This window comes from Bidens hawaiensis, unplaced genomic scaffold (genome assembly GCF_021521415.1).
Source record: "Bidens hawaiensis isolate Kalapana, Puna unplaced genomic scaffold, B.hawaiensis_p1.1 tig00419396_1, whole genome shotgun sequence".
Lineage (NCBI taxonomy): Eukaryota > Viridiplantae > Streptophyta > Magnoliopsida > Asterales > Asteraceae > Bidens > Bidens hawaiensis.
Window position 1 is genome coordinate 1,493,495 of NW_027504847.1, and position 144,179 is coordinate 1,637,673.

The 144,179-nt window shown below is 36.3% G+C and overlaps 5 protein-coding genes and 9 pseudogenes across 6 annotated transcripts; 2 read left to right on the plus strand and 12 right to left on the minus strand.

Annotated features, from left to right (window-relative positions):
- Window positions 1-4,765: 4,765 nt before the first annotated feature.
- On the minus strand, window positions 4,766-6,228 carry LOC143608642 (F-box/LRR-repeat protein 14 pseudogene; annotated as a pseudogene).
- A 2,780-nt stretch (window positions 6,229-9,008) lies between these two features.
- On the minus strand, window positions 9,009-10,503 carry LOC143608630 (F-box/LRR-repeat protein 14 pseudogene; annotated as a pseudogene).
- A 39,608-nt stretch (window positions 10,504-50,111) lies between these two features.
- On the minus strand, window positions 50,112-51,442 carry LOC143608592 (F-box/LRR-repeat protein 14 pseudogene; annotated as a pseudogene).
- An 857-nt stretch (window positions 51,443-52,299) lies between these two features.
- On the minus strand, window positions 52,300-53,947 carry LOC143608593 (F-box/LRR-repeat protein 14 pseudogene; annotated as a pseudogene).
- Window positions 53,948-68,241: 14,294 nt separating this feature from the next.
- On the minus strand, window positions 68,242-73,537 carry LOC143608594 (F-box/LRR-repeat protein 14 pseudogene; annotated as a pseudogene).
- Window positions 73,538-76,448: 2,911 nt separating this feature from the next.
- LOC143608646 (F-box/LRR-repeat protein 14 pseudogene) lies at window positions 76,449-78,648 on the minus strand (annotated as a pseudogene).
- An 8,695-nt stretch (window positions 78,649-87,343) lies between these two features.
- LOC143608627 (F-box/LRR-repeat protein 14 pseudogene) lies at window positions 87,344-92,455 on the minus strand (annotated as a pseudogene). Its single transcript, XR_013149293.1, has 2 exons — window positions 91,082-92,455; window positions 87,344-87,411 (listed from the first exon to the last, which is right to left on the minus strand). The product of XR_013149293.1 is annotated as an F-box/LRR-repeat protein 14 pseudogene (transcript).
- LOC143608629 (F-box/LRR-repeat protein 14 pseudogene) lies at window positions 87,396-88,821 on the minus strand (annotated as a pseudogene).
- A 4,746-nt stretch (window positions 92,456-97,201) lies between the features above and the next one.
- Window positions 97,202-102,992, minus strand: LOC143608626 (BRAP2 RING ZnF UBP domain-containing protein 2-like). The gene is made up of 12 exons (XM_077083622.1): window positions 102,704-102,992; window positions 101,534-101,649; window positions 101,010-101,118; window positions 100,806-100,917; window positions 100,590-100,687; window positions 100,296-100,402; window positions 99,324-99,561; window positions 99,166-99,219; window positions 98,448-98,597; window positions 98,109-98,173; window positions 97,723-97,777; window positions 97,202-97,363 (listed from the first exon to the last, which is right to left on the minus strand). Exons 1-12 carry the CDS (start codon window positions 102,959-102,961, stop codon window positions 97,262-97,264), a joined length of 1,464 nt encoding a protein of 487 aa, XP_076939737.1. The 5' UTR covers window positions 102,962-102,992; the 3' UTR covers window positions 97,202-97,261.
- A 3,554-nt stretch (window positions 102,993-106,546) lies between these two features.
- On the plus strand, window positions 106,547-110,487 carry LOC143608631 (uncharacterized). The gene is made up of 7 exons (XM_077083623.1): window positions 106,547-106,824; window positions 107,202-107,486; window positions 107,854-107,912; window positions 108,002-108,038; window positions 109,046-109,117; window positions 109,203-109,527; window positions 110,006-110,487. Exons 1-7 carry the CDS (start codon window positions 106,622-106,624, stop codon window positions 110,372-110,374), a joined length of 1,350 nt encoding a protein of 449 aa, XP_076939738.1. The 5' UTR covers window positions 106,547-106,621; the 3' UTR covers window positions 110,375-110,487.
- A 10,185-nt stretch (window positions 110,488-120,672) lies between these two features.
- On the minus strand, window positions 120,673-122,859 carry LOC143608595 (shikimate O-hydroxycinnamoyltransferase-like). The gene is made up of 4 exons (XM_077083599.1): window positions 122,489-122,859; window positions 121,059-121,142; window positions 120,951-120,963; window positions 120,673-120,774 (listed from the first exon to the last, which is right to left on the minus strand). Exons 1-4 carry the CDS (start codon window positions 122,857-122,859, stop codon window positions 120,673-120,675), a joined length of 570 nt encoding a protein of 189 aa, XP_076939714.1.
- A 5,978-nt stretch (window positions 122,860-128,837) lies between these two features.
- LOC143608610 (protein NUCLEAR FUSION DEFECTIVE 4-like) lies at window positions 128,838-133,043 on the plus strand. Its single transcript, XM_077083611.1, has 3 exons — window positions 128,838-129,174; window positions 130,690-131,573; window positions 132,376-133,043. Exons 1-3 carry the CDS (start codon window positions 128,851-128,853, stop codon window positions 132,839-132,841), a joined length of 1,674 nt encoding a protein of 557 aa, XP_076939726.1. The 5' UTR covers window positions 128,838-128,850; the 3' UTR covers window positions 132,842-133,043.
- Window positions 133,044-135,624: 2,581 nt separating this feature from the next.
- On the minus strand, window positions 135,625-137,357 carry LOC143608613 (uncharacterized). Its single transcript, XM_077083614.1, has 2 exons — window positions 136,877-137,357; window positions 135,625-136,072 (listed from the first exon to the last, which is right to left on the minus strand). Exons 1-2 carry the CDS (start codon window positions 137,233-137,235, stop codon window positions 135,793-135,795), a joined length of 639 nt encoding a protein of 212 aa, XP_076939729.1. The 5' UTR covers window positions 137,236-137,357; the 3' UTR covers window positions 135,625-135,792.
- Window positions 137,358-142,697: 5,340 nt separating this feature from the next.
- LOC143608639 (amino acid transporter AVT6E pseudogene) lies at window positions 142,698-144,121 on the minus strand (annotated as a pseudogene).
- Window positions 144,122-144,179: the final 58 nt, after the last annotated feature.

Here is a 144,179-nt window from a genome sequence, read left to right on the forward strand (position 1 = left end):
TAGAATTCTTGGTGATATTTATACATCTTGGTTGATCCTGGGTGAATTGAGTAATTGGATTTATGAGCTTCATCCAATACCAGATTCCGCAAATATTCATAACGTGGTACCCAAACTCGATCAATCAAGTATAATGTACCATCAGACTTTGTTATGAATTCACACTCAAGACCTCGCAATCTCTCGGTTCTTATGTTCCGAGGTTTCAAAGCTTCTTTTTGTGCATAACGGATTCGAGTGGTAAGGCTCTTTTGAATTGTTAATCCTAATGCACGGACACGAAGGGGTTTTTCTCTTTCCTTTCTACTCAAAGCATCAGCTACAACATTTGCTTTACCTGGGTGGTAGCGAATGTCACAGTCGTAATCACTGAGTAGTTCCACCCACCTTCGTTGTCTCATATTTAAATCCTTTTGATAAAATATGTGTTAGAGGCTCTTGTGATCGGTGAAGATCGTGCATTTGGTGCCATAGAGATAGTGTCTCCAAATCATGAGTGCAAAAATAACTGCTCCTAATTCCAATCATGAGTTGTTTAATTTTTCTCGTGCGCTTTGAGTTGTCGTGATGCATAGGCTATCACCTTTTCTTTTTGCATGAGCACGCATCCCAGACCTAGTCATGATGCATCACAGTAAACTGTTTGTCTCATATTTAAATCCTTTTGATCAAATATGTGTTGGAGGCTCTTGTGATCGGTGAAGATCGTGCATTTGGTGCCATAGAGGTAGTGTCTCCAAATCTTGAGTGCAAAAACAACTGCTCCTAATTCCAAATCATGAGTTGTGTAATTTTTCTCGTGCACTTTGAGTTGTCGTGATGCATAGGCTGTCACCTTTTCTTTTGCATAAGCACGCATCCCAGACCTAGTCATGATGCATCACAGTAAACTATGGATCCATCAGTTCCTTCGGGAAGGGACAAGATTGGTGCACTACACAACTTCTGTTTAAGTAGCTGAAAAGCTTCTTCTTGCTTTTTTGTCCAATCATATTTCTTGTCTTTCTGAGTCAACTGGGTTAAGGGTTGAGCTATGGAGGAAAAGTTTTCATTGAATCTACGGTAATAACCAGCTAATCCCAAAAATTGTCGCACTTCAGTGGGTGACCTTGGTGTCTCCCAATTCTTGATTGCTTCAATTTTTGTCGGATCAACATGGATTCCATTTTCATTAATTACATGCCCTAAAAAGTGGACTTCTCGAAGCCAGAAATCGCTCTTAGCAAATTTGGCATATAACTTTTCTTATTTTAGCAATTCTAGAATCAATTTCAAGTGTTGCTCATGTTCATCCTTGGTTCGTGAGCAGATAAGTATATCATCGATGAATACTATCATGAATTCATCCAAGGTTGGCTTATAAACTCTGTTCATAAGGTCCATGAATACAGCGGGTGCTATCGTTAGACCAAATGGCATGACCAGAAATTCATAATGGTCGTAGCGATATCTGAAAGCGGTTTTATGAACATCTTCTTCTGCAACACGTAACTGATGGTATCCGGATCACAAGTCGATTTTCGAGTAATAGCTTGATCCTTGCAACTGGTCAAACAAATCATCAATTCTCGGTAGTGGGTACCGATTCTTAATGGTGAGTTTGTTTAGTTCTTTGTAATCAATACACATTTGGAAAGAGCCGTCCTTCTATTTCACAAATAAGACTGGATCTCCCTAAGGTGAGAACTTGGTCTTATAAATCCTTTGTTTAGTAATTCCTGAAGCTGATTAGATAGCTCATGCATTTTCGATGGTGCCAATCTATACGGAGATCAAGCTATCGGAGCGGCATCCTGAACCAGATCGATTCTGAATTCAACTTGACGTTGAGGAGGTAATCCAGGCAAATCTTCAGGAAAAACTTCTGGGAAATCTCGGACTACAGGGATATCGTCTATTTTTCGTTCCTTAGCCTTTGTGTCGACTACGTTGACAAGAAAAGCCGGACATCCTTTCCTTAGCATTTTGCGGGTTTTGGTGATACTAAGAGAGTTTTAAATCTATGTTACTCCGATCTCCTTGAACAGCCGGTTGGGGTTGGTAGACGAACTAGTTTTTCGGAACATATGATCTGCCCCATTCTTGGATAACCAGTCCATTCCTACTACTATATCAAAACTGCTAAGTTATACAGGTAGAAGGTCGATTGGGAACCTATGGTTTTCTAACAGGATGTTACAGTTTCGAACAATTTTGCTGGTCTCGATTAATTTCCCGTTAGCTAACTCTATTGAGTAGCTGTTGTCTAACTTACTAGGTTTAATACCAAGAAGAGGTTCAAATTGGTTAGAAACAAAGCGTAAATCTGCTCCGGTGTCGAATAGTACATAAGCATAGTGATTATTAACGAGAAACGTACCGGTGACTACGGATGAGTCCTACCGGGCCTTCTTCGCTGTCATCTCAAATGCTTTGCCCCTAGCGTTTTGACCTTTGAGTTTGGGGCAGTCCCTTGAAATGTCCTATGACACCACATTCAAAACATCTGAGAGTTTGGCTTCTTACAGACGTTGCTATCCTTGTGTAACAGTCGTGGGCCACATGGCCAAGTCGATTGTATCTGTTACACTTCCAGCATTCACCACTATGGGACCTTCCACACCTGTTACGGGTGGATCCCTGTCCTGAGCTTCCTCCTGGTCCTTTTGCATTCGCTGCAAACATACTTCCTACTCCTTCGTTTCTCTTGAACTATTCTCCTGAGTTACCATTCCACTTCTGTTTGAGTTCTCTGGGTTTCTGATTCTAGTAGCTGTTTTTCATTCGGGTTTAGAGGCGGCAGCTTTCTTTCCGGAATCTTTCAGAGTTCCCATTTGAACTGCATTATCAGTTAAAGATTTTGCCAGTTCTCGGGCTGACTGGATGGTGGTTGGTTTGGAGGAGGTGACCATTCCTCGGATATCGGGAGCTAAGCCTAGTGTACCTCTCAATTCTTGCATATTCAGGCATAACCAGTCGTACCAATGCGTTGAATTGGGAATTATATCCTCCGATGTCAGCACCTTCCATCTTTAACTGCCAGAAGTCATATTTGATCTTCTGAAGTTCATTTCGGGGACAGTATTCTTTTAACAACATTTCTTTCAGTTCTTCCCAGGTTAGACTAGACGATAAGCGGAATCTTCTCTGAGATTTTGAATTATGGAGTTCCACCACTCAAGTGCCTCATCACGGAATGAACATACCCCGTATTTTATCCGTTCGAGAGGAGTGCAATCACTAATTTTCATGACAGATTCCATCTTCTCGATCCACCGGATAATTTCCAAAGGTCCTTCGGCACCGGTAAATTCTTTCGGTCCGCAACCTTGAAAAGTTTTGTATGAAATCAAATCGAATAAGTACAAACGAATAAACAGCAAAAGCATAATTACCTTACAACAAGGATCAAATCAAAGTGAAACGAAACGAAACGAATTTATGCCATCATCTTCTGTGAGTAAAAGTTGACAAGTACAGAAAGCAAAATGAGTTGAATCAGAGGCCCATTATCACTTATCAATTTCACTTAGAGATGTACAAACCCGGTTTGTGACCCAAGGCGAGTACCAAGTACTATTTAACAAGTCAAGATCTTTAATGTTAACCAACGGCTATATGTTTGAAATTCAAATTTGTATACGTTATTTTTTAAAGAAAAAGCTAGTGTTTGAAATATGAACGTTGGACATAAAACTTAATTAATTACTAGTCTGAAATAAGAAAATCTCATAAAACGATCGAAAAAGGATGTTAATTACATATGAAAATACTCCTTACTTTTAGTAATTTATTCAAGTTCAGCTAACATGTAAGAAATTCATATACGTACAAATACGTTACAGTTTCAAAGAAAATTATTATTCATTAATTAAATTGTACAAGCTTTTAATTACATTTATATATTTTGAGAAAAAGGTTAATCGAGCCTAAGCTCGGCTTGAGCTCGTTTAGTACCTTAAATGAGCCCGATCTTGACTGTGCAGTGAAACTAATACATAGAGATCCGTAATAACCAAAAGGGTAGAAATCCCTAACTAATTCACAGGTATTGTAGCAACCATAGAAGAACCAAGTTTTAGAAGTTGATAACCAGGTTTTGTGAATAAGACGTAAGTGACCGTTAAGGGCACACCAATTCGAGAAGCACATAAGGGAAAAAGAGTGGGTTGTTGATATGTAAACGAACACGAACAAGTGTTAGGAATCATGTGAAAAGACCATTATACCCCTGTACTTTGCGTCCATGTGCTTTTGTGATATATAAATTTTGAACCCTCGTTGTTTTAGACCTTTTCCCTCCAAAATTAAAAAAATAAATCAATTTTGACTTTTTTTGTTTGACTTTCATTTGACCCAATAAACTTTCACCAATCCAACATACTAACTGATTAAGAAAAAACTGATACTAAACAATCATTACTAATTAACTGATTAACTAAAAGTTGACTTTTTGTTTGACTTCAACCCACATAAACCTAATTAACTGATTAAGAATATATCAGCAACATTCAGAAGTTGACTAACACTATATCCAGCTTAATCAGTTATGCCATTGACTTCCACTATATTAGCATATCAGGTGCAATGTATGCAATTAACATCCACTATATAACTAACATAAAATATTAACTAGTTAAAGTTGACTTACAAATTGAATAAAGTTGCACTAACATATTCAATCCAACCTCCACTAAGTCATTCTAGCCTATCAATTTGCAACCGCATTGCATATGATTAACCATGCATTCTTACTAAATTTCTAGCTTTACCAGACAGACTAACCTATCAATTGTGTGAGGTCGACGGTGGGAAGTTGCTATTTTCATCCAAAAGACAGAACCACAAATTAAACAGTTCACAAATTTAAGACATTGAATACATCCATGGGACCATGACATAGCTAGCTATAAGACAGAGACTTAGCAGCACCTTGCACGCCACTCAACGACACTTGAGGGCAATCTTTCACGACAAGTTTTCCAAGTCTGCACGAACCGATTAGTGGCTTGAACCCTTCATCACTTATCTCTTTGCATCTTATAACTTCCAAAGTCTGGAGATATTCACAACCACAAAGAGCTTCCAATCCAGTATCATTAAAACAAAAAACACCGTCAAGATGCAAGCTTTTCACCGGGCACATTTTAACCAAACTTAAAATCCCTTCAAGAGAAAATGAAGGCAATAAAGAAAACTCTCCATCTGCGAAAGATATTGATACTGACTCGAGCTGTGTGCAGTTTTGGGCCAAAGACATTAAACTATCGTCCGTGAGTCTTACCGGGTTGTCCCTTGGAAGTGAGGAATCTGAAGGGAGTCTTAATGAAATGGCCCGTAGATTTTTCGAGTTTTGGGCCAGCCCGATGATGTCAGAGTCCCGTGCTCCTACACACATGTCCAACTGAATTTTCTCCAACTTTTTGCATCTGTTCAAAAGACAAGCGAGCCCAGATTTCATGCAATTCGTGAGGCTAAGTTCCACCATATTTTTACATGGGGCCTGCCGTGTTTCCCATATGTTAGCAAATATCTTATCAATTAATAACAAACTGCATATGTCTTCTGGATGAGGTTCAAACTGCAAACGTTTTATGTTATGCCAAAGGCCCAGGCCTATGACGAGATGGCCTTCCGTAATACCCTTACAATTTTTTATGCAAAGATCATGAACCGTTTGTTGCCATCCAAGACGCCAGATCCACTCATAGTCACTAATATTCGAACAACCAATAACATGGAGTCTTTTAAAGTTTTTGCAGCCCGAAATAATAGAAACTAATCCAGAACCCGTAATTCCAGGGATCACGTTTAGTTTTAAAGATGAAAGACTGGAGCATGAAGCTAAGGAGCTAAGGCCCACATCGGTTATGAAAGTGCAGTAACTTAAAGTGAGGTCGGTTAAATACGGGCAGATGTTGGGGAGTATGGAAAGGCCCAAATCCTCCAACTGTTTTCCTGATTCTGGTGTCCACCCGGAATACGTTACTTCAATTTCGTTTAAATTTGGGAACCTGTGGCATAAAGAAGTCAAAGCTTCATTTGCAGGGTTTAAGCCACAGCCAACACGAAGGCGTTTTCTTTGTTCGTTATCAAGACTATAGAACCGTTTGCAAGCCAAAGATAAGGAATCTCGATCATTTGTTTTATCGATTCTGCTGAAAATCTCCCAAATGAGTTGATCTGGAAGATTGTCCATAAGGACCTTGTTTTTCTTTGATTGAGACATTAAGACCTGAAATGGGAAGAAAGAAGGTTTAAAAAATATACAGCAGAAAGACATAAAAAGGAGCTACAATTCGTGGATTATAACTATTTATGTTTAATCCGATAGACGGCGATAACTTCAAAAGAAATCTGGTAGCTGACTGTTTTATCCAGTAGCCGTCCGTATTTCAAAAAAATTTGGTAGCCATCTATAAAATCCGGAACCCACCGATAATTTAAAAAAGAAAAAAAATAAGCGGTAGCCGCCTTTCTAAACTGGTAGCTTCCGATAATACAAAAAATCCGGCAGCCGACAGGTTTAACTGGTAGCCGCCGATAATATGGAAAGTCCGGTAGCCGACGGGTTTAAAAATGTCAGCGGCCCGGAAGGATTTTGGACCGACATTTTGGTCATTTTCTCATTTGGGGATTTATCTTAACAATATTGAAGCTTATAACAAAACATAGGCATAAAATTTGCAGCATATTATAACCCTTTAATGAATAATGATAAACTGACTATTGTAATCCTAAACAGCAAAAGCGCAATTACCTTGCAACAAGAATCAAATCAAAGCGAAACGAAACGAATTCATGCCATCATCTTCTGTAAGTATAAGTTGAGAAGTACAGAAAGCAAAATAAGTTGGATCAAACCGGTTCGTGCTCTATGAAATAGGGAGGGGCATAGATAACCTTAGGCGAGTACCAAGTACTATTTAACAAGTCAAGATTTTTAACGTTAACCAACGGCTATATGTTTGAAATTCAAATTTGTATACGTTACTTTTTTTTAAAGAAAAAGTGTATATGAGCGTTGGACATAAACATAATTAATTACTAGTCTGAAATAAGAAAATCTCATAAAAAGATCAAAAACTGCTGTTAATTATACATGGAAATACTCGTTACTTTTAGTAATTTATACAAGTTCAGATACAAATACGTTCAGATATATATAATCGTAATCAACAAGTAGCTTTTTTCTTTTTCTGTTTTTTTTTTTTTGAAAAAAAAATCACACAAAATGAAGCTCAAAAAGACCAACTAATATGCTATTACACATGGTTGGCTAATATATTGTTTGTCGTCCAACCGAAAATAAGAAATTTATTGTGACTTTAAAGTTTAAAAGTCAAACTTGCTCATTTTCTACTCTTACAGTCCTGCAAAGCTAAATCCATATAATTTCATGAAATTTTTCAAAAAAGATTGATAAAGATGCAAAATTTATAAATGGGAATTAATATATATCTCTTTTATATAGAATCTTAATAACATATTCCACGGTGCTATCTCCATCCAATCAGCAAAATAAAGATACTTTTAGAAACAATAACATGATTTGAAAATGAACCTCAAGAATCTTTCTTGTGAGTTGTTTTTTCAAGCTCGGGCTCGGCTGATTTATTATTCATTAATTAAATTGTACAAGTTTTTAATTACATTTATATAGTATGAGAAAAAAGTTAAACGAGCCTAAGCTCGGCTCAAGCTCTGCTCGTATAGTACACTGAATGAGCTAGAGCTTGACTATGCAGTGTTTCGATTTTCAACCCCAATTGCGGTCACAATACAAACATGACATATTTCCCACTGTTTAGATGGTAGCAACTCAAAAATACCATATTTGTTTTCCATAACCTTGCGACCGAAAATAAATGGTAGCCAAATCTCCGACCGCTTAGCTTTCGATGAGATATTAGTCGCTAAATTTGCTACCGTTTTTAGCAGTAGCAAATTTTAGTCGCAACTGACCTTTTTTCTAGTAGTGTCTGGCTGATTAACTAACAGTTGACTTTCTTGGTTATAAATACCATGACCAGATTGTAGTCTAAACACACCAAAATCACAACACACTTCATCTTCTTCATATTGCAGCAACAATATTATTTCCGTTTACGTTTCAGGCAAGTGTCCGAGTCCGGCAGAGCACCGATTCTGTTTTGAACCGGAGTACCCTGGGAACAGTTCGAGAATCTGTTTAAGGGAATTGTGTTAAACACAAGCCCGGTTTTACTGCATTGTTTATTTTCGTTTAATTTTCTGGAATTTATAATACAAGTTTTCAAACACTAGTGGCATCTTTTATTTCAGGCTACTTTTGGTTCCCACTAGCTTCATTTTTCTATGTATGGGGTTCCAAATTCAGTGGGTGTTTGAAAAGCAAATTCAATTTGTTTATGATCATTGGTTCTGTTGCATTATTTGTTCTTTGTCAACCAATTCTGTGGGATATATGCCATCCTTACGTACTATTATTGTCTTTGTGCTGTCTAGTTTCAGTTTATGTGTTTGAGATTGGTGTGTTGAACATATCATTGTTTTATATTAATGGGACTTGTTGGATTTAAACTTCTTTAATTACAAGGATTGTGTGTTTGTTAAGTGTACATGATATCATCAACTCTACCATTATATAATGTACAGATTCGAGATCTTCCTAGGTACATTAGATCAAATGTAGAATGAAATGTTTATGAATGTTTCAGATCTTAAAAAAGATACCAGAAAGAATCGTGGTGGCCAAATCAACAACAATTTGCCTAGCTACCTTCACCTATCGACTATCCAAGACAAGTCCACGTAAAGGAACCGCTCACCGATAGCAATTACACAGATTGGTCTCAAAAATAATTTTCTCTTGCCAAGAAAAAGCTTGGTTTCATTGATGGAACCATCAAGAAACCGTGACGCCCAATCAAGGCCTGATAAGGAAATGGAAAAAACGGGTAAAGAATCTCACAAGAAGAAAATTCGGATATAGTGAGTTAGTAACCATGACAATTCTAAACTATCAGATCCTATATTCATCATGCATAATGTTACCAAAAGTTGAACATTAACCCAAAATATTAACAAAGCAAGATGATCCGACGTATCGCTAAGATGATACATGTAACTTGCAATTTACCGGTCCATAAGGTTACCAAAAGTTCATTAACCCAAAATATTAAGATAAAGTCTTATATAACCTCCTAAACTAATAGCTACAAATTAAAAGATCACAAACCTAAGACATTGAATACATCCATTGGACCATAGCATAGCTAGCTATAAGACACGGATTTAGCAGCACCTTGCACGCCACTCAACGACACTTGAGGGCAATCTTTCACGACAAGTTTTCCAAGTTTGCACGAACCGATCAGTGGCTTGAACCCTTTATCACTTATCTCTTTGCATCTTATAAGTTCCAAAGCCTGGAGATGTTCACAACCACAAAGAGCTTCCATTCCAGCATTATTAAAACAATAAACACCGTCAAGCAACAAGCTTTTTACCGGGCACATTTTAACCAAACTTAAAATCCCTTCCAGAGTCTGCGAAAGATATCGATACTGACTCGAGCAGTTTGCAGTTTTGAGCCAACGACATTAAACTATCATCTGTGAGTCTTACCGGGTTGTCCCTTGGAAGTGAGGAATCTGAAGGGAGTCTTAATGAAACAACCAGTAGATTTTTCGAGTTTTGGGCTAGCCCGATGATGTCAGAATCTTGTGCTCCTACACACATGTCTAAATGAATTTTCTCCAACTTTTTGCATCTGTTCAAAAGACAAGTGAGCCCAAATTTCCCGCAATTCGTTAGGCTAAGTTCCACCATATTTTCACACTGGGCCTGCAGTTTTTGCCATGTGATAGCAAATATCTTATCAATTAACGACAAACTGAATATGTCTTCTGGATGAGGCTCAAACTGCAAACGTTTATGTTTTGCCAAATGCCCTGTTAATGAGATCACCTTCCATAATGCCCTTACAACTTTTTATGCAAAGATCTAGAAGCGTTTTTTTCCATCCAAGAAACGAGATCCACTCATTGTCACTAATATTCGAACAACCAATAAGATGGAGTCTTTTAAAGTTTTTGCAGCCCGAAACAAAGGAAACTAATCCAGAACTCGTAATTCCAGGGATCACGTTTAGTTTTAAAGATGAAAAACTAGAGCATGAAGCTAAGGAGCTAAGGCCCACATCGGTAATGAAAGTGCAGTAACTTAAAGTGAGGTCAGTTAAAAACGGGCAGATGTTTGGGAGTATGGAAAGACCCGGGTCATCTAACTGTTTTCCTGACTCTGGTGTCCACCCGAAATACATTACTTCAATTTTGTTTAAATTTGGGAACCTGTGGCATAAAGAAGTCAAAGCTTCATTTGCAGGGTTTAAGCCACAGCCAACACGAAGGTGTTTTCTTTGTTCATTATCAAGATCATTGAACCGTCTGCAAGCCAAAGATAAGGAATCTCGATCGTTTGTTTTATCGATTTTGCTGAAAATCTCCCAAATGAGTTGATCTGGAAGATTGTCCATAAGGACCTTGTTTTTCTTTGATTGAGACATTAAGACCTGAAAGAAGCAACTAAGAAAACATACATGATTTTAATATACAGAAAAGAAATTTAAAATTATACAAGACGTTATATTCAAAATAAAAGGTTTTTAATCTAGAAAGACATAATAAAAAAGAGCTACAATTTGTGGATTACTGTTTTATCCGATAGTTGTCCGGATTTCAAAAATTCTAGTTTACGCCTATAAATTCTGGAACCCGCCGATAATTTTAAAAAGAAAAAAAAGTGGTAGCCGCCTTTTTAAACCGGTAGCTGCCAATAATATAAAAAATCCAGTAGCTGACGGGTTTAAAAAATGTCGGTGGCCGGCAGGATTTTCCTGTCAGAACATCGAAAAACTAGGCGGCCCGCAATATATAAATCTGCAACTTCTGTGAGTATAAGTTGCAGCATATTACACCTAATAAAATTTGAAGTCCCGAACACCCCTTTAATGATGAAGTGACTATTGCAATCCTAAATCAGATTAGTACGAACGAATAAACAGCAAAAGCGCAATTACCTTACAACAAGGATCAAATCAAAGCGAAATGAAATGAAACGATACGAATTCATGCCACCATCTTCTGTGAGTATAAGTTGACAAGTACAGACCCGGTTTGTGACTCAAAGCGGTTCGTGTTCTAATAAACATGGAGGGGCATAGATAACCCAAGGCGAGTACCAAGTACTATTTAACAAGCCAAGATTTTTAACGTTAACCAACGGCTATATGTGTGAAATTCAAATTTGTATACGTTACTTTTTTAACGAAAAAGTGTTTGAAATATGACTGTTGGACATAAACATAATTAATTACTAGCCTGAAATAAGAAAATCTCATACAACAATCAAAAAGGTTGTTAAATACACATGAAAATACTCCTTACTTTTAGTAAATTAGTCAAGTTCAGCTAATATGTTAGAAATCCAGATACAAGTACGTTACGGTTTCAAAGAGAAATTATTAAAAATTATGACTGTAGTATATAATCATAGTCAAGAAGTAGTTTTTTTTTTTCTTTTTTTCTTTTTTTCAAATCACACAAAATGAAGCACAAAAGACCAACTAATATGCTATTACACGTGGTCGGTTAATTAAATTGTACAAGTTTTTAATTACATTTATATAATTTGAGAAAAAAGTTAAACATATTAGAATTAATTCCATTAATTGTTTCCCTCCAAAGACTTGATTCAATTTTAAATTCTTATAACTGATAGTTATATTTAGATAGTTTTTATAGTCTTTATTATTGCTGATTTGTAGTGATAGTCTTCCAGAGTATTAGCTTTAATCTTCATGTTAATATGCTACTATCTATGTATATATAGGATGTCATTATAATGAAATGAATTAAGTTGATTTCCATTCTCTAATATGGTATCAGCCAGGTTCACAATCCTTCCCCTCTAAATTTTCCAGCGACCCATTGCTTCCATCACCTCATTGTTTCCACACTTCACTATCTACACAGTTTTTTTCCCTCCTTTAAACAGTCATCCTCTCTATCATGGCAACAGTAAGCAACACCAAATGCACCGCCAACATTTCTTCCTACACCAAACCAATTGATCTCCCGTCCCTTCCTAGGCAAATGTCAATTTTGCTTCAAACAAGGACACTCTCTCACATCTTGTCATACTTTCAAGAAACAATACTCCCAAATAAACCTTCCCTCACTTCCACGACAAGGCTACAACCCACAAGCTCACATGGTGGGTGTTACACCTACACAAGGTTCAAACTCTCCTTCGCTTTTTGATAGTGGAGCGTCTCATCACATTACAAATGAACCGCAACACACTATCCCTACATGCACCCTACAATGGCACCAATGAACTTGCCATCGGCGATGGTTCGTCTCTAACTATCACTCATGTTGGTTCTTCAATTATCTATTCTGAAAATACTCCTTCACAGTCAAAAACATTCTTTGCATCCTCTCAATTTCCAAAAATATTATTTCAATATATCGCTTATGTATTGATAATAGTATACTAATCCAATTTTTCTCTTTCAATTTCCTTATCCAAAACCTTCACTCCAACCAAACTTTACTCTGGGGAACGGCTAGTAAAGGACTCTATGAACTCCGTTCAACATCTCAACCTCATGTTTTTCACATCTACCAAAATAAGTCCACTTCATGGCATCATCATCTTGGACATCCTCATTCTCAAGTTTTACAATTTTTAGCATTTATTGTTCCTTCTATTAAAAACTCAAAAATTAATTGTAATGATTGTTGCGTTAATAAAAGCCATAAACTTCCATTTCATACTTCATCTCTTTCATCCACCGCACCATTACAATTAATCTTTTCGGATGTTTGGACATCTCCCATAACATCCGGTTTCAAATACTATATTATATCTCTCGATCATTTTACTAAATATATTTGGATTTAGCCGTTACAACACAAATTTGACTCCCTCACCACTTTCATTAGATTTCAAAGACTTGTTGAAAATTATTTTCAAACAAAGATTAAACAGTTATTCTCCGAAAATGGAGGAGAATACATCAAACTTTCTCCCCATCTCGCTTCTTTGTGGTATTTCTCACTTAACATCTCCACCACACACGCCCGAACATAACGGCTAGGCTGAAAGGCGACATCGTCATATAGTCGAAACGGGTCTTGCTTTACTCTCTCATGCCAAAATTCCATTGAATTTTTGGCCTTTGCTTTCACCACCGCTACTTATCTCATAAATCGTCTCCCCACCACTACACTAAAAAATATTTCTCCATATTCTTGTCTATTTAAAAAGATTCCCAATTATGATAAACTAAAAAATTTTGGTTATCCATGTCTACGTCCATACTCACCACACAAACTTCACACAAGATCTACTCCTTGTATCTTTGTGGGCTATTCCTCTTCTCAAAGCGCTTACCATCTCCTTGGCCCCTAACAACCAAAATCTACCTACACATCCCGACACGTACATTTCGTTGAAACCGTATTCCCTTACACCACATTAACCCAAACCAGCCCACACCCATCTCCAACACCCGATTCTTGGCTTCATATACAACGTATTCCCACAACTCAAGCATCTACCCAAACTCCTCAACCATCCACCAACACATCTCCAACCGATCCTCCCATGCACATCTACACTAGACAACCGCCACAACAGCCGAATAACACCCTACCAGCCCTTTCTAAATACTAAGCTGCAGCTAATCCTAACTATGTTTCAGCCACCACTGTGAACAGCTCCACACCACCCACACAGCAGACTTCCTCTACACCACCTACACAACAAACATCCCCGACACAACCCCCACAACAGCCCTCTACAACCATAAACCCTAACAACACCCGTCTTTCCTCTCAAACCACTAATCAGCCCAACTCACAGCCTAGGCAAACTCGAAAGTCGAAACTGATGCAGGAGGCATCTGGTCCGTTTAGCTAGCCCGACCCAAATGCTTATTATATTTATAAATAGGGTTGCTAGGTCTTTTGTTTTCGTTAGTTAATTGATTTTAATAAAGATTGTGAGCTTTTAAGCTTGTTAACCGAATCATTCGGTTCGAATCATTGAATGAAATCATTGTGTTATTGAGATATTTTAGTAGAGCCGATTCATCAGTTGGTATCAAAGTTCATGGTTGTTCAGATGGCTCTACGTGAAGACGAGTGTTTTCTTGTTCGAAGAGTCACCGACTGAGGCATCGACAAGAACATTGGTGGTTCACGTGCTAGTGATGAAGATCGACGCCCTACTCACAGAGTCGCCGATCGAGGTAGCGACAGAGTCTATTATGACCCACAAGATCGTAAGATGATCAAATGGCTCCAAAAACGAGTCCGAGATCTTGAAATACAACAAGAGATCAAGCGGCTCCGACAGAGTATCCGAGATCACGAGTTGAAATGGGAGATGCGCAAAGCGGAAACTGAGTCGAGCATTGTCGTCTAGGACGAAGGTGACGATGGAGAGCAGCATCCTTTTAGCATTCACCCGCCTCGGTTCTTTGAACCAATTTATCATGTAAGTGTGTCGGAAGACAACCCCATATTCGATGAAGACGAGATTGATTTTGATGAAGAAGAATATTCATTTGTGCGAAATATTCTTAACGGAGTTACTTGTGATGAATCAATACGTGAGATTGGTAATGTTGAAGAAGGAGAAGGCAGTAATTCTATGGTGGTTGATGATAGGGGGCAATCAATATTTGTTTAGAAGTTCCGGTATTTCAGCCACCAGTTACGAATGTTAAATTTGCATAAGGTATTATCTACCAAATATATTGAAATTCAAAATGATATGGATATTCAAAATGGAATTAGTTTTAAATCTGAAGGAAAGTCTACATATACCATTTATGATGCATGCTATGTAAGGGAATTATTAAATGGTGCTATTGTAGAATATAAAAAGATTTTGAGGGGTCCGATGGCTAGTACTACGTATAAACCAATCCAATATGGATTAAAAAGGGTTGATCCTAACGGATCTGAGGATTATACTGACGCAAAACAACAAATTCAATTTGGGTTCATCCTAATCAAGATAAAGAAAGTGGGAGCTGAATTATTTAAGCGAGTCAAGTCAATGGTGGAAGGAAAGGGAACCGATGCTCCCTTCGACCCAGGTGGAATGATATGCTCAAAACAGTCAATTAAATATTAACTAAATTAAACAAGTAATAAAAACTAGACCTAAGACTCAACTAAACAAAACACCGGCAAGTAAACTAGTCAATTGTACTAAAGCTAAGTAAGTCAGGAATATCGAACCCACATGACTCTATAAATTACGTAAATTAACTAATTAGACTCGACTTACGACACGACTATTTATTATTAATGTTTTAAGGGGGGTTTTAAACTAATAAAACATATAAGCAAGTAAACTAGAAACAAGCAATTAAACACAAGATCGAAACCAATAAGAGAAGGAATCTACCTAGGTAAGAATCCCATGCATCAACAATCATCAAGCAATGGACAAATAACATGATTATAAAAACTGATTTCTGAACGTATTCATCTAAAAAACCCTAAAGGACCCTTGACCGAATCAAACGACATCCCAAAGAAAATTTATTAGATTATTAAGCAATCGGTTATATTGATTTCCGCAAAGTCATCAATTAAAATTAATTAATAGTATCATAGGCAAGAAATCTTACGAAACACTAAACCCTAGATAACTTGATAAGCTAAACATGATATCATGTACATAGATCAACACAATAAGCAAGAATATTGTCACTAACTATCTTAGCATGCAATTAACCAAGACACATGAACAACTCCTCACCTTATAGCTATTGGAATTTAGCAAAGCATTCAAAATCCTAATCAACAATCAACAAGCTTCTATTATCTAATGAGCCCATTTAATCACAAAAAATCAAAACACCAATTAATGATTAAACATAAACCATAAATTTAAAGAACACAATCGAAAGATAAAAGATCTATGTGAAGCAATAGTTAATAATCAACCAAGATAATAAATACTTATATGCATCATGAAAACAAAACCAAGTCTTTTACTATTAATAAAACGAAACCATAATCAAAACATACATCCAAAGCAAGAATCAAATCAACACATGTTCATCAAACCTAGGTAGACATGAAGTCTAGCCTAGCATAGTCATAATTAAAGACAATTAACTAGAATAAAAAAAACAAAGAGAAACATCATGAAAGATAATGAACAAAGATAATGAAAAAAGAACGAAAGAACCCTTCTTAATAGACCCTTGAACACTTGTACAAAAGCTCTATGATGCTCCTTGATTCCTATCCTCAAAAAAAACTTGAAACCTTTGAAAAACTTCTCAAAATCGGCTACCCTTGTGATTAGATTCGGCTAGGTTTGCAACCATATGTTTATATAACGAGAAACGGGCTTGGAATTGCGAAGATGGGCTGACCAGGAGGCCTAGGCGCCGCGCGCCCCCCCTTGGGCATGCCTTCGCGCGGCGCGGCGTACTATAGGAGGGAGCTACGAGATTTTGTTGTTATTTCTTGTTAAATCTTGCGTAAACTTGATAAATATCTCCCGTGAATTCCAAGTAACGATGAGAAGCTTCTAGATCATCTTTTTCTTGACTACCAAACCACCATCTACATGCAAACAAATAAAAACACTAAGTGGAATAATCATGTAACCATTAACGAGCAAAAACGAGCAGAAACTTCGCATGAAAAGATAGAAAGAATTAATTAAAACATGCAAGACACCAAAAGAGTTAAAACACGATAAATATATAAAACTTGACTCAAAACTTAAATTAATAAAAGATAAACGAAACACAAATCAAACCGAACTCAAAACATTAAACAAACACAACTTTACAAGGGATTTGAGATGTATAAATACATGTATATCAAATATCCCCACACTTACTCTTTTTTCGTCCCTGAAAAAGTCTGATGCAGTTGGATCAGAATCGGAAAATTATAGTCTTACAAACAAATAAGTTAATTTTTAAAGCTTAGAAGAACGCAAAAACCGTGATCACCGATATTGTTTTCCACTTAAACCCATGCCTTAATCTTTACCGGGACAAATATGATCCGACAATAATAGTTACTCAGTGGTTTACATAATTAAGACCCGCTTATTTTCAGCTTTTACCGGACCAGACCACCCCAACTTGACTTAAACCTCAAAATTAGCAGATTTAAAACTTTTAGTTGCTCTATTTTTTTTATGAATAGTTAAGACGATCAAGGGTATTGTTTATCCACCTAAATTTAAGCATCAAAGTACCAAGCAGCCATTAGATATGATTAAGGTTCAATTAATTAATAGCTAGTGTTCCCCACAACATGACATACCCCCGTTATCAAGCAATACACCGAACCATTTCCATAGGTGAGTATGCAAAATTTCATCTGTAGGGCTTACATGTGGCGTGTCCCTTGTGGTCCGTTTCTTAATGGTAATGAGACACGAGAAAGGGGACCCCATATGGCTAACAGCGTGGATGATCAAGTCTGTAATGCATTTGTACTTTTTGTGATCATGTTTAATGACTTATGTGACAGAAATCTGCGGGTTTACTCTTTTTTAGCTTTATTTTAAATATTCACAACCCCATTTAAAATTGTGAACAGATGAATAATCGGCATACAGACCCATGCTCCCCGGACCCGGGGCATCCCATCAATACAAGATTTAAGGTTATAAAACCATACGCCAATGATGTGTAAAACACTAAAACTAGCAGTTTAAGATTTATATCACAGGCTACACGGTATACTCTAACGTTAAACCTACCCAAGCATCATATGATAACGTATTCAAATTTTTTAAACTTTTAAAACTTTATAATATTTCCATTTTTCATACCAAGAATTGAGGCTTAAGTATGGCTGACCTTTCATTACTTATTTTCTATGGATAAAACACTTTAGCCACAAGAGATTTCTGACCCATTTTATCAAATTGCCCTTTCATTTTCAAGACTGAGCCTACCGACACATCTTAAGTGTGCTTTCTTTTATTTATCTCATATTATTAGTAGTTTGAAAAACCAATTTCCAATAAATATCATCATCTCCCACTTTAACGCAAAAAACTATATTCAAGGGACATTTTTAAAGAATTTTTCATTTTTTTTAAATAAAATAAGTTAAAATTAAACTAGCAAATAAGTTTAAATTAAACTACGACTCAAATATCATATCCCCACACTTAAGTTTTGCGTTTTCTTCAATGCAAAGATAAGGACGACTTAAAATAAAAATAAAATTAAAAATAAAGTCTGACTATAAAAAACTAAAAATCTAAAAATTAAAAACAAAAGCAAAATAAAAAGTTAACAAGCTAGATAATGGAAAAGACTTAGCTGGTAATATGCGCATGAAATATGATACCAAAATCTTCTTCCATGAATGCCCTCCAACTACGAACGTGCTCAACAAATGGTAACTCCTTCTCTCACGAACGTAAGCAGCCAAACCAAACAAACATATCTAAAAATGTATATTATCAAACATGATAGAGATTATGCAATTAAAGTACTTCAACAACCCAAAAATATATAAAACTTGAATAATGAGCAAATAATATTAAACATAAAGTATACGGCTCCACTGCTACTCCATCCCCACACTTGTCTTTTTCAATATACTCTTCCCTGGGGATCGTCTCTCTAGCTCAAACAATCTTCAAATTGGCAAAACTTAAAAACACAAAACAAAGAAAAACTACAAAAAACTACGTTAGTGACTCAACGAAAATAAAAAATAAAAAATAAAAATAAAAGAAAATAATACAAACTCTACACTTGAGTTTCCACTCAAGAACCATGTTATGCGAATCACGTGGCGAACCGAGTGGAGCTTCCTCCACCTCGGTAGAACTCCAATGCCCTCAAAGATGTCGAATCATGATCCGACCATTCGTCAATCTTGGTCTTCTTCTTTCTAACTCCACGAACCTTTTCAACCTTTCGCTTACCACCACCTCGTTCTCCAACACACTTCACCATTACCCGAGAACTCGAAACCTCTTGCTCCTTCCCCACACTTATTTTCACCAAATGGGAACCGTCAAGACGTGGATCCATGCCCGAGATAAATGATTCTATGAGTAAACTGGATGACATGGATCAATAAGACCGTCTTGACCACTCGGATGTCTCATGGACTTAGCCAAATAAGTGGCACTATCATCACCGGCTCTAAGATTTATCTTGCCTTCAAACACATCAATAATTGCCATAGCAGTACGTAAAAAAGGATGACCCAAAATAATAGGAACTCTCCGTCGGCCTTCATATCTAAAACAACAAAATCTGCAGGAAAGACCAAATTATCTACCTTTACGAGCAAATTCTCCATGACACCCCTTGGATACTTAATGGAACGATCGGCTAAATACAACGTCATACGAGTAGGGGTGAGCTCTCCTAGACCCAACTTTTCATACATAGAATATGGCATAAGGTTTATACTAGCTCCAAGATCGGCCAATGCTTGACACGTCGTCTCACTCCCGAAAAGACATGGAATGGTAAAAACGCCGGTACTTTATTCAGAACTACTGTAGAACACTCTCCATACAGCGGTACGGTCGACAGCTCCTCCAACTTATCCTTTCTTTTAAGAATGTCTTTCAAAAACTTGGCGTACTTAGGCATATGTTAGAGGACTTCGACGAACGGGAGGTTGACATTTAATTGGCTAAATATATTGAGAAAATTCCCGTAATCCTTCATGTACCGTTGATGCTTTAGACGAGCGGGATACGGGACATAAGCAGGGTTAATGATGTGTGGTGGTGGCCGAACTCCAACCGGTTTCTTCTCAACTTATGGCTCAATAATCGGTGTTGTAACTTGTGACTTACCTGGAGCCTCTACCTCTTTCTCCTCATCTACCAACTCATCGTCCCCATCTTTCCCTATTTCTTTAATAACTACCTCCGGACCAAAAATCCTACTACTACGAGTGGAGATGGCTTTCAATTGATCAGCCGGATTAGTTTGAGGAATACCCGAAAACTGACCTGGAGGCCTTTCTTCCAAACGACGATCAATATCACCAACAGTCCTTTGAATATCGAGAATAGAAGATTATTGATTCTTGAAAAGCAAATCGTTGTTCGGCAATCTTTTTATGTGTAACTTGATCTCTCTCCAGGATTTGCTTCATCATCTCTTCCAAACGCCCAATTCCACCGTTCGAATCCTACACATTATTTTGAACATTAGTACCATCGGTGTTATTATTATTAAAATACTGACCTTGTGCTGAAGCATAAGAATTTTGAAATCCGGGTGGTGCGCCTGACGGATGCCAGTTGGAATTATTCTGATTCGGGTTCTTGTAAGTGTTCCAACTCTGATTATTGTTGCTGTAATTATTGGGAAACCTATTCTGACCAGCGACAAAATTGACCTGTTGATTCATCACTGGGCACTCCAATGTACCATGTCCACCTCTACAAAACTCACACCTGTCCACCTTGGCCTTCAGCTCCTTAACCTCTCTAGTTAGTGATTCCAAGGCAGCTGCCACACTAGTATCCAGATTAACCTGGTGTACACCTCGAGCGGATGACGATGTACTAGTGACAGGAGTGTAATTCCCGCGGTGTGGCTCTTTGGCATAATCGGATTGAGCAAAGCTCTCAAACATCTCGCTACATTCGGTGACATTCTCCTTTGCCAGTAAACTTCCTCCCGCGGTCGTGTCAAACCGAACTTGGGTTTTGTAGTTCAGCCCATTGTAAAATTTCTCCACGAGAGCCCATGGTGTGAGACCATTCTGTGAGCAACGGGCTAGCATGTTCTGAAAACGCTCCCAAGCATGACAATATTTTCCCCCCGGTTCCATGTGAAAAGAATGAATTTGATCACGAAGAACTGTCGCTTTAGCAGGTGAGAAGTACTTCTTGATAAAAGCTGATCGTAACGCCTCCCAAGTAGTGAACGTGTCAGGTGGCTGCGTGTCAAGCCAGGTAGTTGCTTCACCTACAAGTGAAAACGAAAACAGATGTAAGAAAATGGCATCTTCGGTAGCACCTTATAAATTAAAAGTTTTAAGAACGCGATAAAGTCGGTTAATGTGAGCCGGTGCATCCTCGTCATCACGCCCATGAAACTAATTAGTTTGGACGATGTTGTTCAAGACGTATGACGGAATCTGCCACGAGTTGGGGTTGTTGATCTCGGTAACGACGATGCATGATTGATTTCCGGTTAAGCCATCGAAGGCTTGAGCAGCAATTGTCCTATTGTCGACCATTTGGACGTCTGGTTGACTTTTCGGACTTTCTGGTGGTGAACTGTGCGGAGATGAATTTTGTGACGAACTAGCCTTGGACTTCAACGGAGAAAATTCAATATCGGCTAGTGGTGGTCCTTGCGAGCGAAGATGTGGCATAAACCTGAAAAACGCAAAAGACCGAGTGAGTAGACTCGAATACTTAAAAATAAACTAAAATAAACTAAAACTTAAATTAGACTCCTACGACTCAAATAAAACTAAAACAAATAGCACATATGTGGCAGATAAGTCCAAGTAAAGCTAATAACGCAATTGCTAAGAGTCCCCGGCAACGGCGCCAAAAACTTGATGTGCTCAAAACAGTCAATTAAATATTAATTAAATTAAACAAGTAATAAAAACTAGACCTAAAACTCAACTAAACAAAACACCGACAAGGAAACCGAATTGTACTAAAGCTAAGTAAGTCCGGAATATCGAACCCACATGACTCTATAAATTACGTAAATTAACTAATTAGACTCGACTTACGACACGACTATTTATTATTAATGTTTTAAGGGGGTTTTTAAACTAATATTAAACTAATAAAACAAATAAGCAAGTAAACTAGAAACAAGCAATTAAACACAAGATCGAAACCAATAAGAGAATGAATCTACCTAGGTAAGAATCCCATGCATCAACCATCATCAATAAATGGACAAATAACATGATTATGGAAACTGATTTCTATACGTATCCATCTAACAAACCCTAAAGGACCCTTGACCGAATCAAACGACATCCCAAAGAACATTTATTAGATTATTAAGCAATCAATTATATTGATTTCCGCAAAGTCATCAATTAAAGTTAGTTAATAGTATCATAGGCAAGCAATCTTACAAAACACTAAACCCTAGATAACTTGATAAGCTAAACATGATATCATGTACATAGATCAACACAATAAGCAATAATATTGTCACTAACTATCTTAGCATGCAATTGACCAAGACACATGAACAACTCCTCACCTTACAGCTATTGGAATTTAGCAAAGCATTCAAAATCCTAATCAACAATCAACAAGCTTCTATTATCTAATGAGCCCATTTAATCACAAAAAATCAAAACACCAATTAATGATTAAACATAAACCATAAATTTAAAGAACACAATCGAAAGATAAAAGATCTATGTGAAGCAATAGTTAATAATCAACCAAGATAATAAATACTTATATGCATCATGAAAACAAAACCAAGTCTTTTACTATTAATAAAACGAAACCATAATCAAAACATACGTCCAAAGCAAGAATCAAATCAACACATGATCATCAAACCTAGGTAGACATGAAGTCTAGCCTAGCATAGTCATAATTAAAGACAACTAACTAGAATAAAAAAAACAAAGAGAAACATCATGAAAGATAATGAACAAAGATAATGAAAAAAGAACGAAAGAACCCTTTTTAATAGACCCTTGAACACTTGTACAAAAGCTCTATGATGCTCCTTGATTCCTATCCTCAAAAAAAACTTGAAAACCTTGAAAAACTTCTCAAAATCGGCTGCCCTTGTGATTAGATTCGGCTAGGTTTGCAACCATATGTTTATATAACGAGAAACGGGCTTGGAATTGCGAAGATGGGCTGACCAGGTGGCCTAGGCGCCGCGCGGCCCCCCTTGGGCATGCCTTTGTGCAACGCGGCGTACTATAGGAGGGAGCTACGAGATTTTGTTGTACTTTCTTGTTAAATCTTGCTTAACTTGATAAATATCTGCCTTGAATTCCAAGTAACGATGAGAAGCTTCTAGATCATCTTTTTCTTGACTAACAAGCCACCAAATACATGCAAACAAATAAAAACACTAAGTGGAATAATCATGTAACCATTAACGAGCAGAAACTTCACATGAAAAGATAGAAAGAATTAAGTAAAACATGCAAGACACCAAAAGAGTAAAAACACGATAAATATATAAAACTTGACTCAAAACTTAAATTAATAAAAGATAAACGAAACACGAATCAAACCGAACTCAAAACATTAAAGAAACACAACTTTACAAGGGATCCGAGATGTATAAATACATGTTTATCATGGAACAAGGCACAATCTAAGCGAACCGAACTGTAAAGTTGAACTAGCTACATGGGTAGTGATGATATTAATAAATAAGGTGTGAATTGATGTTCCATTTGATCCAGGTGGATTTGATCCAGAGACAAAACTCGAGGACGAGTTTTTTTTCAAGATGGGGAGTATGATGCAGGAGGCATCCGATCCGTTTAGCCGGCCACCGATGCATATTTTATTTATAAATAGGGTTGCGAGATGTATAAAGAAACACAACTTTACAAGGGATCCGAGATGTATAAATACATGTTTATCATGGAACAAGGCACAATCTAAGCGAACCGAACTGTAAAGTTGAACTAGCTACATGGGTAGTGATGATATTAATAAATAAGGTGTGAATTGATGTTCCATTTGATCCAGGTGGATTTGATCCAGAGACAAAACTCGAGGACGAGTTTTTTTTTCAAGATGGGGAGTATGATGCAGGAGGCATCCGATCCGTTTAGCCGGCCACCGATGCATATTTTATTTATAAATAGGGTTGCTAGGTCTTTTGTTTTCGTTAGTTGATTGTTTTTAATAAAGATTGTAAGCTTTTAAGCTTGTTAACCGAATCATTCGGTTTGAATCGTTTGAATGAAATCATTATGTTCTTGAGCCATATGAGAAAAGCCGTGGAATCGTTTGAGTGCGAGCTCTAAGGCTAGAACTTCAAATCAATTTAATTGATGAAGTAAAGAATGCTCAGAAGCAAGCAATAGAAGAAAATAATATTGCTGATGAGAAAAGAAATGGTACCATTGATCTACTGGTTAAAGGAAATGACGAAATTTTTCAAATGGGGAACAGGATAGGATTTGGATAGCAATCATAGGAGGATTACGAGAAAAGATTCTCGAAGAATCCCATAAATCCAAATATACAATTGTGACACTCGTCAATTTCAGGTTAACTCTGTTAATCCAAACTCCGTCAATTCAAACTTAAAATCACTTGATCTATAACGCACATCTCATTACATTTAAACTAGGGTTTTAAATGACGCTTGACAATCACTACACATGCAGTCTTTCGGGATTGCACCGAAACGCAAACGAGTTGACTCAAACCATTGGGAAACAAACGACAAACATCAAAACAATAAGTATTTGATAATTATGTGTTAGGTTTATGTATTATTTGATAATTATATGTCGAACATTAACTCAAGATGCGAAAGTCTATTTTATGCTAGAAATTTAATAACTAGAAGTAGAGGGGCCATTGTGTAACATATTATTATTAAATAATAACAAAACCCTACTCTCCCTTCCCCCCTCCCAAACCCGATTGCCCCCCCCCCCCCTCCCTCTCTTCTTGGCTGCTGTCACATCACACACACATACATACAAGGATTTTCAAGTTTTGTTGAAGAATTAAGGTGCTAGGAAGGTAATTAACAACTACTCTATGCATTCTAAGTGTTTAATTTTCATATTGAATGGGTTAATCAAAACCCTATTTCTTGAAATTATGATTAAGATGAGTTAGGGTATGATTATATGCTTGATGATGATTTACTAATGAAATTGATAACTAGTTGTGTTATTGTTGTTTGTTAATCACTTGTTCTTTGATTTTAAACTTTCAAGAAAAACCCTAACTATGTGTGTAATGTGAGATTGATATGCATGGTTGGTAAATATTGTGTCTAGAGTGTTATATGCATGGATTATGGTTCATAGATTGTTGTTATGTTGAGTTTTTATGTAAACTGGTACTAGACAGATTGTTAAGTTTATGTTTAGACGACTGTAACTGAATGTTAATGTGGTAATTGGTATAAATTCTTAATACTAAAGTGTACTAGGTTGAGTCTAGTTTCTAAAAAGTCCAAGTTTGTAATTTTTGGACGTGTAAAAGTTAACATTTATTATTTTACAAAACTGAAGTGCAAGTCTGAATTGTAAGGTCTGCTGTTAGGCTGTTTTGTAATTATCATATCTCATAAACTACAAGACCAAATGGGTTAGTTACACTTCTGGAAGTTAACATTTTGAGTTAAGAATCTAACTCAATTGGTCTTCCATTAATTGAATTTACCATTTAACAGGAATAACAAATATCATTCTGTTGCGCATGATTTTGACTGCTGTGAGTTTACTGTAAGTTTTGGTTATTGTGAGAAATCTATGTGGAATAAAAATACAATAAAAGTAGTTCTGGAAACCTAACTCATGTGTGCTTTTGTGACGATTTTTGGTAAATTAATTGATATGTTATAATCTGTTGAATTGAGTAATCTTTCCAAGTAGAATTCTGTCTTGATAAAACTAGCTGCTGAACTATGTGAAAATACATGAAACGTGTTTGTTGATCGATAATTGCTATGTTTTGACTAAATTGCCCCTTGTGTGGAATAATTTACTAGTAATGTACAATGTTAGTATTTGATGCTTAAGTAGTTGTATACATATGTAACGTGTCACCAATGTGTTGGTCGAGTCACACATAATTCACAAACGAAACGCGAAACGTATCTCATGCATAGGTATTATGTGCCGAGTCTAGAGACTCAATAATAGTTCCAACACTTAGAAAATCTCATTCTTGTTTTAGAGCGCTAGTGAGGATTTTCTGTGACGCGCATCTCTCGGTTTACTTGTTTTTGAATTCTTCGCAAACAGTGAGTTTCACGTTCCCCTTTTACTCTTTTAAACGCTTTTTACTTGGGGGAGATAACATACTCCAAAACGCTTTAGATTTTGTTATTAGTTATATATCACTTGTAAGGCTAAGTGGCAAACGAACCAACTAAAGCCCTTTATAACATCGAACCGTTTAGTATTTGTATAATAGCGAGTCACTGTTGAGTAGTACTACTGGGTTTGACAAACCTCACCCAACTCTAAACTCGACGGCAGGTCGAGTGGGTGCAATTTTGGCTAACACATTTTCCATGGTCGTGGTAGACATGGTGGCAAGGCAATTGATAAACAGTCAGCTTCGGCATCGAACACTTAGTAATACTTGTTTTATAGGCTAGCTGCCTATTGATATATAATTGATTTAACACTATCTGGTAACGCTAACGCAAACGCAAAACGCAAACACTTAAACGCAAACATTTTCTTTATTTATATATGTGAACTCACCAACCCTGTGTTGACACTTTTAGTATGTTATTCTCAGGTAGACAAGGCGGGCGCGCGGTATAGGAACATGCATTTCATTGAACTCTATCGTTTTTGCAAACTTGTTTTTAAACTGTTATTAATTGGGTTTTAAGTCGTCCTGCGTGACGCAACACTTGGGTTACGAATTTACGCTTCCGCACTTATTTAAACTTAAATGTTTCGTGGTTTGAAAACTTTATGGTGTTTGATTATAACTAATGATTCCGATCCTGTTAGTTCACACCCTCTGACGGTAAAACTCCGTTAGTGGATTTTGAGGGTGTGGCAGATTGGTATCAGAGCCAATTGGTTATAGCGAACTAGAATTTGCATGCATACTAGACTATAACCGCAACGACCCATTAGTTATAATGTCTACGCACTGCATATATATTTTATTTAGTCTTTCGTTATCTTTATCTCTTACCTCATTCACTCATATGCGCGCATACACGACTTATCCTGTAGGGATGTCGACGCCACCATCGTCATCATCCGACCAGGTGACTCATGCCCATGGAAAGGAACCGCAACTACCTACCTCATCGCCACCCCGAGTAGCCCCGGAACTAGAAGCCCCTGCACCGAAGAGGTATCGCCTATCTGGAGGCATGTACGACGACGACGTTAGCTGGGATTGGTACCCGAGTCTGATCAGGCGTATGGTTTATCACGAACAAGTTCCCCCACTACCTCACCCGAGCCGTCCTGCCTACCCCAACACCCTACCACCCATAACCGAACCAATAGAGCGTGTTCTCGCAGCTGTTGTTTCCTGTTTAGAGCGTGACGCGAGTTTTATGCGCTCGGCGAGAGCGAATGTTTCCAGATTGATAAGAGATGAAACCGAGGCTAGGGAGGAAATTTCCCGCCTGACAGCGGCTATGAAGGAAGTGCAGGATGCTAATGATCAGCAAATGAAGATTATGAGAAAAATGCAAGCAGAGATGATAGATTTGCAAGAGCAACTCCTTGTGGCGAGATCCCGGACAGAGATAGCTCTAGAGCGTTGTGATATCTTACAGACGCAAATTGCCCAGAATGTAGCAGAACCCGAGGAAGAACCTGAGGAAGAACCTGAGGAGGAACCCGAGGAAGATCCCGAGGAGGAACCCGAAGAGGAACCGGAGGAAGAACCGGCTGAGCCGGAGGCACACTCAGAGGTGTCCTCAGACGATGACATCCGAGAATGATAACACCTAGATGGAGGGGTTGTCTCCATCCAAACTATTATTTTCTATGATTTTAGGGATTGGTTTTAAATACTTTGTAGCGAATACAATGGTTTTAATCATGAATTATTATTTGGATTATTATATGGTTGTGATGTGAGGTTTGTTTCTTTTATTTTTCCTTCTTACCTACCTTTTATTACATGTATGGTGTGTTGCATATGAAACCGAGAATTCATGTCTAACATTTTATGCTGTGATTCTAGGAAATGGCTGGAAGAAACGCTGGGCATGGCCGCGGTAACATCAATCTAACCGCAGCAGAACTCCAAACCCTATTGAATGACCATGCGGCGGCAGCTCTAGCCGCACATGTTCAGAATCAAGCCGGAGGTCCAGTCGGAGCCCGTACTTTCAAGAACTACCTGGATTGCAAGCCCAATTCGTTTAAGGGCACTGAAGGAGCCATAGGTTTCCTGCGTTGGGCTGAGAAGGCAGAGTCAGCTTTCGAGATGTGTAACTGTCCACCCGCCAGCAGGGCTAAGTTCGCTGCTGGGACACTGGAAGATTCTGCTCTCACTTAGTGGAACTCCAGTGTGCAAATTCTTGGGTTGGAATTGGCGAACGCTATGAACTGGGAAGAGTTCAAGAATATGATGCGAGAAGAGTACTGTCCTAGAGAGGAAATCGCGAAGTTGGAATCTGAGTTTTGGTCGTTGAAAATGGTGGGTTCCGAGATTGAAGCCTACACCACCCGTTCCCATGAGCTAGCAGTAATGTGTCCACGGATGGTAGACCCGCCGAGTAAGAGAATCGAGATGTATATCGATGGGTTGGTACCACAAATTCAGGGTATGGTGACATCTTCCAAACCGGCCACAATTCAACAAGCGATCCGATTAGCCCACAAACTGACGGACCAGGCAGTGACACAAGGTGCGTTACCACCTAGAGGTTCCACCTCTAAAACCCATGATAACTCAATCACTGACAACAACAACAACAACTCGGGTAATGGAAAGAGGAAATTTGACAACACCAGGTCATCATCGAACCCCCCACAGCAACAAAACTACCGTAAGCCCGAACTCGCTCAGAACTTCAACAATCAGGGTTCCAACAATAACAACAACGGTGCCGGGCAGGGTTCGAGTGGCTATGCTGGGAAGTACCCGAAATGCGACAAGTGCAACTGTCACCATGTTGGCTCATGCGACCGTATCAAGTGTCTGAGATGCGGAAAAATGGGTCATCAGGCCAAAGAATTTAGGGGAGACCTAGCGGCAAAGGGTGCTCCTAAACAGCCTACAGCGACTAAAGGGTGCTTCGAGTGTGGTCAAGAGGGTCATTTCAGGAAGGATTTCCCCAAAATAAAGCAGAATGAGAACAATGGAGGCAGCAACAGTGGCGGAAGCAGTGGTAAAGGTAGAGTTTTTGTCATTGGGTCGGGCCAGGCCCGCAACGATCCGAATGTGGTTACCGGTAAGTTTCCTGTGAATGACGATTTTGCTTCTGTTTTGTTTGACACTGGAGCTGATAGGAGCTTTGTATCAAAAGCCTTTAGTAAACTCTTAGACTTAACTCCAACCCCGTTAGATGCTAAGTTTCCTGTTGAATTAGCTGACGGTAAGTCTATAGAAACAACTCACGTACTAGCGGGATGTAAGTTGAAACTGTCGGGTCATACTTTCGATATCGACCTCATACCTTTTACACTGGGTAGTTTCGATGTCGTTGTCGGCATGGACTGGCTATCCGAGAACCGAGCAGAGATTATGTGTCACGACAAGATAGTCTACATCACTACCCCTAACGGCGAAATTATTTCGATCCAGGGCGAGAAGAGCGGCATGACCACCAGCATCATCACCCTCATGAAGGCGCAGAAATATTTACGAAAGGGTCATCCAGGAATTTTAGCTCATATTGTCGAGAAACCCGCGGAGGAGAAACGAATCGAAGACATACCGATTGTGCGAGATTTTCCGGAAGTCTTCCCGGAGGATTTGCCTGGACTACCACCTATTCGACAAGTCGAGTTCCAAATCGAATTGACCCCCGGTGCAGCACCCATAGCACGAGCCCCGTATCGGCTCGCACCAGCGGAGCTTCAAGAGTTGTCCACTCAATTACAAGATTTGTTGGATAAAGGTTTTATCCGACTTAGCTCATCACCATGGGGAGCCCCTGTCTTATTTGTCCAAAAGAAGGACGGGACTTTCCGCATGTGCATCGACTACCGAGAGCTGAACAAGGTGACGATCAAGAACCGTTATCCCTTACCCCGAATTGATGATCTGTTCGACCAGCTTCAAGGATCGAGTTACTACTCGAAGATCGATCTGAGATCTAGTTACCATCAATTAAGAGTGCGCGAAGAAGATATTTCAAAGACGGCATTGAGGACTCGGTACGGTCACTATGAGTTTTCAGTTATGCCTTTTGGCTTAACCAACGCACCAGCCGTATTCATGGATCTCATGAACAGAGAATGCAAGGCGTACCTCGACAAGTTTGTGATTGTCTTTATTGATGATATCCTCATCTACTCCAAGAACAAGACCGACCACGAAGAACACCTGAGGTTGATCTTAGAACTGCTAAAGAAGGAACAACTTTACGCTAAACTCTCGAAATGCGAATTTTGGCTTCGCGAGGTTCACTTCTTAGGACATGTGATCAATGAGAATCGTATCCATGTCGATCTCGGCAAGGTAGAGGCCATCAAAAAATGGGAAGCACCTAAGACTCCAACTGAGGTGCGACAATTCCTAGGACTGGCCGGCTACTACCGGCGTTTTATCGAGGGATTTTCAAAGATTGCTCAACCCCTCACCACCTTAACGCACAAGGGTACTAAGCACAATTGGGGTGACGCGCAGGAGTCCGCCTTCCAACTGTTGAAAACCAAACTCTGTAGGGCCCCTATCCTAGCCCTCCCTGAGGGAACGGAGAACTTTGAAGTGCACTGTGATGCATCGATACAAGGTCTCAGTTGCTTGTTGATGCAACTCGAGAAGGTTATAGCCTATGCCTCTAGACAACTACGGATTCATGAGAAGAACTACACGACCCATGACCTGGAACTCGGAGCTGTGGTGTTGCTCTTAAGATATGGAGGCATTACTTGTACGGTACCAAGTTTACCATTTACACCGACCACAAGAGTCTCCAACATATCTACGATCAGAAGGAGCTGAACATGCGACAGCGTCGTTGGGTCGAGCTGCTTAAGGATTATGATTGTGCCATCAAGTACTACCCTGGCAAGGCCAATGTAGTGGCCGATGCTCTCAGCAGAAAAGAAACCGATAAACCTAGATGAGTGCGAGCATTACAACTCACGATTCACGCTAACTTACCCGATCAGATTCGCGATGCGTAACTCAAAGCCTTGAAAGACGACAATCTCCCATCAGAACTTATGCGGGGCATGAACAAACAACTTGAAACCAAATCAGACGGAGTCCGATATTTCGAAAACCGGATTTGGGTCCCTCGATACGGAGAGTTGAGAACCCTAGTAATGGACGACGCACACAAGTCCCGATATTCCATCCACCCTGACTCAGATAAAATATACCATGACCTAAAGGCACTTTACTGGTGGCCAAACATGAAAGCCGACATTGCCATCTACGTGAGCAAATGTTTGACTTGTGCAAGAGTCAAAATAGAATATCAGAAACCATCTGGTCTGCTACAGCAACCGGAACTTCCAACGTGGAAATGGGAACACATTTCCATGGATTTCATCAGGGGGTTACCCAAAACACTGACGGGATGCGATACCATCTGGGTGATCGTTGACCGGTTGACTAAGTCTGCACACTTCTTAGCAATCAAGGAATCAGACAAAATGGAAAGACTGACTCGCATCTATATGAAAGAAGTAGTGTCTAGACACGGAGTACCTATGTCAGTCATATCTGATCGAGATTCCCGTTTCACTTCGCACTTCTGAAAGTCACTACAGAGTGCACTAGGCACCCGCCTTGATATGAGCACAGCATACCATCCTCAGACGAATGGGCAAAGTGAGCGCACAATTCAAACCTTGGAGGACATGTTGCGTGCATGCGTGTTGGATTTCGGAAAAAGTTGGGAACCTCACTTACCTTTGGTAGAGTTTTCGTATAATAACAGCTACCACGCAAGCATTAAAGCAGCTCCGTTTGAAGCGTTGTACGGATGAAAGTGTCGATCACCTCTCTGTTGGGCAGAGGTGGGTGATAGCCAAATCACTGGTCCAGAATTAGTACTTGAAACCTCTGAAAAGATTGTCCAAGTCCGAAACCGCATGGCAGCAGCACGAGATCACCAAAAGAGTTACGCCGATAAGCGCCGAAAGCATCTTGAATTTCAAGTGAACGACCAAGTATTACTCAAAGTCTCACCTTGGTAAGGTGTAGTTCGTTTCGGAAAGCGAAACAAACTCAATCCACGATACGTTGGCCCTTACCGGATAACTGAGCGTATTGGTCCGGTAGCGTACCGACTGGATTTACCAACGGAACTCAGTAGCGTACACAATGTATTCCATGTATCCAATTTGAAGAAATGCATTTCCGATGAAACCCAAGCAGTTCCTTTGGACGAGTTGCAAGTTGATGAACAGCTACGCTTTATAGAAGAACCAGTTGAAGTTTTGGATAGGGAAACCAAAACACTCAAGAACAGCAAAATTCCAATCGTTAAGGTTCGTTGGAACTCGAGACGTGGACCAGAGTTCACGTGGGAACGCGAGGACCAAATGACGAAAAAGTATCCTCACCTTTTTGAAGGGTTGACCAAACACCGAAAACCGCGAAATCCGTTAAACTGTCAGAAATCACCAGAGGTATGAATTAAATTTCGGGACGAAATTTCTTTTTACTAGGGGATGATATGACAAACTGAAAATTTTTCTTGCTTTTTCAGACACCCATCGCGATTTGACTCAAATTTTCGGGACGAAAATTCTTTCAACATGGGAATGATGTGACACTCGTCAATTTCAGATTAACTCCATTAATCCAAACTCCTTCAATTCAAACTTAAGATCACTTGATCTATAACGCACATCTCATTACATTTAAACTAGGGTTTTAAATGACGCTTGACAATCACTACACATGCAGTCTTTCGGGATTGCACCGAAACACAAACGAGTTGACTCAAACCATTGGGGAACAAACGACAAACATCAAAACAATAAGTATTTGATAATTATGTGTTAGGTTTATGTATTATTTGATAATTATATGTAGAACATTAACTCAAGATGCGAAAGTCTATTTTATGCTAGAAATTTAATAACTAGAAGTAGAGGGGCCATTGTGTAACATATTATTATTAAATAATAACAAAACCCTACTCTCCCTTCCCCCCTCCCAAACCCGATCGCCCCCCCCCCCCCCTCCCTCTCTTCTTGGCTGCCGTCACATCACACACACATACATACAAGGATTTTCAAGTTTTGTTGAAGAATTAAGGTGCTAGGAAGGTAATTAACAACTACTCTATGCATTCTAAGTGTTTAATTTTCATATTGAATGGATTAATCAAAACCCTAATTCTTGAAATTATGATTAAGATGAGTTAGGGTTTGATTATATGCTTGATGATGATTTACTAATGAAATTGATAACTAGTTGTGTTATTGTTGTTTGTTAATCACTTGTTCTTTGATTTTAAACTTTCAATAAAAACCCTAACTATGTGTGTAATGTGAGATTGATATGCATGGTTGGTAAATATTGTGTCTAGAGTGTTATATGCATGGATTATGGTTCATAGATTGTTGTTATGTTGAGTTTTGATGTAAACTTGTACTGGACAGATTGTTAAGTTTATGTTTAGACGACTGTAACTGAATGTTAATATGGTAATTGGTATAAATTCTTAACACTAAAGTGTACTAGGTTGAGTCTAGTTTCTAAAAAGTCCAAGTTTGTAATTTTTGGACGTGTAAAAGTTAACATTTATTATTTTACAAAACTGAAGTGCAAGTCTGAATTGTAAGGTCTGCTGTTAGGCTGTTTTGTAATTATCATATCTCATAAACTACAAGACCAAATGGGTTATTTCCACTTCTGGAAGTTAAAATATTGAGTTAAGAATCTAACCCAATTGGTCTTCTATTAATTGAATTTACCATTTAACAGGAATAACAAATATCATTCTGTTGCGCATGATTTTGACTGCTGTGAGTTTACTGTAATGTTTTGGTTATTGTGAGAAATCTATGTGGAATAAAATACAATAAAAGTAGTTCTGGAAACCTAACTCATGTGTGCTTTTGTGACGATTTTTGGTAAATTAAATGATATGTTATGATATGTTGAATTGAGTAATCTTTCCAAGTAGAATTCTGTCTTGATAAAACTAGCTGCTGAACTATGTGAAAATACATGAAACGTGTTTGTTGATCGATAATTGCTATGTTTTGACTAAATTGCCCCTTGTGTGGAATAATTTACTAGTAATTTAAAATGTTAGTATTTGATGCTTAAGTAGTTGTATACATATGTAACGTGTCACCAATGTGTTTGTCGAGTCACACATAATTCACAAACGAAACACGAAACGTATCTCATGCATAGGTATTATGTGCCGAGTCTAGAGACTCAATAATAGTTCCAACACTTAGAAAATCTCATTCTTGTTTTAGAGCGGTAGTGAGGATTTTCTGTGACGCGCATCTCTCGGTTTACTTGTTTTTGAATTCTTCGCAAACAGTGAGTTTCACGTTCCCTTTTTACTCTTTTAAACGCTTTTTACTTGGGGGAGATAACATACTCCAAAACGCTTTAGATTTTGTTATTAGTTATATATCACTTGTAAGGCTAAGTGGAAAACGAACCAACTAAAGCCCTTTATAACATCGAACCGTTTAGTATTTGTATAATAGCGAGTCACTGTTGAGTAGTACTACTGGGTTTGACAAACCTCACCCAACTCTAAACTCGACGGCAGGTCGAGTGGGTGTAATTTTGGCTAACACATTTTCCATGGTCGTGGTAGACATGGTGGCAAGGAAATTGATAAACAGTCAGCTTCGGTGTCGAACACTTAGCAATACTTGTTTTATAGGCTAGCTACCTATTGATGTATAATTGATTTAACACTATCTGGTAACGCAAACGCAAACGCAAAACGCAAACACTTAAACGCAAACATTTTCTTTATTTATATATGTGAACTCACCAACCCTGTGTTGACACTTTTAGTATGTTATTCTCAGGTAGCCGAGGTGGGCCCGCGGTATAGGAACATGCATTTCATTGAACTCTATCTTTTTTGCAAACTTGTTTTTAAACTGTTATTAATTGGGTTTTAAGTCGTCCTGCGTGACGCAACACTTGGTTTTCAAATTTACGCTTTCGCACTTATTTAAACTTAAATGTTTCGTTGTTTGAAAACTTTATGGTGTTTGATTATAACTAATGATTCCGATCCTGTTAGTTCACACCCTCTGACGGTAAAACTCCGTTAGTGGATTTTGAGGGTGTGACAACAATGCATCCTGGATGAGATAAATTGTATCAAGATTTGAAGAAAATCTATTGGTGGATAGGGATGAAAAAAGACATAACTAGTTATGTTTCAAAATGTTTAACTTGTTCACAAGTTAAAGCAGAACACAAAAGCCATCAGGATTACTTCAACAATTAGAAATGCCAGAATGGAAATGGGAATTAGTAACAATGGATTTTGTTACCAGATTACCTACCACAAGAAGAGGTAATGACACAATCTGGGTAATTGTGGATAGATTAACAAAATCAGCTCATTTTATATCAATAATTGAAACTTTCAAAATGGAACAATTAGCTAAGCTGTATGTAGACTGTAGTGCACGGAAATTTGACACTGTGGATATGTTATCCTGACATATAATCTGGATCAATTATCCTTAGAATCTTTTGCAGATCCTGTCAGGATCAGTGATCCTCAGTACTTATTGCTTATTAACGATTTTCCTTTGTTATGTTGATATTTATGGCAGGTATAACGGCTAATGACCAAGTCAAAGCTATAATCTCACAATCTAATTAATATACCGCGTGGATAATGAAGGAAACAATCACAATTAAGGAATGGCTTGATTGGCGGCTTAAATTAGGGATATTTGTTATTCTTTTCTTGTATATAATGAAGATATGATCAACTAGGTTAAACACATGTACATACACACACACTAGAGCAGAAGCAAACATTCTCTCTACACACTAGCTTAATTTGTAATCTCGATCATATACTCCACAACACTTGTAACCACCATTTATTATCAATATAATCGACGGGGATAGTTTTCACCGTCCGGGGGTTTTTTGTGCCGGAGACCACGATAATCATATACTTATCGACCAAAGGTTACCTTGTTGATCATTGACTAAAGTAATTCGACCAAAGATTATCTTATTAATCCTTGCGAAGTTATTTTACCAAAGATTACCTTGATAAGTTTTGACCGAAGTAAGACTATTTTGGTTAAGGGCTTTTTCCCTCGTGATCAAATCATTGTGTTCACCAAGATTTCTATTACACATTCAATATTTTCATCATAGCACTAATCCTCACATAACAGATTTGGATACATTATCCTTGAGTGATTTTTGTCCAAAACAATTTGGCGCCCACCGTGGGGAAATTGGTGCTATAATCCAGAAAATATCATATCAATATTCAACCTTTCATACCCATATCACCATCAATGGCCTCTCAATCAGCCTCTGCTTCATCAACCATGCCATCCTCGGTTTCTCTCTCATCAAGAACTTTGCCGCCGATGCCTCCTCCAATTACGGGAGAACCAAGGACCACCGCGGCTGGAAAATTCCAGTCTTCCAGAGCTCAAAAACCACTGCTGCCACTTCGGTGGTTAAATCTAACAATGATGTTTCTGCAATGTTTTCACAGGTTAAGGCATACATGGAGCAGCAGAACAAAACCAACCAGAGGATCCTACATGAAATTGAAGATCTCAAGAAAAGAAAGAGGCCAGCTGAGGATCAGAATCTCTTGATGCCTAGGGTGCTGGATTTCACTACTCCAGGATCTATGGCTCAACATGCTCAAGGATCCTCCATCCTTCAACCAGGGTCTGTGGGTCAACAAACTCAAGGATCCTCGCTCTTTCAGCCAGGATCATCTATCCTTCAACAAGGGTCCGTGGTTCAGCATACTCAAGGATCCTCGGTCTTCCAGCCAGGATCATCTATCCTTCAACAAGGGTCTGTGGTTCAGCATACTCTAGGATCCTCGGTCTTCCAGCCAGGATCATTTATCCTTCAACATGGGCCCGTGGGTCAGCAAACTCAAGGATCCTCGTTCCTTCAACAAGGATCATCCATCCTTCAACCAGGATCCTCTGGATTGTATCCTCAAGGATCCTTCAGCTCTCAACCTCAAGGATCCTTCTGGCAGAATCAAGGATCCTCAAGAATTCACCATCAAAGATCCTCTGAGGTCCATGAAGGAGATATAATCTCCATGCAGACCATTGCCTCTGGTGGACCTGCTACTGTAGCAGATGCCTCTTATCTTAACTACACTTCTGGGATGCCAACGTTCAACCAACCAAGAGGTAACACTTATAATCACATATCCTCAGACACTAACCTTGGCTCTATGCAGGATACAGGTATCAATCAGGCAATGGCTAGGGAACTTCGGAAGCTTAAGGATATGGTATCCAGCGTGCCAGGAGTGGTCCGTCCAATTCCTGAAATACAAGGGAGCCACAAGCTGTCCAGATTTGCTCCACCAATATGCGATGCGGAGATCCCGAAACGCTTTCAAACCCCCAACATGAAGGTGTATGATGGGACCACTGATCCGGAAGAACACGTGGCTTAGTATAGGGAAAGGATGGAGATCAATCCAATTCCTGAAAGACTCAAGGAAACTTGTCTATGCAAGGGTTTCAGATCCACACTAAAAGGATCTGCACTTAAATGGCTGTTAAGTCTTCCTCCTTATTCTGTTACATCTTTTTCACATTTAGTTAACTTGTTCAACAGCCAATTTTCTTGTAGTAGGAAATTTGAGAAGTTAACTAGTGATTTGTATAGAGTTGTCCAACCTTATAATGAATCCCTTAGGGATTTTGTTACAAGGTTTGGCAGGGAGGCCTAGAGATCCCTAGTCTTGATATGGCTACGGCTGTTGAAGCATTCAAGATGGGACTTCAAAGGGGCTCCCCATTTTATGACGATCTTGTGATGACTCCATGCGGGACTTTAGATTAAGTCAGAAACAGGGCACTTAGATTTATAAGACTAGAAGATGACAAGAAGATCCAAGAGCGGTTAGGAGCTCCAACGAAACAAGAGTCACCTAACCAGAAACAAGGATCCTCATTCAGGAACAACGAATCAAAGCCGTACTCCAAATTCAACAATCAAAATGTTCGGGCAGTTGAAGAAAGAGAAGATGATGAGGACTACCCAAGTATTTCCGAGTATTGCTTCTCTGTTGATACCCATGGTTTGATTTGTGCCATGAAAGATCTTGGAGAGAAAGTAAGGTAGCCTCGAAAAAATGAGAAAACAACATCCTTCAAAGACAAGTCAAAGTGGTGTGCATTCCATGAAGACTTTGGCCATCAGACAGAAGGTTGTATTGATTTAAGGAGGGAAATCGGATACCTCCTAAGCAAGGGTCATTTCAAAGAGCTCTTGGGAAGAAAAAAGCCTAGGATCCAGGATCCTGAAGATATACCACAGAAAGAAACTCCACCCCCACCAGACGCACAAGTAATCAACTTCATCTCCGGTGGCTCAGATATATGTGGTACTTCTTTCTCCACAGCAAAAAGACACGCCAAAGAAACAAAGTTGGAGAACGGAGACCGACCAGTCATATCCACTACTTTGACGACTGACAAAAGAATCTTTTTTGACGAAGAAGATAAAACCAACATCCAGGATCCTCACCATGACGGTTTGATTGTTACTTTGTTTATTGCTAACCATTATGTACGCAGGATCCTAGTAGATGGTAGAAGCTCGGTCAATATCATCCAACACGATGTGCTTCAGAAGATGAACATACCAGACTCAGAAATCATCCCAAGAACGTCGGTTCTAGTGGGTTTCAGTGGTGAAACCAAGAAGACATTGGGGAACATCAAACTCCCAATATACATCGAAAGGTTAAACTCTTACCAAAAGTTTTGTGTTATTGACAGTCTTTCTTGTTGCAACGTTATTCTTGGCAAGCCTTGGATACATGGAATGAAGGTTGTAGCCTCTACTTACCATCAGTGCATCAAACTACCAACTCCTTGGGGAGTAGTAAGGATAGATGGTGACCAAGTGGAAGCCAAGAATTATTATTCTTCATCAATGAAGCCGACAGCTAAACAAACGATAGCATAGCAATTACAGCAACATCCTATGGACGTGCTGGAAGCTCGGGAATGAGACGTAAAATAAGTATCTTTAGATCCTGAAGATCCAGACGCGAAGGGGTTCCTAGGATCCTGTATCCCTGACGATATCGAGGAGGATATGATATCCTTCCTAAAGAGATGAAAATCCACATTTGCCTTCAGACATTCAGACATGACAGGTATTTCAAAGGAGGTAATTACTCATAAATTGAGACTTGATCATTCTATTAAACCCATCCATCAGAAGCGAAGAAAATTCGCTCCTGAGAGGAACGCGATCATACAAGAAGAAGTTGAAAAACTTCTTAAGGCCGGTATGATCAGAGAGGTTAAGTATCCTCGATGGCTAGCTAATGTGGTTGTTGTTTCAAAAAAGAATGGAAAGTGGAGGGTGTGTGTCGATTTTACCGATTTAAACAAGGCATGCCCCAAGGATCCTTTCCCATTACCACACATAGATTCCATGGTGGATGCAACGGCAGGACATGAAATGCTTACCTTTATGGATGCTTCCTCTGGATTTCAACAAATTCATATGGAACCATCTGATCATGAGGATACAACATTCATAACTCCTACCGGCATATATTGTTATACTGTTATGCCGTTCGGACTAAGAAATGCAGGGGCAACATATCAAAGATTGGCCAACATGATGTTCAAGGATCAGTTAGGCAAAACCAGGGAAGTCTACATAGATGACATGGTAGTGAAGTCAAAGAGGGCTGTGGATCACCTTAGAGATCTTGAAGAAGCATTCAATATCCTTGACCAATATAACATGAAACTGAACCCGTCAAAATGCCATTTTGGTGTTAAGGCTGGAAAGTTTCTAGGATACATGGTGACCAAATAGGGAATAGAAGCGAGCCCAGAGCAGAGCAGATAGAAGCCATCATTAATTTAAAGTCTCATGCGAATGCTAAAGATGTCCAAAGGCTGACGGGAAGAATAGCTGCTCTCAACAGATTCATTTCCAGATCCTCAGAGAAGTGCAAAGACTTCTATGATATCTTGAGGAAAAATAAAAAGTTTGAATGGACTCAAAGGCACGAAGATGCACTAAAGGCTCTTAAGGATTATCTATCCTCAGCGCCTGCTTTGATGAAGCCAATAGATGGTGAGCCGTTGTCCCTGTACTTAGCTGTGTCAGGTAATGCAATCAGTGCTGTTCTGGCCAAGGATCTTGAAGGACAACTGCACCCGGTATATTATGTAAGTAAAAGCCTGTTAACTGCAAAGGTCAGGTATTCTCATCTTGAAAAATTAATTCTTGCTTTGATTATGGCCTCAACCAAGTTGAGACACTATTTTGAAACACATACTATTATTTTAAGAACTAATTATCTTGTTAAAAATGTGCTTAGAAAACCAGAATTGTCAGGAAGTATGGCTAAATGGGCTGTGAAATTGAGTGCATATGATATTCAGTATGAGCCCAGAACTGCCATTAAGTCACAAGCGCTTGCAGACTTTGTGGCTGATTTCAGTAGTGACATGCAAGAGGAAGCTGATTTAGAGGTTCAACAACTGGAAGAAACCAAGGATCCTTGGATCCTCTTTACTGATGGAGCATCCAACGTAAGAGGAACAGGATTGGGTATCCTACTGAAATCGCCACAGGGGGGCATAATACCCCAGTCCATTGCGTGTGCATTCCAAGACACCAATAATGAAGCGGAATTCGAAGCTCTAATAGCAGGTTTGCAATTAGCTAAACACATGAGGATCAGGTATCTTCAAGTATATGTAGATTCATTATTGATGACTAGCCACTTTAATGGCTCATATGCTGTTAAAGGTGAAAAACTAATCAAATATCTAGATGTTGTGAAGGAACTATCAAAGTTCTTTGATTCTTTTAGTATTATACAGGTACCAAGAGAAGAGAATGCTGGGGCAGATGCTTTAGCAAATTTAGCTTTATCATTGAAGATTCCAGAAGATACGAAGATCCCAATCATCCATGTACTCTCACCAGCAATAGGAGAACAGGAAGTTGGGGAGATAACAACTGACAAAGATATTTTGTCTGGATCTATTATCCTCAAGTAATCAATGATCTTAGATCCTCCCGATCAAGAAGTTCATTCAAAATGGAGAGATTCCAGCCACAGAAAATCCTAAGTCCTTCAAACTTAAGGTATCACAATACATTTTATTGAATAATATTCTGTATAGGAAATCTCTTGCAGGTTCATACTTGAGATGTATCGAAGATCCTGAAATTCAAGAGGTGCTCAAAGACTTTCACGAAGGAGATTGCAGTAATCACACTGGAGGTAGAGCCCTATTCTCAAGAATTCTAAGAACAGGATACTTCTGGCCTACCATGAAGAGAGACGCCATGGAGTACTCAAAAAAGTGTGACTCATGTCAAAGACATGGCAAAATTCTGCATCAGCCAACAGAGCCTATGTATCCTATATCCTCATTATGGCCTTTCATGAAGTGGGGCATGGATATCGTGGGTAATCTACCTAAAGCGCCAGGAGGAAAAGTATTCATGCTTGCAATGACTGATTACTTTTCAAAGTGGATAGAAGCAGAAGCTTTCGTTCAAGTCCGCGAAAAAGAGGTGATATCCTTCATTAAAAGAAATATTATTACTAGATTTGGTATCCCTTCAGAAATTATTTGTGACAATGGTTCCCAGTTTATCGGGAAAAGAACCACTAACTTTTGTGACAGTTGGGGCATTAAGATTATTACCTCCACACCAATTCATCCTCAAGCTAATGGTCAAGCAGAATCAAGTAAAAAGATTATTATCAACAACTTGAAGAAGAAACTAGGATCCAAGAAAGCCAAGTGGGCCGAAAAACTACCATATGTTCTTTGGGCTGATAGAACAACACCAAAGAATGCAACACACACTTCTCATTGGTGTTTGGCTCAGAAGCTGTAATCCCTACGGAGATGGTGGTTCCTACTGCCAGAACAAGCATCCGTGATCCTCAAGCCAACAATGAAATCCGTCTTCAAGACCTAGATATTGTTGATGAGCTCAGAGACCTAGCTAAGACCAGAATGGCAGCATATCAACAAAGGGTAGCTGGGGCATACAACAAAAATATCAGGATTCGAAGATTTCAAGAAAGAGATCTAGTTTTGAGGAAAGCCTTCCAAAACACAACTAATCCAGCAGATGGAAAGCTAGCGCCTAAGTGGGAAGGTCCCTACTTGATCGAGTCAGAAGCCTGAAAGGGGGCATATCACCTGCTGACTATGGAAGGCAACAGGTTACCAAGAGCATGGAAAGCTATTCATCTCAAGAAATACTTTTTCTAATCCGGATCAAGTATCCTCAGAAGGATCAAGGATCCTGAAATTGGCAATATCTATCCTATCAGTTATTCATTTAAGATTCTTATTATTTTAAGGATAATGTATTCTTAACATTTATCTTTTCCAAGTTTTTAAGTAACAATGCAGATTTCAAAAAGAGATTCAACGTCTAAGAGGTTAGCCACCTCTCCCTCAGGCTTAAGGTACATCGCTATTTTCCTTGGCCTAGCCCACGATTGGATATGACCCCTGATGGTCATATCCCCTAAGGTTAAGGTTTTCACCTTTCTTATAAAACACTCTCGCCTGGAGCGCACGCTATCCAACGTATAGTCCGGGGCAGCGGGACGAGTACACGTTTAGTGGCTGACAATTTCGTTGTCTTCGGCTATATGGAGGATCCTACGATTTATGGTAGACGTACCATACCACCGGTTTATAACGTTTTCACGTTATCTCACGTTTGGGCTAAATCCCGGTTTGGGAGAGTCCCCAGTTAACATCCGTATTTGGGCTTGTCCCCAGTTTAGGCTTGTCCCCAGTTCACGGGCTTGTCCCCAGTTGCACGGGCTTGTCCCCAGTTACATGGGCTTGTCCCCAGTTGCACGGGCTTGTCCCCAGTTTATTTGGGCTTGTCCCCAGTTTGTTGGGTTTAATCCTAGTTAATATCATAAGTTATTTGCATCAGGTATCCTAAGTCCAATTACAAGGATCACAGAAGGATCAACACTTATGGTAACTTAATGGTGTTGGATATACAGCCGGAAGGGAAGTTGCCAAGGAAATTCCATTGATATATGAACTATACCCAGTTTGTCAAATCTCATCTGTTTTGCAGGATGCTTGATTTCAAAGGCAAAATGACAGCTGTGATCTTATCACAACCGCCATTTTGGGGGCAATTGTTAGTGCACGGAAATTTGACACTGTGGATATGTTATTCTGACATATAATCTGGATCAATTATCCTTAGAATCTATTGCAGATCCTGTCAGGATCAGTGATCCTCAGTACTTATTGCTTATTAACGATTTTCCTTTGTTATGTTGATATTTATGGCAGGTATAACGGCTAATGACCAAGTCAAAGTTATAATCTCGCAATCTAATTAATATACCGCGTGGATAATGGAGGAAACAATCACAATTAAGGAATGGCTTGATTGGCGGCTTAAATTAGGGATATTTGTTATTCTTTTCTTGTATATAATGAAGATATGATCAGCTAGGTTAAACACATGTACATACACACACACTAGAGCAGAAGCAAACATTCTCTCTACACACTAGCTTACTTTGTAATCTCGATCATATACTCCACAACACTTGTAACCACCTTTTATTATCAATATAATCGACGGTGATAGTTTTCACCGTCCGGGGGTTTTTTGTGCCGGAGACCACGATAATGAATCATATACTTATCGACCAAAGGTTACCTTTTTGATCATTGACTAAAGTAATTCGACCAAAGATTATCTTATTAATCCTTGACCGAAGTTATTTTACCAAAGATTACCTTGATAAGTTTTGACCGAAGTAAGAGTATTTTGGTTAAGGGCTTTTCCCCGTGATCAAATCATTGTGTTCACCAATATTTCGATTACACATTCAATATTATCATCATAGCACTAATCCTCACATAACATATTTGGATACATTATCCTTGAGTGATTTTTGTCCAAAACATAGACAAAGTTGTCTAATTACATGGAGTTCCATTATCCATTGTATCGGATCGGGATAGCCGTTTTACTTCTCATTTTTGGAAAAGTTTCCAAACAGCTATGGGAACAAAATTAAACTTGAGCACTGCATACCATCCACAGACTGATGGTCAAAGTGAAAGGACCATACAAACATTGGAAGACATGTTAAAAGCATGTGCAATTCTCCTATAATAACAATTATCATACAAGCATTAATGCAGCCCCATTTGAGGCCCTTTATGGACGAAGGTGTAGAACACCTGTGTATTGGCAGAAATAAAGGGAAAACAATTATCTGGTCCTGAAATCATACAAGAGAGTACTGACAAGATAAATCAAGTCAAAGAGAGATTACAGACCGCACGAGATCGTCAGAAAAGTTATGCGGATCATCGACGCAAACCATTGGAATTTCAAATTGGAGATAAAGTGCTACTAAAGGTATCTCCATGGAAAGGAGTAATTCGATTTGGTAAGAAAGGAAAGTTAAGTCCGAGATTTGTTGGACCATTTCAAATATCAAACGAATTGGATAAGTAGCCTATCAGCTAGAATTACCAGAAGAAATGGCAGGTATACATGATGTATTTCATGTAAGCAACTTAAGGAAATGCTTAGTTGATAAATCACTAAAGGTACCCCTTCAAGACATAAGGATAAATGAAAAGTTGAAATTCGTTGAGAAACCTTTGTAAATTAAAGATAGAAAGATCAAGAATCTCAAGCGTAAAAGAATAGTTCTGGTCAAAGTAAAGTGGGATTCAAAACGTGGACCAGAATATACTTGGGAATTGGAATCTGAAATGAAACGAAAGTACCCACACTTATTTCAATCAAATCTCGAGGACAAGATTCAAAATAAGGAGGGGAGACTATAACAAACCACAAATAAAGAATAAAGAGATAAGTGAAGGAAATTCCATCCCACATTGGTGGAAGAAAGAAATGGAGAAGGCACCACCATAGTATAAATAGGTTTGTAAGTTCTTGTCCCACATCGCTAAATTACAAAACTAGTGAGCACTTTATAAGAAAGAAAATTCCTATGTTAATGTTCTTATAAGACATATCACACCCAGTGGTCCTAGCGGAAGGTGTAAAGCACCCGAACGCACACATGCACAGGCACGGGCTCGGGGGAAGTGCGATGGGCGCAATGTGGCGCTTTGATGGCGCACTTTGCACTTCGCACACTCGCATCGCCGCGAGCCGCATTAAGGGCCGCCTTATTATTTTTGTTGGGAATTAAGGTTTTAAAAATCCTTCCAACGCGATACACGACGGATTTAGATTAGTCTCATCACTTAGCGCGATGACGTGTAACCTTATCCAAATATATGGCGGCGTAGCGATACGCGATGAGCTGATACAGCTACCCATCGCGTACCGCGACGTGGAGGTTACGCAGACGAGACACGTCACTTGCCACGTGGCGTGCCATGTAGCAAGCCTAGGGCTAACTCTGCAAAGCTATAAAGATGCTTCGCGATACGCGACGCCTTTGCCTATGGCCGTCGCGTATCGCGACGGGCTTCAGAATCAGCTATAAATAGATTGAGTTTGAGACATTCCTCCTCGCTCAAAATTTTCTTTCCCTCTCTGAATACACACACACACACACATATATATTAAGATATATATTAATAGTATAATACCGAGTTATCGCAACGATATCCTATCCGATCGAAAGAAATATACACGAATTCGAAAGCTCTGCCTGTTAAGGTATGACATTGTGCCATCGTGTAAAGTTTCTACTCTCGTGATTATCGTTATGATTATTGGTTTTATACTAATCTAGGTATACTACATTGTGTTTATCCTAGGTGCTTAATACCAAGAGGCTTTTTCTTTAATTGTAAACTTGCAAGGTGAGACATTCGAGTTTTTGTACCACTCAAATTTGCGTGAGACAACTGTTTTCCGACACTGTCATGATAATTTCAAAACCTATAAAACTCATGGCAGATTTCTAAATATTTTCAAATATATTTTTAAAAGTATTTTAAATACATTACAGTGATTAAGTCTCTGCAGACTTATGCGATGGTTACTACTGGTATTGTGGGGTTTTGTATACAAGGCTTGCCTACTGGGCTATTACACGTTACTTATTGGACAAGTGTTAGCCAATAAGTAATATGACCACATTCATATATACGGTCGAGTGACAAGTTCCTTTCGGTAATTTGTAATCAGGCAGATGTAAAAACATCTTAATGCTGTAACTGTAAAATGTGTCATTTATAAATGAATGTACTCACCAGTATTTCTTGCTGATCAAATATTTTAAACATGTTTCAGGTGACTTGTTAGAGACAAAGGAATAATGCATGCGGGCTTCCAGCTTAAATAAGTGGCTTGTCACCAGAATAAAAGAAACGTGTTTTGTAAATTAGGGTTTAACCCTATAAAACTTATGTTTGTATCAAAAGGGATTAAATTCCCGGTTTATGATAATAATAATCATGGTGTTTTTATATCTCTGATCATTTTTCCTAACTACGGTTCTTATGAAATTTTCCGCTGCAAAATAATTTAATAAACACCGATACTACCAATCAATGTTCACGGCTTCCCTCCGGGGGTATAGGGGTAGGGGCTATGACAAAAATAATGTTAAAAGTGACGGAAGGTTAATTAGGCATCATGTGGTGGCGTTTATAGACAAAAGACAAAGGTACATGCACCAATCGGGGTGTCATGATGGTTGAGTGTTATGTACCTTATGTCTAAGGCTTGATACAAAACTACTATCGAGCTAAGGTCTCACCGGAAGTAGCCTCTCTATTCCTATGTGGTAGAGGTAAGGCTGTCTATATCTTACCCTTCTCAGACCCTACCATAACTTTGCTATTGGTGGGATTTACTGAGTATGATGATGTCACACCCTCAAAATCCACTAACGGAATTTTACCATTAGAGAGTGTAAACTGACAGGATCGTAGTCATTAGTTATATCAAACATTATTACCAAAGTTTTAAAAACAAACCAAACATACAGGTCTGAAATAAATGCGGAAGCGTAAGCAGTAATGAAAATTGTTGCGTCAATACAGGACGACTTAAAGCAACAGTTGGTATGATAAACTTAAAAGCAATCTAAAACATATGAGAATTGTGCATACATGTCCTAAACCGCGCGCCCGCCTCGGCTACCAAAGATAAACATACTAAAAGTGTCAACACAAGGTTGGTGAATTCACAGGTTTAAGTAAAATAATCGTTACATTTTAGCGTTACCAGATTGAGTTATTCAAATATTTATATATCAATAGGTAGCTAACCTATCAAGCATGTATTACTAAGTGTTCGACACCGAAGCCGGCTGATATACGTTTGCCTTGCCACCATGTGAGAATCGACAAAGCCACAGAAGAGGGAGCGAAAGTGCTTTGATCAACACATTTTGAGGGTTCAAAAATGGAACATTAAGAGTTACAAGAGAAAACTGAAATGCAAGAATAACCATTTTCCACATTATATGCCACGTATTAGGTTTGGTCCAGGTAAGTTTAAGTATTGGTGGTCTGACATGTTTGAATGTTTTAAAATGCTTTTAAGTTTCATTATGTGCTATTTGTTTAAATATGTTGGACGGGTGGAATTAAACGGGTTAGACCGGGGTTGGATAAAAGAAAAGCCTCCTGATTGAGATTTCGGGAGCGAGTCCGGATGAAGGCTCTTCTGTAAACTTAGCGCATTTCAAGAGGCAACCCGGTAGTATGTTTTTGTTTTACTTTTATTTTTGTTTTTGGGGTTTTTGTTTTCTTGTGCCGGCTGTTTCTTGATTTGCTTTCAGGTTACTGAGATGTTATTGGGTGATTGATGATACATGGTTTGATTCAAGTGTGGGGAGGCTATTTGCTTATTGCTTGCCGCTTTCATTCGTAAGTGACAGCTTGGTAGAGAGCACTGAAGTATGGGGCTTTCATTCGAATTGGAGGGCATGGGACACGACTCGCAAGCAATATCGTCATATTTACCAGGGGAGTCTGTTCCACCTTACTTATATTTGAATGTACTTTATTTTTTGTCTTTTTCCTGTCTCATTGAGGACAATGTGACATTTAAGTGTGGGAATGGGAAACTGATGTTTTTATATTAAAGAAAAAAATTCAAAAAAATAAAACCCCTATATATACATTTTCAAACTTCTAACGGAATTAACGTCTCGGTTCGAGTAATAGCGGAAATAGAACCCGAATATCAATAGCAAAGTTGAATCATAAGATTCGACCCGCTCTGATACCAATTGTAGGTTCCAAAACACCACCGAACGGTTTAGCTCTCGATAAACGTGTCGAGACGGGTGCGGTAAATCAAGCGACCGAACATAGATAATATAAGATAAAATATGAACGATCTCGTTGTCGGTTACAAGATTGATAGCATTAAACAAAGAACCGACCCACCCAAGGTGAGCTCCCCTTGGGTGGATGATTTACACCATGGATACACACACATAAAACTAACTAAAGTCCTATTTATAACAAAACAATTAAACTAGAAGATCTCCTCATGTTGAAGTTAAACACGTGTCGAAGCTCTCGTCCCGGATCCGGAAACCACGTCGTTTTTAGTTATTTCCTTGACCAAATATATTTAACGAGTTTCGCATATTGATATCGCAAGTCACAAATTTTGGCCCTACATTTTGTGATATTTCAATTTTGAACCCTCGTTGTTTTATACATTTTCCCTCCAAAATTGTAGTAAATCAAATTTTGACTTTTTTGTTTGACTTTCATCTTACCCAATTAACTTTCATCGATCCAACATACTAACTGATTAAGAACAACTGATGATAAACAATCATAACATATTCAATCCAACTGATTTACCTATACAATTAACCGTGCATTTACTAAATTACTAATTTTGACTTAATTTGTTCACATTGACTAACCAGATTAGCCTAAGCACCAAAATTATTAAACATACAATTAACCTAAGCTCCAATTTTGCTAGCAATTGCATGCCTACTTATTAACAGTTAAAAATGCGTAGCAATTTTGTATACAATTGCATACATTATTCATACTAACTTATGATCTAAAGTAACCTAATTTGATCTAAACTGCAACCACAATATTGCATACAAAATGCAACTAAAAGAAATCTAAGATGTAAATGGAACACAAAAGAAAGAAATTGAAGCCAAAATATATGAATGGTAACCAAAATGCATAACTGGAAACCAAAATGAAGAAATGAAAGATAAAATGAAGAAATGGAATCCAAAACTAAGAAATGGAAGCCAAATGCGTAAATAGGACCATGCGTGGTAAAATGCATAAATGAAATCTAAAACGAAGAAATGGAATCCCAAATGAAGAAATAGAAAATGCATACATGGAAGCCAAAATGAATAAATGGACTCCGAAACTGGGGTGTAAACAAGTCCAGTGGCTTGCAAGCTATGACTACTTATATGATGCTATGTTTGAATGAAATGTTTATGCATGTTTCAGATATTCAAAATGACACCGGAAAGAATCGTGGAGGTTAAATCAACCACGATTCGCCTTAATGCCTTCAATCGCCCGACTATCCAAGACAAGTGCACATAAACGAGCCACCCACTGATAGCAATTACATAGATTGATTTCAAGATATAATTAATTTTCTCTTGCCCAAAACAAGATTTGTTTCAATGATAGAACCATCAAGAAAACGTAACGACCAACCAGGCCTGATAAGGAAATGGAAATGGAAAAAACAGGTAAAGAATCTGTCACAAGAAGAAAAATCGGAGTAATTAGTTAGTAACCATGACAATTCTAAACAATTAAATTCCATATTCATTATGAATTCCCAGAAAACTTTAGCTGGGTGCATAATGTTACCAAAAGTTAACATTAACCCAAAATATTAGCAAAACAATGATGATTTGACATATCGTTAAGTGAAACGTTTTAAGTTGCAATATTACCTGTCCAAAATGTTACAAAAAGTTCATTAACCCAAAATATTAAGATAAAGTCTTATACAACCTCCTAAAGTAATAGTTGCACACACCCAAAAGTCAGAACCACAAATTAAACAGTTCACAAACCTAAGGCATTGAATATATCCAAGGGACCATGACATAGCTAGCTATAAGACACAGACTTAGCAGCACCTTGCACGCCACTCAACGAAACTTGAGGGCAATCTTTCACAACAAGTTTTCCAAGTTTGCACGAATCGACTAGTGGCTTGAACCCTCATCACTTATCTCTTTGCATCTTATAACTTCCAAAGTCTGTAGATGTTCATAACCACAAAAAGCTTCTAATCCAGCATTATTAAAACAAAAAACACCGTCAAGATGCAAGCTTTTCACCGGGCACATTTTAACCAAACTTAAAATCCCTTCTAGAGAAAACGAAGGCAACAAGGAAAACTCTCCATCTGCGAAAGATATTGATACTGACTCAAGCCATGTGCAGTTTTGGGCCAAGGACATTAAACTATCATCCGTGAGTCTTACCGGGTTGTCCCTTGGAAGTGAGGAATCTGAAGGGATGGTTATTGCAAACACCCGTAGATTTTTCGAGTTTTGGGCTAGCCCGTTGATGTCACGATCCCGTGCTCCTACACACATGTCTAAATGAATTTTCTCTAAGTTTTTGCATCTGTTTAACATACAAGCTAGTCCTATTTCCGGCCTGATGATGCAATTGGTTAGGCGAAGTTCCACCATGTTTTCATATGTGACCTCTTTATTTTTCCATATCTTAGCCATTACTGCCTCAAAAGTCGGACTGTATGTGTCGTTTGGGTCAGGCTCAAACTCCAAACGTTTTATGTTTTGCCAAACGTCGGAGTGTAAAATGAGATGGCCTTCCCTAATACCCTTACAATTCCTGATGCAAAGATCATGAACCCTTTGTTGCAATCCAAGCCAATCAAGCCAGTAAAGGTCGATAATATTTTCACAACCAACAAGATGGAGTCCTTTTAAGTTTTTGCAGCTCGAAACAATGGAAAGTAATCCAGAACCCGTGATTCCAGGGATCACGTTTAGTTTCAAAGATGAAAGGTTGGCACATGATGTTAAGGATTTAAGGCCTGCATCGGTTATAGAAGTGCAATGACTTAAGGTGAGGTCGGTTAAAAACGGGCAGACGTTGGGCAGTATTGAAAGGCCCGGGTTTTCTAATTGTTTTCCTGATTCTGATGTCCACCCAGAATACATAATTTCAATTTCATTTAAGTTTGGGAACCTGTGACATAAAGAAGTGAATGCTTCATTTGCAGGGTTTAAGCCACAGCCAACACGAATGTGTTTTCTTTGTTCGTTATCAATGTTATAGAACAGTTTACAAGCCGACGATATGGAATTTCGATCATTTGTTTTATCGATTCTGCTGAAGATCTCCTGAATGAGTTGATCTGGGAGACTGGCCTTAAGGACTTTGTTTTCTTTGGAAGGAGACATTAATACCAGAAGTGAAAGAACAAATTAATAAAAATCTACAGTACATTTTTGCTACATATTTAGCTCAACATCATGAAAAACATATAGATGAACTAAATGCTAAAATTTCCAAGTTAGAAATTGAATTATCTCAAAAGAAAATTGTTATAGAAAACTTTGAGTTAGCCTTTGAAAAGCTGAACAAGCTAATTGGGTCACAAATGGAGTTAAGATTAAAGACTGGTATAGGCTATGATAGTTCTGCTGTACCACCCAGGATAACTATACTAGCCTTCCTCACTTTGATTTTAACTCACCACCAGAGGAAGAAATGGTCTATGGTATTGGTCATGTGCCAATTTCAAAGACATTCGTTCTTGCTGCTCCCAAGACTGTTGATTCAGCTGTTCCTTCAGTTAGTCCTAATATTAGTTCATCTTATGTAGCAGGTTGTGTAGAAGAAAAGGGGTGTGTGGAAACAAACAAGGGTTGTGGAGATAAAAACATACTTTTTGATTCATCTATTGTCAACCCTGTCTGTAATAATATTGATTCCAAAAACATTTTGAACAATGATGTATTTGATGAGAGTGTTCAAGTTAATGATTCCATTATTAACTTCTCGTCCATTCTTATCATCTTCCAAAGGTCGGATCGATTTCTCAAAATTAACCCAAAATATTAACACAAAGCAAGATGATCCGACGTATCGCTAAGATGATACATGTAACTTGCAATTTACCAGTCCATAATGTTACCAAAAGTTCATTAACTCAAAATATTAAGATAAAGTCTTATATAACCTCCTAAACTAATAGCTACAAATTAAAAGATCACAAACCTAAGACATTAAATACATCCATTGGACCATAGCATAGCTAGCTATAAGACACGGATTTAGCAGCACCTTGCACGCCACTCAACGACACTTGAGGGCAATCTTTCATGACAAGTTTTCCAAGTTTGCACGAACCGATCAGTGGTTTGAAACCTTCATCACTTATCTCTTTGCATCTTATAACTTCCAAAGCCTGGAGATGTTCACAACCACAAAAAGCTTGCAATCCAGCATTATTAAAACAATAAACACCGTCAAGAAACAAGCTTTTCACTGGGCACATTCGAACCAAACTTAAAATTCCATTTAAAGATAACGAAGGCAATAAAGAAAACTCTCCATTTGCGAAAGATATAGATACTGACTCGAGCCGTGTGCAGTTTTGGGCCAATGACATTAAACTATCGTCCGTGAGTCTTACTCGGTTGTACCTTGGAAGAGAGGAATCTGAAGGAACTCTTACTAAAACGGCCCGTAGATTTTTCGAGTTTTGGGCTAGCCCGTTGATGTCACGATCCCGTGCTCCTACACACATGTCTAAATGAATTTTCTCTAAGTTTTTGCATCTGTTTAACATACAAGCTAGTCCTATTTCCGGCCTGATGATGCAATTGGTTAGGCGAAGTTCCACCATGTTTTCATATGTGACCTCTTTATTTTTCCATATCTTAGCCATTACTGCCTCAAAAGTCGGACTGTATGTGTCGTTTGGGTCAGGCTCAAACTCCAAACGTTTTATGTTTTGCCAAACGTCGGAGTGTAAAATGAGATGGCCTTCCCTAATACCCTTACAATTCCTGATGCAAAGATCATGAACCCTTTGTTGCAATCCAAGCCAATCAAGCCAGTAAAGGTCGATAATATTTTCACAGCCAACAAGATGGAGTCTTCTTAAGTTTTTGCAGCCCGAAACAATGGAAAGTAATCCAGAACCCGTAATTCCAGGGATCACGTTTAGTTTCAAAGATGAAAGGTTGGCACATGAAGTTAAGGAGTTAAGGCCTGCATCGGTTATAGAAGTGCAATGACTTAAGGTGAGGTCGGTTAAAAATGGGTAGATGTTGGGCAGTATTGAAAGGCCTGGGTTTTCTAATTGTTTTCCTGATTCTGATGTCCACCCAGAATACGTAATTTCAATTTCGTTTAAGTTTGGGAACCTGTGACATAAAGAAGTGAATGCTTCATTTGCAGGGTTTAAGCCACAGCCAACACGAATGTGCTTTCTTTGTTCGTTATCAATGTTATAGAACAGTTTGCAAGCCGACGATATGGAATTTCGATCATTTGTTTTATCGATTCTGCTGAAGATCTCCCAAATGAGTTGATCTGGGAGACTGGCCTTAAGGACCTTGTTTTCCTTGGAAGGAGACATTAATACCTGAAGTGATAAAGAACAAATTAAAAAAAATCTACAGTACATTTTTGCTCTATAAAATGGATTATAACAGTTCAGAATACATATCCTAACAGTATAACGAAATGCGAGGCGTGAGGCAAGAGCTATTATATCATGCTTAAGTACCCAATTTCGACCACCCCAACAGAATTTTATGCTAAAAATCGATTATGTGATCCATTTGTGACAACCCATTAAGTTTAATACATAAAAGCAGGCAGGTTTGTCCGAGACCAAATTCGACAACCCCAATCTCTAGCCTCAAGGCTCGTTTAATCCTTCTTTCCTAAATGAGACAACTTACCTAAAAACAAATATCTTCTCTTTCCGGAAACAAAATTTTAAAACTAGGGAAAATGATTTAAAAATAAAATTCATTTTTGAACATTGGTCGAGTATGCGTATACTCCAGTCTGGCATACAAAAAAACACCTTAAGGTTAAGCATTTGACCAACAAGTATAATCACGTCAACTCATGATCGGCGTACAGGTACTTGATCAATTATGGACAGCCTTTGTTTTACATTTAAATCGTAAATGATTAACCTACCATTTTAGAAATTTAGCACGTTATTCACATTTGGGCAGTGTTCATCACACATACTCAAGTCAAGTTAATCAACTCATCTGATTGTTCGTTAACGGCAAATATATACACACTCTCTAATCCTACACTTATATCTAAACACAGTCTACTACAAGACTTAAACAGTTAAGAAAAAAATGGTTCAGATATTAATAGATTTAGTAGGAGAGATAAAGTAACTAGGTTAAGCGATTAATTGCGCAACAATCTTATGTATTAAAATAAAAGCAATATCTATATATGTGATTGATTATCATAGTCTATGCTTAAAACCGATTATGTCATCTATTTGTGACAACCCACTAACCAAAATTCAATCAAGTCGATATTAAAAGTTGCAAAAAAACTTAGACCCTTAAGTAACAATTAATTTGGAATTAACGAATATTAAACTTAGCAACATAACATATATATAGATCTAAGTATATAGGCAAAAGTGAAATGAACTAATTACCTTACAACAAATATCAAATCGAATCAAAACAAAATGAATTAAAAAAAAACACCTTAAGGCAGGGCCGGACTTTCTTCCTAACCAGGCCAAGCAAGAGCTTAGGCCAAGCAAGGGCTTAGGGCCACCAAAAAATAGGAGCCCCAAAAATATTTATATATATGTATTGGATTGGACTAATTTGAGTTAAATACAGAGAGGCCCAAATAATAAAAAACCTGAATTTAGTGTCATGGGAGTAGACATAATTTATAAAAAACAAGAAATCATACATAATAACTGCAGCGCAAGATCTAGGCAGTATAAAAAAGTTACTCTTTTAACGAAGAAACTTTTAAAAAGAAGTACGTTCATCTAGGAGATTTATGGAATCATGATGATAAAGTAGATATTGATTGTTTTAGATCTATTTCAATAATTAAAATTACTTAGAGATATTATACATTTAGAATCTAACACACAAGTTGATATATTAAATTATATTAAAAAAAATTTCGAATGCATTCATTGCCTATAGAATTATGTTAAGTGTTCTAGTTTTTCAAATTAAAATTGTTAAAAAAGTTATTTAAGATCTACAAAGTCACAAGAAATGTTAAATGGTTTAGCTATTTTGTCAATTGAAAAGGAGTTTTAAAAGAAATTGATTATAATCTTTTTATTAAACAATTTGCATTAATTAAAGCTAAAAAAATAAATTTTATCTAAACATATTTTCATGTTTACACACACACTAAATAATCTTTAAAAATTTTATTTATATATTTCATCTGAACATATTTAAAAAAAAACTTTGTAACTCCGTCAAATATAAACCTTTTTAGTTTATAATTGCCGGTCCTCAAGTCTAGGTAAAGGAGGGTTTATATTAAAAACTTTTTTTTTAAAATGCCTCAACTTATTAGTTTGCTTAGGGCTACCAAAACGTTGGAACGCCCTGCCTTAAGGTTAAGCGTTTGAGCAACATATGTATAATCTCGTCAACTCATGACCAGCATACATGTATTCGGTCAGTTACGGGCAGCCCTTGTTTTACATTCAAATCGTAAATGATTAACCTACCATTTTAGGAATTTAGCACGTTATTCACATTTGGGCAGCGTTCATAACACATACTCAAGTCAAATGTATCAACTCATCTGATTGTTATATACACACTCTCTAATCCTACACTTATATCTGTAACACAGTCTACTACAAGACTTAAACATTTAAGAAAAATAGAGGTTCAAATATTAATAGATTTAGTAGGAGAGATAAAGTAACTAGGTTAAGCGATTACGCAACAATCAAGTGATCTATTTAAAACCGATTATGTATAAAAAATAAAAGCAGTATCTATATATGTGGTTAATTATCATAGTCTTATGCTTAAAACCGATTATGTGATCTGTTTGTGACAACCCACTATGCAGGATTGTACAAAACCAAAATTCAATCAAGTCGATATTAAAAGTTGCAGAAAACTTAAACCCTAAGTAACAGTTTTGGAATTAACGAATATTAAACTTGGCAACATAACATATATATATATATAGATCTAAGTATATAGGAAAAAGTAAATGAACTAATTACCTTGCAACAAATATCAAATCGAAACAAAACAAAATGAATTCATGCTATAGTATTGATCATCTTCTGGTCGTTTGAAATTGATATTTGTTTGTTTTTCCCTAACTTCGGTATGTACAAGTATAGAGGCCAAACGGGTTGGGTCAGAGGCCCATTTAAAATCACTTACCACCAAGCTTGTTCAACTTTAAAATATTATTATGATTTAACAGAAATTAAAAAAATAAAATATAAAAATATATACAAATCCCTCCACTTTGAACTACTTTGGCGTTCCCTACTATTTATCACATCAAATAATGTTGAAAATCTCCCGTTTCAGACTATAAGGCCCGGTTTTGTTATTACTCTTTCGTATTTATAACTAGTTCATTTACGTTTCTAGTTTGTTTACATTTGTATGTTTGACCCGAGGCCTTATGTAATTGGAGCCTATTGGGCCTTTATCTATGAAAAAGGTGTATGACAATACACACACTATATAATATATGTGTATGTGTAACATCCTACTTTTGGCTATAATAATAAAATAAATTTCGTCAATTTTATAGTGAGTCGTTATCGGTTTAGATAAATAGAATATGAATTGGGCTAGTGTTGGGTAAATGGATATGGGTTATGGACTTGGGTTATGAAAGAAAGAAGAAAAGACCATGGGCTTAAGCCCATGATCCATAAATATATAAACCATAATCATCACTTATTTCCTCACTTTACACATATTCTATACACCACCAAAACACACACTTAAGATCTCTCTAGTTCCTCCCTTTTCTCTAGCAGAAACCAAGAAGGAAACCGAGCACCGACCCGAGGTAATACACTAGTATGATGTTTTATTAACTTAAACCCGTTAGATATGGTCACGAAACGACGAGCCGACACCGTTAAACCGTTTAAGTCACAAGATCCGGATGGAATCGGGTATAACCGAGCCTAAGATGAGCTTAGGGATCACCCTAGCTCAGATCTGGATCGAACGGGGCGAAAAACGGTGAAAAACGGGTCAAAACTCGTTTTTCCGGCGAAAACCCGATTTTCCGGCAACGGCGGCGCCGGAATAGTGGTACGAGAGGGTAAGGAATGTCAGAGAATGTTCTGACATTCTCTGACCTAACCTAATTCGTTAACGGGAAATTAACGAATTAGAAGTAGTTCGTTAGCAGGGAGTTAACGAATTAGACGCAATTCGTCAAGCGATTCGTTATAGATAAGAGGACGAACTAACTGTGATCATTCGTTATTGAAGATAACGAATTGGAAGGTCCAATTCGTTACATGGACTGATTCGCTACATGAACTGATTCGTTTACTAACCAGTTCGTTAAAAGGTTCAATTCGTATAGGAACCAGTTCGCTAAGATAAGCCGATTCGTTATGAACCAGTAACGAATTAGAAGTTTAACGGAATGACAAGAACAGTCCCTAGACTTAGAAAAGAATTATTTAATTACAAAGAAGCCCTTGGACTTTTAAGTAGCAAATTAATTAATGATTTAAAATGCTAATGGAAAATGTGATAAAACAGTTAATAGAAATAAAAATTTTCCAAGCTTACCTGGCAGCTCGACCCCAGCCAGGGGCTCTGCCCCTTGGACCTTGCAAGGGGCTGCCGCCCCTAGACCCCGCTGACAGGGGCGCTGTCCTCTGACCCGTTCGTTGAGGGTTATAATTAGACTAGAAACGCGAGATGAGTGGTGATAGTTAATTGATGCATGTAATTATTATACAGTTAGCCGTGCCCAACTGAAGAAAGGAATAACTATTAACGGTGAACGTAACCGACTTCAGGTGAGTTTCCAGCTCCATTCCTTGTTATGTTTTCGGGGCTGTGTGCATACTCGATGTGATAGTTAATACACTTACTTTAAATGGTAAATGTATGCCTTGTATGATTTATGTATGATAATTGCTTGACGGTGCATGAACGATCTTCGAATATTGCATATACCGTCAAGTGGCAGTTAAAGATATGATTGATATGTATGATGTATAAATGATGTACGTATGAATATATATGATGTGTGAATAATTTATGCATGATATGTCAATGGTACGTGAACGCTCTTCGGAGATTGCACATATGGTCAAGGAAAGCATGTAAGACAGGTATAGTACGATGTACTAAACGCAGGGGACCGGCCCTAATAATGTCGGCGAACGCAGGGGACCAACCCTAATAATGTCGGCCAACGCAGGGGACCGACCCTAATAATGTCGGCGAATGCAGAGAACCGACCCTAATAATATCGGCGAAGTTTATAGGGCAGAATGCTCTTTAAAACGTATATGTATTAATGAAACTATGTATGTAAGGATGTAAGTAAATATGAAGGCATGTACCTTCGGGTACATGTGTAAGTATGTGGATTGTATGTCGTCTGATTAACTAGAACTCACTCAGCGTAGCTGACTTTTAGTATGCACGCAGGTTAACAGATTGAGACAGCTGGTTTGAGCAGGACACATGGCAAGACTGAAGAGGCTGGCATCGGAAGATTTGTCATCATGTTTTGATACTATGTTTTAATTTGTTCTAAAAATACAAGTTACGAGTATTTGTAATGAATGGTTGACTATTATTATTATTCCGCGAAAGTTTTTATTAACTCTGGTGATTAGAACTATGTTGATGAGTAAATCCAACGTTAAGGTGAGGCACCGGTAACGGGGCCTTACAAGTTGGTATCAGAGCCAGGTTCGAGAGATTTAAGCATCCTACATGCTTACGAGGATGCCATGTGTCACTCAAGCAAGCTAAGTAAAGGTAAAGCATAAGATTAAATTCACGTGTAAAGTAGAATGATGACCGGATGTTTGCGTAACTGCTAAATAAAGAATGTATGAATGCTAGCTTAATGGCTAGGGATAGGAGTATGTGATGATATGAACTGTTTGAGTGTCTAACTGTTAAAAGTAGAACTAGCACAAATAGACTCATAAGAGGAAGTGTATAGGACACGGAAGGTAACGTGAGCAGCTAATCACAGCTGGCCACTGTTATTACCTGTTAGCCTTACTATCCTTGTACTAAATGGTTCCTTAAGTGATGACGTTTGTGTTTCCTTATAGAATACGAATGGCTGGAGCTAAGAAAGTTGCTGGAAGAGGAGGACGTACGGGACGTCGTGGTAGGCCACGCGTTGTCCAAGAATCGTCAGTAAGAGCAGCTACTAACGCTGAGGGAGAAGGAAGTGCAGCTGGTTGAAATCCGAGTAACAACGAAAGGCATCAACTTGACCCTGCCGTTCAAGCTGCCATTGCTCAGGCGGTAGCAGCTGCTGCAAAGAAATGGAATCTTGAAAGGTCTGCTGGAAGCCATGCGAGAACTGCGGAAGGGGCAAGTAGTGATGGTAAGAAAAATGATGAAGGGGAGAGGGAGGCCTCGAGTGTAGTTAGGTCAGTGAAGGTGGATGATAGAAAAAGGGGTCGTGGTGGATGCAACTATAAGTCTTTCAAAGGTTGTGATCAACCAAAGCTAACTGGCTTGGGAGACGCGATCGCTACTCTCCAATGGATAACCGAGATGGACAAAATTATCCGAATTAGCGAATTCCGTCCCGACCAAGCTGTGGGGTATGCTACCCAATCATTCGGGGAGGAGGCGATGTACTGGTGGGAGACAGTTGAGCAGAGAAAGATTCGAGAAGAGATCAAGGCCTTGAGATGGGACGATTTGAAGGAGTTAGTGATGAAACGATTCTGTGCTGATGCAGAGGTAGAGAAGGTTGAGATGAAGTTCTTGAGTCTGAAGGCGGGGAAGATGACACACCGCGAATACCTCACTGAATTCAACCGTCTGTCAAGGTTGGTGCCAGATATGGTGAACACCGAGGCCAAGGGGATCAAATGCTATCTTAGGGGACTGCCATAGAATGTTCGTGTCTTGGTCAAGGCTGGTAGACCAGATACTTTTGATTCTGCTGTGGGGCTCACGGAAACGGTTTATGAGGACTTGATAGATGAGGTGGCTATGGAAGAAAAGAAGGAGAAGAAGTGGGTCGCGTCTGCCAAACGACCTGGTACTCAGATGTGGAACCCCAAGAACAAGCAACCGAGAGTGTGGGAGAAAAGGTCATGTAGGACGTGCGGAAAGATGCACGCTGGAGAGTGCAAGTGGGGCACTGGGTCTGAGGTGTGCCGCAAGTGTAGGAAGTCCCATGGTGGGGAGTGTAGATCAGGGTCAATTGCCTGCTACAAATGCGGTAAGATGGGGCACTTTGCTCAAGATTGTTATGCAAAGCCCGCTTGTTATAAGTGCGGACTGACAGGTCACTTGGCAAGGACTTGTAAGAGTGGTGAAGCTGGAGGGAGTGAGAAGAAAGATGCTGATCAAGCGAGGCCGAGAACTAGAGCCTACATGCTAACCCAGGAACCAGCTAGGCAGATTCCTGATGTTGTGACCGGTACGTTCTTAGTAAATGGTATTTCTGCTTCAGTATTATTTGATTCGGGTGCGAATAGAAGTTTTGTAGCTACGACGTTTAGTAAATTAGCTAAAATGAAATGTTGCCGAGTGTCTGAAACTTTTATATTAGAAACCGCTAGTGACGCCTCGGTTAAAATAATGAAAATGGTTAAGGATTGTAAGATAGAATTAGAGGGACATGAGTCCCCTGTTACTTTGTATATTATGACCTTAGGAGGGTTCGATGTAGTGTTGGGTAGGATTGGTTGTCTGCACACGAAGCTCAGATAGTATGTAAGAGTAGGATAATAAAGCTAAAGTCATTGGACGGCAGTGCGGTGACGGTTTATGGTGATAGGGAAAGTTCAGGACTTAACGTCATCTCAATGATAAAAGCCGAAGGGTTATTAAGATGAGGGTGCGATGCCTACCTGGCGTATGTTGTCAACGCTACGACCGAGACAAAAGAAATGAAGGATGTCCCTATAGTGCACGATTACCCGGAAGTATTCCCAGAGGATCTCCCAGGGTTGCCACCGGAGCGAGAGATAGAATTTCATATAGATTTAGTACCAGGAGCCCAACCCGTCGCGAAAGCGCCTTACCGTCTAGCGCCGTCTGAGATGAAAGAATTAATGTCCCAACTGCAAGCACTCCTCGATAAAGGTTTCATAAGACCAAGTGTTTTGGGGCGCGCCAGTGTTGTTCATGAAGAAGAAGGATGGAAGTATGAGAATGTTCATAGACTATCGCGAGTTGAACAAGCTCACGGTAAAGAATAGATATCCTTTGCCAAGGATTGATGATCTGTTTGACCAACTACAAGGATCAAGTTGGTTCTCACGAATAGACCTTAGATCAGGCTATCAACAATTGAAAGTGAAAGAGGCAAACATCCCTAAGACAGCGTTTCGGACGCGGTATGGATACTACGAGTTCCTCGTAATTTCATTCAGTCTAACAAATTCTCCCGCGTCATTTATGAACATGATGAATAGGGTGTGTCGGCCGATGTTGGATAATTCAGTTATCGTCTTCATTGACGACATATTGATTTATTCAAGAAGTGAGTCTGACCATGCCGAGCATCTGAGAGAAGTGCTGGGAGTTCTGAAGAAAGAGAAGTTGTATTCTAAGTTTTCGAAATGCGCTTCTGGTTGCGAGAAGTGCAATTTCTAGGTCACGTGATCAATCCTGAAGGGATTACCGTGGACCCAGCTAAGATTGAGGCAATAACGAATTGGAAGACTCCACAGAATCCGACTAATATACGAAGCTTCCTAGGGTTAGCTGGCTACTAAAGGAAATTCATCGAAGGTTTCTCCAAGATAGCCGCACCGTTGACCTGTATGACCCGAAAGTCGATAGTATTCAGTTGGGGTAAGTTTCAAGAAGAAGCTTTTCAGGATTTAAAGAAGAGACTCACGCAAGATCCAATCCTTGCTTTACCCGATGGTGACAAGGATTTGGTTGTTTGTACTGATGCTTCGCATCGTGGGTTAGGCTGCGTGTTGATGCAATGGGGAAATGTGATAGCTTACGCGTCTAGACAGTTGAAAGTCCATGAAAGTACTTATCCGACGCATGATTTGGAGCTAGCAGCAGTGGTGCATGCTCTCAAGATATGGAGACACTATCTGTATGGTACTAAGTGTGCCATTTACATAGATCATAAGAGTTTAAAGTACTTCTTCGAGCAGAAAGAATTGAACATGAGACAAAGAAGATGGTTGGAGTTGATGAAGGATTACGACTGTGATATTAAGTACTACCCTGGTAAAGCTAACGTGGTCGCTGATGCGCTAAGTCGTAAAAATGAGGAAGTCATTGCAACAGTGAAGTTGTACCAGTTGATCATGAATTCAAGTCTATTGGAAGAAATCATCAAAGTGCAGTCAGAAGTGCTGGTGGATGAAGGACTAGTGAAGAAAGAAAGGATTTTCGGTCAGCAAGACGAGTCGATAGAGAACACGCATGGTGTTAAGACTAGTTTTGACCGTATGTGGATTCCACGCCATGGAGATCTCAGGGGTCGAATCTTAGATGAGGCTCATAAGTCAAGGTATTCGATTCACCCAGGAACTACGAAGATGTACCAAGATTTGAAAAGAGACTATTGGTGTCCATGAATGAAGAATGACGTCGTAGATTATGTCAGTAAGTGCTTAACTTGTTTACAAGTCAAGGCAGAACATCAGAAGCCTTATAAAAAGATGCAACCTTTGGAGATACCGGATTGGAAATGGGAACACATCACCATGGATTTCATAACTAAGCTACCTCGTACAGCTAAGCATCATGATACCATCTGGGTGGTTGTGGACCGTTTGACCAAGAGTTCTCACTTTCTGCCCATACGAGAGGCTATCTCGTCACAAACGTTAGCAAGCTTGTTCATAAAAGAGGTTGTGTCTAAGCATGGAGTTCTGGTGTCGATCGTATCCGATAGAGATACCCGATTTACTTCGAGGTATTGGTAGAAGTTCCATGAAGCCATGGGAACAAGATTGAACATCAGTACGGCGTATCATCCTCAAACAGATGGACAGTCTGAAAGGACGATCCAAACCCTTGAGGATATGCTACATGCTTGTGTTTTAGACTTTGGTGGGAGTTGGGATGATCATCTGCATCTAGCATAATTCTCCTACAACAACAGTTACCATTCAAGTATTGGTATGCCACCATTCGAGATGTTATAGGGAAGACGATGTAGAACCCCGGTGTGTTGGGGAGAGATTGGTCAGAAAGAGATAGGAAGTTTGGAAGTCGTGCAAGAAACATCTTCAAAGTTCGATCAGATCAAAGCGAGAATGAAAGCCGCTCAAGACAGACAGAAGTCGTATGCTGATAAGCGGCGGCGACCGATTGAGTTTAACGTCGGTGACAATGTGATGCTCAAGGTCTCGCCTTGGAAAGGAATTATTCGTTTTAGGAAGAGAGGAAAGTTGAGTCCGAGGTACATTGGACCGTTTAAGATTATGGATCGTATAGGTGAAGTGGCCTACAAGCTGGAATTGCCTGAAGAGCTAGAAGGAATTCACTCAACCTTCCATGTTTCTCACCTAAGGAAATGTCTAGCTGATGACACGTCCCATGTGCCATTAATGGATATTGAGGTTGATGAATAGTTGAACTATGTTGAAAAACAGATCGAGATAGTCAACCGCAAGGAGAAGTAACTTCGTCGCAAGGTTATACCTTAAGTGAAAGTGCTATGGAAGCATCGCAAGGGTTCAGATGCTACTTGGGAAGCTGAGGATGAGATGCGCAAGTTTTACCCGAATTTGTTTATGTAAAAGTTAGGTTTCGGGGACGAAACCTCTTTAAGGAGGGAAGACTTGTAACATCCTACTTTTAGCTATAATAATAACATAAATTTCGTCAATTTTATAGTGGGTCGTTATCGGTTTAGATAAATTGAATATGAGTTGGGCTAGTGTTGGGTAAATGGATATGGGTTATGGACTTGGGTTATGAAAGAAAGAAGAAAAGACCATGGGCTTAAGCCCATGATCCATAAATATATAAACCATAATCACCACTTATTTCCTCACTTTACATATATTCCATACACCACCAAAACACACACTTAAGATCTCTCTAGTTCCTCCCTTTTCTCTAGCCGAAACCAAGAGGGAAACCGAGCACCGACCCGCGGTAATACTAGTATGATGTTTTATTAACTTAAACCCGTTAGATATGGTCACGAAACGACGAGCCGACACCGTTAAACCGTTTAAGTCACTAGATGCGGATGGAATCAGGTATAAACTGAACCAAAGATGAGCTTAGGGATCACCCTAGCTCAGATCTGGATCGAACGAGACGAAAAACGGTGAAAAACGAGTTAAAACACGTTTTTCCGGCGAATCCGCGGTTTTCCGGCAAGATTATGTTAATTCTTTCTATAAAAATGTTTTTGATTATCGTGATCAATCCACCAATCAACATTATCAACCTCAACTGTACTATCAATTTTATAATAGCTACTATGGTTATTATCCACAAGATTATGTTAATTCTTTCTATACAAATGCTTTTGATTATCGAGGTTATCTAACAGCTTGTTTGTTCCCGTACAACCATCTCCTTATTCATCACACAACCTATGTGTTATAATTCTGACGGTTTCTATAGGGAAGATAGAAGAAAACTTTGTTTTGTGTGCGGTAACCTGTCTCACCTTGCAAGACATTACAAGAGCTGGCATAAAATGAAAAGAGAAACGAACAGTAGGTTTAATCAATTCCGTTCAAGAGCTAAACCGAGCTCAAGAACAAGAAATGACCAACCTGACAGTTCTACCAGCGAAATGGATGTGAGATCCAAAAATAAAAAGGACGACAAACCTCCTTTTTGGACAACCAAGAAGGAGAGAGCAAAAAGAAATGTGAAAACTGAAAAGTCTGAGAATTCATCAAAAAGAAAGCAGCAAAGAAATCCAAAGATTGAAATATCCGAAGATGGTGTTTTAAAACCAAGAAGAAGACAGTCTCAAAAAAACTTTTAAAAATAGAAATCTGCTCGTACATGGAATCCTAGAGACTGTTCTTCCGATTATGACACGTCTCACAACATCATTAATAAAAAAGAGAAAAGGACATTTGACAACCATGTGATTGACCCTCTCGAGACAACTAAGTCTTGGGAACCCTTATCTAAGTAAACTGTTAATGTGTGTAGGGTCAGTCAAGGCATTCTGTAAATAGTATATGGTATTTGGATAGTGGTTGTACCCTTCATCACTTATCTCTTTGCACCTTATAAGTTCCAAAGTCTGCAGATGTTCACATCCACAAAGAGCTTCCAATCCAGCATTATTAAAACAATAAGCACCGTCAAGCAATAAGCTTTTCACCAGGCACATTTTTAACCAAACTTAAAATCCCTTTTAGAGAAAACGAAGGCAATAACGAAAACTCTCCATCTGCGAAAGATATTGATACTGACTCGAGCCATGTGCAGTTTTTGGCCAAGGACATTAAACTATCGTCCGTGAGTCAACACAAAGGTGTTTTCTTTGTGACAGCCAACACAATGGTGCTTTCTTTGTTCATTATCAATGTTATAGAACCGTTTACAACCAGCAGCTCCCAGAAATTGAGCACAACTATACACCGATCCAATAGAGTAGTGGTAGATTGTGACAATGCCAACTAGAGTTGACATTATAATATTCTTTAAAGACTTTTTTTGCCACATAAAGATCATTTGAAGACGTGATATCATTCTTGAGAAAGATCATTTGAAGGTGTGAGATCATTCTTGAACTTCGAATGGTTATCAAATACTTTATTATTCCGGTTAAAGAGAAATAAACAAGCATGACTAAAGAAGAAATGGATGAAAATTTATATTTGACGAGATAATCTAGAAAACTTTTGTTAATAGATGAAACAAGGAGAAGCATAGATAATCCAAGGCAAGTACCAAGTTCTATTCAAACAAGTCGATATTTTTAACGTTAACCAACGGCTATATGTTTGAAATTCAAATTTGTACACGTTACTTTATTAAAGAAAAAAGTGTTTAAAAAATGATCGTTGGACAAAAATATAGTTAATTAATAGTTTGAAATAAGAAAATCTCATAGCATGATACAAAAAAAGCTATTAATTTCACATGGAAATCCTTCTTACTAATATGCAAGAAATTCAAACAAAAATAGGTTATTGTTTCTTACAGTCCTACAAAGTTAACTACATATAGATTCTTGAATATTTTTAAAAAAGATTGTTAAAGATGCAAAAATTTATAACCGAAAATTAACATATATAACTTTTTTATATCATAACAATAACATAACACCATCCAATTAGTAAAATCAAGATACTTCAGAAACAATAACATAACGCCCAAGCAGGCCTGATAAGGAAATGGATAAAAACGGGTAAAGAACCTGCCACAAGAAGAAAGATCGGATATAGTAACGATGACAATTCTAAACTATCAGATCCTATATTCATCATGTATTCCCGGAAAACTTTAGATGGGTGCATAATGCTATCAAAAGTTAAAACATGATGATTCGACATATCGCTAAGATGATACGTTTAAGTTGCAATATTACCTGTCCATGATGTTACCAAAAGTTCATTAACCCAAAATATAAAGATAAAGTCTTATACAACCTCCTAAAGTAATAGTTGCACACACCCAAAAGTCAGAACCACAAATTAAACAGTTCACAAACCTAAGGCATTGAATACATCCAAGGGACCATGACATAGCTAGCTATAAGACACGATTTAGCAGCACCTTGCACGCCACTCAACGACACTTGAGGGCAATCTTTCACGACAAGTTTTCCAAGTTTGCAGACTAGCGGCTTGAACCCTTCATCGCTTATCTCTTTGCATCTTATAACTTCCAAAGCCTGGAGATGTTCACAACCACAAAGAGCTTCCAATCCAGTATTATTAAAACAAAAAACACCGTCAAGATGCAAGCTTTTCACCGGGCACATTTTAACCAAACTTAAAATCCCTTCTAGAGAAAACGAAGGCAACAAAGAAAACTCTCCATCTACGAAAGATATTGATACTGACTCGAGCCGTGTGCAATATTGGGCCAAGGACATTAAACTATCATCCGTGAGTCAACACAAAGGTGTTTTCTTTGTGACAGCCAACACAAAGGTGCATTCTTTGTTCATTATCAATGTTATAGAACCGTTTACAACCAGCAGCTCCCAGATATTGAACACAACTATACACCTATCCAATAGAGTAGTGGTAGATTGTGACAATGCCAACAAGAGTTGACATTATAATATTCTTTAAAGACTTTTTTGGCCACAGAAAGATCATTTGAAGGTGTGATATGATTCTTGAGAGATCATTTGAAGGTGTAAGATCATTCTTGAACTTCGAATGGTTGTCAAATACTTAATTATTCCAGTTAAAGAAGAAATGGATGAAAATTTATATTTGACGAGAAAATCTAGAAAACTTTTGTTAATAGATGAAACAGGGAGAAGCATAGATAATCCAAGGCAAGTACCAAGTTCTATTTAAACAAGTCGATATTTTTAACGTTAACCAACGTCTATATATTTGAAATTCAAATTTGTATACGTTACTTTATTAAAGAAAAATGACCGTTGGACAAAAACATAGTTAATTAATAGTTTGAAATAAGAATATCTCAGAGCATGATACAAAAGAAACTATTAATTTCACATGGATATCCTTCTTACTTTTAGTAATTTATTCAACTTCAATTAATATGTAGAAATTCAAATAAAAATAGGTTATTGTTTCTTACAATCATACAAAGTTAACTTCATATAAATTCTTGAAATTTTATATAAAAGATTGATAAAGATGCAAAACTTTATAACCCGAAGTTAACATATATAACTTTTTTATATCAAAACAATAACATAACGCCATCCAATTAGCAAAATCAAGATACTTCAGAAACAATAACATAACGCCCAATCAGGCCTGATAAGGAAATGGAAAAAACAGGTAAAGAACCTGTCACAAGAAGAAATTTCGGATATAGTAACCATGACAATTCTAAACTATCAGATCCTATATTCATCATGTATTCCCGGAAAAATTTAGATGGGTGCATAATGCTATCTAAAGTTAAAACATGATGATTCGACATATCGCTAAGATGATACATTTAAGTTGCAATATTACCTGTCCATAATGTTACCAAAAGTTCATTAACCCAAAATATTAAGATAAAGTCTTATACAACCTCCTAAAGTAATAGTTGCACACACCCAAAAGTCAGAACCACAAATTAAACAGTTCACAAACCTAAGGCATTGAATACATCCAAGGGACCATGACATAGCTAGCTATAAGACACAGACTTAGCAGCACCTTGCACGCCACTCAACGACACTTGAGGGCAATCTTTCACCACAAGTTTTCCAAGTTTGCACAAACGGATTAGAGGCTTGAAACCTTCATCACTTATCTCTTTGCATCTTATAACTTCCAAAGCCTGGAGATGTTCACAATCACAAAGAGCTTCCAATCCAGTATTATTAAAACAAAAAACACCGTCAAGATGCAAGCTTTTCACCGGGCACATTTTAACCAAACTTAAAATGCCTTCTAGAGAAAACGAAGGCAATAAAGAAAACTCTCCATCTGCGAAAGATATTGATACTGACTCAAGCCATGTGCAGTTTTGGGCCAAGGACATTAAACTATCATCCGTGAGTCTTACCGGGTTGTCCCTGGAAGTGAGGAATCTGAAGGGATGGTTATTGCAAACACCCGTAGATTTTTCGAGTTTTGGGCTAGCCCGTTGATGTCCCGATCCCGTGCTCCTACACACATGTCTAAATGAATTTTCTCTAAGTTTTTGCATCTGTTTAAGATACAAGCTAGTCCTGTTCCCGGCCTTCTGATGCAATTGGTTAGGCTAAGTTCCACAACGTTTTCACGTGTGACCTCTTCATTTTCCCATTTCGTAGCCATTGCCTCCTCAATAATCGGACTGTACGTGCAGTTCGGGTCAGGCTTAAACTCCAAACGTTTTATAGTTTGCCAAGCGGCTGAGAGTAAAAGGAGATGGCCTTCCTTAATACCCTTACAATTCCTGATGCAAAGATCATGAACCGTTTCTTGCCATCCAAGACACCCAAGCCAGCCAAAGTTACTAATATTTGCACAACCAACAAGATGGAGTCGTTTTAAGTTTTTGCAGAACATAGCGATGTAAAGTAGTCCAGAACCGTTGATTCTTGGGGTGAAGTTTAGTTTTAAAGATGAAAGGTTGGAGCATAAAGCAAGTATCTAAGGCCCGCATCAGTTATGAAAGTGCAATGAGTTAAGGTGAGGTTGGTTAAAAACGGGCAGATGTTGGGGAGTATGGAAAGACCCGGGTCTTCTAATTGTTTTCCTGATACTGGTGTCCACCCGGAATACGTAACTTCAATTTCATTTAAGTTTTGGAACCTGTGACATAAAGATGTCAATGCCTCATTTGCAGGGTTTAAGCCACAGCCAACACGAAGGTGTTTTCTTTGTTCGTTATCAATGTTATAGAACCATTTACAAGCCAGCGATATGGAATTTCGATCATTTGTTTGGATTCTGCTGAAAATCTCCCAAATGAGTTGATCTGGGAAGTTATCCATAAGGACCTTGTTTTCCTTGGAAGGAGACATTAATACCTGAAGTGACAAAGAACAAATTAATATAATCTAAAAAAGAACTACAATGTGTGGATTAAAAAAGCGTGAGGACGGCGTATAACAAAATGTGAGATATGATGCAAGTGCTCAGGGCCGGCTCAATATCCTCGGAGGCCTAAAACTAACTAAAATGTTGATGCCTTTTTATTTTCTTTTCTTTATGCGTATAGCGTTAGAGAGTATACAATAATTATAAAATATGAATTATATGCAGTGATAATGGATATGAAACAATCATTCTTAGCTTCTGGCCCATTAATGAGTTACTAATTCTAAAAGAACTCTATTTTCAAAATATCATAATACGTAACTCTTATTTAAGATGGAGGTGAAGGCCTAAAGTCATCGCCTCATTTAGCTTACCCACGAGACGGCCCTGCAAGAGCTATTATATCATGCTTAAGTAACCATATATTTACCCTCCTTGGGTACCCAATTTCGACTACCCCAACAGAGCTTTATGCTAAAAATCGATTATGTGATCCATTTGTGACAACCCAAAACCCATTAAGTTTAATACATAAAAGCAGGCAGGTTGGTCCGAGACCAAAATTCGACGACCCCAATCTCTAGCCTCAAGGTTCGTTTAATCCTTCTTTCCTAAATGAGACAACTTACCTAAGAACAAATATCTTCTCTTTTCGAAACACAAATAGAAAACTAGAGGAAACACAATTTAAGTAATACTAATTCTTTTTTGAACATTGTTCGAGTGTGCGTATACAAAAAAACACCTTAAGGTTAAGCGTTTGACCAACAAATGTATAATCTCGTCAACTCATGACCCGCGTACACGTATTTGGTCAGTTATGGGCAGCCCTTGTTTTGCATTAAAATCGTAATTGCTTATCCTGGCATTTTAGGAATTTAAGCACGTTATTCTCATTGGGGCCGGCAGCTAGCGTGTATAACGCATACTCAAGTCAAGCTGATCAACACAACCGAGTGTTCGTTAACGGCAAATATATACACACTCTCTAATCCTACTCCTATATCTATAACACAGTCTACTAAAAGACTTGAACATGTAAGAAAAATAGTGGTTCAAATATTAATAGATTTAGTAGGAGATATAAAGTAACTAGGTTAAGCGAATAATTACGCAACAATCTTATGTATTAAAATAAAAGGCAATATCTATATATGTGATTAATTATCATAGTCTTATGCTTAAAACCAATTATGTGATCTGTTTGTGACAACCCACTAAGCCGGATTGTACAAAACCAAAATTCAATCAAGTCGACAATAAAACTTGCAGAAAACTTAAACCCTAAGTAACATTTTAAAATTGACGAATATTACTTGGCAACATAACATATATACATATAGATCTTAGTATATAGGCAAAAGTGAAATGAACTAATTACCTTACAAAAGATATCAAATCGAAACAAAACAAAATGAATTCATGCTATAGTATTGATCATCTTCTGGTCGTTTGAAATTGTAATTTGTTTGTTTTTCCCTAATTACTTCAGTACGTATAAGTATAGAGGCCAAACGGGTTGGGTCAGAGGCCCATTTAAAATCACTTACCACCAAGTTTGTTCAACTTTAAAATATTATTATGATTTAACAAAAATTAAATAAACTAAAACATAAAAATAAAATACAAATCCCTCCACTTTGAACTGATTTGGCGTTCCGTACGATTTATCACTCCAAAATTTTGTTGAAAATCCCTCGTTCCAGACGGTTTGGTTAGCCCGTGCATTCATCAAAGTCGTTGCCAATGCGGTTTATTCGTCGTCGGTCCAAAGTCTTTATGGTATTTGTACAACCCCAATTTTAAATGAAAGAGAAAAAAATGCCATAAAAACATATTATTAAACAAAACAAATTTCAAGGTTTTAGTAAGAAACAAAATAAATTTGATCAAATGTTTAAAAACGTACGTATGGCTGTTGTTATGTATATATACTATACTAGGTTAGCTACCCGTGTAGCACACGGGTTATAATAAATAAAATTATTTAAATAGTAACACAATTTAAATACAAAAAATATGTTCAAAAGATTTAAAGATATATTATATTGAAGAATAAATTACACATTACACAATATGAAAATAAAAGTTGCTAGAAGATTCATAAATCTCTAAATATATCTTTGTACACAATATTTGTAGTTTTATATGTAACTTTTATTTCTATATCAAACTTAGTTGTTTCACATTGTTTCTGTTTATAACTCTATATAATGCAACACGTAACTGCCATGAATTAAAATAAATTGTCTCAAAAACAAACCAACATTCTATAATAATTAACCTCAGCTTTTATTAATCTTCAATGCAAAATAAAAATAAAGTGAAAATTTCATACTTTGAAATTAATCATTTTATTTAAAGGTATATGATTTTTTAGGAATAAAAGTGTGAGTTCCAATATTACTTTCGGATATGATTTCGGCTTTTATAACACGGTTATCATATTGTATTTACACATATAGTTTAGTTTCATTGCATAGACCAATTTTCTAATTAATATTTTAAGCAACATTACTTCAACGTCGACTTTCAGGACTAATCTATAACTTGACAACCTTAGATTTTGAGGTATTTAAAACATTAGGAAACTAATACTTTCTTGTAACGTATCATTTTACGACTGATAGAACATGGATAGCGAACACTTGCTAATTTCTTGAACGGACTTATTTTTCGGTGCAAGTATAACTCGCTCACTAAAGAAATCTGTATTTTTAAAATCTTCAATAATAGAAGAATACACAAAGTCAATTTATCATATGATTAATATTTTGCTAATGTCTAATATGTGTATTCCAAAGATAAGTTGTTTTATCCACCTGAAAAACCAAAACATATATTTATTTTTTTTTTTTTGAAACATAAACTTCATTCACAAAAAGAAAAACGCCACTAGCAAGTCCTCACCTAAAGGACCACCATCATGCAAAACGGATATTTACACAAATCATTCCACTCTAAATGTTTTAATCTAGATCTATGCCGGAACAAAAAAAAATGAACACGACTTAATCGTTTCCACCACTTCAATTGCTCTTCGTGCTTTCTAATTGAAAATTCTTGCATTCCTTTCATTCCAAAGACACCATATGGTGGTAACAACGATGCCGTGGATTGCCTGTATCTCCTGTTTTATCTTCCCCGAATGCTCTGCCACTATTAATAAATCTCTCACCTCAAAAGCGAATATAGGTGCCCATTTACACCAATTTTCTATTCTTGACCACACTTCCGCGGAGAAAATACAGCCCGTGAAAATGTGAGAAGATGTCTCCGGGTCAGCTGCGCAGAACGGACAAGAGACCTCCTCTATGATAACCCCGCGTCTGATTAGCTCTACTCTAGTTGGAGCCTGTTAAGCTCCGCTCGCCATGCCATAATCTTACATTTGTTTGGTGTCCATCCCGACCAATTCATTCTAAAACTGGACCGTATCGGACCTGTTGGACAACAACTTTCTAGCACCATTTGAACAAAAAATACCTGAGTTGTCGCCTTTCCACACCCAACGGTCCTTCCCTTCATTCCAACCATGATCGTAAATAGCCGAAAGAAACTCGAAAAGCTCAGCGAGCTCTTCGGCTAATGCAGGAGCTCTTCGCCACTCCCATGTCAGTCTCTTTTCTCCATTGTGAAAACTAACCCGGTCTGCAACTGTCACCCATTTATGTTTCTTCAATCTGAAAAGGTTTGGAAACAACATTCTGAGAAGTTCAATACCCAGCCAAGAGTCACTCCAGAAGTTAATATTATTCCCATCCCCTACAATTCCAACAAAGTAGGCGTTAAGATCTTTTCCATTTAGGAGCTTTCTTTCTCCAAACTTCACAATCTGTCTCCAACACCCGCTAGAACCATGTGTAAGGCCCGGTTTTGGTTATTGAGTCTTTTGTATTTGTAATTAGTTTATTTACGGTTTTAGATCATTTACGTTTATATGTATTGGGCCCGAGGCCTTTGTATTTGATGCCTATTGGGCTTATTATTAATGGAATGGTGTATAACCTACCACACTATATAATGTGTGTGGATGGAATACACCAAACAACCCTTTTACTAAATATTGTTCAAGTCCCTAAAACTCTCTCTACTTCACCCTCCTCTCTTACTTTCGGCTCTCTCTTTATACACACATAAGATCCGAGATCTCGGTCCAACTAGTTGTTTCCGCCAACTAGTTGTGAGGTTGAGCCAAGAACAACTAGTATCTTAGTTTGTTTTGTTGGTTGATCTGGTTTCGGAACCTACAATTGGTATCAGAGCTTTCGGGCTCTACTAGTTGTAGATCTTGGGTAACAACCTTGAATTTTGGTCTTGTGTGTGAAAAGACGAATTTTTAGAAAAAAAAAATAAGTGAATTTCGAGTTTTTGTGTTCTTCAAAGTTTTAAGAGTTTTAGGTTGTTCAAGTTCAAGATGATGTCAAAGTTTGGGTGAAAAGTGGTTGGTTTTGGTGTGTGAATCTCAAAAGATTTGTGTTTGTGGTGTTGTATGTGAAAGTGATCTTGAAAAGTTGTGATAAACATGCTTATGGGTGTGTTTGAGAAAGGGGTTGGAAAGTGAGTTAGGTGAATTTCCTTATTTGGATTTGATCACATGCAACTTTTTGGAATACATTGAAATTTTCGATCACAATCATTTTAGATCACAATTGTAATCTAAACTTTTAGATCACAATTGTAATTCAAACTTTTTAATGACAATTGTAATCTAACTTTTTCGATCACATTTGTAATCTAAATATTTCGATCACAATTGTAATTTAAATTTTTCGATCACAATCATTTTCGATCACATTTGTAATCTAAATATTTCGATCACAATTGTAACCTAAATTTTTAGATCACAATTGTAATCAAAATTTTTCGATCACAATCATTTTAGATCACAATTGTAATCTAAACTTTTAGATCACAATTGTAATCTAAATTTTTCGATAATAATTGTAATCTAACTTTTTCGATCACAATCTTTTAGATCACAAATGTAATCTAAACTTTTAGATCACAATTGTAATCTAACTTCTTCAATCACAATTGTAATCTAAAATTTATGATCACAATTGTAATCTAAATTTTTCAATCACAACTGTAATCTAAATTTTTTTTTTCACATTTGTAATCTAAATTTTTTTTTCACAATTGTAATCTATAAATTTGTCAATTGTATTCTAATTGAAACTCTGTTACAGTAGAATACAATTTACATTGTACTTAGTTTTTGAGCAGTTTTTATTTCAAGAGTGTTTGATCTTTGAGAAAAGTGTTGACCAGTTGGCCGTTGACTTTAACCCGTTGACTTTGACTTGTTGACCGTTGGCGTTGTTAAAAAAAACTTTATTATTTTACATACTGTTAAAAAAAATGATATGAGGGAGAACCAGAAGGACATGTTAAAAGAAGAATTCAACATGTTTAAACATACTCAAGGAGAATCGGTTGCCTCTCTCATCAACAGATTTGAGTCACTCGTTACTAAATTGATAAGTGCCGGTATCACAAACAAGTTGTCTGAGATCAACATGGGGATTCACTACCTTACGCATGGAACACCAGTGTGATTACCATCAAGAGAACGACAAACCTGGATACCTTAACACTCTTAGAGTTGACTTCTACCATCAAGTCTTGGGGCAAAGAAAATAAAGATGAGACAAGTGTTACGGGTGTAAGCAGTCAAACAAGTCCTATCATCCCTGACTGTTCTGCAAGTGGAAGTAGTCAAGCAAACACCTCGTCAAGCTCTACTAATGGGATTACTACACCTGCCTCTCTCATTCCCGAGGTACACAAACTCTGCTCTCAAGAATGTATTGATAAAGTTCTTTACTATAGAAACCATAATGCTAAAATTCTTGAACAAATTCGTAGCATTCAAGTTCAGAATGATGATCTTAAGAAAGCTGCAAAGATTTATACCACTAGAATTAACACTCATGGTAATGATATGGCAAAACTTAGGGAAAAGGTCACTATTGCTACATATTTAGCTCAACATCATGAAAAACATATAGATGAACTAAATGCTAAAATTTCCAAGTTAGAAATGAATTATCTCAAAAGAAAATTGCCATAGAAAACTTTGAGTTAGCCTTTGAAAAGCTGAACAAGCTAATTGGGTCACAAATGGAGTTAAGATTAAAGACTGGTATAGGCTATGATAGTTCTGCTGCACCACCGCCTTTTAATGATAACTATACTAGCCTTCCTCACTTTGATTTTAACTCACCACCAGAGGAAGAAATGGTCTATGGTATTGGTCATGTGCCAATTTCAAAGACATTCGTTCTTGCTGCTCCCAAGACTGTTGATTCAGCTGTTCCTTCAGTTAGTCCTAATAGTAGTTCATCTTATGTAGCAGGTTGTGTAGAAGAAAAGGGGTGTGTGGAAACAAACAAGGGTTGTGGAGATAAAAACATACTTTTTGATTCATCTATTGTCAACCCTGTCTGTAATAATATTGATTCCAAAAACATTTTGAACAATGATGTATTTGATGAGAGTGTTCAAGTTAATGATTCCATTATTAACTTCTCGTCCATTCTTATCATCTTCCAAAGGTCGGATCGATTTCTCAAAATTAACCCAAAATATTAACACAAAGCAAGATGATCCGACGTATCGCTAAGATGATACATGTAACTTGCAATTTACCGGTCCATAATGTTACCAAAAGTTCATTAACCCAAAATATTAAGATAAAGTCTTATATAACCTCCTAAACTAATAGCTACAAATTAAAAGATCACAAACCTAAGACATTGAATACATCCATTGGACCATAGCATAGCTAGCTATAAGACACGGATTTAGCAGCACCTTGCACGCCACTCAACGACACTTGAGGGCAATCTTTCATGACAAGTTTTCCAAGTTTGCACGAACCGATCAGTGGTTTGAAACCTTCATCACTTATCTCTTTGCATCTTATAACTTCCAAAGCCTGGAGATGTTCACAACCACAAAGAGCTTGCAATCCAGCATTATTAAAACAATAAACACCGTCAAGAAACAAGCTTTTCACTGGGCACATTCGAACCAAACTTAAAATTCCATTTAAAGATAACGAAGGCAATAAAGAAAACTCTCCATTTGCGAAAGATATAGATACTGACTCGAGCCGTGTGCAGTTTTGGGCCAATGACATTAAACTATTGTCCGTGAGTCTTACTCGGTTGTACCTTGGAAGAGAGGAATCTGAAGGAACTCTTACTAAAACGGCCCGTAGATTTTTCGAGTTTTGGACTAGCCCGATGATGTCACAATCTCGTGCTCCAACACACATGTCTAAATGAATTTTCTCTAAGTTTTTGCATTTGTTTAACATATAAGCTAGTCCTATTTCCGGCCTGATGATGCAATTGGTTAGGCTAAGTTCCACCATGTTTTCATATGTGACCTCTTCATTTTTCCATATCTTAGCCATTACCGCCTCAAAACTCGGACTATATGTGTCGTTTGGGTCAGGCTCAAACTCCAAACGTTTTATGCTTTGCCAAACGTCTGAGTGTAAAAGGAGATGGCCTTCCTTAATAACCTTATAATTCCTGATGCAAAGATCATGAACCCTTTGTTGCAATCCAAGCCAATCAAGCCAGTAAAGGTCGATAATATTTTCACAGCCAACAAGATGGAGTCTTCTTAAGTTTTTGCAGCCCGAAACAATGGAAAGTAATCCAGAACCCGTAATTCCAGGGATCACGTTTAGTTTCAAAGATGAAAGGTTGGCACATGAAGTTAAGGAGTTAAGGCCTGCATCGGTTATAGAAGTGCAATGACTTAAGGTGAGGTCGGTTAAAAATGGGCAGATGTTGGGCAGTATTGAAAGGCCTGGGTTTTCTAATTGTTTTCCTGATTCTGATGTCCACCCAGAATACGTAATTTCAATTTCGTTTAAGTTTGGGAACCTGTGACATAAAGAAGTGAATGCTTCATTTGCAGGGTTTAAGCCACAGCCAACACGAATGTGCTTTCTTTGTTCGTTATCAATGTTATAGAACAGTTTGCAAGCCGACGATATGGAATTTCGATCATTTGTTTTATCGATTCTGCTGAAGATCTCCCAAATGAGTTGATCTGGGAGACTGGCCTTAAGGACCTTGTTTTCCTTGGAAGGAGACATTAATACCTGAAGTGATAAAGAACAAATTAAAAAAAAATCTACAGTACATTTTTGCTCTATAAAATGGATTATAACAGTTCAGAATACATATCCTAACAGTATAACGAAATGCGAGGCGTGAGGCAAGAGCTATTATATCATGCTTAAGTACCCAATTTCGACCACCCCAACAGAGTTTTATGCTAAAAATCGATTATGTGATCCAAAACCCATTAAGTTTAATACATAAAAGCAGGCAGGTTAGTCCGAGACCAAATTCGACAACCCCAATCTCTAGCCTCAAGGCTCGTTTAATTCTTCTTTCCTAAATGAGACAACTTACCTAAGAACAAATATCTTCTCTTTCGAAACACAATTAGAACTCTAAAGGAAACACAATTTAAAAATACTATTTCTTTTTTGAACATTGATCGAGAGTCCGGCATACAAATACACCTTAAGGTTAAGCGTTTGAGCAACATATGTATAATCTCGTCAACTCATGATCACCGGCGTACATGTATTCGGTCAGTTACGGGCAGCCCTTGTTTTACATTTAAATCGTAAATGATTAACCTACCATTTTAGGAATTTAGCACGTTATTTGCATTGGGGCAGCGTTCATAACACATACTCAAGTCAAGTTAATCAACTCATCTGATTGTTCGTTAACGGCAAATATATACACACTCTCTAATCCTACACTTATATCTATAACACAGTCTACTACAAGACTTAACAATCTTATGTATTAAAATAAAAGCAATATCTACATATGTGATTAATTATCATAGTCTTATGCTCAAAACCGATTATGTGATCTGTTTGTGACAACCCACTAAGCAGGACTGTACAAAACCAAAATTCAATCAAGTCGATAGTAAAAGTTGCAAAAAACTTAAACCCTAAGTAACAATTAATTTGGAATTAACGAATATTAAACTTAGCAACATAACATATATATAGATCTAAGTATATAGGCAAAAGTGAAATGAACTAATTACCTTACAACAGATATCAAATCGAAACAAAACAAAATGAATTCATGTTGTAGTATTGATCATCTTCTGGTCGTTTGAAATTGTAATTTGTTTGTTTTTCCCTAACTTCAGTAGGTATAAGAATAGAGGCCAAACGGGTTGGGTCAGAGGCCCATTTAAAATCACTTACCACCAAGTTTGTTCAACTTTAAAATATTATTATGATTTAACAGAAATTAAAAAAATAAAACATAAAAATAAAATACAAATCCCTCCACTTTGAACTACTTTGGCGTTCCCTACTATTTATCACATCAAATAATGTTGAAAATACCCCGTTTCAGACTATAAGGCCTGGTTTTGTTATTAGTCTTTCGTATTTGTAACTAGTTCGTTTACGTTTCTAGTTTGTTTACGTTTGTTGTTTGGCCCGAGGCCTTATGTAATTGGAGCCCATTGGGCCTTTATCTATGAAAGAGGTGTATGACAATACACACACTATATAATGTGTGTGCATGGCATAGTTTTGGTCCATACCACCCACCACAATACACACACTATATCTTACTAACTCAAACTCTCTCTCCCTCCTCCTCCTTCTTAGTTTTGGCCCATACCACCCACCACAAGAAACGAGATCGGGGTCCTTGCTAGTTGTTTCCGCCGACTAGTAGAGAGGTTGATCCAAGACGACTAGTACTTAGTTTGTTGTGTTGTTTAATCCAGACACGGGACCTACAATTGGTATCAGAGCTTTCGGGCTCTACTAGTTGTAGATCTTGGGTCACAACCTTGGATTTTGGTCTTGTGTGTGTGAAAAGACGGATTTTCAAGAAAATAAGTGGGTTTGGGTTCATAAGTTCTTCAAAGTTTCAAGAAAATAAGTTTATTTCATGTTCAAGAATGTTTAAGTTCGGTTGAAAAAGTTGATATTTTGGTGTTTGAATTTTCTAAGTTGGTGTTGGAATAGTGCATGATGTGAAAGTTTATCACAAAAGTTGTGATATTCATGCGTTTGGGTGTATATTGTAAAAGGTGACGGAAAGTTGTTTGGTGACATTCCACTTTAGGCTTACAATTTTCGAATACAAGAGTGGGATTCGAACAGAATTAGTTTCACTCGAATACATCATTTGCTTCGCATACTTTGCTATTTGAATACTGGCCTTGTTCGAATATATGGATTAGTTCGAATACAATAGCTCATTCGGTTACAATTTATTCATTCGAATACATTGTAATTGCTTTCTATTCGAATACATTGATTTGTTGTCCTTCTAAGCCTAAGTCAATTGTATTCTTTTCAAGCCTTATTTTATTCGAACATTGTGCTCTATTCGAATACAATCTTGTATTCGAATACATCTTCTTGTTCGATTACAACTATTAAGGTCACTCGCATACATCTTCCCACTTGAATACATCCTTCATTCGATTACAATTCCCCACTCGAATACAATCTCAAGCTCGCATCACTTGTTGGCATTCGCATACATTTTCAGTTCGATTACAATATCTCCATTCAATTACAATCACTGTATTGTCCATTTTAGCCTAAGTCAATTGCATTCTATTCGAAACTTTGTTGCATTAGAATACAATTTGCATTAGAATACATTGGACTTAGTTTTTGAGCAGATTTTGAGCAATGGCAAATCCTATTCCTACAAAGTATGTGATGTTTGAGAACGAGGCTGGTACTACGTCTAAGCTTCTAAAGCTGATGAAGTGGGACTGTGACTTTAATGAGTTTAAGTGGAGATTTCGGAACTACCTCAAGATTATAGATCACAATCTTTTTAGACCCTTCGAACAAGGTCCACGTCGTCCTATGACAACTAGTACTCATGGTGATGTTCCTAAACAGCAGCAGATTACAATGATGATGACAGAAGAATGCTTGCTAAAGATCAAAAGGCTTTTGGTGTCCTAACTTTATGTCTTTCACGGGAAATTTCATTGACATTGAGAGACTACACAACTGCTAAGACTCTATGGGATGCCTTAGTGAACAAGTTTGAAGGCAACTTGGAAATCAGAAACATCCGAAAAGGGATGTTGAAGGGAGAGTTCAACATGTTTAATTACATTCAAGGAGAAATGATTGATAGTCTCATCTCAAGGTTTAAACTGTTGATTACCAAAATCAATGGTGCTGGAATTGAATACGATCAAACTGATAACGACAAGCTTCTCAACTCAATTCCCCTCCTGGAGTAGCAGTGTTATCTCCATCAAGAGAACTTCAAATCTCCATATGATTATGAGTCTATCTGATCTGACCTCAGTTATCAAGTCGTTTGTAATGGACGAGAAGTTGAGGATGAATAATCACATCAGTTCTCTCTCAAAGGCTGGTATGGCACCTGGAACAAGTGTGAGCTCAGCATTCTTAAGTCAAGCCAATAATACTCTAAGAATCCAAGCTCAACTTTCAACACTTCTGGTGTATCTCAAGCTTCATCAAGTTTAAACTCAAGCTCCTTTCAATCTGTTGTTGATCAAGTTGTGGTTCAAGCACTTAAAGCTCATGGAATCAAGCCTACTCCAAGCACTCCAGCTTACACTGCTTCAAATCCCCTCTCTCCTGATAACTCCAATGTGGCTTTGTTTCATGCCTTTATGACAAGTCATGAGGAGTTGTTACAAGGAAAGTTGCTTCCTCCGTCGTTTGAACAAGGAGATATTCCCGAGATCAACAAGTATTATATCAAGAAAATGGATATCAAATACCATATGGCCATGGCCGTTCATCGTGCCACAAACTTTATGAAGAAGTACGGGAAGAATAGTTTCAAAGATGATGGGAAGAATCTGGGTTTTGAGAAAGATAAGCTTCGTTGCTACAACTGTGGGGAGCCGGGTCACTTTTCACGTGAATGCACTAATCCACCGATGGCCATGGGAGACATCAAGATCACGAAGATGTCGGACAGTGATAGTGCTAAAAGGCCTGACAAGAGAATCATCCCAAACAACTCCTCGAAGCTAAGGGTCCCTAGAATCAATCAAGGAAGTGCATCAATAGGGAACTTCGAGTCAAGCTCCAAGGCGATGATTGCTAGGAATGCCGAATCAACGGTACCGGATTGGGAAGATGAACAATTTTAGGAACTCAAGAATCCTCTAAACTTTGATGGGATGGCCTTTATCAATGAAGCTAGCACCTCTTCAAGCACCTTCGATGGGATTTCTACACCTGCCTCGCTCATTCCCGAGGTACACAAACTTTGCACTCAAGACTGTATAGATAAAGTTCTTCACTATAGAAACCACAATGCTAAAATTCTTGAACAAATAGATAGCATTAGAGTTCATAATGAAGATCTTAAAAAGGCTGCAAAGATTTACACTACTAGAATTAACACTCATGGTAATGATATGGTAGATCTTAGGGAAAAAGTTTCCATTGCCACAAATTTAGCCAAACGTTATGAAAATCATGTAATTGAACTAAACGCTAAAATTGTTAAATTAGAAATTGAATTAACCGAAAAGAAAATTGCCATAGAAAACTTTGAGTTAGCTACCGAAAAGCTGAACAAATTAATTGGGTCATAAATGGAGTTAAGAATAAGACTGGAATAGGCTATGATAGTTCTGTTGTACCACCGCCTTTTAACAATAACTATACTAGTCTTCCTCACTTTGATTTTAACTCTCCTCCTGATGAAGAAATGGTATTTGTCATGTGTCTATATCAAAGACATTTGTTCCTGCTGCTCCCAAGACTGTTAATTCAGCTAATACTTCAGTTAATCCTAATAGCGATTCATCTTCTGTAGCAGGTTGTGTAGAAGAAAATGGGTGTATGGAAACAAACATGGGTTATGGAGATAAAAACTTGCTTTTTGATTCATTTATTATCAAGCCTGTATGTAATAATATTGTTTCCAAAAACATTTTGAACAATGATGTATTTGATGAGAGTGTTCATGCTGGCACTGCTCTTGAAAATGAAAATGATGTCTTTATTTCCGATAGTGATTGTGAAACTATTTTTGATGAAACCATTGTTGATAGAACTGAGCATGAAAAGGTATCGGTGAATGATAACTTACCTAGCTGCTCGTCAAATGATTGTAAAGTTGAGGAACCTAAAATTAATGAAAATCGTTTTGAAAAGGAAAAGGCAAGTACATCTGGCAAATATTTTCTACCTCATAGAAACAATTTCTATCAATCCACCAATCAACATTATCAACCTCAACTGTACTATCAATTTTATAATAGCTACTATGGTTATTATCCACAAGATTATGTTAATTCTTTCTATACAAATGTTTTTGATTATCGGGGTTATCTAACAGCTTGTTTGTTCCCGTACAACCATCTCCTTATTCATCACACAACCTATGTGTTATAATTCTGACGGTTTCTATAGGGAAGATAGAAGAAAACTTTGTTTTGTGTGCGGTAACCTGTCTCACCTTGCAAGACATTACAAGAGCTGGCATAAAATGAAAAGAGAAACGAAGAGTAGGTTTAATCAATTCCGTTCAAGAGCTAAACCGAGCTCAAGAACAAGAAATGACCAACCTGACAGTTCTACCAGCAAAATGGATGTGAGATCCAAAAATAAAAATGACGACAAACCTCCTTTTTGGACAACCAAGAAGGAGAGAGCAAAAAGAAATGTGAAAACTGAAAAGTCTGAGAATTCATCAAAAAGAAAGCAGCAAAGAAATCCAAAGATTGAAATATCCGAAGATGGTGTTTTAAAACCAAGAAGAAGACAGTCTCAAAAAAACTTTTAAAAATAGAAACCTGCTCGTGCATGGAATCCTAGAGACTGTTCTTCCGATTATTACACGTCCCGTAACTTCATTAATAAAAAGGAGAAAAGGAATTTGACAACCATGTGGTTGACCCTCCCGAGACAGCTAAGTCTCGGGAACCCCTATCTAATTAAACTGTTAATGTGTGTAGGGTTAGTCAAGGCATTATGTAAATAGTATATGGTATTTGGATAGTGGTTGTACCCTTCATCACTTATCTCTTTGCACCTTATAAGTTCCAAAGTCTGGAGATGTTCACATCCACAAAGAGCTTCCAATCCAGCATTATTAAAACAATAAGCACCGTCAAGCAACAAGCTTTTCACCGGGCACATTTTTAACCAAACTTAAAATCCCTTCTAGAGAAAACGAAGGCAATTACGAAAACTCTCCATCTGCGAAAGATATTGATACTGACTCAAGCTGTGTTCAGTTTTCGGCCAAGGATATTAAACTATCGTCCGTGAGTCAACACAAAGGTGTTTTCTTTGTGACAGCCAACACAAAGGTACTTTCTTTGTTCATTATCAATGTTATAGAACCGTTTACAACCAGCAGCTCCCAGAAATTGAGCACAACTATACACCGATCCAATAGAGTAGTGGTAGATTGTGACAATGCCAACAAGAGTTGACATTATAATAGTCTTTAAAGACTTTTTTGGCCACATAAAGATCATTTGAAGGTGTGATATGATTCTTGAGAAAGATCATTTGAAGGTGTGAGATCATTCTTGAACTTCGAATGGTTATCAAATACTTCATTATTCCAGTTAAAGAGAAATAAGCAAGCATGACTAAAGAAGAAATGGATGGAAATTTATATTTGACGAGAAAATCTAGAAAACTTTTGTTAATAGATGAAACAGGGAGAAGCATAGATAATCCAAGGCAAGTACCAAGTTCTATTTAAACAAGTCGATATTTTTAACGTTAACCCACGGCTATATGTTTGAAATTCAAATTTGTATACGTTACTTTATTAAAGAAAAAAGTGTTTAAAAATAACCGTTGGACAAAAACATAGTTAATTAATAGTTTGAAATAAGAAAATCTCATAGCATGATACAAAAAAAGCTATTAATTTCACATGGAAATAGGGAGGGGCATAGATAACCCAAGGCGAGTACCAAGCACTATTTAACAAGTCAAGATTTTTGACGTTAACCAACGGCTAAATGCTTGAAATTCAAATTTGTATACGTTACTTTTTTAAAGAAAAAGTGTTTGAAATATGACCGTTGGACATAAACATAATTAATTACTAGTCTGAAATAAGAAAATCTCATAAAACGATCAAAAAGGCTGTTAATTATACATGTAAATACTCATTACTTTTAGTAATGTATTCAAGTTCAGCTAATATGTTAGAAATTCAGATACAAATACGTTATGGTTTCAAAGATAAATTATTAAAAATTATGGACTGTTGTATATAATCATAATCAACAAGTAGCGTCTTTTTTTTTCTTTCTTTTTTTTTCTAGAAAAAAAATCACACAAAATGAAGCACAAAAAGACCAACTAATATGCTATTACACGTGGTCGGCTAATATATTGTTCGTCGTTTAAACGGAAGATAAGAAATTTATTGTGACTTTAAAAGTCAAACTTGCTCATTTTCTACTCTTAAAGTCCTACAAAGCTAAATCAATCCACTTTTACAAGTTTTTATTTACATTTATATATTTTTGAGAAAAAAGTTAAACGAGCCTAAGCTCGGCTTGAGCTCGTGTAGTACCTTAAATGAACCCGAGCTTGATACATAGAAATCCGTAATAACCAAACGGTTGAACTTATGCCCTAGCTGAAAAGGGTAGAAATCCCTAACTAATTCACAGGTATTGTAGCGACTGTAAAAGAACCAAGGTTGTAGAAGCAGATAACCAGACTTTGTGAATTAAGACATAAGTGACCGTTATGGGCACAATGATTGAGAAGCACATAAGGGACTACTTTGGGAGGGAATGGATAGAGAAAAAAGGGGAAAAGAGTGGGTTGTTTGATATAGAGGTGGACCAGGCCAGTAAACGAACACAAACAAGGGCATGTTCATGTTCGTTCGTTTAACTTTAAATGAACACGGACACTTAATCGAGCACATATTTTGTGTTCCTGTTCGTTTATTTAAAAAACGAACATGTTTGTGTTCGTTTGTTTAAATTCTAAACAAACAGGTCACGAACATAAGTGAATAAAATAAACAAATATATATGAACAAATATGATGTAAAGCCAAATAAAAGAAAGAAAGAGGTAAATGTAGTTTGCATCCTATGGTCGACACCAAAACGCGACTTGCAATTTTCTCGCTTCTAGAACCCCCAACGTCTGCAAACCCGGCCAAACGTTTACAAACTGTTAGGAATCTTCTCAAAAGACCATCATACCCCTGCACTTTGCATCCATGTGCTTTTGTGATATATAAATTTTGAACCCTCATTGTTTTAGACATATTCCCTCCAAAATTGTAATAAATCAAGTTTTGACTTTTTTGTTTGACTTTGATTTGACCCAATTAACTTTCACTGATCCAACGTACTAACTGATTAAGAACAAACAGATGATAAACAATCATAACATATTCAATCCAACTGATTTACCTATACAATTAACCGTGCATTTACTAAATTACGTTGTTCACATTGACTAACCAGATTAGCCTAAGCTCCAAATTATTAAACATACAATTAACCTAAGCTCCAGTTTTGCTAGCAATTGCATGCCTACTTGTTAACAGTTAAAAATGCGTAGCAATTTTGCATACAGTATTCATACTAACTTATGATCTAAACTAACCTGATTAGATCTAAAATGCAACCACAATATTGCATACAAACTGCAACTAAAAGAAATCTAAGATACAAATGGAACACAAAAGAAAGAAATTGAAGCCAAAATATATGAATGGTAAATGGAAACCAAAATGAAGAAATGAAAGATAAAATGAAGAAATGGAATCCAAAACTAAGAAATGGAAGCCAAATGAGTAAATAGGACCATGCGTGGTAAAATGCATAACTGAAACCTAAAACGAAGAAATAGAAAATGTATACAAGTCCAGTGGCTTGCAAGCTATGACTACTTATTATTGTTTTAAATTAATGGGAGTTATCGTGTGTTTGTTAAGTGTGCATGATATGATGCTATGTTTGAATGAAATGTTTATGCATGTTTCAGATATTCAAAAAGACACCGGAAAGAATCGTGGAGGTCAAATCAACCACGATTTGCCTTGATGCCTTCAGTCGTCCGACTATCCAAGACAAGTGCACATAAACGAACCACCCACTGATAGCAATTACATAGATTGATCTCAAGAGATAATTAATTTTCTCTTGCCAAGAACAAGATTGGTTTCATTGATGGAACCATCAAGAAACCGTAACGCCCAATCAAGGCCTGATAAGGAAATGGAAAAAACGGGTAAAGAATCTCACAAGAAGAAAATTCGGATATAGTGAGTTAGTAACCATGACAATTCTAAACTATCAAATCCCTGAAAAACTTTCAGATGGGTGCATAATGTTACCAACAGTTTAACATTAACCCAAAATATTAACAAAGCAAGATGATTCGACATATCGCTAAGATGATACATGTAACTTGCAATTTACCAGTCCATAATGTTACCAAAACTTCATTAGCCCAAATTATTAAGATAAAGTCTTATATAACCTCCTAAACTAATAGCAACAAATTAAAATATCATAACATAACTAGCTATAAGACACGGATTTAGCAGCACCTTGCACACCATGCAACGACACTTGAGGGCAATCTTTCACTACAAGTTTTCCAAGTTTGCACGAACCAATCAGTGGCTTGAACCCTTCATCACTTATCTCTTTGCATCTTATAACTTCCAAAGCCTGGAGATGTTCACAACCACAAAGAGCTTCCATTCCAGCATTATTAAAACAATAAGCCCCGTCAAGCAACAAGCTTTTCACCGGGCACATTTTAACCAAACTTAAAATCCCTTCTAGAGTAAACGAAGGCAACAAAGAAAAGTCTCCATCTGCGAAAGATATTGATACTGACTCGAGCCGTGTGCAGTTTTGGGCCAATGACATTAAACTATCGTCTGTGAGTCTTACCGGGTTGTCCCTCGGAAGTGAGGAATCTGAAGGGAGTCTTAATGAAACAACCCGTAGATTTTTCGAGTTTTGGGCTTAGCCCGATGATGTCAGAATCTTGTGCTCCTACACACATGTCTAAATGAATTTTCTCCAACTTTTTGCATCTGTACAAAAGACAAGTGAGCCCAAATTTCCCGCAATTCGTTAGGCTAAGTTCCACCATATTTTCACACCGGGCCTGCAGTTTTTGCCATGTGATAGCAAATATCTTATCAATTAACAACAAACTGAATATGTCTTCTGGATGAGTTTCAAACTGCAAACGCTTTAAGTTTTGCCAAACGCCCTCTTGTATAACGACATCACCTTCCGTAACACCCTTACAACTTTTTATGCAAAGATCTAGAAGCGTTTTTTTTCCATTCAAGAAACGAGATCCACTCATAGTCACTAATATTCGAACAACCAATAAGATGGAGTCTTTTAAAGTTTTTGCGGCCCGAAATAATAGAAACTAATCCAGAACTCGTAATTCCAGGGATCACGTTTAGTTTTAAAGATGAAAGACTAGAGCATGAAGCTAAGGAGCTAAGGCCAGCATCGGTTATGAAAGTGCAATGACTTAAAGTGAGGTCGGTTAAAAACGAACAGATGTTTGGGAGTATGGAAAGACCCGGGTCGTCTAACTGTTTTCCTGATTCTGGTGTCCACCCGGAATACGTTACTTCAATTTTCTTTAAATTTGGGAACCTGCGACATAAAGAAGTCAAAGCTTCGTTTGCAGGGTTTAAGCCACAGCCAACACGAAGGTGTTTTCTTTGTTCGTTATCAAGACTATAGAACCGTTTGCAAGCCAAAGATAAGGAATCTCGATCATTTGTTTTATCGATTCTGCTGAAAATCTCCCAAATGAGTTGATCTGGAAGATTGTCCATAAGGACCTTGTTTTTCTTTGATTGAGACATTAAGACCTGTAATGGGAAGAAAGAAGTAACTAAGAAAGCATACACGATTTTAATATACAGACCAAATTTTAAAAAATATACAGTACATTATATTCAAAATAAATGGTTTTGAATCCAAAATGACAAAAAAAAAAAAAAAGAGCTACAATTTTATAATTGTTTAATCCGATAGACGCCGATAATTTCAAAAGAAATCTGGTAGCTGACTGTTTATCCGGTAGCCGTCCGGATATCAAAAAACTAATTTTAAAAAGAAAAAAAAGGGGTATCCGCCTTTTTAAACCGGTAGCTGCCAATAATATAAAAAATCCAGTAGCTGACGGGTTTAAAAATGTCGGTGGCCGTCAGGATTTTCCTGTAAGATTATCAGAAAACTAGGCGGCCCACAATATAAATCTGCAACTTCTGTGAGTATAAGTTGCAGCCTGTTACACCTCATAAAATTTGCAGTCCCAAACGAATAAACAGATTATTACGAACGAATAAACAGCAAAAGCGCAATTACCTTACAACAAGGATCAAATCAAAGCGAAACGAAACGAATTCATGCCATCATCTTCTGTAAGTATAAGTTGACAAGTACAGAAAGCAAAATATGTTGGATCAAACCGGTTCGTGTTCTAATAAACAGGGAGGGGCATAGATAACCCAAGATGAGTACCAAGTACTATTTAACAAGTCAAGATCTATAATGTTACCCAACGGCTATATGTTTAAAATTCAAATTTGTATACATTACTTTTTTAAAGAGAAAAAGTGTTTGAAATATGACGGTTGAACATAAACATAATTAATTATGGTCTGAAATAAGAAAATCTCATAAAACGATCAAAAAGGGCTATTAATACACGCGGAAATACTCAGCTTTTAGTAAATTAATTATTCATGTTCGGCTAATATGTTAGAAATTCAGATACAAATACGTTATGGTTTCAAAGATAAATTATTAAAAATTATGACTGTTGTATATAATCATAATCAACAAGTAGCTTCTTTTTTGAAAAAAAAACACACAAAAAGACCAACTAATATGCTATTACACGTGGTCGGCTAATATATTGTTCGTCGTTTAAACCGAAGAGAAATTTTTTATGACTTTAAAAGTCAAACTTGCTCATTTTCTACTCCTAAAGCCCTACAAAGCTAAATCCATATAAATCCTTGTAGGTTGTATATATAGGACAATAAGTCAAATGTTTGGATATATAGTAAGTTGTGCGAGTTTCTGGATCAAGCAGTCAGATCACGACAAGCTTTTGTGCTGTTTTTGGTGAACATTGATCGAACGAGAAGCCATAAACTGACCAAGTAGCGGTCACGTTTCAGAATTGACATTTTGCTGACACGCCTTAAACATAGTCGCACAAATTTAAAGTTTACACCAAGCGCGACTCGTGAGTTGTTTTTTCAAGCTCTGGCTCGGCTAATTTATTATTCACTAATTAAATTGTACAAGTTTTTAATTACATTTGTATAAATTGAGAAAAAAGTCAAACGAGCCTAAGCTCGGCTTGAGCTCGTGTGGTACCTTAAATGAGCCCGAGCTTGACTGTGCAATGTAAAACTAATACATAGAAATCCCTAATAACCAAACGGTTGAACTTATGCCCTGGCTGAAAAGGGTAGAAGAACCAGGCTGTAGAAGCCGATAACCAGATTTTGTGAATTAAGACGTAAGTGACCGTTACGGGCACAACAATTCGAGAAGCACATTATACCCTTGTACTCTGCGTCCATGTGCTTTTGTGATATATAAATTTAGAACCCTCGTTGTTTTAGACCTTTTCCCTCCAAAATTAAAAATAAATCAAGTTTTGACTTTTTCATTTGACTTTCATCTGACCCAATAAACTTCATCGATCCGACATACTAACTGATTAAGAAAAAACTGATGCTAAACAATCATTACTAATTAACTGATTAGGTAGGATCCAACTTTGACTTTAATTGTTCAGATTGACTTAACCGATTAACTGGTTTAACCGTTGGCCTCTTGGTTAATTAATCCAAGCTGATCCAAGAACAGTTAAGTGATTATCTAACTTATTGATTAACTGACTGATTAACTAACATTTGACTTTTTGTTTGACTCCAACCTACATAAACCTAATTAACTGATTAAGCCTATATCCAACATTCAACAACCTATGTATCCAAAGTCATACAACCTGCAACTAATTTTATTCATCTTGCAACCACATTGCATACAATTAACCATGCATTCTTACTAAACGACTAACTTCACCAGATTGACTAAACATAGAGATTTGTGAGGTCGACGGTGAGAAGTTGCCACTTTCGTCCAAAAGATAGAACCACAAATTAAACAGTTCACAAATCTAAGACATTGAATACATCCATGGGACCATAACATAGCTAGCTATAAGACACGGATTTAGCAGCACCTTGCACGCCACTCAACGACACTTGAGGGCAATCTTTCACGACAAGTTTTCCAAGTTTGCACGAACCGATCAGTGGCTTGAACCCTTCATCACTTATCTCTTTGCATCTTATAACTTCCAAAGCCTCGAGATGTTCACAACCACAAAGAGCTTCCAATCCAGTATTATTAAAACAAAAAACACCGTCAAGCAACAAGCTTTTCACCGGGCACATTTTAACCAAACTTAAAATCCCTTCTAGAGATCTCCATCTGCGAAAGATATCGATACTGACTCGAGCCGTGTGCAGTTTTGACCCAACGACATTAAACTATCGTCCGTGAGTCTTACCGGGTTATCCATCAGAAGTGAGGAATCTGAAGGGATTCTTAATGAAATGACCCATAGATTTTTCGAGTTTTGAGCCAGCCCGATGATGTCAGAATCTTGTGCTCCATTACACATGTCTAAATGAATTTTCTCCAACTTTTTGCATCTGTTCAAAAGACAAGCGAGCCCATTTTTCACGCAATTCGTTAAGCTAAGTTCCACCATATTTTCACACCGGGCCTGCAGATCTGGCCATATGACATCAAACATCTCCTCAGTCTCAGTTAACGAACTGTATGTGTCTTCTGGATGAGTTTCAAACTGCAAACGCTTTAAGTTTTGCCAAACGCCCTCTTGTATAACGACATCACCTTCCGTAACACCCTTACAACTTTTTATGCAAAGATCTAGAAGCGTTTTTTTCCTTCCAAGAAACGAGATCCACTGAGGGTTACTAATATTTTCACAACCAACAAGATGGAGTCTTTTAAGGTTCTTGCAGCTCGAAACAATGTAAAGTAATCCAGAACCCGTAATTCCAGGGATCACGTTTAGTTTCAAAGATGAAAGACCGGAGCATGAAGCCAAGGAGCTAAGGCCCGCATCAGTTATGGAAGTGCAGAAACTTAAGGTGAGGTCGGTTAGAAACGGGCAGATGTAGGGGAGTATGGAAAGACCCCAGTCCTCTAACTGTTTTCCTGACTCTGGTGTCCACCCGGAATACGTTACTTCGATTTCGTTTAAGTTTGGGAACCTGTAACATAAAGAAGTCAAAGCTTCGTTTGCAGGGTTTAAGCCACAGCCAACGTGAAGGTGTTTTCTTTGTTCGTTATCAATGTTATAGAACAGTTTACAAGCTGACGATATGGAATTTCGATCATTTGTTTTATTGATTCTGCTGAGAGTCTCCCAAATGAGTTGATCTGGAAGACTGCCCATAAGAACCTTGTTTTTCTTCGAGTGAGACGTTATTGAAACCTCTGAAGTGAGAAAAAAGAGCATACAATTAAGTTTCCATGATAAAGAACAAATTATAAGAATCTACAATACATTCTTGTTCCAATTTCAAAAACAAACATAAAAAAGAAGTTAGCTTTTGTTGATTATAACTGTTCAAAATACCAGTAATACAGATAGCTTGGTTTAAAAAACATGAGGAGCTCCAAGGCGTTAAGGCATTGCTTATATGCTCAATGATATTATTAACTAACCCTAAATCAGATAATTTACCTAATAGTTTTTGCATTCTTCGAATACTGAAATAAATATTAAACTTGGCAACATATACAGTAGGGGTGTGCGTGGTGCGGCTCGGTGCGATTTTCGGCTAAAACCAAAACTTCGGTTTTTGAAGTTTTTAAAAGCGTTCGGTTTCGTTTTGGTTTTTTCGTTTTTTATCATTTGAGCTTGAAAATTTAGGCCGAAAAAAAAAGTTGGCAAAAAATAATGAATTTAGGTATAAATAATTTTGTTAATTGTAAAATAACAGACTATTATACATTTGACCAAAAATATCTAAGTTACATATTTATTAAATTCTTACAAATTACTTAATATAAAATATAAAAAAATAAAAATTTATGAATTCGGTTCGGTTCGGTTTTTTTGGTTTTTATTAAATGCAAAACCAAAACCGAACCGTTAGTTCGGTTTTTACAAAAATCTAAAACCAAACCATCGGTTTTTGTTTTGGAGCGGTTTTTTTCGGTTAGGATTTTTCGGTTCCGGATCGGTTTTTCGTTTTCTTGCACACCCCTAATATACAGATCTAACTAGACAAAAGTGAATTACCTTACAACAAAGATCATATCAAATCAAAGCCAAACGAAACGAATTCATGTGATCAATGATCTTCTGGAATATAAATTGTAATTTGTGAAAAAAACTACAATACATTCTTGATAAATTGGAAATAAATAATCCCACCTTTTGTGTATTGGCCGATAATAATCTCACCTTAAAAAATCTCTCTCTACCAACGGTCTAACCTTTCGATTATTTTTCTCACAATGGACCTCCGTTAAAAAAACACTTAAAGGTCGTTAAGTGTTTTTACAAATTTCAAACCGATGTTTTAGGGCTTTTTATCGGAAGAAGGGCCTAATGTAAAACTTATCTCGAAACGGTGATCCAAACGACGAAACAATGTATCAATTTGAGATAAGTTTTACGTCAGTTGACTCGTATCCTTCTTCCGATCAAAAGCCCTAAAACATCGGTTTGAAATTCCAAAGAACACTTAAGAAGTGTTTGTTTAACGGAGGACCATTGAGAGAAAAATAGTCGAAAGGTTGGACCGTTGGCAGGGTGGGATTATTTATTTCCAATTTGCCTATACATTTTTTCCCCAAAAAACCATAATAAGATAAGAAGCTACAATTTGTGGTTTATAAGTGCTTAAAATACATATCATAACAGTATTAAAGGCTGCAACAAGACAGTAAGTAATAAAAATAGCTTGGCTAAAAAAATCATAAGGCCGGCGTCTAAGCAGTTAATGCGGAAAAGTATCGGAGATACTGGTCAAGGACTGATATTTGAGATATCGGCAATTTTAATATCTTGTAAAATTCATATATATAGAAATTTAACACTAATAATTCAGTATACTGATACTCTCCTACTAATCTACTATTAACAAATAACCTTTTTGCAACTTTCAAAACACTAAAAATCAAAGCAAGTAAGAGCTGATTAAGACTTAAAACACTAACATTGAGCACTAAAACTGATAATTAAGACTTAAAACACCAGTGATATATTGGTCCATATTACCGATACTATTGGTATCGATATTCTGTTGAGCGATATTTTACCAATGAACCGATAATATCAACTGCATCACGGCGTATAACAAAATGTGAGGCGTGAGGCAAGAGCTACAATGAGTATATATAAACACATTGAGCATATGTGTGTGTGTGTGTGTATGTATGTATGTATGTATATATACAATTGTTGTTCAGGTGACTGTTGTAAGTAACCCTAAATCATCACATAATAATAATAATAACAATATAATAATAACAAAATCAAATGCAGAAAACTTAAACCCTAACTAAAAGTTTATTACCTTAGAAGAAGAAGAAAGATGGAATCAAAGCGCAACGAAACGAAATGTATTCATGCTATGATATAGTATTGATATAATATTAATATTAATATAAATTGTAATTTGTTCGATTTTACCCAACTTCAGTGAGTATAAAGGCAAAACGGGTTGGATCATTTGAAAAGGCAAGGATCCTTCCACACTGGATCCTTTTTTGTCACCTGAATCGTGTCAGTTTGTGTTGGCCATCGTTTATAGTGCCTCGTATAGGCTTATACGGGTCGTATAGGCCTATACGGCCGTACAGACACTTTTTTATAAAAAAAAATGATGACCATATATACAATATATGTGATTTATACGGGTCGTATTTGGCTCGTTTATCTTAACGGGCTTAAATGTTGAGCTCAAGCTTAGCTCGTCAAAAGCTCAAGACTGTTTGGGGCTGGTTGACCCAGCTTGTTTATTATTAAATTTTCTAAAAAAATGAGGTTTTTTAATATTCTAGGCATACTTGTTGTTTACATATAATAAAAATTTAAGGTTTTTTTAACATCTAGTGCACATACATTAAAATAAAAGTGCAACCCAAAATACATAATGTTCCAAATTACTTTTAGCGTAAACTTATCAACCATCATAAAAATCTTTCATGTTTTAAGCTTAGAAAACTGAAAATCTGTCTATACAGCTCGTATAGGCTGCAAAAAGCTGTTTTTTTGTCCCCTTGTCTGGCATGCGTACGCTATACGGCCGGTATAGGCCTATACGAGCCGTATAGGCATGTGGGGATGGTGTATGAGGATCACATCCCTTTGAAAATCAATTACCCGTTTGTTTCACTTAAAATTGTATATAATATTATTAGGGATATTGGATTTAAAATTTTGAATCATTGGTCGGCGTTAAGTTTAACTTTAAAAATGCATCACAATAGTTCCAAGTTTTAGGATATTGGCCGCCAATGAGCTTTTCACCAATGTAGTTAGATTTCGTTAGTTTTTTAGAACAACTAAAATAAAAGTCGTCTTCATCGGTAAATTTGGATACAAATGCGTCTTCGTCGACAAGTTTGAAGAAAATATGGTTGTCGATGGGATTGTGAAACCCGTCGACGTCAGCGAGAACATTCCAAAGAGAGTCGCATACGACGTTTTTGAAATATCCATAAAAGTTGTCTTTATCAACGGTTTTGTTTCGAATCTTGCAGGAGAAGACGGGTTACAAACACGTGGCAATTACTGATTGGTCTTTAAGAATCTGTCGTCGCGAATTCCAAGAAGTCGTTTGTGGCAGGTTTGTAGGGGACGTTTCTGAAATTTAAAAAAAATGAGTACATTTAAGGAATCTCTCTTCTTAAAAGAGATATATTAAAAAAAATTCTATTACTCCCTCCGTCCCATTATAAGTGTCATAGTTTGATTTTTCAAGTTTTTATCGTTTAACTTTGACCGACAATATTTTTGATTGTGTTTTATAATACTTGATGTAAAATATATGAATGGATTGGGTTTTAAATGTATTTTACATTGATATATTTTTTATCAAGTATTATATGACACAAACAAAAATATTTACGGTCAAGATTGCAAAAGAAAGACTTGAAAAGTCAAACTAAGACACTTATAATGGGACGGAGGGAGTATTATCCATCCAACCATATCAAACATTTAATAATGTTATAAATCATTCATAATAAACATTTATTATAATTATTATCCTTCATTTTGCTTTGACCAGAGGTTGTCCTCAGCGTGTTGCGTTGATCGCAAAGTTTAAACACACATAAAACATAGTATAACACGTCGGTCATAAGGTTCAAACACACATAAAATATAGTACACGACAATAATTTTGCGGCCACACCATCTTAATTTTTTGTTTCTTGATTTAGTATGAAATCTATAAATACAAAAATATATGTCTATTTTAAAAATAAAAAACAAAACCAAAAAAAAAAGCCACTGGCAGGTTCGAACCCGAGGGTTGCATATCTCAAGACCATAACAATACTACCATAACAGCTTACCTTTATGTTACTTTTGTTAGTTTCAATTTTTAAATCAATAAATATATAAACTACTTTCAAAATATTAAAAAAATAAAATTTAATGGCTGCCATGTGACAGCCAATGATTAGACCTCCAAAATCTACTGTAGCTTTAGGTTTATTTAAAAAAAAGTTTATTTAGTTATCTGAAAATTAAAAAGAAATAGTTATTTGAAGACTAAAATAACTATCTATAACCAACTAATAAATATTCATATTTAAACGTATATCATATATCTAAAATATATTATTTTAATATCATTATTTAATATGAGAGAGACGGGAAAACACAGGTTGAAGAGGCCTAATATGATAACAAGCATCCTCTTTTATCCTCTTTACGTAGTAATACTAAGATTTTCTTTTAGTAGGCGTAAAAATACTCCTTATTACCATTAAGGAGTACCGGTTATGATGAACACAAGTTTGTGTTATGGTTTAAAGAACTTTCGAAAGATTACAAGACGAAGTAGTGATATCTATATCTTATACAAGATATACCATAAAGAAAACATATGATATAATTAAAAAATATTTATAAAGTTTAAAAAAAAAAATCATTTTACACCTTTTAAATGTTTGTTTGATGAACCAACAATGATCATGAGATACAAAGAGTTGAAGATGATAATGAACAAACGTAACACCAACTGTACCTATCCATTGTCATTATATACACTCTACAAGTAGGCTACTTGAGTAAAATCGATTCACGCGGATCTCGTCTCAAGTGATAACCCGTCACCGTTCGATGTTGCAGGCTGTTCTTCTGATGCATTTGTTTCTTCAAGCGAGAACATCAAACTTTGAAGCTGCATAACACATGTGAAGGTTGGTTGCATATTAGTAGCAATTTACTAAACATATCGTGTTCGGGTTGGCCAGTTTAATTAACCAGCATCATACAACCCTTAACGGTTTTACAACTTAAAGACAACGTGTTTACAATCCTTCAAACCGTTAGACACATTTTAAAAACTAGGTTAAACAGATCGTGTTCCAACCCGCCAAAATGACACAGTTGAAACCCTTGTTTTTATAATTCTTATTTAATACATTAATTGTTTATAAAACTAAAAATAATACAAAAAAGCGTTTTGACAACAAGCCCAACCCGGCCCGATTGGCTGCGCAATAAAAGCACCCTTTCAATCCATTAACCCATTATTACCTGAGCTTCAAGTTCTTGTATCTTTTGATCTTTAATCCTTAAAGCCTCTTTCTCCCTACAAAACCAAAAATAAAATTAAAAACTGGTGTTTTTCGTTATAACATTTATCTTGTTAAAAAATTTAAGCTTTTGTTACTAGGAATGAGCTCGGTACCAGTACCGAAAATGCTCGGTATGGTACAATACCGGTTCGGCATCAGTACATAATTCAAAAAATCGGTTAAATACCGATACCGAACCGGACCGATCTCGAAACCTCAAAAGGTGGATACCGAAGTGGTTTCCCAAAAGTACCCGGTTTGATACCGATACTATTTGCTCATCCCTATCAGTTACAGTGAAAATAAAAGTTATTACTTGTTGCAAAAACCCTAATCGGGCCATACCTTTCTTGAGTTTTCACAATTATGCCTTCCCATATCTCCTTGTTTCTCAAAAGATTTTCATCAATCTGAAAGTTTAAAAACCAAAAAAGAATTATAGTTATAAGAAACTGTACTTTCGGGGGTGTTTAGGATTGCTTTTTTCACCAACTTATAACTTATAAACTTTTTGAAAAGTAATAAGGTGTTTGGAATTGCTTATATTGTGAGAGGAAAATTTTCATAAGTTACAATGTTGTAACTTATTAACTTAATGAGAAGTTATAAGGAGGTAAAATAAGGAATCCCAAACATCGGGATTGAATTTCATAAACTAAAAAGAGTTCGGAGATAAACGCTTACTTCATCAAGAAACTTCTTCTCTTTAAGGCCTTTATCCAGCTTGGCTTGCATCTTTTGCAATTTTGTATTCTTCTTCAGAGAATCGTTTACAGCGTCTGAGATATCCCTCTCGTTTTGTTCTTCAAACTCATGGAGTATAGATTCATAATACTGCCAAAAAAACAAATCTTTTGAGTTGCTAAACAATAAAAATGAAATAATTAATTTACTAGGTGAGATAGCAATCATGCCTGGTCAGTGAGTTGGCAGGTTAAAACTTTGAACCCTAACAAGACTCTTACAATTATTCAAGTCATCAGCCTAACCCGGAAATACTTAAAATCATGTAACCCGAACCGTTTAACCCATTTATCTAACAGATTCAAAGTTTCAAACGGGACGGTGAGTTGTAAGCAGGCGGACGGGTTGTACATGAGGGTAGGCAGTTTGTTAAAAACGGGTTAAGTGGGTTGATTGTGATCTGTTTAACTAAACAGGTTAACGGGTCAAACCCACTTGTTAGACAGGTTGACGGGTCAACCTATTTAATCAAGCAAGTCTACCTGAACACAACCAGTATATTAAACGGCTTTAATGTGACAACACAAAAAAATGATAAAACTATAACAGAAAGTGCCAACGACTAACAATATGACATAATAAAACTGTAACAGAAAGTGCCAAACTTAAGCAAAACGAAATGCTACTTTGTTCCTTGAAAATTAAACACTGAACTTACTATCTTTTGATTTTCAAGTTGAGTAGTGAGGAGCTCATTATACTCACTGACAATCTGCAAGAGAAACAAGGTTCATGATTTTTACCACCAAATTGTTAATTTTACCCATAAGTGAATGATCAAAATTGCACTATACTAGAATAAAGAAAAAGCAGTACAGATTCAACTCGGCTGTTCAAAAGGGCCTCACTAAATCCAGGGTCAGTATCACATCCACAATCATGAGAATGCTCAGTATGGTGATTCAGCTCAACCAGCTTTCCATCTGTTTTAGATTGAATTAAACGATGAACATAATTATCTCCAACATAATCCCAAACACGTTGTGTTTCCAGTTCAAGCGAGTAGCAATGTTGTGTTTCTTTCCAGTGTTTAATAGCATGCCCTTCTTTATACCTACACCAAAATCACCTGGTCAAACCACGTTCGGATCAAAACGGGTACATTTTATTACGGATCAAAATTGGCCGGTCCAGGTTGACTATGATTACATATAGCAATCATAGTTATTAAAAGCCCTCGCTTCTTGCGCCTAGGCCCATTTTTTAGGCGAGGCTAAATACATGTGCTTCTAGTTCCTAGGCGAGCGCTTCAGCATTGTCTATGCCAAGAACATGAGAAGATAAGAACCAAACAAAAGACACGCAAGGAGTGCCATTAAAACTTAGATCAAGGAGAGGTCAAAGGCATTATATCGATAAATTATGTTAAGTTCTGGAATTGCATCTGAATCTTGACTATTTTTAGAGCTTTTGGTACTTATTAGATGATATTAAATGTTATATAATAGCTTTTGTTTATTTTATTTGAAGAATAGTATTATTTTTCATATACGTAATAGACTTTAATTTTTTATTCAAGTGCGCTTTTTTTTTTCTTCAGGCCCTCGTTTTTTTTGCGCCTAGGCCCTAGGCAAGGCCTATGCGCCTTGAGTGCGCCTATCGCATTTGATAACTATGATAACAATGAGAATCTAAACTTTTTGAATAGAGAGATTAGTAGGTTTTATGCACTAAAATACATTTGGGTGTCTTTAGACCCATTTGACCCCTTAGAGAAGAAGTATAAAAAATGACCCGCATCGACCCATCAAAACTATCTCTTCTAAAAAAGCAAACAGTAGTTGTTACCTCCCACAGCCAACAAAACCACAAAGAAGACATATCCAGACATTTTCAGAGGTTTGACAGATCAAACACTTTGACTTTTCAGGCTGCTGTTGACAATAACGACATACCTGAAATAATATTAAAGCCAGATGATGACTAAATTGATCCAACTACAATATTATAGTTATATAAATGTTAACAATAATATTATCATGATTATTATGGTCTAATGACTTGTGTCGAGCAAAACAAATAATAGGCTTGTTATGACAGGACAAACAATATAAGGCAGCAGGCACATATCAATATACTTACAGGGCATGAAGAATCCGTCCACTTTGAAATACATGAGCAATGAAATGAGTGGTTGCACATGGTTGTCAAAATTCCACTCATATCTTGGTCCAATCTCTCTACAGAAAAAAGAAAAAAAAAAGCAATTCATAAAACTTTGTGCAGAAAAAACATTGTTGTGTGCATGAGACACATATATGCATATAAATTGGATGTAGAATCAGAAATAGTAAATACCAAGACAAACCGGGCATGAGGGTTGCTCTGTGTTTGCAGAAGAAGGTTGTGTGTGTTCAATTAGGCGCGTATATTGCACATCAACAGTGAAAAGCACACGACATGACTCTGTCTGCATTCAAACACGACAATTAGCAAAGATTTAGAATAAAACTTTACACCACAAAATGTTCAGATCAACTACAATTAGTGACAAAGAAAAACCTCCAGAGATGAGAAGCGCCTTCCATTAAAATGCTTATGAAACGCATCTGTTAAGTTTTGATCATCAAACGTTACCAAAATACTATACCGGTTCTCCATTCCATCATTCCTAAACCACAAAACATAAAAAGTCAACAAAACTACCTCTTAGAGAATCTGATACAAATACTTCCTTAGTCCATTCTAAATTTAAGCCTAAATTACTACATGTCGATTCTAGTGGGGGCAAAGGTGAAGTTTCTAAAAGTGGCAAAAAGCTTGTTAGGGTCCTAGGGAAGAGACAGTATAAGTTTGTAAGGTGAGGTGGGCATGAGTTTGTTAGATTGTTGAGGCTCCTGCCATTTGTGCATGGAGAGAGGGTAAATTCCTGGGAATCATTTAAGTTTTTGTATCGTCTCTTTAAATATTACTACTTCTGAGTTCTTAATCATAATCCTATCAACTGCTTCTCTCTATTTTCCTTTCTGTTTTATCACATTCCTATCCGAATCACTATTAATTACTAATTACAACAGACAGCAAACCTGACAACGCGCATTTCCAAAATATGATGAATAAAGGAGCCACAAAACTGACAGAAATCAGCATATGTCATGTGATTTGGCACCCCAAGTACACAGATAAGAGGCATTCTTCCAACCTAAATAGCATACAAAAAAGAAGTTAGAATCTCATCACTAATAACTAAAAAAAGAGAAAATATGTAGCCTCAAGTCCTCAACAAGTTACTGTTATCTAGAAATGTGCAAAGTCGGTTCGCTTCGGTTATGGGGGCTTAACCATAGCCATAACCATAACCAAGCTTCGGTTATGAAAGATTTCTTAACCACAACCAAATGGTCAGTTAGCCGTCAGTTATGGGCTAGTTTCTGTTAAGTTCAGTTAATTGTTAAATGTACTTTTTTTCCTTTGTTCCAAACTTAGTTATGAACTTTTGAAGCTAAAATATGCCATTACCAAGCTTGGTTATGGTGTTTCAAGCTATGTTATAGATACTTGCAGCATAAATTTAAATGTTCGAAGCTGGACATGCCATGGAAATATAAAATTTTGAAAAACACAAACATACAAAATTCGGTTCGGTTTCAGTTAAAGTCAGTTAACAAAAACACATTAACCGTAATCATAACCGAATAGTCTGTTAAACAGATTCATGTTCACCTAGCCATAACCGTCAGTTTTGTTCAATCGTAGTTAACTTTTTCGGTTCAGTTTTATCTACAATATCTCAATTCTGTTGTAAACCTTCCAGTATTTGTGATTCTGTATGTATTCTTAATCCTTTCGATTCAAATTATAACTCTAATATTAATAATAATCTTCATCTCTAGGTTATATATTCCGTTAGGCCTTTCTATTTCAGCTCGGCCGAGGTATTTAAATTCCCGGAGACGTCTCTGCCGGTTATATACTAATCAATCTATCTATCAATTATATAAATACAATAAACATCACTAATACATCAATATACACAAATAAAACCCTAACTAACAAAACTTAACGATCCACTAACAACAACAACAACAACAACAACAATAATAATAATAATAACTGAGGAGGATATTATAACTTTCCGGGAAAATGAAAGACTAGTATATCAATAAACACAAATAAAACCCTAACTAACAAAACTGAACGATCCAGTACCCATAATAATAATAATCGAGTATGATGATATTATTATTATAACTTACAGGTAAATTGGAAGACGAAGAAGCGGCATCATCTAGAAACAGATGCATGACGCCTCTGGTTTCTTCGATCCTAGGGTTTCCGGACGAGAACGGAAACGCTTGAGTGACGTAAGCGGTTGATGATGACGTGGATGAGTCGCCGACATCGGTGATCGGAAGCTTGCTGATGGATGACGGCCGGAAGTAGCCGTCGGCCACGGCGGAGGCGTGGATTGTTCCGGCGGTTGTTGAAGAAGAAGTGGTGGTTGCTTCGGACATTTTGGGTGACTGGTTTGTTTGGACGGACTGATTGCATAAGCTTAACTTTGAATTTCTTATTAGTATTAACGGTCAAAAATGACTATTTTACCCCTTGAAAGTCAGAAGTCGGGACTATTAGCGAATTGTCTGGTTGGACAAGAAATCTACCGAATATGTTGAACCACATTATCAATAACATAGTCATTTGAATCGTAAGAGCAGAATTCAACGTGGGGTAGGGAAATATAAGAGCATAAGTAGAGTAGGAAACAGAATATGTGCTTGGTTGTGCTTCGAATCGGGTAGAAATCAAGTGATGATGGTGGTGGTGGTGTGCGTGGATAACGAGTATAGCAGACTAGCAGGGGATAATATAGTGAGTGGTAATGAGGTTGCGAGAGAGCAAAGAATAACTAGAGTAATTTTTCATTTAACAAGGTTTTTAACTTAATGGGTAACTTATCAATCATTCAACCGTTAAGATGTAAGCTTTTGATGAAACAAACACCATCTATGTAGACCTGAACTTCTAATGGTTATATTCAGACCCAAACAAACAATCCCTTGTTGTAAGTAAATTATATAACCGGTAACATGGTATGTTCGTATTTCATTTTGGTACTCGATATAGAAAAATATACAATAAGTTAAAAATTCTTAAATGTAACATTAATGTTACTTGACATTAATGGATATTAACTTTTTTTAAGTGAGTGAGAACTCATCAAAATATTTCTACTAAAAACAAAAATATAAAACACCTTAAATTAACGAAAATATTAAACTTTACCCAAATCCCACCTCAATCGCTCTCTCTCCCTCTCCACTTAAACCCGACATCACCTAAGCTGAATCGGCCGCGACAACCGACTTACTCTGGATGGTTTAGTATGACAATAATATTGACTTAGTGGACATTATAAGTGAAGCTCTAAGAAACCAAACTTGAAATCGGCATACATTACAATTTTGTTGTCTCGTTTGTGAAGATGCAATAATTATAAATCTGTCTTGTGGTATTGAATTCAAATATAAAACATTTAAATAAATAAATTAGGATTCAGAAAATGACTTAATCGTAACAAATAGCTATTTCAAAAGCTACAAAACAACATGCCATCGTATGGACTTGGCAACCCACTTGTTTCGCTCTTCTAAAGAACGAACCCTGGTCAAGCTTTATTGAGTTTTCTGGTCTCAGCTCAGAAGCGAATTTGACTCATATTCATATGAATATGCTATATCTTTTAATGAACTCTGAAATTTCTTTCTTCACATAACAAAGTCACCGAATTCACTTGTTTCAATAGCGAACTTGAGATCTCTTTTCAAAAGGTGTTAGTTTGAAACAAACAAACAAAAACAAAACTACTCATGCAATCGATTTTTCAAGACCACTTACTTCTACGCAATCATTTTTTAATGTTGTCAAGATAATATACTTAAACATGTGATTTTGATTATTTTTGTTGCTATGGATCCTAATGACGTTGATCTCAATTTGTTGCTATTAATAGAAAAGGTTGTTTTATGAAACGGTCAACATTACAAATCTATTTATGTACCCACGTATTTAAGCCAAATTTTGTTTGCAAGTCTCATATAGTCATAGGTTTATCCAATGGTTTGTCTAACGTATAATGTCAAACCAATTTATATAAACTAGGGACATAAAACGCCATAACGTGGAATAATATTATAGTTGTAATTTTATTTTAACAAATTAAATTCTGTTTTTGTGCTAGTTAATGATAAAATGTATTATTAGGCAAAAAAATACCTTTTTTTAATTAATATAGTAATTGTATATACAAGTAGAGTAATGTAATTACTTTATAATGTGATTACATAATTACCCTAGTTGATTATCACAATTAACACGTTAATTTCATTTGTATTTGATTTAAACCCTTATCTTTACTATTTACTATAGCAAATGAAAATTTATATGTTATAGAAGTTAAACACACGTTTCAGTAATTATTTTATTTCTACGGTTATAACAGTGTATGATATATGAGGTGTGTTTAATAGAAAATTACGTAAATCTAATAAAGATTTATGTACTAAATGTGAGAAAAGGTTTAAAAATCCTTTTATATATTATGTTTATAGAATAAAGATAAAATACAAATTGTTTGCAAGTGATGTTGGGCTTTGATCCTAGTTTTGGATAGCAAACGAGCCAAGCTGCTCGTGAGCTATTTGAGATTGACTCACTAAAAGCTAGAATTAAGACAAGCTTAAACGACCTGAGTCTATAAATAAGCTCGAGCTAGCTCGTAAGCCTAAACGAGCATATTATTTATATAATATTTAATATATATTGTTATAATAAATATTTATATATGAAACAATAAAATATGATAAAAGTAAGTAAATATTTATATTATGTTATACAAAAATAATAATTTAATATTTGCAAAAAAAGTATGAATATAAGTAAAGAAAACTAATAAATAATTATTGGGTCAAGTTCGAATTGAGCTCGAGCTTTAAAAACTACTCACGAGCCTAGACGAGCTCGGGCTCGACTCTTCTAGTTTACATCCCTAGCCAAAACCTAAAAAATATTAAGCTATATAACTTTTATTTAAAAAATAATGACTTAAAAACTATCTTAAAAACGACAGTTATAAGTATTTGATAAACCAAATGGTATAATAAGTGAGTAACATATGATACAAATCAAACCAAAAGGTGGCCATTTAACTAACAATAACACACCCGTTTAATAATATGAATCGATCATCTCAAAGCTCATAACTCACAACACATAATAATATTAATCTTCCATTTTCTTTAGAACAATAATACTAATAATTATCATCATCTTAAACAAACAATGTTTTCACTCAAACCACTCTTGTTTCTGCTGCTAACAGTAGTTTGTCACGAAGTTTGTTATGGTGACAATGGTGTTTTCCCGGTAAGTAACGGTGAGAAATCATTTATGGTGTTGGCTGAAAACCGGACGAGGAGGATAGACCCGTCGAATGGTTTTGAGTACTATACTGGTGGATGGAATCTTAGTGATGATCATTACATATCTGTATGTTTTCTTGTTTATGTTTATTATTATACAAGGTTTGTCAACCGAGTCGGCTAATGATTTCATGTCATAAATGTGTTAAACGGGTTGACGGGTCCACCTGGTTGGTTAAGTTGGTTAGTGGGCTGATGTGTTTCATTAAATGAGTTGAAGGGCTGACGTGTTTAATTAAATGGGTTGACGGGCTGACATGTTTAATTAAATGGGTTGACAGGTCGACATGCTTGATTAAATGGGTTTGATTTAATGTGTTGACAGGCTGGCGTGCTTAGTTAAACGGGTTGATGGGTCAACTTGCTTAACTGGACAGGTTGACAGGTCCACGTGTTTAATTAAACAAGTTAGTCAAGTCAGTTTGAACACAACTCATTTAAATATGAGTCATATGACAACCAAAAACGTTATTAATTTCGGGTTGTGTCAAATTTTTCCAAGACAAAAAAAAACTTTTTAATTCACAATTTTGAAAAGTAAAAAATGTGACAATATTATTAGCTCCATATGTTGAATTAAAGTTATTATTACAGTACACGTCAAATAAAAGAAACCCTTCATTATGTTTTGTTGTAAACTTGATTAATTATCTTGTGTCTACTTAATTCATTAATTTATTGTTTTTACATTTAATGCAGTCTGTATTATATACCGGTGCCCCCTTGTTTGGCATTGCTACAATCTGGTTTATGGGATTTGGCTTAACCTTATTCTTAATATGTTGCTATTATTGTTGTTGCTGTTGTTCTTGTTTCCGAAGAACACCATTCGGCTATTCTAGAACCGCTTATGCATGCTCTCTCGCCTTCCTTGCCCTCTTTACCATCGCTGCCATGTAAGCCGTTTTGGCCCCCTTTTATGAACGGGCTGATAAGGATCATTTTTTATTTTTTTTACAGGTCAAACATATAAATTTAATAAAATGACGAGAGAAAAAAAGTTAAGACTTTATTTTTACTTTTTGTTGTAAAAATACTACCTTACCTTTATTATTAAACAAATATATATCCTAAGATTTCATTAGGCCCACCCTATTACCAAAAATTTTAAAAATAAAATAAAAAAAATGAAAAATGGGCACACTATAGGTACTATTAATTCTATCTTATTTAAGTGATTCATATAAAATTGTTTTGACTCATTACCTAACGGCCCGCCCATTTTGCCACCTCGGGGAGACAACTCACATTGTTGGTGCATTTTGTGTTTCAGTGTCGGATGCGTGGTATTATACACGGGCCAAGGGAAGTTGCATACCAGTACTACAAACGCATTAAACTTTGTTGTGACACAATCGAAAGATACGGTTAATAAACTCTACAACGTGTTGGATATTCTCGCTACATCAAAGAGTATTGGAGTAGAGCAAGTCTCATTACCACCGAGTATGAAGGACAACATCGATCGGGTTGATGCTATGATATCTAAAGCCGCTACATCTCTTGATTATCACACCAAAAAGAACGAAAAAGATATACAAGATACTCTAAATTCCGTGTAAGGAAATGGGTAGCAGTTTTTTGTTTTTTAAATGAAATGGTTCTCAAGCTGACCCGCGAGCCTGTTATTTATATAGCTTTTATTTAATAACTAATATATTGAATATACGTATTTATATAATAATTATAATTATATATAAAGTTATGATAAAAATAACTAAATAATATGTATTATGTTATATAAAAAAATTATAATAAAAAGGCTAATTAAAATAATTAATAAATAGTAAACTAGCTCGAGATCTCTTATGTTAAATGAGCTGAGATCTGGCTTGGCTCGTTTACACTTTTAGCTACAGCGGTTTCTTTCGACATATTATTCAAGTTATATTAGATTCTTGCTAATGTAATAAATTTGACTGCAGGAGGCTTGCTCTTATAATCGTAGCAGGCGTTATGCTTCTCGTAGCTCTTCTCGGTTTTCGTAAGATTTGTTTATAAATGTACAAAATTTTAAAGATTTAAACATAAACGTAATTATGTTGAACTCATGTTCTTGAATGTTGGTTGCAGTACTCTCCATATTTGGCTTGCAGCCGCTTGTTTCCATGTGAGTCCTGATCACAAGAACCGATAGAGGTGGAAAATTTGACCCGTTTGCTTTAAACGGGCCAATACGGGTTGTACTTCATTTTTAATGGGTCAAGAGGGTAGAGTTTTATAACTTGAAAAAAAGGAAAACGGGCCAAACGGGCTGACCTCGTTAAACGGGCCCAGAGGGTTGATTTTTTAAACATCGAATAAAATGAAAATGGGCCGATCTTGTAAAAAGGGTCAAGACTCAAAAGGGTTGATTTTGTTAACTAGACATAAATGAAAACGCGCCAACCTCATAAATGGGCCAAATGGCCCGGCCTCGTAAAACGGGCCTAGAGGGTTGATTTTTTAAACCTCGAATAAAATAAAAACTGGCCGATCTTGTAAAAAGGGTCAGGACTCAAGAGTTGATTTTTATAACTTGACAAAACTGAAAACACGGCAACCTCATAAATGGGCCAAATGGCCTGGCCTCGTAAAACGGGCCTAGAGGGTTGATATTTTAAACCTTGTCTAAAATGAAAACGGGCCGATCTTGTACGGGTCAAGAGGGTTGATTTTTATAACTTGACAAACATGAAAACGCGCCAACCTCATAAACCGGCCAAATGGCCCGGCCTCGTTAAACGGTCCTAGAGGGTTGATTTTTTAAACCTCGAATAAAATGAAAACGGTCCGATCTTGTAAAAAGGGTCAAGACTCAAGAGGGTTGATTTTTATAACTTGACAAAAATGAAAACGCGCCAACCTCATAAACGGCCCTCGTAAAACGGGCCTAGAGGGTTGATTTATTAAACCTTGACCAAAATGAAAACGGGCCGGTCTTGTAAAAAGGGTGAAGAGGGTTGATTTTTATAACTTGACAAAAATGAAAACGGGCCAACCTCGTAAAATAAATCATTCTGACCCGAACCCGTTTTGACTTGCATGTTATTTTGCCACCTCTACATTTAACCGCATTTTCACTTGTTTAATAATATCACTGGCCCGTTTCTTGACCCGGTACTTTGATGCTTGCAGATTGGTGGTTTTGGGTTGGATTCTCGTGACCGCAACGTTTATCCTATGTGGCATATTTCTCACACTACACAAGTACGTTCCAAAAAGCCCGGTTTTTTAAACTAACAACATATCATGTACATTAAACTAACCATAATCTTTCTGTTTATGTGCATAGTGTTATGGGTGACACGTGTGTCGCAATGGACGAATGGGTACAAAACCCTACGGCCCACACCGCACTGGACGATATTCTGCCATGCGTTGACAATGCAACCGCTCAAGACACGTTGTATCAAACAAAAGATGTCACTTTCCAGTTGGTAGATATGGTTAACAAGATCATTATAAATGTAGCAGATATAAATGCAACGCCGTATCCCAGCTATATCAGTTACAATCAGTCTGGACCGTTAGTTCCCGTTCTTTGTAACCCGTTAAATGCTGATAGAACCGATCGAAAATGTCAACCTGGTGAATTGGATCTCGGTAGTGCAGCCGAGGTAGCTTTTCTTGAGTTTCTTGGTACAACTTTACAGTTTTAGAGTCAGTGGCGGACCCAGGAAAAAAATTCACAGGGGTCGGAAGAGGGTCAGTGTCAAAATTTTATACGGGTCGATCGGGATTTTAACATATATATTCCTTTAAAAAAAATTCACAGGGGTTAGCCGACACCAATATTTGTAGCTTATTAATATATATTTGTAATTACTTATATAAGTCTATTTATAATTTAATTTTTATTATACATAGTCTAAATTACTTAGTTTTATCATACTTTTATACTACTGATACTAATAACTATAATGTAAATATATATCTAATATATTAAATAATTTATACACACAATGTTTAAGCTCGATAAGTGAAGCTTTGAGTCCACGCTCATTTATTATTTATTAAATAACTTTTTTTAGGCTCGGTGTCATTTAAGCTCACCGTAGAAATCAAACTTCACCGTTTTAATGATTTTTTCTACAGGTATGGAAGAAATATGTATGCGAGGTTAATATAAACAACACATGCACGACCGTGGGACGGTTGACCCCAACAATGTACAACCATATGACGGCTGCAGCCAACGTGAGCGCAGGTTTGACATACTATGGCCCCTTTCTAGCCGGCTTAATGGACTGCTCATTCGTTAGGTACACGTTCACCATGGTCCACAAGGACCACTGCCCTGACATGACCGAATACAGCAAGTGGGTCTACATTGGGCTAGCCATGGTGTCTGTAGCCGTTATGTTGTCATTGGTGTTATGGGTGTTGTATGCTCGCGAACGAAAGCATCGGATGTATACAAAACTCGCATTTGCTTCATTGGTGCCAAGTTCGGTTCCAACTTAAAGAAGTCATTAGTGCAATGGTCTTAGCATATACACGTAACGGTCTTAGCTTTGTGTCGGTTTATTTAACGTTGATGTCATTTTTGTGTCGTTTTATAAAATGAAACGATGGTTATATTTGTTTGACGCGTGGATGTGTAGAAAAGTTCATAAATTTTTAGTCGTTTTTAGAAAAGTTAGCTGAATTGATGTTACTAGAGTGCCAGACACGTAAGCAAGAAATAAAAAGTAAGGATAAGATGCAGATGATAAAAAGTAAGGCTAAAATAAGTAAACAATTCAATAAATATTTAGTGTGGGGTCTCGTTTTTTATAAAACCAAATAGTAGATTTTATAAAATGTTATATTACACTTAATAAGTTGTTTCAAAACTCTACAACTGACCCTCCATTTGGGCCAAAGTTAATTGACATGTTGACTAAAAGTTTTAAACAACAGAAAATGTGACCAAAAAATATTTACTTTGATCAAAATATATTTACTTTGAAAACTGATTAAATAAGAGAAATTCTCTAAATAACTATTTTGAGGAGAGAGAAAGTGGCAAATAGTTCAAAATTCCTCCATATTCAGAAAATAGTCCACTAAATTTGGACTGAGCCGATGAGATCTGACGAAATCTTTAAACCAATAGAAATCTGACAAGTGTAATTTTTTTTTGAAAATCCGACGAGTTATTTGAAAATGTTGGGGGACCAGTCCATATTTTTCACTAAATTTTCTTCTAATAAAATAGTCTTGTCCGATGGTTTAATAATGTTTCCTACCGGGTCCCTTCAAATTCCAAAAACTTGGGAAATTCTGCCTTAAAACTGAGTCTTTCAATACGCATTTTAGGTGAATTTGTACCAAGAAGACGAGCTAGTAGTTTATTTGAAAGCTAATAAAACCAATTTTTTTGAAAGCTTTATTTATGTTTTTTCAAGTAACACATTTAAAGTGAGCTCCATTTACTACATCATTTTATTATAATTTATAAAATAAATCTATAATAACATGACGTCACATGACTAAAACGTCTTCATAAAAACTCCATTCCTACATTTTAGAGTCACTGATCTTAAACTAGTAGCTAATATAATATTAAATTATTATTTCTCTTGCACCTAAAAGACACACATATGTCATCTGACACAACAATATTGTTCGTGTGTGTTATAAGTGGAAATCATAAATATTGTTTTATTAATTATAGTCTCCTAAAAATGACACGACTCCACATCAATATTACATTTATAGAAACATTAATTCCAATAGTTCAGGATATTAGTAATTAGTTCCAATTATAATACAATAAAAAATAACGACAAAAGCAAATCGACTATGAAATGACTTGGGAATGACTAGGAACAACGTATGTGCATGTGTGGTTCGGGCCCCAACAACTTTCGGTTACCTTCTTTTACCTTTTACCATTTATCTAGCATCTAATTAGCATTTAACAAATTATTATATGTAAAGTTTCACGTAATGTTGGTATTTTTTTATATAAATAGCAAGTAATTAATAAGTTAAGCACGTTAACAATCTGACCGGATGGAGAATGTGTGTATTTTGTTGGGAATCAGATCCAAGAATACAAATACAGAATTTCATCTAAATCAAGATTAATTCTTTCTGTTTATTACGAGTATAATTGTTAACACACTTACAATGATCATATACCCATTTATTTATACTAAAATAACTATACTAATTATGTTCCTTAAATACAAGCTTAACATACTCAAACTCAAAACAGTCAATAAAACTCATTAACAACTTTATAAACTTGCAAAACATTAAAAAAAGCAACCTTAATAGATAATTATAAACTTTCATTCTTTCAAAACTTCACTGCACTGTCATGTATTCAGACGAGTGTTTACAGGAGTTGTTTAGGTGAGGGGTTTTCCTGGATTGAAAGACTAGTGTACCGCGAGTGGTGAATTTAACCAGTAACCTATTTGAAGGATCTGTTGACCGTTAAAAAAATTAATTAAACTATAGATAATTAATTATAAACTATTAATTAAAATTTAATTAATAAACTATTAATTAATTAATTTCAAAACCTAATAGATAATTAAACTATTAGTTAAAAGTCTAATTTATTAAACTCTTTCGAATTACTCCATCAACTTTCACTTTCTTTCAAAATTAATCCATTAACATTTTTGATGATATGTTTCAAGATATTTTAGGAGAGATCACGTGATCAAACATCTAAACACTTTAACTTAATTGGGAATTAGTCTTATATCGTTAACGTGATAAATCATACACGTTTATTTATAAATTAAATAATCCATCAAATTACTTTTTTTTAGTCTCACATGAACAAGTAAAGTATTTGCTAGTTCAAATATGAGTATGAATAATAAATAGAGTAATAGACGTTTTAAGAAGGCATCTTTTTAACTTTCTATGTTGTGTGATGTTCGCCCATTTTTCTTTACTTCTTGCTTCTATTATTTGGTAGCTATGTATATATATATGAAAGTTAACATTATCTTATGAGTTAGGAATTTATTACTTTGTTAGTTGTATGAAATCATATAATCAGCTTCATTAAGATAATTATAATACAAATAAATATCAATAGATCACTTTAAATTTTACCCTTAATTGAATTTAATTATAACATTTAAACAAGCCAAGTAGCTCATAAGCTACTCAAAATCAACTCATTAGAAACTCGAATGAAACTGAGCTCAAGCGAGCTCCAATTTAAAAATAAGCTTGTTTAATAAACAAGCCCGAAACTATAGCTTCGGTTGTTGAACTCAAGCGAACTTGTGACCTTATACGGGCTGAGTGTTCATCTAATTTCCATCTAACATATTAAATACATATTTTTATAATATTTTTATTATATATAAATTATGATAAAAATTAGCAAATAACATGTATTATGCTATACATAATAATTAAAAATTTATAACATGCATTAATACACAAATAGGAATAAATGCTAATAAAGTAACTGGAGTAATAAACAAGCCGAGCTTGATCTGAGATCGAGTTTATAAACTACTCACAAGCCAAACTTAAGCTTTAATAATAATGCTCAAAATGAGCCGAACTTGGGCTCAAACTTAGACTCGACTCGTGTACGCCCTTACGCCAAACACCTCTCTAAAAACATAATTAAAATTTTAACTAATAATAATAATAAGGGCTTTTTAGTGTCAATCACTAAAAGCAAGGGGCCTACCCTGAACAAACCACAATACTTCCAAGTACCAAATACTAATAATAATAATAAGGGCTTTTTAGTGTCAATCACTAAAAGCAAGGGGCCTACCCTGAACAAACCACAATACTTCCAAGTACCAAACCTGTAACTTAAGATCCTCATATTTCCTCATATTTCGCATTGAATGCCAAGTGACCGTCTCTAAAACTAATCAAAACATCACCGCATGCACCCCCAACCCAACCCGATGGATTATTATTCTCCCCGCAAATATGCGGCGGCGTCATTGTCGTCGTCGCTGTCGTCGTCCACAAGGCGAACATGCCTATGTTCTCCAACAAACCATCCTGGCTCATTCCGATGCGCCCGACACCGCTCCTCGGCCCCTAAACTAGGCCGAAAATCGATCTCGGACAGCAAGAAAACAAATCTTATCAAAGAGTTCTTGTTGAAAATCATCAAACCGACGAGTCATGAACATCTTCAAAGGCGTAAGGAGTTCGAACCGAAGCCGTCGAGGTTCTTCGTGCTTAACCATGCCGCGGGTAATGAATTGAGTGTTAGCTGATAATATTATTATTAACTACTATAGTCTAGATACAAGATGTTGTGTATCTAGACATGTAAATGATGTATGAATTGATCCATGGACTAATGAATATTATTATTAGGTTTTTGGATCAATTTCTTAAATCAAAAAATTATATATTTATCTATGATGGTGAAAATAATATGATATTATGATTAATGACCTCTTTTGATTGTAATTTTTTTTAACGGTGATTTGATTCATTCACGGGTTACTTATTTATCTGATTATTTTCATTCTCCGGTTATGGAACCTTGGGATCAGGGCGTAGACAGCTTTAGAGGAATGGGTTCGGCCGAACCCGTAAAAATTTTTGTTATATTGTTATATATTAGTGTATTTTAACTCGTATAAATTTCAACATCGAACCCGTAAAAAACTCAAATCTAAATGATAAACAATCGGTCGTCCGTCCATCGGAATTTTCCGAAACTGTAGGGAAAAATTTCTGGCTACAACACTCCTGGGATACTAGGATGACACGTCCTGAACATCATCTTAGATCTTAAATGTAAAGATGATGATTAATTAGCATTGATCATGATTTATGAATTTATTTTAGTTTATGATTTGTTTGTTTGGTTTTTTAATATATTTTGTTTTCTAGAGGTGTTTATGGTTCGGTTTTGGGTTTAAATAAAACCCAGAAACCAAAACTTTGGTTTTCGAATATTTAAAAACCATTTATTTTTCGAATTTGGTTAGGGTTTAAGGTTTTGCAATTTGAGTTTGAAAATTTCGGGTCGAAAACAAAATTTTTTGGTTCACAATAGTGAACTTGGACGTGATTAACAACTAATTAATTATTATACATTTTTTAAAAATGTTTTGAGTTATGTAAATTCCTATAAATTACTTGAAATAAAAAGTTAAAAACTATAAATTCGTTTCGATCATGTTTTTTCGGTTTTTATTGCATGTAAAACGGAAATCAGAATCCGTTTGGATCCTCCCACATCAATCTTTTTAGCAGTTTCCCGAGAGATCTTTCTCATCTACATTCATTATTGCTCATTCATGGAGTTTTCTTTAGTACGTCTAATAAATTTGAGTATACATCAATAGTCAGTAACGTGGGTTGGCTTGGATTACCTAGTGTTACGCGTCTAAAAAATTTGATTATCCATCAATAATCAGTAATGTGGGTTGGCTTGGATTACTTGGCTTTCTGTTTTTATTTTAAATAGTTTTGAATCATTATTATGGTTTGTACACACTTACTTTTTACTGTAATTAGGAAACTGGTTACAAAACTTGACTGTTTGGTTTGTTATCTCTATTGTAATTAAATAATTATTGGAGTGCAATATTAATAAAATTATAAAATAAAACTTTTAATAACTATAAACTGAAAATTACAATTGAAATAACAATATTACAACTTACAAGCAAACTTTACATCATGCGTCGAATAGCTATCAAGACTCATAAAGGGATAGATAACTACCACGTGTCACTGAACTATGCTGAGTCATCACTTAGAAAGACCACCACCTGCCTCCTTGTTCTGACACGTGTCTGGTGTACAGGCTATGGTGTGATGCATCACACTCTATAATTATCTTCAATGCATTTTTCTAAACGACCAATAAATGCTTCCAATAGACTATTGGTTAATTTTAACAAAGTAGGATATACTCGTTTTCTAATCTGGGTACGAGTACATGATAATACGATGAGATAAAACATGTTCTAGTAAACATCACATACTCGTCTGATCTTTCATCACATGTGCCGCTAAACAAAATGCTATGTTCTCTACATATGAGCTGTTTTCTTTTTCTTTTTATAAATATTGATTTATTATTGCCCTTTTTCTTTAATAAAATTAGATCTTTTTAGTATGATATAATAATATATTAAAAAAGGTGGGACAGGACTTTATTGATAAAGTGATCTTAATACATATTATTAGTCTTGCTTTTTATATTTTTAATTAATTTGGTTACAGTCTTGCGTGTTGAAAACGAATCTAATTCGTTTTCTTTTGCTTTAGTTACAATTTTATATATAACCCAAAAGATTTGTGTGTTGCTTTCCAACATATATGACACGTTATCGACCATACAAAACACAATTTTATATATAACCCAAAAGATTTGTGTGTTGCTTTCCAACATATATGACACGTTATCGACCATACAAAACATAAATATGTTGGTCATCTTCTATAGTGTCGTAAAAGTTCGTTAGGCGTTAAGTCGGTGGGTACCAATAAGTGATTAATCAGATTAAAATTTATATGTAACTTTTTAAATATACATCAAATTTCATATAAAAGATAATTCTTTTATATACGTCACACGAGTTGATCACAAGAGTGGTGTAACAACTCGGGTTTTCCAAATCGATACTAATTTTCGGGAAATTTTAATAAACGTAACCTTTATCGAGTTAGTATTATTTTACTCTTATTATTTATTATATATATTTAATTTAATTATAATAACTTTCAAGTATATACAAAAATGATTCTAAATAATAGTTTTAACCTTTTATGCTTCCAACTTCATACAACAAGGACTAAACTGCAAATACCTTATAACCCATATGGTATAATCTGGATATCCTTTACCCAAACCCATTAACACATCCATTTCTTGTACCCGACTCAATAATTTGTTACTTGGACCTTAATTCTCGCAGATATTATGGAAATTGAATCAAAAGATATGTTAATCTTGCACTATGTGATCTGCCGACACTCGTTAATATGTTAATTGATTAATAAGCGATTCTTATTTCTTATTATAACAACCGACTTCAACCCGTTTATGATTATACTAGTGAACGACCATTATAATTCAATTAACCTCTTCTGCACTATCTTAATAATCCCTAGATCAAACCCCTAAACTGAATTGTTGTGATTCTGGCCGTAAACCCCTTGTTCGCCGATGTATCTTGCCGTCTGTTTGTCTTCGCCGTTAAACATTAGATCATCGATTTTTGAGGTAATTAACTGTGCACCTAGTTTCGTCTGGGATCAATTAACGTTAACCCTAAATCAATTTCACCAAACACGAAACAGATTAACCGATTGCAGTGTTAGGGTTTCATAATCAGTATATAGTTCGATCACAGATCTGTTGGTATTATTTCGCTTCCATTTATTTAATAACTTGAAGCGCAGCTCATATGGTTTATTGTTTGGTTTGTGTGTTGCGGCCAACGGCGCGGGTTCTAGTCCTGGCCATGGCGTTTTTTAGTCTTATTTTGCTTATGATTGTTTTATATATTTTAAAAGATTTATATAATAATTATAATTAATAGTAAATACCAAATAAACATTATTTTTATAAAACCGACACATAGAGTTTGTATTTTTGTCGATTATTTCCGTTACAAGTTTTGTGTGTGTATATATATATGGGTATGTATACGTTAACAATAAACATCACCATCTTATTAACCGACACTTTTAATTCATGTTTCATAGTCGTTAAACGTCTTTATAAACTCACTCATATTATATATATATATATATATATATCTAATAAACGTATTAAATAATTTTTTAAAGACTTAAACAAAATATTTACTTATATCTTGCTATATACTATATTTAAATAATTTCACATTATTATTATTATTATTATTATTGTTATGATTAATTACTTATTTATATATTCGTATCTTATTTATTTGAATAACTAGAAGCATATCTCACTTTATATTTAATTAAATGTTTTTTAGTTTATATACAGGAGTGTCTCCTCTTGTTGGGCTCAGGGACCGTGGGTTTGTTGTGGGTCAGGCTGCGTTGAAGGCTGAATCGGGCAAAGTTGTTTAACACGAGAAAGCTTGTTTAGATAATCAACATGTCTTTCTACCATTTGCCTTTGATACATTTGGTTTTCTGGCTCCAGAGGCTGTGAAATTTTTGAGTAGGGTTTAGCGCGTCGTACACGGAACCTCTTCAGCTTCTAGGTCCCAAAGCTTCGTTTTTAGCAGGATTGGCTTTGCTGTTCAAAAGGGGGTTGCGGCGCAGCTTGTTGCCCGTTTGCCTGTCACTTTATTGTAATCGTTTTATAGTAAATTATATAAAACTTCGATTGTGATGGATTCAGTTTATATACTTAATTAATTATTTAGATATTTTATATCTTATTTCTTTAAAATATTTTAAATAAATGAATTTTATATTTTATCAAGAATAATCAATAGTATTTTATGAATAATAATTAATCATCTTCTAAGTATATAACATTAATCTTTGCAATAATAATTATTGTAGAAATCCATCGATCAATTAATAAACTAACTAATCCCAAACCTAACAAATCACATTGAAATCCTCATTCATTAAATCATGTTTTATCTTTATAATTAATTTATATTACTATTATTTAACTAGGAATATTTGACGGTATATTTCGAAGGATTTATCTTTCTCTCATCATCATCAAGTATATTTTGTACATCCGATCAGGTGAGTAATCACTCCCCTATTTTACTTGTTTTCAAATGTTTTAGGGACACTTGCGTACCATTTATCAAATTATTTATCTTATTATTTCTCAAACGCAAACTGTGATCTTTGTGTTGTATATCAATTGAATGATTGTTTGTTACTTGCTATTTGCTTACTTGAATCGCATTCGGAGAGGTCCAATATAATCTCATTATAGTATGATCATACGACCGTCGTAGTGGCCGGAGCCCAATCGCATTGGCAATGGTTTCACCGACACTCATTACTTGCTTAACACTTTCATTGTTTATACTCACAGATAACAGTTTTGCTTATTTTTACTCTATTATTTATATCATTATATATTATCATTTTGTTTGTCAAAACTGGTGAATCTACTCACTCAACATGTGTTGTTGACAAATATATATATTTTGTACGCATTGCAGGTTATAGACTGGATTGCTTATCGAACTGAAGTTCACGTAGAGATGACCTTAGGATGTTAAACATAAACAAGAATAGTTGGTTTTGTATTTGAAATTTTCTTTATTTTTGTTGTATATGAATGTTGTTTGATAATAAATAAATTAATTAGATATTGTCACTTTCATGATAGTAACCTTGTGAGTTGTGACAATCAGTTCACGCCCCGGCATTTCCGCCGTAGGTTGGGGTGTGACAAGTGGAAGTTAGGATGTGTTTCTTTCGCATGAGTTTTTCGATTTGTCAAAATTAATTGTAATTTTAAATGAACTAGTTAAAACACCCGGCGCCAGATGGCGTAGTCAGTGAAAACATAAATTTGCCAACGCCTAGATATAACAAATTAACAAACTAAAAAAAATGCGCGTCGCAGTGACGAACCGACATAAATTCGGTCGGTATTGGTTTACGACATCGAAACTAAACCAAAAAATAAATTCACTAAGAAAACCCACAACGAACCAAAAGGAGATATCCATGCGTTTCGGCTATGAGTCGACACAAATTTGATCGATATCAATAATACAGAAACTAAATCATATTGTATGCATCATATATAAAATCTTATTTGCATAAACTTAAAAATGTAATAAAAATAAAATAAAAAAACAAAACAAATAAGAAAGGGTACACTTATAGATACAAGTTATAATATAAACCTTTAAAATCACTAGAAAGAAACAGTTTCGTACTTTTTCAAAAATCATTTATTATAATGCAACATCAATTAAATGCAATTACTATGTAACTACAGTTATTGCCCAGTTATCTTAATAACAATAACAGTTCCATAGGAAGTGATACAAACTTATGTAACATGACCTCACATTTTTTGTTGCCATTTTATGTTACATCATTATTAAAATTTCACAAGTTACACACCGAATATTTAATAAAATCTATAAACAATCAGTAATTGTTGTGTAGAACAAGTTGCGAAAATGCTTCATGTGCTCAACTTCCAACGCAACGATGATCGATATGCTCCCATCATTTATCGGGCTTGGTAACATATAACACCTACCTGCTGATGGGACTCGTGTTACCGGGCGAGCCCAATCCAAAGTCAGCATCATGAATCGGAAACCTAGCCCAATTATTTATTCGAAATTGGTATACTTATAACTATCACGCTTTTGATCAAGATGTTGTTCCAGATAATCGATTGCTGATTTTAGATACTCGTTATTCATCATTACCAACGCATCATGGATTTTACTTGTAGCGTACCACGAAAGGGCAGTTTAATATTGCTAGTTGTCGTTATAATAGTAGCTGTGAATATGACATTCCCAAAATAGCCCCGCTGGAAGGGGTGGTTGTAAGAGAATGTCAAGCCTGGTGATTACATCGTCTGGTAGCTCACAAGCTTTACACATGCACTTCCAAACGTGACCCGACAAAAATTCAAAAGTGCTATAGCTAATTGTGTTACCTTCGGTTGTGTTTAATTTTGATTTCAACGCATTGAGTTGGTTTCGTGTTAACTTGAAAACTGAGCAGACGGTTTTGGATTCATCTAGTTTGTTCATTGTTGGATCATTGTGGTATTCGATATGCTCAAAAATGGGTTGTGGTGGGTCCTTTGCACGAAGGAGGGTGCGAGAGTGATGTCAAGGCCACGAGCCATCTCAGACCATGTGTTTATTAAGTGCATGACGGAAATCCCGCCCATCAACACGATGGCGCAAACCAACTCCTAACGAAACACCACCACATTTGAAGTAAGTTACCTGTCCAAATAAAAAAAATTACATTGACCAACTAACACGCTTTTAATTTATATCGGGATAACATTATGTGTTTTTAGATTTTTGGATAGGGATGACAATAAAACCCAAACCCAATGGGAAACCCAAAACACAAAGCATTCGTGACAAGTATAGGATATGGTGATATACTAATTTACCTTACCCGATTGCCTGATATAACATATACCATATTTATTTATACGTAATTACATACCCGACAAAATTTTCTTTCTTTTTTTATTTTAATTATTGTTTTTTATACTTACCCAGTGAATTTGGAGACGGGTATACCCAACGAGTATTTTTTAACAAAAAGCCCGCCTGTATACCCAATACCCAACATGTAATACCTGATAGAAACCAGAAACTTAATGGGTTTTGGTCCAATATTTAATAATTGGTTATGAAGTAATTATTGGGATTACCTAGGCCAGTTAGGCATGCAAACCAGCCGAACGAACATGAACAAGGGCATGTGCCTGTTCATTCGTTTAACTTTAAACGAGCACAAACACTTAATTAGACAAATATTTTTGTTCATGTTTGTTCGTTTAAAAATGAACATGCCCGTGTTTGTTAATGTTCATTTAAAATCTAAACGAATATTTCAAGAACATAAACGAACAAATATAAATGAACATATATGAACAACATAAGCGAACATGCATGAATGAACACAAGCAAACAAATATAAAACATGATGCAGGCCCGGCTCCGAGAAGGCAAAAAAAATTTAGGCCGAAGGCGAAAAATATTTTGGGCCTCAAGTAAAATAAGTATTTTGTTGGCTTTAAACAATTTAACTTTTAAATTGGCATACTTGGTTATGGTTTGAGTTGTATAAAAAACATTTGTATAAAAATAGGCTTAAACATGTCTCAAATGAGACTATAACCCACAACCTTTTTGTTGGGAGTCATACCCATTTGCCACTAAGCAAAACTTGTTATTATATAATTTAGTTTAAACATTAAATATATTGGTTTTCATAAAAATACATATAATTATAAAATTAAAATCGGGCTTAACCGGGTGTCGGGCCGAGGGCCGTCGACCACCCAGTCCTCCCTAAAGGCCGACCCTGACATGAAGTATATGAATATATGATCCATCTAGAGTTTTCTCCAAAAATGAACATAAACATGATGAAACATGTGTTCATGTTCGTTCGTTTAACTAAATGAGCATAAATCGTTTATTCATGTGCGTTCGTTTATTGAATGAATGAACATAAACAAACTTCCAGCCAAACAGTTCTCAGTTGACTAAACATTTGGTTCCCACTTCCAAACTCGACACATTGGCATCCGTATTTTGAAAAATATAAGGCAATGTGTAGTGGATGAGCTACAAAACGGGACGATCTGCGTCATGTGACGCCCAGTCAGCAAATTATGAGTTTTTGTTTTAGGGGTGTAATGGTGTTGTAGCCCATATATATATATATATACATACATATCACAAACAGTAATAATAATAATAATAATAATAATAATAATAATAATAATAAAACAAAAGGTTTTGAAGGCGATAAGAATTCATTCCCCCCTCCTCATTTCGCCCCTTTGCCGGGGGGGGGGGGGGGGGGGGGGGTTAAGAAAAAGCTGCCCCAATTTAGTTTGTTTATCGCTCACTACAAACACCCAAATAATGAAATGAAACTTTTGCATGTGTTATATATACCCGTGACACAAACAAAGGATAAGAGTCACCACCACCTTTGGAGTAATCAACCATAGGAACGAGTTTCACAAACTCAACTCTCGGTGCAAAGTCACCGAAATCATCAAGCACAAGGTCACACTCGGCTTCCACAAACAACGCGCCTTGTCCTTGACAATCGATCTCAATGCGCCCATCTTCGCCTTGCTTAAACCGCCCTGCGACGGGGTAGAATGCAACCAACACCCTACTCAAACCATCCTTCATTAAGTTACTATCAAAGAAGTTGTGAGCACCGTTGGGCCGATAAAAATACAACACCGGTGGCGGCATATTCGGGGCCGTGAGATCGAGGCTAGAGTTATATAGGTTTATTGTTGGTGTCACCTTTGATGGTTTCACCATTGTTGATTCTTTGATCACTACCTTCATTTTGATCTCACTATTGAAGTGTTAACTTTTAATATTGAACCATATATAAATATAATTATATAGTGATGAATGATGAGAGCAATAATTGTGTGATAATATTGAAAAATGAATGATTTAATGAGTCGATCCAAAAGACAACTACCCTCCTGCCATGACATGTTGACGAGCCCATGTCGTAGTGAGGTCGTGCATGATTCGGTTAGGTTTGGTAATTACTTAGCTTATACAGTTATATGCCATCCTAGATGTGCACAAATCGGGTTTTTTCTAATACCCGGGTTCGGGTATGGAACCGGTTTCGGGTATGATCGGGTATTGAAAAACCGGGTATTGAGAGAAATCGAGTAGGGTTCGGGTAGGGTATTGAGGAGAAAAACTCAACCCTATGTAGCCGGGTAGGGTATGATCGGGTTCGGGTATTGAAACTGGGTACGACCGGGTATTAATACCCGGTTTTGAATTTGTAACTTTTGTATACATTTTTAAACTCGTTTAAAATTTAAATTTGCGTTGTAATTTATAAAAATAATTAAACTATATTACAAAAACCATAAATCCACTTAATTACAAATTAGTTACTTAATAATATGCATTTTACAAAAACTTAAACATAAAAGTTGTGAAATAAACATAAAAATATATCATAAAAACTCATGTATATTTCGGGTATTAGAAAATTGGTATCGGGTATCAGGTATAGGGTATGACCGGGTCCGGGTATTTACGGGTATAAATCGGGTACGGTTCTGGGTACGGGTATTGAGCTCAAAATGCATACCCTATTCATACCCTACGGGTAGGGTCAGTTCCGGTTTCGGGTATAGAATACCCGGGTATTAAAAAAACCGGTTCCAGGTATTTTTCGGGCCCGGTTCCGGATACAGGTTTTTTTTGCACCTCTATGTCATCCTATGTTCAAGCCCATTGCTTCAAAGACTGCTGCAATAGATTCATAACTTTTAGAGCACAACCAATCTCTATTCGAACCCCCTTTACTTGTAGGAGTACATCTTAGATTTGTCAATTATGTTATGGCCGAAGTTCGGCTCATGACGACCTGGTCGAATTGGGAGAAGCTGTAGGTATTACTGCAAAGGCCCATGTCTCCTTCTGGGCCTTGGCCCATTCCAATGGCCCTCTTTCTATTTTCTCTTTTTGGTAATGGTGGTAATTACTTAGCTTATATGCCATCATATGTTCAAACCCATTGCTTCAAAGACTGCTGCAGTAAAGGCCCATTACTTCTGGGCCTTGGCCCATTCCATTAACCTTGATCTAGATATCAACTAATTTAAAGCTTTATTTTTGAACTTAAAACTCGGGTCATAGTATTGCTACAAACTTGAGCTTCACTCAGATTCGACTCTATATTTAACATAGTAACTATTTAAAAAATAGCATCTAGTATTTTTTTTATATCTCAATCTTATTACAATTATATATTGTATTATATAACAATATTATTTTATAAGTACACTCATCACCTCGTTTTGTCACGCGATGCTAATAAAACTCGATTAGTTAAGCTCGAATTGAGATTTTAACAAAGCAATTTCAAGTAGAGATGCACAAACCAGTTAGGTTTGGTCAACAAAAGTCAAAACCAGTTTATGATCAGTTTCCATTTGAGTTGAAACCGATTTCTTGACCAGATTATGATTTGTTCTTTACCAGTTTTAGCCGGTTTCGGTGAGAAAAATTACAAAACAGTTCGATTTTTGTTTTGATTCAGTTAACCGGTTTTTTACCCACCTCTAATTTCAAGTACTTACAACTATAACATTCTAGAATAATTTGGAATTTTTTATTTACTATTTAATAAAATTAAATTAAATTAAATTAAATAATACACACACACACAAAATAGTTATATTTCAAGTCCCGTATCGATAATCAACACACGAATTAAACGAATAACTCTCGTTTATATTAATAGAAAATATAACTCTAAAAAACTGATTACAACCCTCAAACTCCAACTCGGTTTGACTCTTGATGAACCCTAACTCGGTTACATCTTGTTCACCCTCTGTAATGCCTAACCTTAACTCGGTTTATATAGAGGAACATAACTTGCTAATCAAGACATTACCAAATATAATAAACCCTAATTATAACTCCATAAATCCATTACATGATAATGATTCCCACGAGCCCAATAGGTTTAACCCGGTCACCTATACGTGGCAGGCCTAATAAGTTGGAAATTACTTCCAACAATATTTTCATGATTGCTCAAAACAAGATTATTGAAAGTTTGAAAACTCATGTTTCGTATCAATCTTAATATATCTTCACATCAGTAGTAATCAACCATCTGTCGATGAAGACATTCATAATTTCATACACATGGCCCACTCTATCTCATCAATCAGTGAACCTAATAATATGATACTCACACATTCGACACACATCTTTGTTCAGTTGTTTGTAACCTTCGAAAACTATATCACACACCACGTTATATATTTTGTCTTTGTCTCTACTTTATCCAATATATAGGAATCATTCATAAATTGTATCAAAAGAATTCGTGTCATACATTATATGTGATACAATGAACATGTTTTTTTTAAATATGTTTCACGTATTTTTGTTGATAATATTTAGATGTTATTATATACGTGTGATCATGTTGCAAAAATCCTGACTAGACACCGATTAATCCTCGATTAATCGCTAGTCTTCACTTCACTGATTAAATTTGGGCTAATCAATCAATTAATCGGTCAATGGTCAAATCCGGTCAAAATCAGGATTAATCTGACTTAATCGGCTTCTTCTGATGAGCGCCTGGCTAAAATCGGCAATTTTCAGCGAGATTCCAACCGATTTCCGGCCAAAATGTTTTTATATATGTATAAAACTGAAAATTCCATATAAAAATATGTGTGTGTGTATATAAAACTGAAACTTATACATTAAAGTCTGGTCCGATTAATCTCAATTAGTCCCGATTAATTGCTAGTTCCGACTCCACCACCTGACTAACAACTAAAGATTTTTACAACACTGTGTGTGATATAAACCGTCAGACTTATTTACCATGTCAATGTTAGCATATAAACGAGGGTCAGCTTTGATCGAGTCAAGGTCACATAATAAAACTCCCTCATAATATCTCGATATTGAACTTCGTAAACGTTTTCTTATTCTAGCTCTTAAATCTGAGTCAGACTGTATTTGTTACAATACATTAAACAAACATGACTCTCATGACAGATGATGGTTGGTTTAAATACTCACACCTCCTAATCACCCCTACCGGTTAAGTTTTAGGGTATTACGGGTGTTCATTTCATATACCTTAAGATTTAAGACCAATGTTTAAAAAACCGGGTTATCCTTGTTTGTGTGTGTATAGAATTTTGATAGAAATGTTTGAATTTTGGTGAAATGAAATAGGTAAAGTTGGAGTGTATATAAATAAGTAAAATTATAGCTATTTTTTCAAAATTATAACTATAAAACTGTTGGACAACGGCTATTTTGTAAGTTTGTCAAACATACTTGGTAAATACTACTTATGGTCAGTTGGCCACTATTCGATTCTAGTACCTAGAACACTGACACGACAATGTACCCACACGGTAACCATAACCCAAGCAGCCGTAGGGTAGCCGCCGGTGCCCCAACCACCCTTAAGTTTTAACTTTGAGTGATGAGTGTTTAACATGAAGAGTCGAATTATAGGGTGTGATTATACTTCTATATGAAAAAATAAGAAAAAAATAAAAATATGTAAATGAAGATATCACAAATCACAATTCACATGATAAACACCACATTTTAAAATAACTTTTACGGAGATTATTCTCCCCTTGGTTGAATAAAATATTATTTTGTAGATAATCATTCTTGAATAAAATAGAGCTTTGAGATCTGATGAGGTAAACTCACTGATTGAGTGATTGACTAATATATATTATAATCCAAAATTGGTTGAATTTAATAAAATTGCTTTTGCCAAATAATGAAACAAAATACTTCATTAAAGTTATTTATTTAAATTAAATAGTTTATAAAAAAACTTTAAATTATCTATTTAAACATTGTAGTGTTATTTTGAGAAAAAGTACAAAAGGTACTTATGTACCAAAGGGCAGTAAACACGACGGGGCGTTAAAGATAGAGGCGTGAGTGTTCCAATGGACGTTGGTTTGGTTCGTGTATGGAATTTATACAACAACTAGTCCAAAATTTTCATATGGCATGAGGCATTAAACCTCTACACTATTGGAAGTTAATATTAAAAACGGGTTACCGAGAAAGAAGAAGGGGCTAAGCTAAATAATAAAGCTTTAATTTTATATATATCAATAGTCTGAATGCTTAGAGTTATCGGTTAGTACGCTTGTTTAAATTGAATGTCTATTTTATTAGTTTGAAAGTATAAAAAGTAAGAGTTTGATTTTATCATTTTATGTATGATTAGATTTTGTTTATTTAAATAATAAACAAGTCTACAAGCTTCTTTTAATTAAAAAAGCGTCGAATAATAATACGTTCAATCTCATATTCGTTGTTTATTATTGCGTGTTTTGTTTATCTGGGCCAACAACATGCACTTAGTCTAATTAAATTAAACAAATTGAATATCACACAATTCACGCTTTTTAAGTTTTTAGTAAGAAATCCCAACGCCGATTTTTAAAGATATGCTAAAAGTGGGAAGAAAAATGAATATTCAACTCTTGTTAAATAAAATAATATATTATTCTTGTCACATATTATCATTTTCTTTTACTTATTATTATTATTATTATTAAAAAATGTTGTGTTGGACTAGACGACACCTTAAAACGTGGAATGCCGCCCTTTGGTGTTCACATAGGTCGTATTTAATCGGATCTTCAAATTATGCGGTCGCATATTTCATTTTCATGTATTTTCACTTATAAGAAAAATATATATAGTTGAGAAAATGACTGAAAATGTCGTCCATTTTGTCAAAAGTAAGGATCAACTTTTATATAATGTTTATTCTAAATTTCGTTGATCTGTACGTTTTGTGATTTTTAGCTTACGAAATATTCAACCGGTAAGACTGCGCCACACGTTATAATAAATCTCGTCGAAGGACAAAAATAATTTCGTCAGATGCCAAAATAAATATTAACGCCTAAAAACTCCCGTCAACTTCGATGATTTGAAAAAAGCCCCTATTGATCAGATTATTTTATTGCGCTTGACACTATCTTGTTGATTGAAAATCTCATCGCCAAGGTTGAGAATGGTACTGTGAGAAAAAAATCATTTAAATAAATGTTTTATTTACTTTTACCGGTCATTTGGTCAGTCATTTTCCCTATATAATTTGATATGCACACACGCGCACACACATATATATATAGACACACACGCACTCAAATTGCCTACATGATTCATAATATATATTTCATATTCATATATTTTCACTTACTAATGAGAACCACATAAATCACTTGTACATTATGCATCAATGATATATTGAGATAGCGGGGTAAGCGGTTATGTAATCGTCATCAGTATCATATATAAGACAAGAGATACAGGTGTATTATATAGTTGTAACAGTTCTCAACTTTTTTTTCTCATTCAAACATCCAAATATCCGATACAAAAAAACTCTTTAAGATACAAAACGTATAAAGTCCTTATGCATCATAATCCCGCATAAATTAAATAACTACATAGGTATTTTTATATATCACTAACACTGAACAAAATAATTCAATTACAACAGAAAGTCAAGTAAGCGGACAACAAGCTGCGTCGACATCCTTTCTAAAGACAAAACGATCCAAATAGTTAAATATAAAGTACAATAATTAACAACTTGTATTTAAAACTTTGTACACTTTATAAACTACACGTGATTTGTGATTTGTATAATAACTTTCACCTATATACATTATTGCATGCATATATATATTCATAAAAAACATATATATTCTCTCATTCATCAACACTCTCTCATTCACCATGCAAACCATAAAAACTGGAACCCGGCCGCCATGGGTGGGGTTTGCAGCCGCGGTCTGGGTAGGAGTTGCCGCGGGCAACTCCTACTGCTTCCCACTATACTCCCATGCATTAAAATCAGCCCTTGGGTTCTCACAACAAGAGCTTACAGTTCTTGGTGTTGCTAATGACTTGGGAGAAAACACAGGCATACTTCCAGGCATTGCTTGTAACTATTTCCCGCCTTGGGTCGTTCTTCTTGTCGGTGTTGTGTCTTCGTTTTTCGGTTATGGTGTTATATGGCTTGCTATTACTAAGACTGTCCAGAATTTGCCTTACTGGTTTGTAAGTGTTTGTTCATAAGTTTTTGAGTTTGAGATTTCACATGTTCATAATTGAATTGAATTTTGGTTATAAATTACTAGGAAATATTAGCAAGAAGATTGTTCATAATTGAATTGAATATTGTTTATGAATCAATACGATTCACTAGAGGTGTAAACGAGCCAAGACGTTCGTGAGTTACTTGAGATCAACTTGCTAAAAGCTTGAATCAAGCTAAGCTAAACGAACTCGAGCCTATAAATAAATTTGTTTAGTAAATAAGTCAAGCCCAAGTTTCACTTGTCGAGCTCGAGCTGGCTTGTGATCCCAAATGAGCCTCTATTATTTTGTATAATTTTTTAATTTGTTTATTTTTAATAGCTAAATGTTACAAGTTAACGGGATTAAACGTTCAAACTTTTATTCCGCGCCCCACCAAAGTGGGATTGGCTTTTTTTTATTCGTTAATTTTTGTTTTATTCGTTTTTTTAACAGCTTTTATTTGTTTTTTTTAACAGCTTATATTTGTTAAGTATGGATTTAGTATTAATTTGTATTATATATAAAATTATGATAAGAATCACTAAATAAAACATAGAGTAAATTGCGACTTTCGTCCCTGTGATTTGTCTAAATCTGCAGTTTTAGTCTAATAGTTTCAAATTCGCGATTTTCGTCCCTGTGGTTTCATTTCACTTGCAATAAAACACAACACTAACGTCGTTAAGTCTGATCGTTAAACCCCTCAGCGTGCCCTTCACTTGAGGGGCAGTTTTCTCCTTTTTTTCCCCAAATACACCCCAATCCTCCCGTGAAGGGGGCTTGCGAATTAGGGTTGAGGTTTATTTGGGGAGAAAAGATAAAATTGCCCTCACGTGAGGGGCACGTTGATGGCTTTAACAACCAAACTTAATGGGGTTAGTGGGATCGGCTTTAATTGCAAGTGAAATGAAACCACAGGGTCGAAAATCACAAATTTGAAACTATTGAACTAAAACAGCAAATTTGGACAAACCACATGTACGAAAACCGCAGTTCACTCTAATACATATTTATGTTATTAAATGAGGTGTCAATCATATCGCGTTGGCGATTTGAAATGTTTAACCCGGCCACAACCCATATTTTTATTTGTGTCACAAGCACCAACCCTAACCAGCAACACTTAAAAATTAAAAACGTGTAATCCGAAGTTCCGAACACGACCCATTCAACCCATTTGTCTAAATCTGTCAAATAGGTTGGTCGGTTGTTTGGTAATAAATAAAGTTGTAAACGTTTTAATCATGTTGGTGAGTTGTAAAAAAGTAAAAAATAAAGTTTAAACGGGTCATGATGGTCAGTGGGTCACCCTGTTTAACTAAACAGGTTATAAACATGTCAACCTAAACACAACCCGTTTAAATAAACATGACATGTTTTTCAAACGGGTTAGATATGCTGACCCAAAACACGATTATGTTCGTGTCGTGTTTGGGTTGGGTTGTATAAAATTTATTATCATTGTAATAACTCAATGCCAAACACTGTCTGCAGTTATGGGTTGCACTCGTGCTCGCGGCTAACAGCAGCGCGTGGTTAGGGACCGCAGTAATCGTTACAAACTTACGAAACTTCCCCTTAAGTCGGGGCACAGTCGCGGGCCTTCTAAAAGGCTACATCGCCTTAAGCGCAGCAGTCTTCACCGAAGTATCCATCATGTTATTTAACGGGTCGGCTTCAGCAAATTTGCTTGTGTTCACACTCGGTATACCCGTCATATGCCTCGCATTAATGTACTACGTTCGCCCGTGCATACCCTCTTTTGAGCCCGACCCGTCAGAAAACACACATTTCATGTTCACACAAGCAACGAGCCTCGTACTCGCAATCTTTCTTTTAACAACCACGATATTAAAAAACACGTTAAATTTAAACGACACGGTTTCCTATACGTTTATCGCGGTTATGGTAATTTTTTTACTCTCACCCCTTGCAATCCCGATAAAAATGACTTTTTTCCCGGCCCGTAAGAAGGGTAATGGGCCCGTTGAGTGTTTGGAGGGTTTGGACTCGAAAACGGGCCCGTTGTTAACACCATCTAGTTCAAGCACGACGTTAGCGAGTTCTAATGATGATGAGGATGTTTCATATGTGAACATGCTTTTGGCAATTGGCGAAGGGGCGGTTAAAGGTAAGAAAAGAGGGCCGAGACGGGGTGAAGATTTTAGTTTTCGTGAAGCGGCTGTGAAAGCGGATTTTTGGTTGTTATGGGCTACTTATTTTCTTGGAATCGGGTCGGGGGTCACGGTGTTGAATAACTTGGCGCAGATCGCGAGTTCGGTCGGGTTTACGGATACGTCTACATTGATGAGTTTGTTTAGTTTTTGTAATTTTCTTGGAAGGCTTGGTGGTGGTGCTGTTTCTGAATACTTTGTGAGGTAATTTGTTTTGGGCAAGAGGGTGGTTCTCGGTTAGTGGGCTTTTCTAGAAAAGCCCAGTCTTTTTAGGCCCGAGTCTGTGTCATATCTAGAGGTGCAAAACGGGTTTTGGGCCCAAGCCGGTTCGGGCCTGGTCAAATGCAGTCAACATTGGTTTTGGCCCAAACTTGTTTGGGTTGAAACCGGTTTTGTAAGTGCAAAAGGATCGGTTTCAGTTCTCAACCCGGATTTTATGTTCCCTTCTAGCCATTTCCGATATGGTGAACAAAAAAATCAGGTTGGGAACGAAACCGGTTATAACCCGATTTTAAACCCAAACGGCTTTGGAACCGATCCTTCTTTTCTTTGTATAAACCGGCTTCAAACCGAACCGGTTTGGGCCAAAAACCTATGTTGACCGCATTTGACTAACCCGGTTTGATCCCGTCCTGGTCAAAGCTTGATCATATTGTTGACTTAATCTTTAATATCCATTATTATTGTCCTGAGCCTAAGGCTGGCCCTGGTTAGTGGGCTTGGCTGGAAAAGCCCAGTTTTGGTAGGCCCATTTGCATCCGGTCTTGGGCAAGGCTTTGTTCATTGAGCCCAAAAAGTAAAAAATAAAATATTTCTAGTAATTTTCTAATTTTCTTTTAGTAAGTCTTTATAATATTGAAATGTTAAATGTTGTATCTTATATCATTATAATATCCATGTCCAAAAAAAATAGTTATCACTATATGTAGAACATGATAAATGTTTAAACAAAAATTTTACAAAAGAAAATTAATATCTTTTTATATATATTTTTTGTTTTATGCAGGTTAAACGCGACGCCAAGAACATTTTGGACCATGATAACACAAATAATCATGGTGTTAACATATCTTTTATACGCATCAGCTCTAGACGGAACACTCTACGCTGCAACCGCTTTACTTGGAACATGTTACGGTCTTCAAATCGCGATAATGATATCAACATCTTCCGAGCTTTTTGGGTTGAAAAACTTTGTGATATTTTTCAACTTTATGCAACTAGGAAACCCTCTTGGCGCGCTTTTGTTTTCTGGTATGCTAGTGGGTTACATTTATGACACAGAAGCAGCTAACCAAGGCGCGTCTACATGTATGGGCCCCGCTTGTTTTAGGCTCACATTTCTTGTACTTGCTTGTGTGTGTGGTTTAGGGACCATTTTGAGCTTGATATTGACCATTAGAATTCGTCCCGTTTATCAAATGCTTTATGCTGGTGGTTCGTTTCGGTTGCCTCAAAGCTCGGTTCATTGACTTGATGATGAGTGAACATCCGACTTTAATACGATGATGATGATAATGTAGTCGTCTATCGTTTGTTGTACATGTGTATAATACATGTTCATTGTGTATGTATTTTGAGAGATTATTTACACTAGGTATGTAAAAATCAATCTTTTTGTCGTGATTTTCGTATGAAAAGAATTCCCGAATTGATATGATTACACTTTTGAAAATTTTATGTTACAACTAATATTATATGTTTCGTCCATGTTGAGCTCATAAATTTGTTTTTGGTTACCTGAATAGAAACTGTAGAGTTCTTCTTTAATCTACAATGGATACGCTCAAAATAATTGTCTCAAAGTATGTTGATTATATGTGAGACTAAGGCTGTCACCTTTACCCGAAACGCGAAATCCAACCCGACTAAACCCGTACCCGAACCTAAACTAACCCAACTCGAAGAACCCGAACCCGAACCCGAGAATAGACTAACCCGAACCCGAACCCGAACCGAAATAATTCGGGTTGGTTCTCAGGTTTGATTTATAAGATTTGGGTCAACCCGAATAAACTTTTAGTTTTGAAATTAAACATATTTTTTTTGTATAATAGGCTAAGTCTTTATCGAAACCTGGCTCTAATCGACTGTTGTCATTCTAACTATAATGGATCGATTGCTTATTAATTTATGTTTTTCGTTAATTACTAATAGCAACCGTAATCAAACAACCAAATCACGTCCGATTGAATACAATTATGGTTCGAGTTAGTTTACTCTTCTTTTGCATTATTTTATCAAGTTAGGTTAGTTTATTATTTGATTATTTGTGTTACAAGCAAAGAAGAATATATTGTTTTAGTTTTAGTGTAGTTTTTAAAAAAATTTGGTTTTGTGTTTCTATTTCTAGGATACTCGAAACCCGATTAAGGGGGTGTTTGGGATTGCTTATTTTCACCAACTTATAACTTATAAACTTTTTGAAAAGTAAAAAGATGTTTGAGATTGCTTATATTGTGAGAGGAAAAGTTTCATAAGTTACAATGTTGTAACTTATTAACTTAATGAAAAGTTAAAGTTATAAGAAGGTAAAATAAGGAATCCCAAACACCCCCTAACCAAACCCATAAAAACCCGAACCCGAATTACCCGAATCCGAAAAACCCGTGAGAGATTTGGGTTGAGTTTCGGGTTAAGATTTAAAACTTTGAAACCCGAAGAACCTGACCTGAAAACCCCGAAACCCGAAAAACAAACCCGAAGAACACCCCTATGTGAGACAATGTATTTATTATGACTCGAGTTTTCATAATAAAAGGTGAAGGATATGAAGTTTTTCGGTCAGTTTATTTCGAGCCTAGGTTTTAAATCGGCCGGTTTAAATATAAAAAAAAAAGTAAAAAACCCAATTCATGCATATGAAAATATATGGAGTGTAGTTGTCTATAAACATATACTTTGTTTTTTTTTTACATAAGAGCCATAATGGTGATTGGATTTAACAACATTATGAAACAAAAACATCATAAATGAAACAGTTGTCGTTTGAAGGTTATTGAAAGTGTCAAATGTTGACATCAACATCATTGGAATGGAAGGCCAAGGCCCCATGGTCCACCACCATCATTATTAAGATAGTCCAAACACACATGGTTGGGTCAGACCCAAGTGCACCATGTCCTGTGGCTAAGGTGGGCCTAATCTTGTTTGAATAGTAAAAGACATTTATACCCAAGTAACCCAACAATAAGTTCATAGAGTCATAGACTCATAGTCTCTCAGTCTCGTCCAACTAGAAAACAGTTACAAAACATTTTTAGTTGAGTTAAAATAGTAGGTTTCTTTACCCTTAATCAGTGTTGAAAAAGTCGCTAGAGGCTAGTCGGTCGGTAGGATAGATTTTAGCGATTAATCGAGATTAATAGGAATTTTCGAGATTAACTGAAATTTATATGTAACTTTTCATATATACATACATAATCCAAATTTTATGTATAAAATTCTCAATTTTGACCGATTTTGGAAAAATGGGGATTAATCGGCGACAAGTCGATGGGGTGGCTATTAGCAGTTAATCGAGAATTAACCGACGCTTAATCGAGATTTTTACAATACTGCCCTTAATAATTATGTTGGGCTTACTATTGAACATATTATTTGGATAAAATAAGTAACCCAGTAAATAAAAAAAATTATTCATTTATTTTGTCAAAGACATCGACCTTAATTTGGATTTTGGATAGACTTAAAACAATAACAATGTAACCGGAAAACGGCCTGTTTATATGTTTATCCAAACGGATTGGTAAGTTGTAACCCACTAACGGGCTATATATTGATTTTAATCAAGTTATAAACATGTTAAATGAGTCGTAAAGGGTTTTCATGTTAAATTTTTATACAATCATGAATATGATGAGTTTATTAAATGAATCTAATTGATAACTTAAAATCTAATTGTTCTTGTGTCAAACTTTGTATTGTGTATGCCTTTATTTCTCCTAATTTATTCATATCTTGAACTTAACTCGTTTAATATTGTAAAACTACTCAATTTTTTTAAAAATTTAGTACCTTGATATTGTATAGATAAAATTCTTAGAAGTAAAAGCATATATAAAAACTAAAAATCACTTATCTAAGGATTATTACAAAGCTTGTTATACTTTTCAAATAATTGGAATTTGATAATTGATCATAACATACATAATGCAAAATATAGTTTTTTTGCATTAGCTTGAGTTGTAACAAAATACAATGATCATATAATCAAAACTTGTACTTAATAGTTTCAACTTTTAAGTATAACAAAAGAGATAAAACAGTCTGATTATATAATCTTTTTGAATAACCAATTATGCAATTGTTTATTCAAACTGATCATTACACTTTTGTATAGCTAAATGCCTATAATAATAACAAAAATAATAAGGATAATAAATAATCAATCATCTTAATATAAAGTTTTAAACACTCAAAACTAAGTAGGTTTTAAATTCTGAAACATTGCATCCCACTTGATCTCTTCATTAACACCTTCATTAACACCAGACCAATATTCATCACCACCACCATTGACTTCATCATCACTATACAAATTCTCTCTATACTTGTCATTGTCTTCCTTGGTTTCATCGTGCCGAAGATCATAAACCAACGAACCCGAAAAGCTATTAAACTTAGCACCACCGGATCTAACCATTGGCCGGTAGCCATTGCTAATCAAAAGAGTTGAAGACCCTTGTTTGCTCATCACCAACCTGTTAATATTGTAAATTTGTGTTTAATATTAATCATGGGCGGAAGAGGACAGGGGTGTGCGTAGGGCAATTCGGTCTGGTTTTACGCTCAAACCAAAATGGAACCACATACTTTGGTTATATATATTTGGTTAAGTCAGTTAATTTGGTTAGAGTTTGGTAATGATTTGATTGATTCAGCTATTTCTTCGACGCTACTTAGTTGTAACAAGTAGAGAAAAAAAAACTTCATGATGACGAACCTGACTAAAAAATTCTGGTTACGCCCCTAGATATCTAACCAATCAACCTTTACCAAATAATATTAACTTTAAATTCTTTTAAGTTTATGATAACCCATTTTAGATTATGTTCACACCTATATTTTTAAGAGAAAATCCTCAAAATAAATTTTAGATATTCTTATAACGCCGATATATTTAAAGAAAAATCATCAAAATAGATATTCTGGTCACGCCTGTATATTTAAGGGAAAATCCTCAAAATAAATATTCTGATCATGCCTGTATATTTAAGGAAAATCCCTTAAAATAAGTCTAGCTTTAAGATTTATATAGATGACCACTTAAACACCTCAGAATGTGTCATGAGTCATGACTCACGTGTCATATTTCGATACAAAAGCCTGTCAAAAAAATCCTTTAGGCGAAACCGCCGACCACATGGCATTAAATATTTGGTCAAACCGTCGCCTGCCGTAAATTTTTTCCGGCAAGACGTTGGCGGCATTTTTTTAAACTAATGTTTGAACATTTAATTAATTAACTAATGATTAATTAAAAAATAATGGCTAGTTTATAATACCTGTTACTCCTCTTCACTAAAGCCTCTTTCCATCTAGAACTATAACCCCTTCTCTTAACCACAACCAAAGCCGAATCATTCCGGTGCACCAATGTATGAACGTATCGAGCCAACGTGCCCTTGGTTTTCTTGACCGTTGCGATTAACCTAGTCATCGGGTGTGACCGGGACGACTTTCTAGCGAGTTTGAGAATCTCAAGCCTATGTTTGGCTATAGAGATTCCCATGCTTTGTAGGAATTCATGGTTAAAATACGAAATGTCGTCGTCTTCGAGTTGATTGTGGGAGAAGGCTAATGCATATTCATGGATGATTGTTGGGTCAAGGTTAGTTTTTGATAGCCATGAGAACCAGTCCATGGTTTGGTTGTGTTGCTTTGTGTTGAAGGTAACGTATTTATGTGAGGTGTAAAGTGGTCCAAAATGAAAATGTGTGAAAGAAAAGGAGAAAACACTGATAAGGAGGATAGATAAATATATTGGTCTTAACTTTTAATTAAAATATATATGTTTTTAATGAATAAATAACAAGTTGACCTTTTTATGCATAAAATAGTTTTACTTGACTAGTGCCTCCTGGTTTAATAGTGTGAGGGTTGATAGTTATGGTTTAGGATTTTTATGATTTTTAAGTTTGAAATATGATTTAATAGAGTTTTCTATAATGGTGGGTTTTTTATTGATGGTGTTTTCGATTGAGTTTGTTTCTAGAATATTAAAATCAATATGGACGGGTGATATCTTTTTTCAGAAAACTCAATCGGGTATTAGGTTAGTTCCAAACGATGTTAATAAAAGTATTTTAAGGCAAAAAAAATATATATTACAAATTCAATATCTTTATTAGTCATGATTGATGTGGATTTGGTTGAGCGTATAAAATAATTAAAGTGTTCGTTTTACTAGTCAAAACCAACAAAATATTAATTTTAAGGAGATTTTTTAAAAGTGTTCATGCTAAAACTTGTAGACTCGTTGAGTTTAATATTAACTGGAATGAAATGTTAGCAACCCCTCGTCAACGAAGAAAATCCCGTCGTCCTCGTCATTCAAGAAGACCTGGTTGTAATTAAAAACCCGCCAGTTTAACGGACCGCCGTAGACAAGGATAGTAGGAATCTTGTTGGATCCAACAGTTTTTTTTTTTTTAAAAAACATCAACTCGGCGACATTAGGACAGGTGACATAATTTGATTGGCTAAAACTATCGTTGAGCTAATTATTAAAAGGAGTCGAGTAGCTGGAATTGACATGAACATTTTGATGAAAAGTTGGTCTGGTGTATATTTTGTTGACATTAACCTATAAAATGAACATTTGGTCATTCTCTTTTTGGTTAATGAGTTACAAAAATTATTTTATTAAGAAAGTAAAAATAAAATTGTAATGACTTAATAATTCATAATTGTATTTAAGATACTATATTAATAAAACTATTGTTTACAAAACTATTTTAATTAACAACCCACACGAAGGTATGGCCCATTGGTCAGTGTGGATATGACTTTCCATATGGTGGTTGAAATAAGAAGAAAATGGAGTTTGTGTTGTGGGGACAAAGAAAGTATGAATTGGGTTGGGATAGTTAAGTGGACACTTAACAAATCTTTCCTTGTAAATTCAGGCGTCAATCAAGGAATATATATTTATTTAAAACCATGTCTTTCCTAAAAAAAAAGTATTATGTATATTAATATACTTTATATTTCGTTTTCAAAGTATAGTACCCATCTGATTATAGTTTATGTGTTGTCTAGAAGATCTAAATCCATTATTTGAGATCCAGTCTTATTTCCATGTATCCCTGTGGCCTATGGTATAAAATAGGAGTGTAAATGAGTAGTTACTCTCCAGCTCTTGAACTCGAATGGATAAAAGGCTTGAAATGAGCCGAGCTTTTTCGAGCTCGATTTGAGTTGAGTCTAAGCCTCAAATAAAGTTTGCTTAGTTATCGAGTCTAAGCCCAAGCTTGAGCCTTGAATGAGAAAAGCTTTTTTAGGCTCATGGGCGTATCTACATTTAGAGTGGGGGGTCGGTCGACCCCTGTGAGAAAATTTTTTTTAGTGTTATATATGTGTTAAAATCTCGACCGACCCCTGTGAAATTTCGTGAACGACAAAAAGACCCTGTGAAAATTCAAGAACGCCCCCCATGAAATTTCTAGACCCGCCATAATAAAAAATGAACATACAAATTTACATTTATAATTATATAAATGTATATAAATAACTAAATTTTGAGTTTAATTGAAACAAATTTAAGCCCAAATACTCAATCAATCTATTCCTAAGTTTTAAGTCGAAGCCCAAAATTCTCAACACAATATACATTTAACTTATTAAAAAATGTTACAATGACGCAAGTAATTTGTGAAATGAGTTCAACGGATTATAAGTGCTTTAATCTTTAAAGAAAATGTTTCGACTTTCTACATACGTTGGTTTGCTCACCAACTTCATTTGTATTGGTTTATCGTTTATTGAGGCCAGCTCTCGTATTACCCATCGCAACCGCAAACGTTGAAAATACTTTTATGTGAAGTCTGATTTGCGTAATCAAATGGGTGATAAGAATTTAAACAATAGTTGTATTTGTTTTATTGAAAAAGACATGTGTACTATATGATATTTTTGTTAAGCTTCAAAAAATGAAAACCCGTAAAGAACAATTTTAGACATATGACAATTTATTTATGCATTTCTAATGAAGTTTCACGTATTTTTTTGTTTGATTATATATTTTCTGTAACACCCTGGCCCCTCGCACCACCAATATTGTCCGCTCTGCCCACGAAGAGCTCACGGATTTGTTTTTGGTTGCCCAGATGGAGACTTCCCAAGAGGTCACCCATCCTAGTACTACTTCTACCTAAGCACGCTTAACCGTGGAGTTTTCATGTGCTCCACAGCCAACTAAGCCCAAAACGCGTTGGTGATGTTCAGAGGCAGGACATTACTTATGAACCAAGGATCTCTCTTGTCCACGGCCGATGTGTGATAGCCTAAGAGTGGGACGATGTTGTGTTTGCCAAGGGTATTACATTTTCTATATTACTTGAGCCGACCCAATTCTAGCCGATCGGAAGGGCCCAACCAGACCAAAAAGTTATATACCCTTTACTTGACACGGGCGGCCGAACCAGATCGGAAAAAAATTATGTAGCGATGGTTAACTGAATACCGACTAAACAGTTTTCCGACCCCTGTAAAAAATTTTCTAGATCCGCCACTGTTTAGGCTTGTCGAGCCTTAATGACTAACGAGCATTGTGTATTCTTAAGTTTTACCTCATTTGGACTTCTATGTATTAGTAACATATTGCATAGCCGAGCTTATACTCATTTAAGGTTTTTCTCAAAATAAAAAAATAATAATTAAAACCGTATATAAATTAATTAATATATTAAACAAGGCGATTCCAAGCTTCAAAAACAACTCATAAACAGAGCTTAGAAAAGAGCTCGAAACATATCAAGCTCGGGGTCGCTTATTAATATACGTTGCCCACTTTGTCCTGCAATGACCTCATCAGGTGAGTTCTTCCAACACCCAACTAATTGTATGCTGAAAGCGCAAGCACTTTCGTTACACGACTTTCTTTAATTGTTGAGGCTAGCTCCGGAGAGCAGAGGATATACCTTAGTAGTTGTGAATACATGCTAATAGTATTTAATGTTTATTCTGATTTCATCTTTGATCTTAGATAAATCTAATCATAACATAAAGACATTGATAACACTAAAAATTAACAAGGTAAATAAGTCCATTAATCGAATTAATCAACTCAAAGTAACATCAAAACGCATCTGTTTATCATAAACATAAAGAGATTCGTTATCCCTTGCCCAACTTCACCTTAATTGTTATTTAAACATGTAAAAGTTATGTCTTGGTCTTGAAAGACAAAAAAAAATTATAAGGTTTTATGTATGACTATACAAAAAGTTAATGTTCAAATTGGGCTTTGTCTATAAAAACAAACCAAATTAACTGAAAACAGGTCATTTTATTTATCAAATTTAGTCCAACTGGTTCAAATGATGGCGGTTCAAATATGTAGCTGGCAGCACCCGGTCTTACCGCAGTCAAAATTCTTAAAGCACGACTAGTAAACGAAATAACCAAAACCAACTTAAGCAAATCACATTATTAATTGTGTGACATAGTAATAAAATTGTGAAAATAAATGCACATTACATTATGAAAATAAGGTTAATATGTATCCAGATTATTCTGACATAGTCATCACTCTTACCCTCATCTCCATGAGTTGCATTTGGACTTGTAGTGTAATGAAAGATAAATACAACAAACCAAGGAACATGACATTGTGTCCCATGTGATACTAATATTCCTTCATAAAATTGTTTCTTGAAACAAACACATATACTTCTCTGCTGCATGGGTATTTTTAAAATTTACTAGATAAATTTAGGTGTATTGTGTTTTATTAATCCATACTATCATCTTTTTTTGGTCGATGTCGGTTTCAATTAATAAATTGGCCGATAACGATCACACCTTGTATTATATTTGTTCCCAACGGTCTGCGACTAACAAAATTCTAGCGTCATTAGTTGCGGGTCACCGGAAAAATATTTTTGACATAAAACTCACATTTTTTTCCGGAAAACGCAGCATTTTCATGCCAAACATCTTTGTAACCTTGGATTGGATCTTTATGAACCTTTTTTTCAGTAAAAGCCTAATTATTATGGTCGCTGGAACCCTAGAACCATTGTCGGAATCGATTTGTGGTGCTCAAGTGGTGGTGGCAGTGTTCATGTTGAGTTTTCCGGCAAATTTTTTGACTTTTCCGGCGACATGCAAGTAACAATGTTAGGATCCGTTAGTCATGGATCGTTGAGAACAAATGCGTTAAAAGATGAGCCCGCCAGCAGTTAATTCGTTAGTTGAGACTGACAACAACCAAAAAATAACAATTGGAATTAATAAAAACCAATATAAGTAAATTTTATGAGACTTCAGGGAATATGTTGGCTTTAGTGTATTGGAACTCCACTCCGTATTTTAAGTTGGGTTGAATGTGTGTTCACTTTAGGGTATTTGTTGGCTTCATATGTTTGTATCTTTCATAAATGTCTTAGCATAATCGACTTAACACGCAAGAGTCTTTTTATGCGGTTTTTGGGATGTTGTTAAGTACGAATATGTCGTTACAAACTAATAATCATAACTTAAACATTGAAATGTCCATAGACGAACCAACTCCCCTAGATTGTCGAACCTGTGTTTTAAGAACATATGTTAATTAGTATTAAGTATATATAACTTATTGTGTATGGTAATCTAGTAATATGTTTTTCTTTTCACTTAAATATGACAAAATATAATGATAAAAATATAAGATTAGTTTTATATATTTTTTATAAACAATGAATTTTAAAACAACAATGTACCGTACCATCATCATCGACTATTTTCGTTTTTGTATTCGCTTAAATGAATTATAAATTATGATGTTAGATGTTTAAACTTCATTATTTAATTAACAATGAGTTATATATAAAAAACAATGAGTTAATATCTATCCGCACATTAAATAAGCATATCATACATATGTGAGTTTTTAATGGTCTTTTGGTCTATTGGCATCATGTTTTTGTCTCTATCAAAGTGATAATAGCTCAAGTCTCATAAAACGAGTATTAGGTGTATTTTAGGAGTAGATTTTATTGTGTTCGTCGTGTAAAAATATGCGAGTTTTCAAAAGTTTGAACGGTTTATGATAAATAGAATTTGGTTATGTAGAAATAAAGGAGTTCATAATAATAATAAAATGATTTACAAAAAACACAACCTAAAACATAAAACACAAAACAATACTAAAAACAAAAATTATTAACTTGATCCATCTTGCATATCATAAATATTGCCAAACACTCCAACAAGGCTAACAATGATAGCTAGAACCAACATCGACCATGACAACTTCCGCTCTCGGCTAGAAAGACCAAGCGGTCCTTCGCGGCCCAACCGTAGCGCGATAAGCGTTGGGAACGTGAACCCTAACGACACGGCCGTTGTTGCACCCGTAAACTTAAAAGCGGTCCATATACTCGGTATCATGATCGACGCCATATAAATAATCCCCAAAATCACACACGTTAACCCTAAACACCGATTCTTACTCTCGGTTAGTGGCGCCGCACCACTAAAAGCCAATGCGTCGATAGTTTGCCTTAACGAAAAATGAATAACCGGAAACACAAGAATCAAGTGAAAAATGTAACCTACACGAACGATGAAGTTTAACGTCGTACTAAACCGAATCCCAAGAGGTTTATCGAAATTCATTAGCACGTCGCTTTCGGTATTTTTCCCGAATAAAAGATAACCCGACACCGCGGTCAACCAATATATCATAATGCAAATAACCGTCGTTATCCTACCGACTTTATTCATTTTCCTAGGTGAACGCCCTTCGAGCTCGTTATAAATCGGTTGAATATTAAAATGACAAACGTACGCGTTCAACATTACCGGTATTATAACCAAAAGTTCAATCATCGCCTTTTTCGAGCCCACATCGGGAATTAACCTAGGAGGCACGGTTTTCCCCTCAATTAACATGATAGACGCGACAACACAAGTAATTGTGACAAAAAGAACTGCGAGAACCACAGAAGCAGCAGAACTAATACTCAAAGATTCTATCTTATCCAACACGCAAAGTGGCGCTAGAAACACGATTAACACGATAAATATCACAAGTTTTCGATTATCCCAAAACCCATGACCTAACCATTGTTCCAAAACCCCAGCGTGTCGACCTGAACCCGACATGACATCACCCATAATAATCAAATAAACCACCAAAATACCCGCATTGTTCACAACAATACAAAGTTCGGACAATATTCTTGCGGGTGAACCTAATGCGTGTTGCACAACCTCCCCATACGACGTCGCTTTGCATTGAACCGTAAACCGAATTAGCAACTCGACACTTATTTCAGCTAATACACCCATTAAGCAAATTAATATTATTCCAACAATTAATCCTAGAACTTTCATGATGGCGGGTAATGCCATTATACCCGCCCCTATGATCGTTGTGGATAGGTTAAACACGGCCCCATAGATTCCAGACATTGACCCTTTTGAATAATCCATGTCGTCATCGTTGTCGTCGTCATTTTTGTTTATTGATGCTTCTTCTTCTTTGTTACCCATTATTATTTGATATGGGTATGAATGTATGATTATGAACGTTTATTTCATAATAATAATATGGATTGTGAAACATGAACAAGAATGCAAAATTTGGATAAATAATAAATT

Bases quoted from the DNA above. Each gene is read 5' to 3' on its own strand.
- LOC143608626 (XM_077083622.1), bottom strand. From the start codon at position 102,961: ATGTCCGAAGCAACCACCACTTCTTCTTCAACAACCGCCGGAACAATC. The intron at 100,403-100,589 runs GTAAGTATATTG...ATATTATTTCAG, and splicing joins GGACGGATTCTTCATGCCCT to GTATGTCGTTATTGTCAACA. The intron at 97,364-97,722 runs GTAATAATGGGT...TGTGTTATGCAG, and splicing joins TACAAGAACTTGAAGCTCAG to CTTCAAAGTTTGATGTTCTC.
- LOC143608631 (XM_077083623.1), top strand. From the start codon at position 106,622: ATGCAGTCTGTATTATATACCGGTGCCCCCTTGTTTGGCATTGCTACA. The intron at 106,825-107,201 runs GTAAGCCGTTTT...TTTGTGTTTCAG, and splicing joins CTCTTTACCATCGCTGCCAT to TGTCGGATGCGTGGTATTAT. The intron at 108,039-109,045 runs GTGAGTCCTGAT...TGATGCTTGCAG, and splicing joins TTGCAGCCGCTTGTTTCCAT to ATTGGTGGTTTTGGGTTGGA.
- LOC143608595 (XM_077083599.1), bottom strand. From the start codon at position 122,859: ATGGTGAAACCATCAAAGGTGACACCAACAATAAACCTATATAACTCT. The intron at 121,143-122,488 runs GTTTGTGTCACG...GGTTTCTATCAG, and splicing joins GGTGGTGACTCTTATCCTTT to GTATTACATGTTGGGTATTG.
- LOC143608610 (XM_077083611.1), top strand. From the start codon at position 128,851: ATGCAAACCATAAAAACTGGAACCCGGCCGCCATGGGTGGGGTTTGCA. The intron at 129,175-130,689 runs GTAAGTGTTTGT...CACTGTCTGCAG, and splicing joins AGAATTTGCCTTACTGGTTT to TTATGGGTTGCACTCGTGCT. The intron at 131,574-132,375 runs GTAATTTGTTTT...TGTTTTATGCAG, and splicing joins GTTTCTGAATACTTTGTGAG to GTTAAACGCGACGCCAAGAA.
- LOC143608613 (XM_077083614.1), bottom strand. From the start codon at position 137,235: ATGGACTGGTTCTCATGGCTATCAAAAACTAACCTTGACCCAACAATC. The intron at 136,073-136,876 runs GTATTATAAACT...CAATATTAACAG, and splicing joins TTAGTGAAGAGGAGTAACAG to GTTGGTGATGAGCAAACAAG.